At 41.1% G+C, this 144,179-nt stretch overlaps 1 protein-coding gene and 1 pseudogene across 1 annotated transcript; one reads left to right on the forward strand and one right to left on the reverse strand.

The window, feature by feature from the left end:
* Positions 1-282: 282 nt before the first annotated feature.
* On the forward strand, positions 283-60,588 carry TMX4 (thioredoxin related transmembrane protein 4). Its single transcript, XM_005904304.3, has 8 exons — positions 283-619; positions 17,907-18,022; positions 26,731-26,776; positions 28,858-28,986; positions 36,629-36,674; positions 44,168-44,269; positions 54,517-54,580; positions 56,205-60,588. The coding sequence occupies exons 1-8, from the start codon at positions 441-443 to the stop codon at positions 56,567-56,569; spliced, it is 1,047 nt and encodes a 348-aa protein (XP_005904366.2). The 5' UTR covers positions 283-440; the 3' UTR covers positions 56,570-60,588.
* A 10,530-nt stretch (positions 60,589-71,118) lies between these two features.
* On the reverse strand, positions 71,119-73,104 carry LOC102266596 (Krueppel-like factor 17; annotated as a pseudogene).
* Between the last annotated feature and the right edge of the window lie 71,075 nt (positions 73,105-144,179).

Raw genomic sequence — 144,179 nt, forward strand, 5'->3', positions numbered from 1 at the left:
CTTTTTCATTACAGTAAAACAGTTTATTTGCAGTCCACTGTTGCTATTTTTGCTATCATTGAATAGAGGATGCATATTTTAATTATTGGCCACTTTTCTCTTTAGAAAGAAACCACATGCGCCAACCCGTTACTTGGCAGTAGCCAGTGAGGCTCTGATTATGCAACATTGGGTCACTGCTTATCTTCAACACTGCCGTCCGGAAGAAAGGACGGCCGTTGCCAAGGCAACCGACGCCCCGCGCAACGGCGAGTCTAGGCGGAAGGGGGCGTGGCCTCGGTGGCCCGGGCCTGTAAGAGGCGGGCCGCCGCCGGCGCAGCGGGCCGGGTAGGTCTGCGGGCCGGGCGGGCCTCTCGGCGCACCATCTGGGAAGGCCGGGTCTGCGAGCCCGCCGCGCCCTTCTCCGTAGCTCCGGGAAGAGCCCGGCTCTGCGTCCCGGTATGGCGGGCGGGCGCCGCGGCCCGCTGTTCGCGGCGCTCCTGGCCGCCTGGGTCGTGGCGGTGGCGGAGGCGGAGGCCGACCTGGAGCAGGCCGCGCTGCCGCCGGAGCGGAGCCTGGTGCGGCCCATGACAGCTTCCAACTGGACGCTGGTGATGGAGGGCGAGTGGATGCTGAAATTGTGAGTGTGCCTGCCCGCCCCCGCCGCACGGTTCCAAGCCAGCACTGCCCAAGGTCTCGACCTGGGCCCAGACCCACGCAGACAGGGACTTGCCTGGCCTGGCTGAGCCCAACCTCCCCGCTGCGCAGGCGTGTCTGGCCTGCCCCATGAGGGCCCTGGGTGTAGGGCGTCACCCTGCCTGGCTTCTCCGCTGCTTTGGGAGGAAGTGTTTTATGGCTGGGGTGGGTAAGCGGTTTACCCAGGGGATGAAGGGGAACAGAAATCCTAAGGGATTGGATTTAGGTCCTACCTGAATTGTCTAGTGGTTTTCCCTACTTTCTTCAATTTAAGTATGAATTTGGCAATGAGGAGTTCATGATCTGAGCCACAGTCAGCTCCCAGTGTTGTTTTTGCTGATTGTATAGAGCTTCTCTATCTTTGGATGCAAAGAATATAAACAATCTGATTTCTGTATTGGCCATCTGGTGATGTCCATGTGTAGCATCTTCTCTTGTGCTGTTGGAAGAAGGTTTTTGCTGTGACCAGTGCGTTTTCTTGGCAGAACTCTGTTAGACTTTGCCCTGCTTCATAATGTACTCCAAGGCTAAATTTGCCTGTTACTCCATGTATTTCTTGACTTCCTACTTTTGTATTCCAGTCCCCTATAACGAAAAGGACATCTTATTTGGGTGTTAGTTCTAGAAGGTCTTGTAAGTCGTCATAGAACTGTTCAACTTCAGCTTCTTCAGCATTACTTGTCAGGGCATAGACTTGGGTTACTGTGATATTGAATGGTTTGCCTTGGAAATGAACAGATCATTCTGTCATTTTTGAAATTGCATCCAAGTACTGCATTTTGGACTCTTTTGTTGACTATGAGGGCTACTCCAGTTCTTCTAGGGATTTTTGCCCACAGCACCTGAAGAACTATGGATGGAGGTTTGTGACATTATACAGGAGGCACTGATCAAGACCATCCCCAAGAAAAAGAGATGCAAAATAGGTGTCTGAGGAGGCCTTACAAATAGCTGTAAAAAGAAGAGAAGTGAAAGGCAAAGGAGAAAAGAAAAGATACACCCCTTTGAATGCAGAGTTCCAAAGAATATCAAGGAGAGATAAGAAAGCCTTCCTCAGTGATCAGTGCAAAGAAAGAGGAAAACAATAGGAAGGGAATGACTAGAGATCTCTTCAAGAAAATTAGAGATACCAAGGGAACATTTCAGGCACAAATGGGCACAATAAAGGACAGAAACACTATGGACTTAACAGAAGCAGAAAATATTAAAAAGAGGTGGCAAAAATACACAGAAGAACTATGTAAAAGAGATGTTCATGGCCCAGATAACCACGATGGTGTGATCACTCACTTAGAACCAGACATCCTGCAATGCGAAGTCAAGAGGGTCTCAAGTATCACTACGAACAAAGCTTGTTGAGGTGATGGAATTCCAGCAGAGCTATTTCAAATCCTAAAAGATGATGTTGTTAAAGTGCTGCACTCAATATGCCAGCAAACTTGGAAAACTAAGCAGTGGCCACTGGACTGGAAAAGGTCAGTTTTCATTCTAATCCCAAAGAAAGACAATGCCAAAGAATGCTCAAACTACCACACAGTTGCACTCATCTCACATGCTAGCAAAGTAATGCTCAAAATTCTCCAAGCCAGGCTTCAACAGTACGTGAACCGTGAACTTCCAGATGTTCAAGCTGGATTTAGAAAAGACAGAGGAACCAGAGATCAAATTGCCATCTGTTGGTTCATCAAAGCAAGAAAGTTCCAGAAATATATCTACTTCTTCTTTATTGATTGTGCCAAAGCCTATGACTATATGGATTACAACAAACTTTGGAAAATTCTTAAAGAGATGGGAATACCAGACCACCTTACCTGCCGCCTGAGAAATCTGTATGCAGGTCAAGATGCAGCAGAGAGGGCTGGACATGGAGAATGTTTGGGCTCTGATTCAGGATGACACTTGTAAGCTATATAGACACTTGAGGTCTTTTTAGAAGTTCTCTTTCCATCGAGTTCACTTCAGAATAGGTCAATACAAAGTGAGGCTATAAAGGAAAGAGGATTTAAACCATTATGTATATCCAAATTCAAGAATCTGTGTGCTTATCCTGAAGAAAATTTGGCTCTTTGTGATACTCCTTTGCCAAAATTCAACATTTAAAAAATAAAATTTAACTTCAGTACTATTATAGACCTACTATAAATTTCTAGGAATTTTTTCAAGCATCCAATAAGTTATCACTTTGTTTAGATGAACTGGTCAGAATAAATGGAGATTGTTAAGTATCCACTGGTGATATATTTAATATCTCTAAAGAAGAAAATTAGGAGGCTTTCTGATAATGTTAGGTTGGTGAAAATTTTGTTCACAATGGCCCAACCCAGTATTAAAATTTTAACATTATTTTGAATGACAGTTCTTCATTTGTTCATTTGTTTATATGCTACCTCTCCTCTGGGAATTTTTTCTTTTCTGTCCCAATTCGTACCAAGCTCCTATAACACAATTCTTGGTTAGATCAGTGTCAATAATTTATTTTTAAGGACTTAGCAGTGTCTGTTTTCTCCAAGATCCAAAAAAAACCCTATTGTAAAATTTAATTTGTTGTGTTTTCTTTGTCTTTCACTCAATTTTTTGTATCCTTGCAGTTGAATTTTCAATTTTTAAAAAAGCACTTCTCTGTTAAAGAAAAATATCAACTAAAACTATATTTGTTGTATTTACCATTTCTGTTCTGAAACCTTTTTTAAAACCTGAAAAATTCTCCCCAAAATATATATACATATATATATATATATACACACACACACACACACATATATATATATATATATATATATATATTTTTACTTTACAATATTGTATTGGTTTTGTCATACATCAACATGAATCCACCATGGGTGTACACGTGTTCCCCATCCTGAACCCCCCCTCCCACCACCCTCCCCATAGCATCCCTCTGGGTCATCCCAGTGCACCAGCCCAGAGCATCCTGTATCATGCATGGAACCTGGTCTGGCGATTCGTTTCACATATGATATTATACATGTTTCAAAGCCATTCTCCCAAATCATCCCACCCTTGCCCTCTCCCACAGAGTCCAAAAGACTGTTCTATACATCTGTGTCTCTTTTGCTGTCTCGCATACAGGGTTATCATTACCATCTTTCTAAATTCCATATATACGCGTTAGTATACTGTATTGGTGTTACAGATGGCTAACAAACACATGAAAAAATGCTCAACATCACTCATTATCAGAGAAATGCAAATCAGAACCACAATGAGGTACCATTTCACGCCAGTCAGAATGGCTGCAATCCAAAAGTCTACAAGCAATAAATGCTGGAGAGGGTGTGGAGAAAAGAGAACCCTCTTACACTGTTGGTGAGAATGCAATCTCGTACAGCCACTATGGAGAACAGTGTGGAGATTCCTTAAAAACCTGGAAATAGAACTGCCATACGACCCAGCAATCCCACTGCTGGACATACACACTGAGGAAACCAGAATTAAAAGAGACCCAATGTTCATCGCAGCACTGTTTATAATAGCCAGGACATGGAAGCAATAGATGTCCATCAGCAGACGAATGGATAAGAAAGCTCTGGTACATATACACAATGGAGTATTCAGATCAGATCAGATCAGTCGCTCAGTCGTGTCTGACTTTTTGAGACCCCATGAATCACAGCACGCCAGGCCTCCCTGTCCATCACCAACTCCCAGAGTTCACTCAGACTCATGTCCATCGAGTCAGTGATGCCATCCAGCCATCTCATCCTCTGTCGTCCCCTTCTCCTCCTGCCCCAAATCCCTCCCAGCATCAGAGTCTTTTCCAATGAGTCAACTCTTCGCATGAGGTGGCCAAAGTACTGGAGTTTCAGCTTTAGCATCATTCCTTCCAAAGAAATCCCAGGGCTGATCTCCTTCAGAATGGACTGGTTGGATCTCCTTGCAGTCCAAGGGACTCTCAAGAGTCTTCTCCAACACCACAGTTCAAAAGCATCAGTTCTTCTTCGGCACTCAGCCTTCTTCACAGTCCAACTCTCACATCCATACATGACCACAGGAAAAACCATAGCCTTGACTAGAAGAACCTTTGTTGGCAAGGTAATGTCTCTGCTTTTGAATATGCTATCTAGGTTGGTCATAACTTTCCTTCCAAGGAGTAAGCATCTTTTAATTTCATGGCTGCAGTCACCATCTGCACTCAGCCATTATAAAGAATACATTTGAATCAGTTCTAATGAGGTGGATGACTAGAGCCTATTATACAAAGTAAAGTAAGCCAGAAAGAAAAACACCAATACAGTATACTAACATTTTCTTTAATGCTGTGGACTTTTTGTACATTCAGTTTTTCTGTTTGTATTTAATTTCATATATTCTTTTATACATTTTACTCCTGTTTCTGCCATGTTTCTATGATTGGCTTGCTGTTTGTTTCTCTTAACCTCTTTTGAAAAGTTTGTTCTTTCTTGGGTTAGGGAAGATTATCTAACCTTTAAATGCTCTTCTGATGTTTTATTTTCTCTATTCTCATTGTTTCATAATATTATTCATTCAATTGCCTTGTTCAGTTCATTTCAGTCGCTCAGTCATGTCCGACTCTTTGCGACCCCATGAATTACAGCACCCCAGGCCTCTCTGTCCATCACCAACTCCTGGAGTTCACTCAAACTCATGTCCATCGAGCCAGTGATGCCATCCAGCCATCTCATCCTCTGTCGTCCCCTTCTCCTCCTGCCCCCAATCCCTCCCAGCATCAGAGTCTTTTCCAATGAGTCAACTCTTTGCATGAGGTGGCCAAAGGACTGGAGTTTCAGCTTCAGCATCAGTCCTTCCAATGAACACCCAGGACTGATCTCCTTTAGGATGGACTGGTTGGATCTCCTTGCAGTCCAAGGGACTCTCAAGAGTCTTCTCCAACACCACAGTTCAAAAGCATCAATTCTTCGGCCCTCAGCTTTCTTCACAGTCCAACTCTCACATCCATACATGACCACTGAAAAAACCATAGCTTTGACTAGATGGACCTTTGTTGGCCAAGTAATGTCTCTGCTTTTGAATATGCTATCTAGGTTGGTCATAACTTTCCTTCCAAGGAGTAAGCATCTTTTAATTTCATGGCTGCATTCACCATCTGCAGTGATTTTGGAGCCCCCAAAAATAAAGTCTGACACTGTTTCCACTGTTTCCCCATCTATTTGACATGAAGGGATGGGACCAGATGCCATGATCTTCGTTTTCTGAATGTTGAGCTTTAAGCCAACTCTTTCACTCTGCTCTTTCAATTTCATTAAGAGGCTTTTTAGTTCCTCTTCACTTTTCACCATAAGGGTGGTGTCATCTGCATATCTGAGGTGATTGATATTTCTCCTGGCAATCTTGATTCCAGCTTGTGCTTCTTCCAGCCCAGCATTTCTGTCTATAAGTTAAATAAGCAAGGTGACAATATACAGCCTTGACGTACTCCTTTTCCTATTTGGAACCAGTCTGTTGTTCCATGCCAGTTCAAACTGTTGATTCCTGACCTGCATATAGGTTTCTCAAGGCAGGTCAGATGGTCTGGTATTCCCATCTGTTTCAGAATTTTCCACAGTTTATTGTGATCCACACAGTCAAAGGCTTTGGCGTAGTCAGTAAAGCAGAGATAAATGTTTTTCTGGAACTCTCTTGCTTTTTCAATGATCCAGCAGATGTTGGCAATTTGATCTGTGGTTCCTCTGCCTTTTCTAAATCCAGCTTGAACGTCTGGAAGTTCATGGTTCACGTATTGCTGAAGCCTGGCTTGGAGAATTTTGAGCATTACTTTACTAGCATGTGAGATGAGTGCAATTGTGTGGTGGTTTGAGCATTCTTTGGCACTGCCTTTCTTCGGGATTGGAATGAAAACTGACCTTTTCCAGTCCTGTGGCCACTGCTGAGTTTTCCAAATTTGCTGGCATATTGAGTGCAGCACTTTCACAGCATCATCTTTCAGGATTTGAAATAGCTCAACTGGAATTCCATCACCTCCACTAGCTTTGTTCGTAGTGATGCTTTCTGAGGCCCACTTGACTTCACATTCAAGGATGTCTGGCTCTAGGTGAGTGATCACAACCATCATGATTATCTGGGTTGTGAAGATTTTTTTTTTTTTTTTTTGGTATAGTTCTTCTGTGTATTCTTGGCACCTCTTCTTAGTATCTTCTGTTTCTGTTAGGTCCATACCATTTCTGTTCTTTATCGAGCCCATTTTTGCATGAAATTTTCCCTTGGTATCTCTAATTTTCTTGAAGAGATCTCTAGTCTTTCCCACTCTGTTGTTTTCCTCTATTTCTTTGCATTGATCACTGAGGAAGGCTTTCTTATCTCTCCTTGCTATTCTTTGGAACTCTGCATTCAGATGGTTGTATCTTTCCTTTTCTCCTTTGCTTTTTACTTCTCTTCTTTTCACAGCTATTTGTAAGGCCTCCTCAGACAGCCATTTGCTTTTTTGCATTTCTTTTCCATGGACATGGTCTTGATCCCTGTCTCCTGTAAAATGTCATGAACCTCTGTCCATAGTTCATCAGGCACTCTGTGAATCAGATCTAGTCCTTTCAATCTATTTCTCACTTCCACTGTATAATCATAAGGGATTTGATTTAGGTCATACTGGAATGATCTAGTGATTTCCCCCATTTTCTTCAATTTAATTCTGAATTTGGCAATAAGGAGTTCATGATCTGAGCTATAGTCAGCTCCTGGTCTTGTTTTTGCTGACTCTATAGAGCTTCTCCATCTTTGGCTGCAAAGAATATAATCAATCTGATTTCGGTGTTGACCATCTGGTGATGTCCATGTGTAGAGCCTTCTCTTGTGTTGTTGGAAGAAGGTGTTTGCTATGACCAGTGCGTTCTCTTGGAAGCTTTTACTATTTTACACACTTGCTTGCCCCCATCAAATAAGTTCTTGAGAATACTACTTTTGTTCTTTTTTGAAAGTATGCAATATAATACAATTTTCCATACTCTTCTGGTGGCTTTTTTCCCCAAAGACATCAATAGACATCCATAAAGCTTAGTTTTGGCCCATATACTTAAACGGATATCCAGAGGAGAAATGAGTCTTTGTGTTAAATTAACTTATGATAATGTTTCAGAATGGAAATTAGTGAGTCTGGTGATGGAGGAAACCCTGATTTATTTCCCTAGGATCTCTTGGATTTACCGTTGTTTCTCTAGTATCCTTCTTATACTTAGTCAGAGCATTGTTGCCTTAACTTACCCATGTTCAGTTCAGTTCAATTCAGTTCAGTCACTCAGTCGTGTCCGACTCTTTGTGACCCCATGAATCGCAGCACGCCAGGCCTCCCTGTCCATCACCATCTCTGGAGTTCACTCAGACTCACATCCATCGAGTCAGTGATGCCATCCAGCCATCTCATCTTCTTTCGTATCCTTCTCCTCCTGCCCCCAACTCCTCCCAGCATCAGAGTCTTTTCCAATGAGTCAACTCTTCACATGAGGTGGCCAAAGTACTGGAGTTTCAGCTTTAGCATCATTCCTTCCAAAGAACACCCAGGGCTGGTCTCCTTCAGAATGGACTGTTTGGATCTCCTTGCAGTCCAAGGGACTCTCAAGAGCCTTCTCCAACACCACAGTTCAAAAGCATCAATTCTGCACTGGGCTTTCTTCACAGTCCAACTCTCACATCCATACATGACCACCGGAAAAACCATAGTCGTTAGATAGTTATAATTTCTTGCAGTTTCATTGATTGTCATGATTTGTTGATTGAAAGTATAAAAGATAGTCATTAGATGCCTGTGATGTGTCAGATTCAAAGTTAGGGACTTGAGAACATGAAGATGAATGAATTACACTTCTCAGTTTCAGGAGACTGGCAGTCTACTGTGTGTGAAGGAGATAAGTAGCATAGGAAGTACTTGTTTAGCAAATATTTAATGGGTGCTTCCTTTCTGTTGAGTGTTCCTCAGCAATTCTCACCAGATACTATTGACATTTTGGCTTACACAGCTGTTTGATATGTGAGGATGGCTCACACACTGCAAAACCTTTGGTACCCCTGGTATCCCATGACATCCTAGCAGTCATGTGACATCAACAAAGTTTTAGTCCATCCCCTATACACACTTCCAAGTGCTTCTGATTAGAAACCACTGCCCTGGGTACTGTTATGGATAAACATGCAAAAGAGGAGCTTATAGGCTAACATAGAAGTATCAGTATTTGATTTCAGATTGTTTCCACATCATCTCCATTGTCATCATTGTCATTTCAATCACATTAAACAGTTACATTGCTCACATCACATGTTCTGAATGCCCTGTCTCAGAATTTGAGCATTACAGCAATCTGGTGCAGTATCATTATTCTCATTCTCATTAACCGAGGAGTTAAAACTGGGAAGGTTAAAGCTGTAAGCTGTATCTTTGATAAGTGGTGGGTATGGCTAGGACTAGAATGCTTGCCTGAGCTTTACAGTCCCCAGTACAAGCTGAGGAGAGTAGCTATGCCATGGGGAAACCTGGAGGAAGGCACAGAGCCTGGCTGACTTGTGCTTAGGCTCTCAGTACCTGATGCATGTAAGGGGAAGCCTTTTCCCTAAAGGATTCAGAGGCCCACCTATGGATTTACCATCTCTCTAAATTCTGCAAATGAAGAGCATTGCTTTGAGCTCATTTCTGACACCTCACCATTCAGACAGGTGCCTGCCTTCCCTGTACCCCAACCAATAGGAAACTTCTTTCTCACTGTGCCTTTTTTGTATCTCAGATCAGATCAGATTGGTCGCTCAGTCGTGTCCGACTCTTTGCGACCCCATGAATTGCAGCACGCCAGGCCTCCCTGTCCATCACCAACTCCCGGAGTTCACTCAGACTCATGTCCATTGAGTCAGTGATGCCATCCAGCCATCTCATCCTCTGTCATCCCCTTCTCCTCTTGCCCCCAATCCTTCCCAGCATCAGAGTCTTTTCCAATGAGTCAACTCTTCGCATGAGGTGGCCAAAGTACTGGAGTTTCAGCTTTAGCATCATTCCTTCCAAAGAAATCCCAGGGCTGATCTCTTTTAGAATGGACTGGTTGGATCTCCTTGCAGTCCAAGGGACTCTCAAGAGTCTTCTCCAACACCACAGTTCAAAAGCATCAGTTCTTCGGCACTCAGCCTTCTTCACAGTCCAACTCTCACATCCATACATGACCACAGGAAAAACCATAGCCTTGACTAGACGAACCTTTGTTGGCAAAGTAATGTCTCTGCTTTTGAATATGCTGTCTAGGTTGGTCATAACTTTCCTTCCAAGGAGTAAGTGTCTTTTAATTTCATGGCTGCAGTCACCATCTGCAGTGATTTTGGAGCCCAGAAAAATAAAGTCTGACACTGTTTCCACTCTTTCCCCATTTATTTCCCATGAAGTGATGGGACCGGATGCCACGATCTTTGTTTTCTGAATGTTGAGCTTTAAGCCAACTCTTTCACTCTCCACTTTCACCTTCATCAAGAGGCTTTTGAGTTCCTCTTCACTTTCTGCCGTAAGGGTGGTGTCATCTGCATATCTGAGGTTATTGATATTTCTCCTGGCAATCTTGATTCCAGCTTGTGTTTCTTCCAGTCCAGCGTTTCTTGTGATGTACTCTGCATAAAAGTTAAATAAGCAAGGTGACAATATACAGCCTTGACGTACTCCTTTTCCTCTTTGGAACCAGTCTGTTGTTCCATGCCCAGTTCTAACTGTTGCTTTCTGACCTGCATACAAATTTCTCAAGAGGCAGATCAGGTGGTCTGGTATTCCCATCTCTTTCAGAATTTTCCACAGTTTTTTGTTTGTATCTATCGTGGCCTTATTTCACAATTCATAAATTAATTTATATATTTTTGTACTTGATTTTTTTCTTATTCTTCCTGTAGACGATAAGCTTTTAAGTAGAGGAACAGAGTTTTTCTTTTTCCTGTTTATCTACAAAATCATAATAACTGTCAAATTCTAGGTGTTCAGTAAATACTTTTGACTCAGTGAATGAACAAATAATATATTTTAATCTTTAATCAAGATCTAGTGTATCACTGAAGGAACAGTGGTTTCCTGGTATCCTTGGTACCCGAAGATATTCACTGTCATCTCCCCTTTGTTCATTGATATAATACATATTTGTTGTGACCTGGAATGCGCCAGGCTCTGTTTTAGGTTACAAGCAAGGCACCAGTTGCTGCCTTTGTGGAGTATTAATTCTAGTGAAATTATTAAATTTCTCTAGCGGGTGTCATGGTTTTCACAGAGCTGTCAATTTTTATTTTTTCTCTACATTTTATGATAGCATGTCTTAGAAATGATCTTCTAAGAAAGAGAATTGAGCATAATACTTTCAACTCTTGGCTAATAAGAGTTTATCCAGATTTTCCAGAAAGAAGAATAGCACTTATAGTTAAGGCAGTATTTGTTGACATTGTGATTTGGTTTTATATAGAAAGATGAACCTAGTATATGGATGTTGTCTTCAATGTTACAGATTCTTCTGAGTATGTTGGTCAAAGTAAGTTCAAAGTGAAAATTAACTGTATCTGTCATGGTTCACGGAGAAGGCAATGGCACCCCACTCCAGTACTCTTGCCTGGAAAATCCCATGGATGGAGGAGCATGGAAGGCTGCAGTCCACGGGGTCACTGAGGGTCGGACACGACTAAGCGACTTCACTTTCACTTTTCACTTGCCTGCATTGGAGAAGGAAATGGCAACCCACTCCAGTGTTCTTGCCTGGAGAATCCCAGGGACAGGGGAGCCTGGTGGGCTGCCATCTATGGGGTCGCACAGAGTCGGACACGACTGAAGCGACTTAGTAGTAGTAGTAGTCATGGTTCATCTCATGTCTACAAGGATAAGAAACGAGAATGTACTGGGAAACACTGGTAAAGTTTAAGTCAAGACAAAAGAAAAATTGACCATTATTGGGGAATAAAAATTATTTTTCATGAAATTTTATTTCTAGAAAATATATTTAATTCTTTCTCTTGAAACGTTTAGTATGCTTAATGAAATCTCATACAAAATTCAGTGAGTTTATGCAGTCAGAGACTCAGGGGCCTTCAACCACCTTACATGTAGCAGATGTACACGTGTGATTTGTACGTGAATACCAGTATAGAGAACAAAAGCTCGCTGTTGAATTCTGTTTCCCAGTAATGGTTAAAAACACTAGACTGACACCTAAATTCATGGATTTAGCAATATTTTGCTTTCTGGAATATATAATACTTCAAATGTCTTTATGAAGCATACTAATTTTACATGCCACTGTCACCTTCAAAAAGTTTAAAAATGCTCTTTTCCAGTTTCCATGACTATAAAAGTACTAATTCCTCTTGGAGAATTTTAAAGGATTAATTTATATGTAAAAGACAAAATTAGAGCAGGTCAACTCTATTATAGTTCTTAGAAGACTGCCACTATGACCTGTTTTTTAATATAAATGTGTTCAGTCCATTGTAATTAGTCTTATTCGTGTATATGTACTTAAAACAAATTACATTTATCTATGCATAATGAGGGAGAGGAAGGGAGGGTGGGAACGAGGAAGAGACACAGAAGAGGGTAGGGGAGAAGAGGGAGAGGGAGAGAAAAGAGAAACATCATTAGGATCATGGTGCTTTTCCTTCTTTTTATTCTTTTGGGCCCTGGAGGTATTTTACTTATACTTCAGTTTAGTCACTTAGTCGTGTCCGACTCTTTGCGACTTCATGGACTGCAGCATGCCAGACTTCCCTGTCCATCACCAACTCCCAGAGCTTGCTCAAACTCAAGTCCATGGAGTTGGTGATGCCATCAAACCATCTCATCCTCTGTCATCCCCTTCTCCTCCCGCTTTCAATCTTTCCCAGCATCAGGGTCTTTTCAAATGAGTCAGCTCTTCACATCAGGTGGCCAAAGTAATGGAGTTTTACCTTCAGCATCAGTCCTTCCAATGAATATTCAGGACTGATTTCTTTTAGGATTGACTGGTTGGATCTCCTTCCAGTCCAAGGGACTCTCAAGAGTCTTCTCCAACACCACAGTTCAAAAGCATCAATTCTTCGGCCCTCAGCTTTCTTTATGGTCCAACTCTCACATTCATACATGACCACTGGAAAAACCATAGCTTTGACTAGATGCATCTTTGTTGGCAAAGTAAAGTCTCTGCTTTTTAATATGCTGTTTAGGTTGGTCGTAGCTTTTCTTCCAAGGAGCAAGCCTTTTAATTTCATGGCTGCAGTCACCATCTGCAGTGATTTTAGAGCCCAAGAAAATAAAATCTTATAGAATCTTGTAGTAGATTCTAAACTCAGCATTCAGAAAGCTAAGATGATAGCATTGGACCCCATCACTCCATGGCAAATTGAAGAGGGAAAAGAGGAAACAATGACAGATTTTATTTTCTTGGGCTCTAAAATCACTAAAGATGGTGACTGCAGCCATGAAATTAAAAGACTCTTGGCTATGACAAACCTAGACAGCATCTTAAAAAGCAGAGACATCACTTTCCAACAAAGGTTTGTATAATCAAAGCTGTGGTTTTTCCAGTAGTCATGTATGAATTTGAGAGTTGGACCATCAAGAAGGCCGAGCACCAAAGAATTGGTGCTTTCAAACTGCACTAGAGGAGACTCTTGAGAGTCCCTTCGACTGCAAGCACATGAAAACAGTCAATTCTAAAGGAAATCAGTCCTGAGTATTCATTGAAAGGACTGACGCTGAAGCTGAAGCTCCAATACTTTGGCCACCTGATGTGAAGACCTGATTCACTGGAAAAGACCCTAATACTGGGGAAGACTGAGGGCATGAGGGGAAGGGGACGACAGAGGATGAAATGGTTTGAAGGAAGCTTGGTGTACTGTAGACTGCACTGTGGTCCTTGGGGTGGCAAAGAGATGGACAAGACTTAGCAACTGAACAATGAACAACAGACTCTAAATGGGATCATTTAGATACAAAACAATATTAGTAACTTTAAAAGTTGCAACAACAATAGACCAGTTCCCTCATCTAAGACTCAGGGATGGTTTCTCTCCATTAGCAAAGAACACACTTGGTTAATGGATAACCTTGGTACATTCCAACACAATAAACTGATTAAATCTAAGAAATAATAACATTAAAGTGTCACAAACCACTGGGTAGCAGCTACAAAGAAAATGGAGTATCTAAAATTATCTCAATGATATTTGTATTTTTGAGGGTCAGTTTCACCCAAATCCTGATTTATATAATAATTTATCTGGAGATTAGGTACTAGGATTTCATTAGATGATGAAATTTGTATCATTTAATGATTACTGATATAGCAAAGGTGTCCATGAGTTGTATGCAAAAAGAGGTCTAGGGAAACAAAGCAAAAAATATCTAGAGTTCATTAAATTGTACTTCAGAATTTCATATATATATATAATGTATATATATATATATAAGTGCATATGCTTAGTTGCTCAGTCATGTCCAACTCTGTGACCATATGCACTGTAGCCAGCCAGACTCCTCTGTAATGGAGTTTCTCAAGCAAGAGTAGTGGACTGGGTAGTCATTCCCTTCTCCAAGGGATCTTCCCAACCCAGGGATCAAACCTGGGTTGCCTGCATTGCAGGCAGATTCTTTACTGTCTGAGCCACCAGGTATGTCTTATTCCTGCTGTCTGTATGTCTGTCTCTCTGTTGGATCTTATTTTCCTTGAACACTTTTATCACAGGAATACCTCCATCTGGGTTCTTGCTCTGTGTGGTCTTAGTGACCTTCAGCAAGTCTCCCTGAACCTGTCTTGTGGCCTTACAGCAGTGAAGTTGTAAGGTTCGGTGAGTTCAGTCATTCAGTCATGTCTGACTCTTTGCAACCTCATGGACTGCAACATGCCAGGCTTCCGAGCCCATCAACAACTCCCGGAGCTTGCTCAAACTCATGTGCATCAAGTCGGTGATGCCATCTAACCATTTTATCCTCTGTCATCCCCTTCTCCTCCTGCCTTCAAACTTACCAGGATCAGGTCTTTTCCAGTGAGTCAGGTCATCACATCAGGTGGCCAAAGTACTGGAGTTTCAGTTTCAACATCAGTCCCTCCAATGAACACCCAGGACTGATTTCCTTTAGGATGGACTGGTTGGATCTCCTTGCAGTCCAAGGGACTCTCAAGAGTCTTCTCCAATACCACAGTTCAAAAGCATCAATTCTTCAGCCCTCAGCCACCTTTATAGTCCAACTCTCACATCCCTACATGACTACTGGAAAAACCATAGCTTTGACTAGATAGACCTTTGTTGGCAAAGTAATGTCTCTGATTTTTAATATGCTGTCTAGGGTGGTCATAGCTTTTCTTCCATGGAGTAAGCATCTTTTAATTTCATGGCTGCAGCCACCATCTACTGTGATTTTGGAGCCCCCCAAAATAAATCTGTCTCTGTTTCCATTGTTTCCCTATCCACTTGCCATGAAGTGATGAGACCAGATGACATGATCTTTTTGAATGTTGGGTTTTCAGCCAGCTTTTTCCTTCATCTCTTTCACTTTTATCAAGAGGCTCTTTAGTTCTTTGCTTTCTGTCATAAGGGTGGTATCATTTGTGTATCTGAGATTATTAATATTTCTCCTGGCAATCTTGATTCCAGCTTGTGTTTCATCCAGCCTGGCAGTTCGCATGATGCACTGTGCATATCAGTTAAACAAGCAGGGTGACAATATACAGCCTTAACGTACTCCTTTCCCAATTTGGAATCAGTCTGTTGTTCCATGTCTGGTTCTAACTGTTACTTCTTGACCTCCATACAGATTTCTAAGGAGGCAGGTAAGGTGGTCTGGTATTCCCATCTCTTTCAGAATTTTCTATAGTTTGTTGTGATCTACACAGTCAAAGGCTTTTGTGTAATCAATAAAAGAGAAGTAGATGTTTTTCTGGAATTCTCTTGCTTTTTCGATGATCCAGCGGATGTTGGCAATTTAATCTCTGGTCCCTCGCATTTTCTAAATCCAGTGTGAACATCTGGAAGTTCACAGTTCACGTACTGTGAAGCCTGGCTTGGAGAATTTTGAGCATTACTTTACTAGCATGTGAGATGAGTGCAATTGTGTGGTAATTTGAGCATTCTTTGGCACTGCCTTTCTTCGGGACTGGAATGAAAACTGACCTTTTCCAGTCCTGTGGCCACTGCTGAGTTTTCCAAATTTGCTGGCATATTGAGTGCAGCACTTTCACAGCATCATCTTTCAGGATTTGAAATAGCTCAACTGGAATTCCATCACCTCCACTAACTTTGTTCGTAGTGATGCTTCCTAAGTCCCAGTTGACTTCACATTCTAGGATGTTTGGCTCTAGGTGAGTGATCACAACATCATGGTTATCTGTGTCATGAAGATCTTTTTTGTACAGTTCTTCTGTGTATTCTTGCCACCTCTTCTTAATATCTTCTCTTTCTGTTAGGTCCATACCATTCTGTCCTTTATTGTGCCCAGTTTTACATGAAATGTTCTGTTGGTGTCTCTAATTTTCTTGAAGAGATCTGTAGTCTTTCCCATTCTATTGTTTTTCTCTTTCTTCTTCTATTGTAAGGTTCAGATGAGCTTGCTAATGCACCATAAAAATGTCTCTGAAACCAAACCACTTATTACAGATGTCATTTACTCTAATGATTTTCTTCATATGTGTCTGCTTTATATGCATCATCTAATCTCTCAATAACCTTCTAAGGTAGCTGCTGTTACTATCTCATTTAACATTTGAGAAAGCTGAGGCAGGGAGGGATTATTAACTTGCTCAAAGTCACATGCTTAATTTGTAGTTGGTCTTTCTGATTCCTTCAGCAGAATTCTTATCCAATATATTGAAATCCCTCTTGAAATGGACTTAATAATAAAATGCTCCTTTTTACCCTAGAGTTTACCAATTGTTTACCCCAATCTAGTCTGCCATTTGGATATTTAGAAAATAACAAAGTTTCTCAGGTGAAGAATATAACTTTCTTTAAATTTGGCTCATTTTCTTATTCTGTAAACATTTATTGAGCACTTACTATATACCAGGATGTATTTTGCCTTGGAAATGTAGGGATAAAAGTGCCTATAGAAAAATCCACGTTCAAAGATGTCATGTCAGCAGATTGTTCCTTGGACTATGTTCTCTGGTCCCTGTCGCCTAAACATGAGGGTTTGGACAGTGAGCTGTAATAGCATGATTAGTGACTTTTTAGAATGATCTTGGACTTGGCTATTCTAGTCTTTTTTTAAAGATGGAACTAGACAGGGCTGGCCTTCTACCTCTTCTCTTTGCTTCCATCTTATTCTTCCCTGATCCATTATCCACAGAAGTGCTGGGTGAGTTTTACAAAATGTAAATCTGATCATAATTCTCTTACCTCCATAGGGCTAACCAGAGAGCTTCAAATATAGTGCTCACCCCTTATACAACTCTTAAATGCTCATTTCTCTGCATTTTCACATATATTGTTTACTCTGCTTTGATGAGGACATTCCTGATCCCTCTCTGGCTGCTAACTCCTACTTTAGCACAGATGTTCTTTTTCTTTGGGCCCTTCTGAGATCACCCAGCTTCTGAGGGTCTCTACAGCATCTTTTCTGTACTCATATTTGCCTCTTGGATTCTAATTACCTCTTTGAGCTGTAAAATCCATAAGGAGAGGAGATGCATTAGTCTTCTCCAGAGTTGTAGCCTTAGCTTCTAAGGTGGTCCTTGGAAAAAAATAAATGTAAATAGCAGAGTTCTAATTAAAGACACATGTTTTTCTAACTCTTTAGTGTCAAGAGTTGGTTTAGCTATAGCTTATACTTTCTTTCTCAAAATGCTTTTCAGAACTGCCACAGAGCTTTGGAAGTGACTCACGTTCTGGGGACCCACTAGCTACAAGTCTTCTGGTCTTTGCTCATCACATTTATAGCTTTTATGGATTTGAAACTGGTTTAGCTAGTTTATGGGTATCCTTTTGAAAATTATCCTTCTTTAGTAGCACTTTCAAAATAATGTTCATCCTCAAATATCAAAAAGTATCTGTAAAGTGATAAAATTTGTGTTGATTATAGCAATAACATTGAAATAAAGTATTTTAAGTGTACAATAATTGTGAAAAATCTTAAACTTGGTGAATTTTTCCCTAGGAAATTGATATTCATGACATTAAATTCTAGGGGGGAAATATACTTCTGTATCAAGCAACTTTGGAAAAACTTGCTTTTGTGCCTCCTTTTAGTTAAGAATTTGTCAGTTTAAATACTCTGTTTCTCTATTTTGTTTTATTGATGTTTTTATGTGTATTGAATAGCTATTATTCTTTTATAGTTATGCCCCTTGGTGTCCATCCTGTCAGCAGACTGATTCAGAATGGGAGACATTTGCAAAGAATGGTGAAATACTTCAGATCAGTGTGGGGAAAGTAGATGTCATTCAAGAACCAGGTACTGTAAATGTTGAACATTAAATACAAAAGTGTGTTGCTTTTAATTTGAATTTTTTCACATATGCAGAAAGTTGAAAGACTAGAATATTGATTACCATAAACTACCTAAAATCAACAAACAATATTTTAGCATATATGTATCTGTTTATGTATTCATATTTACACATACAGATGTGTGTATATATTTTTATGGTTTTTTTGCTAAGTCATTTGAATATAAGTTGCAAACATCGTGAGACTTCACCCTTCAATACTTCAGCATATTAATGTGTCCTTAATTATTTTCCATGTCTTTTTATAGTTTTTTAAACCAGGATCCAGTCAAGATTCACCAGTTACATTTCATTGTTAAGTGTTTTTAGTCTCTATCAATCTAGAATACTCCGTTTTTTTTCCATGCCGTTATTATTCTGAAGAGAACAAGCTAGGGATTTTCCTAGATGTTTCTTTATTGGTGACATTTAACTTGCTCTTATATTTTCTGCATATTCTGTAAACTTGAACTTCTGTCTAAAGGGATGATTTGAGTTAAACACTTTCGGAGGAGTGATGCTGTGACTTTATATTGTATCCCATCAGAAGACATGTATAGTCATGTTGAGTTTGAGCACTTGGTTAAGGTGATGACACTACACATCTCAATTACAAAGAAAGACCACACTTTATAGCTGGCAGGTAATCTATGGGGTGATACTTTGGGGTTTTAAGATCTGTGATGATCTTACCTGAACAAGATATTTTATTAAGAGTTCCAGAATGGTAAGTTTCTAATTCTTTCACCACCTACATTCATTAGTTGTTAATGATGAAAATTAAATAATAATGAAATAATGAATGAATAATGGAAATGAATAATAATGAAAAAATTATAGTGATACAATTTTTCAAAAGAGGGAGATACAGACTTGAATTCTGAAAAAATACAATAAATTTGTATTTATAGTTTAAAAATAACTGTGTAATATATGTAAATTTAGAAGAGTTGGGTTTTTATGATTTAAATCTCAAATTTGACAATTTTCAAACTGTATAAGTAATTTTTTCCTATCTACATTTAATTTCTACCTGTTGCATCCTTTCACAGGAAAGAAAAAGATAGTAGATATAGAAATATAGCTCTTCCTTCTCTGTAGTAGCTGTGAGTCTAACAATCAAAAAATAATGAATTACCAGTTACATGGACAACAAAATGAATGGTGTCAGTTAATATCTATGTGTTGACAAACCCATGGAGAGAGATTTCTGCTACAAGTTCTGAGTCCTTAAGCCTCCGCCTTTTTTAAGCATTTAATCCAAAACCACTAATGCCTATCTGCTATTTAGAGATGGACAGTTACCATTATTGGGCTTCCCTGGTGGCTCAGACAGTAAATAATCTGCCTGCAAGGCAGGAGACCCGGGTTTGATCCCTGGACCAGGAAGATCCCCTGGAGGAGGGAATGGCTACTCATTCCAGTATTCTTGTCTGGAGAATTCCTTAGATAAATTAGCTTGGCAGGCTATAGTTCATGGGTTTGCAAACAGTCGGCCACGACTGAGGGACTAACAGTTATCATTATTAGTTGATGATTTGGGCTATTATATGGGCTTCCCTGATAGCTCAGTTGGTAGAGAATCCCCTGGTTCCATTCCTGGGTCAGGAAGATCCACTGAAGAAGGGAAAGGCTACCCACTCCAGTATTCTTGGGCTTCCCTTGTGGCTCAGGTGGTAAAGAATCAGCCTGCAATGAGAGAGACCTGGGTTCCATCCCTCAGTTGGGAAGATCCTCTGGAGAAAGGAAAGGCTACCCACTTCAGTATTCTGGCCTGGAGAATTCCATGGACTGTATAACAGTCCATGGGGTCGCAAAGAGTTGGACATGACTTTCACTTTGACTTTCTGCTATTTTAATGAGTTTTTATATTTGGAGATCAAATCATTACAATTACATATCTGCTGTAAACGTGTTTTTGTGTTTTTAAAAGTTTGAGTCCAGTAAAGTCAGGTGTAAGTCTTGTTAATTTGTGAGTACCAGACCCATTTTATGATGAGTTTCTTAGCAATGCAGCATCTGGCCTATTCTTATTTCAGCCTTTTGGGTTACCTGCTGGAAATTCACAGCATAGTTTGAATTAAACAAATTAAACAGCTTTGTGATGAATTCATAGATCTAAAACCTAACTATTAATAAGTATAGTCTTTCCTTCTAAAATGTAGACTTATAGCTATTTTTCCCTTATGAATGGATTAGATGTATAATGAAATAAGAGAAATTGACTATGACAAAATATTTTAAGAGCAAATTCATCATTGACTCATAGTATTAATATAAATATGATACATCTTCAGAGAAGGAAAAAAGTCACTGGTCTAGTGTTCCATGAAAATAGGGAAGAAATAAAGACCAAAAAAATCAAAATGTGGTTGTTTTATGTCTTAGTTTTTTTAAAGTAGAAACTCTAGAATTTTTTTAAATGGTAGCTACTGAACCTGTAACTGATTAAAAAAAAAATTAGGATACAAAATTCACACACATGACTGTGTGGCCTAGAGAATATTTCACTTTAGATTATATTATTTTATGCTTGTAATTGTACTTTAAAATACAAATGTAATGCTTTCAAATAATATTTTAATAGAGTTTAGAAATAATGTGTTTCTTCAACAAACTTTTGAGTTGGTATCATGCACCAAGCCCTGTTCTGTATACCAGCAATAAGATCAATGATGCAGGTAAATAAAGATGCAAATGAATAAGAAGGAAAAACGTAGTTTCGCATTGAGTTTACATTCTAGTGAAGGGTATAAACATTCACAAAAGTAAAATGGGAAATAATGTCTGGGGGTGGTAAGGGCTGTAATGAAAAAGAAAGCAAGGTAAAAATGTAAAAATGGTGGGAGCCACTGTTTTAATCGGATGTCCAGGGAAGGACTTTTTAACTGTAGGTCTTTACAGATTAATGAAATGAATTTCAATGAGGTTTAGGAGAGGAGCATTCCAGGTGGAGCAAACAGTATGTGCAGGTAGGGGTACTTGGCTTATTTGAGAAACAATATAGCCAGTGGGGTCCTTGAGACAAATGGGACTGGAGATGTAGCTAGAAACCAGATCATGTAGGCTCTGTTGGCCATGGCAAAGTGTTTAGGTTTTATATCAAGTATGATAGAAAGGAAGCTAACTGGAAGGTTTTTAGTGGGGGAGTTACATGATTTGATTCATGTTTTAAAAGTATTCATTTGGCTGCTATGTGAAAATTTGTAAGAGGTTGGAAGTATAAGCCAGAAGAAAATTTCAGAGGTCAGTTCAGTAGCCTAGAGTGGAGGGATGAGGGCTTGGATGGAAGCAGCAGTGTTAAGTGGGTGGATTGAACATACGCATTTGGCTGGAATACCCAGAAGGATTTCCTGATAGATTGGTTGCAACACTTGTGAAAAGAGTGACAATGGAAGAGACTAAAAGAGGATCAAGTTTGGAACGGGGTTTAGCTTTGAGATGTTTAGTAGAAATCCAAATAGAGATGAGCTAGAGAAAGACATTTAAGAATTATCAGGTAGATGGTATTTTAAGCAAAGGGTTGAATTGAGATTACCTAAGGAATGTGTGCTTCTCTGGTGGCTCAGTGGTAAAGAAGGAAACTTGAGTTTGATCCCTGGGTCAGGAAGAGCCCCTGGAGAAGGAAATGGCAACCCACTCCAGTACTGTTGCTTGGGAAGTCCCATGAACATAGCAGCCTGGTGGGCTACAGTCCATGGGATCCCAAAGAGTCGGACACAACTGAGTGACTAAACACCAACACCAGGGAATATATGCAGAGCAGTGTTTTCAGAATTGAGAATTGGGGCACTCTGACATTTAGAAGCTGAAAGGAGAAAAGCTGAAAAGGAGAGGCTAGTGAGGTAGGAAGGAGATGGAGAAGTAGGCAGTCCTGGAAGCGGAATGAAGAGAGAGTGTCTTATGTGGTACTGACTCATTGGCAAACCTCCGGGACATCTTGTCTGTATTCTTGGAAGCAAGTATTTGCTTCATTTTTACAAAATCTTACCTCTGGAATAAGCAGTGGGAAACCATTGCAATGATATTATTTTTCCCACAATTGAGATGTTTATTGGATATTTCTGTGTACAGTTGAAGAACTGGATGCAAATCTGCATTACTGTAACTTTCACCAGGATTGCCGTGTGCAGGAATGCTAGTAAGGGATAATTTCATTCCTTTTTAAAAAGAAGGGAAAGCAAGAATTTTTGAAGTGTTCATGCATACTCTTTAGCTATGCCTGTAACTCAACTGTTGGTGTTTTTAATAAGAGATTTTTTAGGTAGTTTAAGTAGAAAGTAAGATTTCAGGATTATAAAGACTGGAGATTATAAACACATTGCAGTTTTACATCTGAGATGTAGAAGTCAAAGAGAGCACAGGCCTTAGATTACATATGCTGCCTTTTTAATACTGTGTAGACCAGGTGATGTTTCAATTGACTTTGGAAAATTAAATTTAATGAGTGTCTACTTGAACCTTCTGTTTTATATGGATGAGCTTAATTGCCCAAGACAGAAAACAGCAGCTGCTCAGAAAACATCCATGGCTGTTGCACTAGATTAGAGGTAAAACCATGGCCAAGAGTAAGCATTGTTCTCAGAATCACTAATTTATTATAGAAACTAGTTTACTGTACTTCAGTTAGTGTTGACATTTTAATTTTATAATAATAAAAGTTATTTATATTCTATTATATTGACAACTTCATTTCAGTTTTGAAAGTAAGATTAGTTTTACTTAAAAAATTTTTTTTCCTTCTACTTTTCTCTTTGGTGATAATAACTAACATTTAGTAAGCATTTATTTCAGTCTGTAATTGTGTTGAGCACTTACATACATTTTAGCATCATTACAATCCTAGGAAGAACAAACTATTTATATATTACTCAGAAACAGGCTCAGTGAGGTTAATTAACAAAAGCTAATAGCTCTCCCAATCTAATCACATGGACAACAGCCTTCTCTAACTCAATGAAACTATGAGCTATGCCATGTAGGGACATTCAAGAAGGATGGTCATGGTGGAGAGTTCTGGCAAAACGTGATCCACTGGGGAAGGGAATGGCAAACTACTTCAATATTCTTGCTTTGAGAACCCCATGAACAGTATGAAAAGGCAAAAAGATAGGACACTGAAAGATGAACTCGCCAGGTGGTAGTGCCCAATATGCTACTGGAGATTGGTGGAGAAATAACTCCAGAAAGAATGAAGGGACAGAGCCAAAGCAAAAACATTACCCATTTGTGGATGTGACTGGTGATGGAAGTAAAATCCAATGCTGTAAAGAGCAATATTGCGTAGGAACCTGGAATATTAGGTCCATGAATCAAGGCAAATTGGAAGTGGTCAAACAGGAGATGGCAAGAGTGAACATCGACATTTTAGGAATCAGTGAACTAAAATGGACCGGAATGGGTGAATTTAATTCAGATGACCGTTATATCCACTACTGTGGGCAATAATAATTTAGAAGAAATCGAGTAGCCATCATAATCAACAAAACAGTCCAAAATTCAGTACTTGGATACAATCTCAAAAACGACAGAATGATCTCTGTTCATTTCCAAAACAAACCATTCAATATCACAATAATCCAAATCTATGCCCCGAATAGTAATGCTGAAGAAGCTGAAGTTGAATGGTTCTTTGAAGATCTACAAGACCTTCTAGAACTAGCACCCAGAAAAGATGTCCTTTTCATTATAGGGAATTGGAATGCAAAAGTAGCAAGTCACGAACTACCTGGAGTAACAGGAAAGTTTGTTATAAAGCCTTGCAATACAGAATGAAGCAGGGCAAAGGCTAATAGAGTTTTGCCAAGAGAACGCACTGGTCATAGCAAACACCCTCTTCCAACAACACAAGAGATGACTCTACACATGGACATTACCACATGGTCAACAATGAAATCAGATTGATTATATTCTTTGCAGCCAAAGATGGAAAAGCTCTATACAGTCAGCAAAAACAAGACTGGGAGCTGACTGTGGCTCAGATCATGAAATCTTTATTGCCAAATTCAGACTTAAATTGAAGAAAGTAGGGAAAACCACTAGACCATTCAGGTATGACCTAAATCAAATCCCTTATGATTATACAGTGGAAGTGAGAAATAGATTGAAGGGATTAGATCACATAGACAGAGTGCCTGAAGAGCTATGGACAGAGGTTTGTGACATTGTACAGGAGGCAGTGATCAAGACCACTGCAAGAAAAACAAATGCAAAAAGGCAAAATGATTACTTGAGGAGGCCTTATAAATAGCTGTGAAGAGAAGAAAAGCAAAAGGCAAATGAGAAAAGGAAAGATATACTTATTAGAATATAGAGTTCCAAAGAAGAGCAAGGAGAGATAGGAAAGCCTTCCTCAGTGATCAATGCAAAGAAATAGAGGAAAACAATAGAAAGGGAAAGACTACAGATGTCTTCAAGAAAATCAGAGATACCAAGGGAGATTTTCATGCAAAGATGGACACAATAAAGGACAGAAATTGTATGGACCTAACAGAAGCAGAAGATATTAAGAAGAGATGGCAAGAATACACAGAAGAAATATACAAAAAGATCTTTATGATGCAGATAATCACGAAGGTGTGATCACTCACCTAGTCATTCATCCTGGAATGAGAAGTCAAGTGAGCCTTAGGAAGCATCCCTACCAACAAAGCTAGTGCAGGTGATGGAATTCCAGCAGAGCTATTTCAAATCCTAAAAGATGATGTTGTTAAAGTGCTGCACTCAATATGCCAGCAAACTTGGAAAACTCAGCAGTGGCCACAGGACTGGAAAAGGTTAGTTTTCATTCCAATCCCAAAGTAAGGCAATGCCAAAGAATGCTCAAATTACCACACAATTGCACTCATCTCATAGGCTAGTAAAGTAATGCTCAAAATTCTCCAAGCCAGGCTTCAATAGTACACAGACTGCGAACTTCCAGATGTTCAAGCTGGATTTAGAAAAGGCAGAGGAACCAGAGATGAAATTGCCAACATCAGTTGGACCATTGACAAAGCAAGAGAGTTCCAGAAAAATATCTACTTCTTCTTTATTGACTATGCCAAAGCCTTGGACTGTGTGGATCATAACAAACTGTGGAAAATTCTTAAAGAGATAGGAATACCAGACTGCCTTACCTGCCTTCTGAGGAATCTGTATGCAGGTCAGGAAGCAACAGTGAGAACTTGACATGAAACAACAGACTGGTTCCAAATAGGAAAAGGAGTACGTCAAGGCTGTATATTGTCACCCTGCTTATTTAACTTCTATGCAGAGTACATCATGAGAAATGCTGGGCTGAAAGAAGCACAAACAGGAATCAAGATTGCATGGAGATATGTCAATAACCTCAGATACGCAAGTGACACCACCCTTATGGCAGAAAGCAAAGAGAAACTATAGAGCCTCTTGATAAAAGTGAAAGAGGAGAATAAAAAAGGTGGCTTAAAACTCAATATTAAAAAAATTAAGATCATGGCATCTGATCCCTTCACGTCATGGCAAATAGATGGGGAAACAGTGACAGACTTTATTTTCTTGGGCTCCAAAATCACTGCAGATGGTGACTTCAGCCATGAAATTAAAAGACACTGTTCCTTGGAAGAAAAGCTATGACCAACCTAGACAGCATATTAAAAAGCAGAGACATTACTTTGCCGATAAAGGTCCATCTAGTCAAGGCTGTGGGTTTTCCAATAGTCATGAATGGATGTGAGAGTTGGACCATGAAGAAAGCTGAGTGCCAGGAATTGATGCTTTTGAACTGTGGTGTTGGAAAAGACTCTTGATAGTCCCTTGGACTGCAAGGATATCCAACCAGTCAATCCTAAAAGAAATCAATCCTGAGCATTCATTGGAAGGACTGATGCTGAAGCTGAAATTGCAGTACTTTGGCCACCTGATACGAAGAACTGACTCATTGGCAAAGACCCTGATGCTGGGAAAGATTGAAGGCAGTAGGAGAAGGGACGACAGAGGAATAGATGGTTGAATGGCATCACCGACTCGATGGACATGAGTTTGAGTAGGCTCCGGAAGGTAGTGATGAACAGGGAGGCCTGGCGTGCTGCAGTCCATGTGATCGCAAAGAGTCAGACACAATTGCACAACTGAATTCAACTGAGCTGAATTGTACATAGAATTTCTTGAGTGTACTTGCAAAATTTATGAATGTGCAAAGATTATACATGATTTCATTATGTCATATTTGTTATTTTTAAATATATGGCTGATTTAATATGTATAATTTATTGAATAATTTAATATTCAGAACAATTCAGCTAGGCTTTTATATCCCCATTTTATATATGAGGTAACTGATAATCAGAAAGATTAAGTCACTTTTCTAAGGACACAAAGCTAGTAAGTGGAGAATTTAGCTATTTAACCAAGGTTGCATGTCTTTACAACCTATTCTTTCAGCCACCATACAGTTCTTAGTATTATATAAGCCAGAAAACTCCAGTTTAACACATCGAAAATAAGCAAGTTTTATGTCAGTGACTGGAGAGTATTGGGTAAATAAAGATGGTTAAAATTTTATTTTAAAAAATAGTAAACGTGATTCAGTAATGGGAGCGATTTTACTTATGTGGTTGTAGTAAGATCAAGGCTGCTTGTTCTTAAAACCTAAGTTAGATGCTTGTGTTAGTCTGAGTTTGGCTTATAACTTTTTTGTTTCTGCTTCTTGTAGGTTTGAGTGGCCGCTTCTTTGTCACTACCCTCCCAGCATTTTTCCAGTAAGTTCAAATAATTTTCTGGTCCTGTAATGATTAGAAATTAGTAGGTGCGTGTGTAAAAAGTCTGTCCCGGGATTCTTTTGTTGTTGTCCATAACCTTCATTTGTTCAGCTTAGCGTTTGAAGGGAGAAAGACTAGTCTGCACTGAACGATAGTGATTAGAAGAGAGGGGTGTCCAGGTGCTACAGAGAATCTAATTTTAGGCAGCAAATAGGTGAGGAGGTCAAAGAGGGTTTTTTGACGATATGAAAGATGGGATGATTCTTAATAGATAACAGGTGTATGTGAAGCAGGTAAAGTAGAGAAGATCTTTCCAAATAGAGGATGTATCATGGAAAAGCCCAGGAGAAGAGGAGATGCCTTCTGAGAACTATAGCTGTTTCTCTGTGGCTTGCCTGAGAGGTACAGGTGGATCATCCCAGGTGATGGCGCTAGAGAGGCTCAGGTCGTGAGGGGGAAGGAGACAGGCAGGGGTGGTTTCCAGAGATGCTGAGGAGGTGGGATCATTGGTGACTGGTTAGCCATAAGAAAGGGAAATCCTGTGCTGACTATTGTTTAACTAGCAAAGCTATTGAGAGGTTGTTAGAATAAAGTGCAGTTTGGAAGATAGAGACCAGAATGGAAAAGACAGTGTGAAGGTTTTATGCTAATTCCAAATGAGAAGTTTAGGTGATAGTTTAATTTTAGGATCATAAGAAAGGTCTAGACTGGAGGTACATACCAGGGATTAAATAACAGTTGAAATATATACAATGAGAGAATAGACACGGTGGGAAAAGAAGCAGGCTAAGGATTGGTGTGGAGAAGGCAATGACACCCCACTCCAGTACTCTTGCCTGGGAAATCTCATGGATGGAGGAGCCTGGTAGGCTGCAGTCCATGGGGTCGCTAAGAGTCAGACACGACTGAGCGACTTCACTTTCACTTTTCTCTTTCATGCATTGGAGAAGGAAATGGCAACCCACTCCATTGTTCTTTCCTGGAGAATCCCAGGGACGGCAGAGCCTGGTGGGCTGCCGTCTATGGGGTCGCACAGAGTCGGACATGACTGAAGCAACTTAGCAGCAGCAGCAGCAAGGATTGGTGACCACCATTAGGACATCTGCAAAGGGATACAAGAAGGAGCATGGAACTGAGAAGGATTGGAGAGCTCATGTCAGAAAAGCTTAGGGAAAGGAGGGAGGAAGGGACAGAGTCCAGGACACTCACAGAAGAAATGGCAGAAGAGTGCTCCAGGGACACCGCACTGAAGAGTAATTGGAGACCCCCAGTATGAGCATTTTCCATGCAGTCATGGAAACAGGACCCCTGATGGCAGGAGTAGTGAATGAGTTTCCATGCAGTCATGGAAACAGGACCCCTGATGGCAGGAGTAGTGAATGAGTTAATGTAAGAGGAAAAAATGTAGACTCCTCCCTTAGGAAACTTAGCTAGAGAGAAGGTGAGAGGGAGGGAAGACTGAAGGCATTTGCTATTTAGTCACTAAGGCATGTCCGACTCTTGCAACCCCATGGACTGTAGCCCACCAGCCTCCTCTGTCCATGGAATTCTCCAGACAAGAATACTGGGGTGGGTTGCCATTTCCTTCTCCAGGGGATCTTCCCAACCCAGGGATCAAATCCAGGTCTCCTGCCTTGACAGAATTCTTTACCACTGAGCCACCAGGGAGACCCAGTTTTCAGGGGAGGGACTTGGATGATATTGATTTGGAAATGTGGATAGAGTTTTTTAGAACTGCTGTTTTGCTGATGTAAGAGAAAAATTGAAATAATTTGTAGCAAAATTAATAAAAAGTAACTTGTCAGATTAGCCACTGCCAAGGACTTTGCTTACAGTTGCAAATTGTGTAGTGATAAAATAAAATGTTTAATTCTCTCTGCTTTGGAATTTCTCATTTGTAATAAGTATTTGTGCATGCTTTCTTATTTATGCCTAACTATAATATTTCTTTTTTTTTTTCATTTGAGTGAAGTTAAAATTCAGAGTGGAGTTCACATGTAAAACCAGTACTTATTTTCGTTTTTATTATCTGTAACACTTGTTATTTTAATTGGTTTATTTTTTGTTTTTATAATTTATAGTGCAAAAGATGGGATATTCCGCCGTTACCGTGGCCCAGGAGTCTACGAAGACTTGCAGAACTATATCTTAGAGAAGAAGTGGCAATCTGTTGAGCCTCTGACTGGCTGGAAATCCCCAGCTTCTTTAACGTAACTTGTTTTTTTAATAACAGAGTATTACTAATAGAACAGACAGTCTCAAGTTAACAACCCATAGACCTTGAAAGTCTACATTTCTTTTCATGTTCACTTCTGATTTCCCAGATGACACGTGCTTCTGCTTGGCCCATGGTGTGTTTCTGGTTTTGTGACCCCGTGTGTTTCAGCTGGTTGTTAGGATGCTAGGGTTTAGTATCCAGATTCAGGTGGGTTACAGAGACCTCTCCTCCAACTTTTGCACCGTCACCTCTTTTCGCTTTACTAAATATGGTATTGAACACTATTTACCATGCCTCCTTCTTTATAAATTATTGAGAAGGTAGAGGAGAACCTTTTTCTTGAATTAGAGTTCATGAAGGAATTGCTAAAGTATCTATCTGTGTGGAGAGTAAGACCTATGGTGTCTTTGGCTGCTTAGCAGAATACTGCTGGGGTAACCTTTGGCCATGATGGTAAATTATATAATGCTTGGTGAGGCAGATAATGTCAAGCAATAATACCTTAATCACAGTTTTCATTTGGAATGAATTGTGGTATTTGTAATTGATTTTATGTTGGTATATATAAGCATAAGGAGTATCCCTGCTTAAATAGGATCAAATCATGTTACATTTTAGGAATAAATGATCTGATAGCATCCATAGGAAATACATGGCTTATTCTAAAAGCAGCTCACCTCTGACGTTTCATTCTACAAATTTTCATTCTTTAAAATCAGTGAGCATTGATTTTATGCAGATACTATTCTTGGTGCTAGATGTTTAGCAGTCAACATGACAGATGTGACCCCTCTGGTCTCCTAGGGTGACTTACAGTAAGATAGATGATGAAAAAATTAGGGATGTAAAGAATCACAAAACAAAACAGAAAACAACTCTTACCAAGTCAGGGCTTGACTGTGGGAGCACGGGCCTCCATTAGATGAGTACTAGGAGAGCTGGCTCTGAGGGATCACTGCGGATGGGGTCTGCAGGGCCGCAGGGCCTGGCCAGGTGAGGAGCAGGTGAGGACTGTTCCAGGAATGGAGGTAGCATTCGCACACGCCCCTCATTGGAAAGAGCTCAGTGTATTGAGGAAGAGTCAGGTGGCCAGGGTTAGAGGCACAGTGAAAGAGAAGGGGGAGCAGTATAAACAGAGGGCAGAGAGGGCAGGGGCAGACAGTCAGGCCTGTGGCTGCTGAGAAGCCGGGGTGTGAGCAGTGTAGGCCATGAGCAGAGGCTGGAGGGGACTGTGGGGAGTGGCCTCGCCCAGGGATGGTAGCATGGACCAGGCTGGAGGCAGTGGGAATGCAGAGCATGGGTGGATTTAAAACAGGTTTAAACCTCAGTCCCGCATGCTGGAAGCCAGCTTGTGCTGATGGCAGGGCCCCTGCCACTCTGTGTCCCACCCCTCGGATCCCCGCGGGGTCATCGTGAGACCAGCTCGCCTAAACTTTGAGGGAAATTTTGAGTCACTGTATTTTGCAGAACTTGCTGAAAAGCAGCCATGGTGGCCCAAGGTGTTTGGACAGGAATCTGGGCCTTCAGCCGAAAAGTGTAGCATGGCAACCCAGCTGTTAATTGGAGGTGTCACTGGATGATGTACAGGTTTCATACTACAGAAGGTTAGAAAGTGAGCTGGAAAAGGGACTGATCCACAGGATTTTGGGGACTTCATGAATTCTGAGGATGCAAAGAACTTAGAATTAATTCTTAAACTTGCAGGTGATCCCTTGCAAAATGTATGGTTTTAAGGCATTCCTTTAAAAATGTTTGTCTTTTAACTTGGGACTGATGTATTGAATTTGGAAACTGTAGCTACTAGTAGATGTACATGGCACCCCACTCCAGTACTGGGAGCCTGGAAACTCCCATGGATGGAGGAGCCTGGTGGGCTGCAGTCCATGGGGTCTCGAAGAGTCGGACATGACTGAGCGACTTCACTTTCACTTTTCACTTTCATGCATTGGAGAAGGAAATGGCAACCCACTCCAGTGTTCTTGCCTGGAGAATCCCAGGGACAGGAGAGCCCGGTGGGCTGCCGTCTATGGGGTCACACAGAGTCGGACATGACTGAAGTGACTTAGCAGCAGTAGATGTGTGGAAATTTTAGAAATTCATCCATTTGCATTTTCTCCTTATTACAGTAGTATTTTAAGGGAGTGTGTTATTTTGCTTGTAAAATGTATAAATCATACGAAAATCATAATGGTATGAGCCACTTTGTTCCAAATTTTTGTACAAGAACTCAAAATTTTTTTTCACTTTTTATTACAGAAACTTTCAAATATACATAAAAATACAGAAAATAGTATAGTAAACCTCCGTGTACATATCACACACCTATTATGACCATCAAATTATAGCTTGTTTTATCAATTGTTTTGAAACAAATACCAAGTATGTCATTTTATTATATTTTGGTATGTGTCTATAAAAGGTAAGAACTCTTTTTAAAAATCGTAAATATAGTACCCTATTATTATGCAATCTGACCCTACTCACGCCAGTGGAATGAGGGCTGCGAAACCTAGCTGAAGTGCCCTGTGCCCCTGTGGGTTGCAGGTGGAAGGGCGTGGCCTCTCTCGTGGAGTGGGAGTGGCTTTTCTCCATCAGTTCTTCCTGTGATTATTGGTGATGACAACAAAGATTAGATGTTGCTCTAAGCTGCTTAGAGTGGGTTATAATAGATATTAATACTAGACTGAAATAGGATTCTAGCTTCCTCCTCAGGGACATGGTTGAAGGCAGTAATGCAGATTGGCCTCGTCCTATCGCAGTGAGAGTGGCTTTGTGTTCTGCTTGCTGAGCAGGGCCATTGCTGGTGGTAGTGCAGAGTGGGTGCTGAGTTTAACAGTGGCAGTACTCTGTTGCACAGCACTGGTGGCCCTTAGGAGAACTTCCTCAGGCGTTAGGGGAGCCTCTTAATGGAGGCCCTGTTGCCCTGTTGCAACTTTGCTTCAGGTGGTGAAGTGAGGGAGATTCCCCACAGAACAGCTGCTGCCCTTCCTGCAAAACTGAGATACCAGGAGCAAGCCCCACACCCGTGTGTGCTTCGTTCTCTGACTGGAAAGGCATGCATTTAACAAGGAAGGCGTGCATTTCTTTTTCCAGTACCGAGAATCCAGTAACATCCTGGGCCTCCTTCTTAGTCATGGAGGCTGAAGAGACAGTGACTTTTCTCGGATGGAGGGATTAAGTGGTTTTAGTCTTCACTCTGACTGTGTTCAGGGCTCAGCTTCCCTTGCTCAGGGCTTTGTACCTGTGGTTTGGCCTAGAGACCTCTGACAGCTTCTTGTCAGAGCACCTGTGAGGCTCTTCTGCATTTTCACTCCTTACCCAGAGCCTCCCTGTGCTGCTCCAGTGCCCTCCCAGCGTCCCTGCCACTCTGAACCCTTGGATCCAGTGTCTCCCCACCACCCTGCCTCGTGATGGCCCTGCTAGGGTGGGGAGCTGTGAGCAGAAGAGTGGAGAGGGATCCAGGGCACTCTCACTTTCCAGCTGCTGCCCACTCAGGCCCACAGGTAGACTCCTGGGTTTATAATCTTGCTGAGACTGAAATGGTTCACATGAGCAGCCCCACTGTCATGAGTTCACTGTCATTATTATAACAAACTAGACTTCCCTGCCCCTGCCCTTGTCTGCTCCCACCTCTCACCTCAGCCTCATGTCTCAGCCTCAGGGACGGTCATCAGTAGGTCTGGGGTGCAGAGTGTTGACTCTTGCACCTGACCTGCCAGCTGGGCGAGAGTCCTCCCTGCTGAACCTGCAGAACACAGGACTAGTTAAAGGAGTGAGTCTTACATAATTCTAGTTAACATACCCTTGTGGTATGGTTTTGAAATGCCCAACTATTGTAAAGATATTTGTTGGACATTGGCCAGAAAGATGGGCATGACTAATGCTTGGGCTTTTATTTGAAACTTTTACATTTGTATAGTTTGGAAAATGGAGTAAATTTCCAGTTGGAAAAAAAATGGTGTAGGGATATATTTGAACTGAGTATCATTAGTGTTTCATGATGATGTCAGTTTGCTCTCTGAGGGAAATTTACTTAAGACCAGTTTTAGACCCTGTAGGCCAAATTAGAGCTGTCTCTGCTCCCTCCATAAACTAATCAGCTTTATTTCTTAGTCATGGATTCCAGGTCTGGGGCCTTCTTATTCACTTATAAAATATTAGTGTGATCTCTTTGAGAACTGGGCAGAAAATATACCCTATTGTGGACCTGATTTCCCAGAAATCATACAGTGTGGCTTACATCTGTGATGTTGGGTTCTTCTTAAGGAGGCATGAGTATCAAGAGCACTAGTTTTCTAGTGAAAACTGACAGTGTTGCACTTTCTTCACATTTTCAGAAAACTGTAAAGTCAGCTTATTGATTCGCCAAAACTCTACCTCTCTGAATTTGAAATGGTGTGCGTGTGTGCGCGCGTGCTAAGTCACTTCAGTCATGTCCCGGTCTTTACAATGCTATGGACTGTAGCCACCAGCCTCCTCTGTCCATGGGATTCTCCAGGCAAAAATACTGGAGTGGGTTGCTGTGCCCTCCTCCAGGGGATCTTCTCAACCCAGGGATCAAACCTGTGTCTTTTATGTCTCCTGCTTGGCAGGCTGGTTCTTTATTACTAGTGCCACCTGGGAAGCCTTTTGAAATGGTAAGAATTGCAATTGCGATGATTGAAAGCAGTGATTTGCATTCTCACTTGCCCAGGGGAATTACCTGTGGACTTTTGAAAACTACCCACACATGGCTACTGTCCTAGAGACTGTGCTGATACTGGTCAAGCAGCCTCAGGTGTTTCTGTGAAAGTCACTCAGTTGATTGCAACCCCACGGGCTATATAGCCTGCCAGGTTCTTCTGTCCCTGGAATTCTCTAGGCCAAAATACTGGAGTGGGTAAGCCGTTCCCTTCTCCAGGGGATCTTCTCAACCCAGGGATCGAACCTAGGTCTCCTGCATTGCAGGCAGATTCTTTACCGTCTGAGCCACCAGGGAAGCCTCAGATGTTTCTGAGAAGCAGCCAAAGTTGGGAACCACTGAACTACAGATTTGGAAGTGAAGTGAAATGAAAGTCTCTGTCGTGTCTGTTTGTGGCCCCATGTACTGTACAGTCCATGGAATTTTCCAGGCCAGAATACTGGAGTGGGTATCCCTTCCCTTTTCTAGGAACCAGTGAAGTTGCTCAGTCGTGTCTAACTCTTTGTGATCCCATGGACTGTAGCCTACCAGGCTCCTTCATCTATGGAATCCCCTTCTCCAGGGGATCTTCCCAAACCAGGAATTGAACCCAGGTCTCCTGCATTGCAGGCAGATTCTTTACCAGCTGAACAAGCTCCTGCTAATAAAATTACAGTTCTGCTGTTAACAAATGACTGCTGAACAGGCCTTTAAAGCTTTTAAAGTTAAATGCCATACAACTTCAGATGCCTTCTGAATACTGAGTATAAGCACAGTTTTCCAGTTAAGTGTTATAGGAACTGTGTGGATTGGATGTGTAAGAGTAGCCTCATGGCAGACCAGGGCTTTTGACATTATGGATTTAAAACTCTTAGAAGTTTGTGGAGTAATGGGGCATTCACATGGTGCCAACATATCACCCCACAAATGACCTAGCCATTATCAAGTGAAAACCACCTTCCAGTGGAGAGGTCTGTCTCAATCACTAACCAAGTGACTTAGCATCACTCAGGCTTCTTAGTCTCTATATGGAGATGAGATCATAGTCCTCACCTTCCCAGCTCTTTCCTGAAGACTGAGATTCAGTGCTAGTCATGGCCCCAAATAAAAGACACTTGGTAAATGTTAGGCTTCTTTGATGGCTTTTGTTTCCCTGTATATCATAATTATAGCTAAGAAGAAAAAGATTGAAACCAATGTCTGTTAATAGATGTTGAATTAAACTCAGACAGGACTGAATTTAAAGATAGGAACAATTGTTTGAAGCTGTAGGAGCCCTAAAGAAAGGAATATACCTAGGGAAAAAATTAAAGCATTCTGAAACTTGAGTAGTTAATAAAAATAAATTTTGTAATAAAGCGCAAGAAAGCAGTCTCTTTGATCATGTAATGATTGCTAATGTGAATCCAACACCACTATCAGTTGATACTTTTAAATGAAATTTAGGTTTGTATATAGTATAAATGTAGTTGTTAAATGTTTTAATAATTGTTTCACTATTAAAAAATAAAATAGGTTTTAAAGGTAGACTCCACTAAGGTGAAGGAAAGGGAAGATCCATACACAAACAGACACATACGCCAAATATGCACACACACACACAACTCAACTCCTGGGTTTTTGGTTTGAGAACTTGATGGTCTTGGTACCAGTTACTGGTTTGAGCAAAAGAAAATCAGGGGTTCAGCATTGGGCATATTAAGTTTGAGATGCAGACTTCTTTGTAGAGCTTCCAGTTTGGATGCATGAAGATAGGTCTCCATGGAGAATTCAGGAACACAAAAGGCATATAGATGGTATTTTAAGTTTTAGAAGGAAGGGGGTCACCTGGAGAGAGAGAAAAAGAAAAGTGCTTGGGGCTGAGCCACAAGACAGTCCAGAGGTAAGAAGCTGAGTAGAGAAGGAGTCAGCAAAAGAAAATTGGAAATGAGTGCCAGGGAGGCAGGAGGGCAGGCAGGGGTGTGCGATTTCCTGAAAGGCAAGTAGAAGGTGCACGAAGGAGAGAGTAGTCCCTCGTGTCTCATGTCTACAAGGGGTTAGGGGAGATGAAGTCTGAGACAGGACATTGAGTGATGGGATGTGATGTCATTGTGGCCTTAACAGGGAGTCAGGGAGTGCAGCAGTGAGGACAGAAGCCGGATCTGAGTGGGTTAAAGGTAAGGCAAGGAAGAACGAGCAGCAGGTGTAGGCACCTCTTTGGAGATTGAGAAGCTGAGTTGGAGGCCATCTGCGGTCCAGTGATGCTCCTTTCAGAAGATGAGTGAGAGTAGAACGTGTTTTCATGCAGTGAAATGGTCCATCAGAGAGGGAGCAATTGCTGATGCAGAAAATGGGGTGAAAGGAAAAACCAAGTCATTAGCAAGACAGAAGGGATGGGATCCAAGGCACAAGTGGAGAGTTTGGACTGTGGTTGGGGGGATAGTTTCCTCCACTGGAACAGAAGAAGCTGGATGCAGGTGAACACCAGGCTAGACGTGCTGCTGAGAAAGGCCACCTGCCAGCTGCTGGCTGCACAGTGACAGATGAGTGTGTGTTAGCTGAGGGCACGGGGTGGAGAGGGTGTGTACAGTTTGAAGGGAGAGAAAGGACATGAGCTCCCATCTCTAGTATGAGCCTAGAGGATTCTAGCCAGACGGTGCCCTCTCAGGTGCCCACTGAGCTTGTGGCCGTGAGGGCAGAGTGTGTGACTTTTCCCCTGAGACCTGCAGCTGCTCAGTGTTAGGAATGTTGCCAGGCACGCACCATGCAGCAAGAAAGGACCAGCTGACCTGATTGGGTTTACTCCTGAGTAATCCAGAACCTGGCCCTGGGGTCTAAGCTCTGTCAGAACAGAAGAGAATCCAGGAGAGAGCATGATGTCTTGCACAAAGTGGAGGAGGAGTCCTTGTGACTTGAGGTTTTGTTTTGTTTTGTTTTTATTCTTTATTATGCTATCCATCACCAGTGGTTCTCCTTACCTTTATTTTTTTTTTAGGATGTCTGGAATGGCTGGGCTTTTTAGCATCTCTGGCAAGATATGGGTGAGTAAATAAGGCCTTTTATGATTATATCAGCAGAGGGGTTTTTAAGAGTGAGAAGGTAGCTTCTAAATAATAGGAAAATGAATACTTATAAATGGTTTCATAATTTCACTTTTCTTCTTAAGCCACACAACTACTCTTACCTGGAGTCATAGTGGGAATGTGTCTTTGTGTAGAAGGACTTAAATTGGACAGGGACCAAAAGACCAAAGTCATATTTTCATAGATCAGTAGTGAATCCCTTTGTCAAAGCTGAAAGGGCTTCTGTGGTTTCACTTGCTCTTATTTCTCATTGTCATGCTGCTAAGTCACTTCAGTCGTGTCCGACTCTGTGAGACTCCAGAGACGGCAGCTCACCAGGCTCCCCCGTCCCTGGGATTCTCCAGGCAGGAACACTGGAGTGGGTTGCCATTTCCTTCTCCAATGCATGAAAGTGAAAAGTGAAAGTGAAGTCGCTCAGTCCTGTCCGACCTTTAGCGACCCCATGGACTGCAGCCTACCAGGCTCCTCCGTCCATGGGATTTTCCAGGCAAGAGTACTGGAGTGGGGTGCCATTGCCTTCTCCGTGTCATGATCTCTCTACGAATCAAAGATCTGTTGGGGATCAGCAGACTTCAGCTTGTGAGCGGGCTGGGCTGCCTGTTTTGTTTAATAATGTCTTGTTGGAACATAGTCACATTCACTTATTACCTATTTTCTGTGACTGCTTTCACAGTACAGTGATAGAGATGAGTTGTTGTGACAGAGATCATATGGCCCACAAACCTAAATATTCATGATGTAGCCCTTTAAGGAAAAATTTGCAAGCCCCTTTTATGTGGCTCAGACAGTCTGACTTTTTGTGACCCCATGTACTATAGCAGTCCACCAGGCTTCTCTTTCCATGGGATTCTTCCAGCAAGAATACTGGAGTGGGGTTCCATTTCCTCCTCCAGGGGATCTTCCTGACCCAGGGATCGAACCCATGTCTCACGTCCCCTGCATTGGCAGGCGGGTTCTTTACCACTAGCGCCACCTGGGAAGCTGCTATGTGTGATTATATCATTTTACTGAGTCTTCTCAGTAACTTAGAACTGTTATTATGGTTAAAATGCTGAACTTTTATATAATACTGAATGTATCACGTAACCTTTGCTCCTCTCTACATGTAGGATGATCTAAATCCTGCCAGATTTGACAAAATTGTCAGGGAATTAAGTATATATTTTTAAAGTATTTCAGAAGATCTTTAGATCTGATTACCTCCCTTTATTTGTCTTTTCTAAGTTATGATTATACATCATTTGTCATTTTGGAACTTAATATTCAAGGAAATATTAACAAGACATGGCAAGAATACACAGAAGAACTATACAAAAAAGATCTTAATGACCCAGATAACCATGATGGTATGATCACTCACCTATAGCCAGACATCCTGGATTGCAAAGTCAAGTGGAACTTAGGAAGAAGCATCACTGCGAACAAAACTAGTGGAGGTGATGGAATTCAAGATGAGCTATTTCAAATCCTAAAAGATGATGCTGTGAAAGTGCTACACTCAATATGTCAGCAAATTTGGAAAACTCAGCAGTGGCCACAAGACTGGAAAAGGTCAGTTTTCATTCCAATCCCAAAGAAGGGCAGTGCCAAAGAATGTTCAAACTACTGCACAATTGCACTCATTTCACATGCTAGCAAAGTAATGCTCAAAATTCTCCAAGCCAGGCTTCAACGGTACGTGAACCGAGAATTTCCAGATGTTCAAGCTGGATTTAGAAAAGGCAGAAGAACAAGAGAACAAATTGCTAACATCCATTGTGTCATAGAAAAAGCGAGAGAGTTCCATAAAAACATCTGCTTCACTGAGTGTGCTAAAGCCCTGAACTGTATGATCACAGCAAACTGGGGAAAATTCTTAAAGAGATGGGAATACCAAATCACCTTACCTGCCTGCTAAGAAATCTGTATGTAGGTCAAGAAGCAACAGTTAAATCCAGACATGGAACAACAGAGTGGTTCCGAATTGGGAAAGGAGTACATCAAGGCTGTATATTGTCACCCTGCTTCTTTAATTTATATGCAGAGTACATCATGCAAAATGCCAGGCTGAATGAAGCACAAGCTAGAATCAAGATTGCCAGGATAAATATCAATAACCTCAGATATGCACATGATGTCACCCTTTTGGCAGAAAGCAAAGAGGAACTAAAGAGCCTCTTGATGAAGGAGAAAGAGGAGAGTGAAAAAGCCGGCTTAAAACTTAACATTGAAAAAAATGAAGATCATGGCACCTGGTCCCATCACTTCATGGCAAATAGGGAAACAATAGAAACAAGTACAAAATCACTACAGATGGTGATTGCAGCCATGAAATTAAAAGACGCTTGCTCCTTGGAAGAAAAGCTATGACCAGCTTAGCATATTAAAAAGGAGAGGCATTACTTTGCCAACAAAGGTCTGTTTAGTCAAAGCTATGGTATTTCCATACAAAGTCATGTATAGATGTGAGAGTTGGACTATAAAGAAAGCTGAGTGCTGAAGAATTTATGCTTTTGAACAGTGCTGTTGGAAAAGACTCTTGAGAGTCTCTTGGACTGCAAGGAGATCCAACCAGTCCATCCTAAAGGAGATCAGTCCTGGGTGTTCATTAGAAGAACTCATGCTGAAGGTGAATATCCAATACTTTGGCCACCTGATGCGAAGAGCCGATTCATTATAAAAGACCCTGCTGCTGGGGAAGTTTGAAAGCATGAGGAGAAGTGGATGACAGAGGATGAGATGGCATTACAAACTCAATGGACATGAGTTTGAGCAAGCTGTAGGACGTTGTTAAAGACACAGAAGCCTGGTGTGCTACAGTCCCATGGGTTCGCAGAGAGTCGGACACGACTGAGTGACTGAACAACAACAGTTCATGAAGCTCATGAAAGCTCTGCTTTTTGTGCATATTAGTATATATTTGGAGAAATTTAAAAAGAACTTTTATATCTCAGTTTTTCAGTTGTATTATAGTTTTTGCTTTTTGAGATATACCTACTTTAGGTTTTTTTTTTTTTTTTTTAGCAACAGAAAATAAATTGGTGACTTGAACTTAATCTTTTTTGTTTAAATTCTGTTAATTGTCTTTTTTTGACATTTGTATATCATATTTGGAGAAGGCAATGGCACCCCACTCCAGTACTCTTGCCTGGAAAATCCCATGGACGGAGGAGCCTGGTAGGCTGCAGACCATGGGGTCGCGAAGAGTCGGACACTACTGAGCAACTCCACTTTCACTTTTCCCTTTCATGCTTTGGAGAAGGAAATGGCAACCCACTCCAGTGTTCTTGCCTGGAGAATCCCAGGGACGGGGGAGCCTGGTGGGCCGCCATCTATGGGGTCGCACAGAGTCGGACACGACTGAAGCGACTTAGCAGCAGCAGCAGTATATCATATTAAAAAATAACTAGCATTTGTCTTCTTTTCATATAGTTTCAGTTTCATTTGGTTTTCTTCTGATATTTTCTTTTATTGGTGAGAAGTTTATTCAAAGGTTGAGAATTTTGCATTGCAAACCAGGAACTGAGAGTAAGGATTCAGCCTATTGCAATATTTTGACACTAAATATATTTAGGAGTCATATATTTTGATAGCTATCTGAAAACCTTAAGACATATACTCTCTAAACCAACAGGATAATTATAATAGGTGTCAGGAATCTCCAAAAGCTTAGCAAAGAATCTGTTACAACTGCAGGTCAGGAGAGAATTTGTTCTGAGGGTTAAGAAGAGATTGGGAAATTTGCTCAGTCATGTCTGACTCTTAGCAATCTCACGGACTGTAGAATACTGGCGTGGGTAGCCTTTCCCTTCTCCAGGGGATCTTCCCAACCAAGGGATCGAACCCAGGTCTCCAGCATTGCAGGAGGATTCTTTAACAGCTGAGCCACATGAGAAGCCCAAGAATACTGGAACCCCTTCTCCAGTGGATTGTCCTGACCCAGGAATCAAACTGAGGTCTCCTGCATTGCAGGAGAATTCTTTACCAACTGAACTATCAGGGAAGCCTTAAAAAGAGATTAGATGGAAGTTAATTGTGACCCTCACACATTGTTATAAAGTAGTTTTCTTTTCAAAGACAGTACCAGGGAAAATAAATAATTGTTCAAACTTCTGACAGCTTGAGGAGACTCTTGAGAGTCCCTTTTTAGACTGCAAGGAGATCCAACCGGTCCATTCTAAAGGAGATCAGTCCTGGGTGTTCTTTGGAAGGACTGATGCTAAAGCTTAAACTCCAGCATTTTGGCCACCTCATGCGAAGAATTGACTCATTGGAAAAGACCCTGATGCTGGGAGGGACTGGAGGCAGGAGGAGAAGGGGACGACAGAGGATGAGGTGGCTGGATGGCATCACCGACTCGATAGACGTGAGTCTGAGTGAACTCCGGAGTTGGTGATGGACAGGGAGGCCTGGTGTGCTGCAATTCGTGGGGTTGCAAAGAGTCGGACACGACTGAGCGACAGAACTGAACTGAACTGAACTGAACTTATAGTTTGAGTGATAACAAGGAGTTGCCATTTTTCATTATGTTATGCAAATGATTTCTGTGTGTGACATTTGGAGCACATGAAGGCCAGGAGTTGATGTTTTACCTCTGTAGGCACAGGGCACAGCCTTGGGCAGCATGGATGGATTCTGTGTGAATGCATTGGACTGCAGAGAAAAGGCTGTTTGAAGAGCAGAACATGATCCATCTCTGAATAACCAGTTAATATATTCTTATTAGTGACTGAGAAGTACAGTATATATGGTATATATATGTATATTTGGACTTTCCAGATTTTTTTTAAAAGAACAAAAAGTTTAATTTTATAAGAAATTGCAAAATTTGACACATAGCAATTGGATTTACATTCTATAAGGTCATTTTTTCCTAATATTAATACTGTAATTTTTTCTTTCTGGTTAGTGCCTACCTGGAATTGTTTTTTTCAACTTTCAACCTTTCTGTTATGTTTTGAGTGAATCTTATAAAAAGCTCCACCTCTGAACCTTGGACACATTATCCTGGCTCCATTCCTCAAATCCATCTGACCACTGGTTGGAATGTCCTCCTTTTTTTCTGCTGTAAACAGTGTCTTCATGTAGTCCTCTCATTCAGATCTGTTCATAGCTAAAAATTAGCTTTAATTCAGTCACTTATTACAAAAATATAATATTATAAGGTATTGGGCCCAGCAGGTGACATTTGCATGCATTTTAAGGAAATAATATGATGCTTCCTTGTAATGAGCACATATAATATTGACCTCGGGTCAATATTTTCCACAAGTGAAGAGTTACTTTGCCTGGCAAAGAAACACAGAAATCTAAAACTGAAATAGGTCGGTTTTAATCAGTTATTGCTTGGAAACATGTATACAGAAAACTTCATGTGCCTAGTACAGGAACCCTAATAGTCTTAAAGGTATTCTGAAACTGTTGTGGACTCAGACAAAGTATACGATAAAGATTTGTGGCTACAGTTTTGAAAACACAACTTGATTAATGAGGCTTTAGTAATTTTTTAGTAATCACCTAAAAAGACCACAAGATGGCAGAGTTTCTCTAAGAAGCTCAAGCAAATTCCTTAGAGTATGACAGTACAAGAAAATTGAAGTGGAATCTGTAAGAGGATGTTTTTGAATGCACTGAGAATATGACTTAATGCAGTGATTCAAAGGCACATCATTTACTGAATTCTAGAAAATAACTTAAAAAATTTCTTAAGCATTTCTTAAATCATTTATTTTGCAAAAGGGCTTAAGACACTGTCCAGATGGACTTATAACTGGATGTGTTGTTATTCATTCCAACTATATGGGCAGATACTACTTATAAAGCAAGTTACAGAATTCATATGTCCATGGGTCAGCACATATGCACACTGGCTTTCCATGTCTTCTAATTCCTTGGCCCATTTCAGAGTTTAATTTTGATGATGACATTGAATAATCAAGACAAGCATAAATAAGCTATGTTCAATATGCCAAATTTCCTAGAGAACTGTACAATGCATCTTAAAACTTCCACTGAACAGAGTTTGAGCAAAACAACCTTTTATATCCTAAATATCTCTTTTGCCTACTTGGGCTGCAGAGTACTATTCTTAGATAGTTGCCCTGGCTGAAGATAGAGCAATGACCAGTGCCATCAACAGAAGACGGATGACAGTTTTATAAGTCAGGAGTTGTGTGCATTCCTGTGAATAGTTTAAGGATTTGCTAGTGTATTTTATTTATTCAATAAGTATTTATTGAACACTTTAATTACATGTGTCAGTATTTAAAAACTTGAGGAGTCTTTAGATGTGTCTCTATTGCTGAATAAACAATTGGAGAGAAGAGATCTCAGACTATTCTAGATCAGTTAACAATCTGTTTTGTTTATTCAAAATTAAGCCAGAAGCAGATATATTATCTAATTGTATTGACAGTTACAAACGAGAAGCCAATGGGAGATACTTGAGTGACTTCAGTTTTGAGAACTATTTAAATAAAATCTTGGACTAGTTTTCATTAACCTCATCAGTTCTGAGCAAGTCATTCAGTCATTATTTCTGTTTGCTGGTGGCATTTAGTTTGGAGCCATTTCATTCTGTGCCCAGTAATTTTGTAGATAAACTATCTATAGACATAAAAATATCATAAAACTATTGGCTTTTTAGTGAATTTTTTTGAAGCTAAAAGGGCCTAAAATAGATGATTATAAAGCCGTCATGAGGCAACATGGATCCTTCAAGTCCATGTCTAAATGGGCTTTGATTCCACACTAGCAAGTTCCTATCTGTAATAACTGTATGATTTAGCATGTGATACTTCTAGCTCAGATCGTATCTCCTCACTCATTTTTTACTGTTCGAGTGAAAAATAGAGTCCCAGGGGATAGTAAACAAGAAGGAATGTGCACTTTCTTCAAAGGCTGATGATATCTTATTTGCTCATAATGAATTAAATGAAAAATGTCAATTTTATGGTGATTAGGAAATTTGTAAAGGATCGCTGGGTGTCGAGCAATAAGAATATGACTAGAAAAGGAAAGTATGGAAACATTTAAATGGTTGATGTTCCATAAGTAGTAATTTAGTTCTACTTAAAAATTGATTAAGGCCCAATTAAAAAAAAAGTTTAATTTTTTATGGATATCATATTAGTAATCATTAAGGTATATAAGTTGTTAGGGGATAGTGACCAAAAAAAAAAAATCTCATGATGGAAGAAGGATAAACAATCCTACCAGAGTTCTGTTTGGTCATGAACTTCAAAGAAGTATAACTCTTACTAGATACGACCTTGATTTTTACTCTCAGATTCTCAGTGTTATAAAATCTGACTTGCTTTTGAAAAATAATATAGATGCATAATCTTTGTGGGAGCTCATATAAATAGAACTGTAGACATGAGTAAAGTGGTAAAGAGATTCAAACATTTTTAGTTCTCTTTATAAATATGTTTTTTTTTTTTTTTTTTTTTACTTTTTTCTTCTGTTTACAGCATCTTCACAACTATTTCACAGTGACCCTTGGAGTTCCTGCTTGGTGTTCTTACTTCTTCTTTGTGATAGCCACCTTGATTTTTGGCCTTCTCATGGGTCTGGTAAGAGATAACGTGAATCTCTTGTCTTTAAAGCCAGTTGGTTTCATGCAAAACTAGAAAGCAGCCAAGAAAGAAAAAGCACATAAACAAACATCATTTTGTGTATAATCTAAGCAGTTAAATAACATTTGCTTGTATGATACTACTTTCAATGGAAATTTGAGATATAGTGGAAAATTCATTAAATTATTATCCCCCAATCCCCTCTCTTAAATATTCTGAAGATATGTGCCACCCAAAATATAGGCAGTGTTGAAGAGAGAAATAGAGACGTAACTTGAGTTGATAAGTTAGTTTCCAAGACAACTGAGTCAGCTGTGAATTCACACATTGCCTACTTGATTAGAACACTGTTGTGATAAGGCCAAAGCTGTGAATTTGTTCCTTGGATGAGCAAGATGATTTTTCCTATTTGTATCCTCAAATTGAAAATCTAAATGTAACCAGCTTATTATACTCCAGTTTTCCCAAGGTAGATTTTGTAAGATAATGTGGATTTAAAAAAAAAATCACAATCATTGTTACATGAAAAAATGAGATGTAAACCATATCACTATGTCTTCTTTGGATTTGAAAATCCCTATCCATTAGGTATCTGTATACTTTCTTCCTAGAGTTTTAGATAGGGCTTGGAATAATTTTATACTTTATACTTAATTATGTGGGAAATGTAAATGCTTAAGTGTGTTTTTCTCTTGGTTATATATTTTTGAAATCTTTTTCTTTACCTACTCTTGATCAATTTGAGCTTTAAACTTGAGAAGTTCATAGAAGTTATTATACTATATACTAATCACATAGCTCTTAAACACTATATTATAGATAGGAATAATTGATGACTAAAAATTTATAGAAAAAGGATCACCCTTTAGGTAAGTTTGTTAGAGTCTGTCCTTACATTTTGTAATGTATTTCAGCTCTTTTCACAGTCTTTTAAAAAATAAACTTAAGGAAAATGTTAGCAGTCACCTTTATAGCAAGCCATAACTTGGTGCTACAAAGTCATATTCCAGGGTGCCAGGAAGGCTTGCTTTTATTTTGCCATGAGTATGCTTACCTCATATATGGTTTGTATTTGTCATTTGACTGCTGATGTTAACTTCATGGATAGGGATAGAACTTAAGTGGTCCTGGGTAATTCAGTAGTCCTGGGTATGTTCCATTCTGCTGTATTGATCTTATTGCTAATTAACGTGTCCTTAGTCCTCTGGCCTAAAATAATTTGACTTTGGATATAACTTTGTGGATATCAATGTATTTCTCCCATCTGCTGTCTACTCTGGAGCTGCATGAGTGTGTGGCTTCTGTAGGAGAAACAATATGAGATCCTGGGTGATTCTGAGATGGAGTTATTCTGGATGTAGTTGAGTATGGGCCTATTGGAAGTGAAAGTGAAGTCGCTCAGTGGTGTCCGACTCTGTGTCCCCAAAGACTGTAGCCTACCAAGCTCCTCCGTCCATAGGATTTTCCAGGCAAGAATATTGGAGTGGGTTGCCATTTCCTTCTCCAGGAGACCTTCCCAACCCAGGGATTGAACCCAGGTCCTCCTGCGTTATAGGCAGATGCTTACTGTCTGAGCCACCAGGGAAGCCCAAACATTGAAAACTCTTCTCACATAAATAGTTTAGAATTTTATTTTTGAGGTTGACTTTAAGTTGAAAAAGTCAGGCCTATCTGGGCCCTAAGTTTATTTGGAAACTGAGTCAAATTATCAGTGTAGGAAGGTTATTAGAGACTTGATCTGAAGAAGGGAGTTGATTCTAGACTATTCAAGTGACCAAGTGATACTGTTCCTTTAAAGAAGTTGGGAAGAGAACGTTATTTAAGGAAATAATAATTCCAAAGCAGTAATAGACTCATACGTTTTCTATTAATACATTTCCGTAAAACAGCTAGCGTGTATCTCTGCTCAGCGTGCATTTTCTGTACCTCTAATGTGTGTTGAAAGTGACACAACAGCTAGAAGCTTTGCCTTCAGTGAGGTCTCAGGTTCACTGATCCCTATCACCTTTGCCTTTAACTGGGGACTGAAAGCAAGGCGTGGGTGTCATCATGTGAAGCTTGATCTCCATGACCTCATAGGGTCTCCTTCCTTCTGTGAGTCATCAGTTCAGTTCAGTTGCTCAGTCATGTCCGACTCTTTGCAACCCCATGGATTGCAGAACGCCAGGCCTCCCGGTCCATCACCAACTCCTGGAGTTTACTCAAACTCACGTCCATCGAGTTGGTGATCCATCCAACCATCTCATCCTCTGTCATCCCCTTCTCTTCCTGCCCTTAATCTTTCCCAGCTTCAAGGGATTTTCTAATGAGACAATTCTTCGTGTCAGGTGGTGAAAGTATTGGAGTTTCAGCTTCAACATCAGTCCTTCTAATGAATATTCAGGATGATTTCCTTTAGGATGGACTGCTTTGATCTCCTTGCTGTCCAAGGGACTTCTCAAGAGTCTTCTCTAGCACCACAGTTCAAAAGCATCAATTCTTTGGTGCTCAGTTTTCTTTATAGTCCAACTCTTATGTCCATACATGACCACTGGAAAAACCATAGCTTTGACTAGAAGGACCTTTATCGGCAAAGTAATGTCTCTGCTTTTTAATATGCTGTCTAGGTTGGTCATAGCTTTTCTTCCAAGGAGCAAGCATCTTTTAATTTCATGGCTGTAGGCACCGTCTGCAGTGATTTTGGAGCCCAAGAAAATAAACTCTGTCACTGTTTCCATTGTTTCTCCATCTATTTGCCATGAAGTGATGGGACTGGATGCCATGATCTTTGTTTTCTGAATGTTGAGTTTCAAGCCAGCTTTTTCACTCTCTTCTTTCACTTTCATCAAGAGGCTCTTTAGTTCTTCTTTGCTTTCTGCCATAAGGGTGGTATCACCTGCATATCTGAGGTTATTGATATTTCTCCTGGCAATCTTGATTTCAGCTTGTGCTTCATCCAGCCCAACATTTTGTGTGATGTACTCTGCATGTAAGTTAAATAAGCAGGGTGACAATACACAGCCTTGACGTACTCCTTTCCCAATTTGGAGACAGTCTGTTGTTCCATTTCCGATTCTAGCTGTTTCTTTACCTGCGTACTTGAGATTTCTCAGGATGCAGTTCAGGTGGTCTGGTATTCCCATCTCTTTAAGAATTTTCCACAGTTTATTGTGATACACACAGTCAAAGGCTTTGACGTAATTAATAAAGCAGAAGTAGATGTTTTTCTGGTATTTCCTTGCTTTTTCAGTGATCCAGTGGATGTTGGCAATTTGATCTCTGGTTCCTTTGTCTTTTCTAAATCCAGCTTGAACATCTGGAATTTCACATCTGGAACAGTACAGTTCCTGTACTGTTGAAGGCTGGCTTGGAGAATTTTGAGCATTACTTTGCTAGTGTGTGAGATGAGTGCAATTGTCTTGTAGTTTGAACATTCTTTGACATTACCTTTCTTTGAGATTGGAATGAAAACTGACCATTTCTAGTCCTGTAGCCACTGCTGAGTTTTCCAAGTTTGCTGGCATATTGAGTGGTTATCTGGGTCATGAAGATATTTTTTGTGTATCAGATCAGATCAGTCGCTCAGTCGTGTCCGACTCTTTGCGACCCCATGAATTGCAGCATGCCAGGCCTCCCTGTCCATCACCAACTCCCGGAGTTCACTGAGACTCACGTCCATTGAGTCAGTGATGCCATCCAGCCATCTCATCCTCTGTCGTCCCCTTCTGCTCTTGCCCCTAATCCCTCCCAGCATCAGACTCTTTTCCAATGAGTCAACTCTTTGCATGAGGTGGCCAAAGTACTGGAGTTTCAGCTTTAGCATCATTCCTTCCAAAGAAATCCCAGGACTGATGTCCTTTAGAATGGACTGGTTGGATCTCCTTGCAGTCCAAGGGACTCTCAAGAGTCTTCTCCAACACCACAGTTCAAAAGCATCAATTCTTCAGCGCTCAGCCTTCTTCACAGTCCAACTCTCACATCCATACATGACCACAGGAAAAACCATAGCCTTGACTAGACGGACCTTTGTTGGCAAAGTAATGTCTCTGCTTTTGAATATGCTATCTAGGTTGGTCATAACTTTCCTTCTAAGGAGTAAGCGTCTTTTAATTTGATGGCTGCAGTCACCATCTGCAGTGATTTTGGAGCCCAGAAAAATAGTCTGACACTGTTTCCACTGTTTCCCCATCTATTTTCCATGAAGTGATGGGACCAGATGCCATAATCTTCGTTTTCTGAATGTTGAGCTTTAAGCCAACTTTTTCACTCTCCACTTTCACTTTAATCAAGAGGCTTTTGAGTTCCTCTTCACTTTCTGCCATAAGGGTGGTGTCATCTGCATATCTGAGGTTATTGATATTTCTCCTGGCAATCTTGATTCCAGCTTGTGTTTCTTCCAGTCCAGTGTTACTTATGATGTACTCTGCATATAAGTTAAATAAACAGGGTGACAATATACAGCCTTGACGTACTCCTTTTCCTATTTGGCACCAGTCTGTTGTTCCAACTCATGTCCAGTTCTAACTGTTGCTTCCTGACCTGCATACAAATTCTTGCCACCTCTTCTTAATATCTTCTGCTTCTGTCAGGCCCATACCATTTCTGTCCTTTATTGTGCCAGTCTTTGCATGAAATGTTAATATATGCATTGCCCAGGAAGGGCACGACGTTTCCCATAGAGAAGTGATTTCCTGATCAAGTCTTTGTTTCCTATAAGCTTCACCATTACATCTTTCTTTTCTTCCATAATTTTAAAAGATGGGAAGTCAAAGTAGGACTGCTAGTTTGGTTTTTGTTTGCTGTCTTTATTGAGACTAGTAATGGTTGAAATATTTTTCAAGTGTTATTTTTTTTTTGTTAATTAATTTATTTTAATTGGAGGCTGATTACTTTACAGTATTGTAGTGGTTTTTGACATACATTGACATGAATCAGCCATGGGTGTACATGTGTTCTCCATCCTGAACCCCCTCCCACCTCCCTCCCCATCCCATCCCTCAGGGTCATCCCAGTGCACCGGCCCTGAGTGCACTGTCTCATGCATCAAACCTGGACTGGTGATCTATTTCACATATGGTAATAAACATGTTTCAATGCTATTCTCTCAAATCACCCCACCCTCTCCTTCTCCCAGAGTCTAAAAGTCTGTTCTTTACATCTGTGTCTGTTTTGCGGTCTCGCATATAGCATCGTCATTACCATCTTTCTAAAGTCCATATATACATGCGTTAGTATACTGTATTGGTGTTTTTCTTTCTGGCTTACTTCACTCTGTATAATAGGCTCCAGTTTCATCCACCTCATTAGAACTGATTCAAATGCATTCTTTTTAATGGCTGAGTAATATTCCATTGTGTATATGTACCACAGCTTTCTTATCCATTCATCTGCTGATGGACATCTAGGTTGCTTCCATGTCCTGGCTATTATAAACAGTGCTGCAATGAACACTGGGGTACATGTGTCTTCTGGTTTCCTTGGTGCGTGTGCCCAGCCGTGGGATTGCTGGGTCATATGGCAGTTCTATTTCCAGTTTTTTTAAGGAACCTCCACACTGTTCTCCATAGTGGCTGTACTTGTACCATGTTATTTTTCATATGTAACCCAAGGGCTCAGTTTTAGAAATGAAGTTTCTATATTCTATAGAATATATTTCCATATATTTTTCTGTTTCTATATTCTGCACTTTAAACCAACATGGGGAAGGCCTGTAAATGTACATCAGATTGCTCTGGTTGCATCACTTTCTGATGGCAACTCTGCTTTGAAGGATGGAAAATAGCAAAGCTGTGGACAGGCAGAAAAGCCATGGAATATACGGGCAGCAAACTTTTGCCTGTCTTATCTGATCTCCATTTCAGTTGCTGTAGATACTGTCTGAATTTTGCAACTTGGGTGAACCATTTTTCTATTGCGTTGGCCAGTAGTTCATTTGGGTTTTCCCCAAGATCTTGTGGGAAAACTGGAATGAACTTTTTTGGTCAACCCAGTATATGCTGCTGACCGCTTCCTAGCACAGAGCTTCCACAGAGAGGGTCTCCAGTATCAGGAGGTGTAGCTCTCACTCTCTATGAAAGATGGCAAATCTGTCTGCTCTCCTCTTTTAGATGCCTGGCTGTCTGCTAAGCTGAAACCTGAAAATCTAACTGTTGGAGGGAAGAGGGAGAGGAGGGTACCATTCCTGTATAGGCCCTGTTTGTAAACAGCGCCATGTTTAGTGGTTCAGAAAGTGTCCCATCACAAGAGAGTGGTTCTTTAGATTGGAAAATAGATCCTGAACTGATGGAACAAGAGGATTTTCCTCCCAATTTCTGGGAAGGATGATGGTGTAATGGAGTTATGTATGTAGTGTTAGAGACATGAAGCAGCCCTTAGTGGTAGACTGACCCCAGACTTGTCCTTTTGAGAGAATGCAAGTCATGGGAAATAGATGGGGAAACAGTGGAAACAGTGTCAGACTTTATTTTTGGGGGCTCCAAACTCACTGCAGATGGTGACTGCAGCCATGAAATTAAAAGATGCTTACTCCTTGGTAGAAAAGTTATGACCAACCTAGATAGCATATTCAAAAACAGAGACATTACCTTGCCAACAAAGGTCCGTCTAGTCAAGGCTATGGTTTTTCCAGTGGTCATGTATGGATGTGAGAGTTGGACTGTGAAGAAAGCTGAGAGCCGAAAAATTGATGCTTTTGAACTGTGGTGTTGGAGAAGACTCTTGAGAGTCCCTTGGACTGCAAGGAGATCCAACCAGTCCATCCTAAAGGAGATCAGTCCTGGGTGTTCTTTGGAAGGAATTATGCTAAAGCTGAAACTCCAGTACTTTGGCCACCTCATGCGAAGAGTTGACTCATTGGAAAAGAGTCTGATGCTGGGAGGGATTAGGGGCAAGAGCAGAAGGGGACGACAGAGGATGAGATGGCTGGATGGCATCACCGACTCGATGGACATGAATTTGGGTGAATTCCGGGAGTTGGTGATGGACAGGGAGGCCTGGCGTGCTGCAATTCATGTGGTCACAAAGAGTCGGACACAACTGAGCGACTGAACTGAACTGACTGAAGTGAGAAAACAGTTAAGTGACTTGCCCAGCGTCATACAGCTGACAGGGTTGAGGCTGGTGTCCCGTAAGTCTCTTCTAGGCCCCCTTATGTGCATTCTAGATGGCCCAGGTATCTCACAGGTGGGACTTACTCCCTCCCAGGCTTTGTTGTAAATGCCAATTATTTGTGACTGGAAGGTGTTTCTTCTTTCCTTTGCAATGTGACCAAACCAAAAATTTCTGCTTCAGTTGGTATTAAGAAAGGCAAAAGGAAAAAGAAAGTCACAAAAAAGCATTATGTTCAGTGAATAGCTACTATAAGCATGTGGCTATCATTTGGTTTTCAGACTCTGTCTTTTCAGGTGGAAGTGTTTTCCTCTTTGTTGTTCACATCAGTTTAAGAGCTTGGAGCTTGCTCCTCTCCAACACTCGGTGCTTCGTGCATCCCACTGCCCTGCACGTGGGTTTCCTCTGTCTGTCATTTAGGCGTTTCTCTGGATCCAAGCTCCAATACTTTGGCCACCTGATGCAAAGAGCTGACTAATTGGAAAAGACCCTGATGCTGGGAAAGATTAAAGGCGGGAGGAGAAGGGGACAACAGAGGATGAGATGGTTGAATGGCATCACCGACTCAATGGACATGAGTTTGAGTAAACTCTGGGAGGTAGTGAAGGACAGGGCAGCCTGGCGTGCTGCAGTCCATGGGGTCACAGAGTCGGACATGAGTGAGTGACTGAACAACAGCTGGATCCAACAGCCTCTGTGTGCTGCGTGGTGCTGCTTACATGAGTCAGACCACTGGTGGTGCTCGTCCTCTCCTAACCGTGTCCAAGGCCCCAAAGGCCACCTCTCTTAAGTGGTCATTCTGGATCCTTCCCCACCCCCAGGACTGGTTGTTGTCTCTGTATCTCTGAAGAGCTTTCTTCATTTTTTTATGAGTTGCCTGATACATATTGCTTTACAACTTCTTTTTTTATCTTTTTCTGAACCCTTCCCCCCAGATTTTAACATGATATCTTAAATGTAATGAACCAAGTATTAAGTAAAGTAATAAATAACTATGCAGGTGGGAATAGTCAAAGTGAGTTACTCATTTGATGTTTATAACATTGAATCAAAAGGACATGACTTTAGAGTTTTAAAAGTTTTGAACCCCTTAAATTTATGAAGTACTGTTCCTATTTTAAAGATTGGGCAGTTGTTCACAGTGAAGGTGAAGCCCAAGAGTTAGTTCGGTACAGGAGGACCAGTGCAGCCCTTCTCAACGGGCGGCTTCCTCCCATGCTGGTCTCTCTCTGCTGCGCAGTACTGTGCGGAGGCCGTGCGGAGGGTGTAGGGAGTGAGGGACCCCGACTGCCTCAGTCCCATTTCACACATCGTCCCATCAGTTTCATCACCGCAGCACACGATCCGGGTGTGGAACATGAGCCAGAATGAACCTTCCTCTAGGAAGCTTGTAGTTTATCAAGGGAAACAGCTTAGTAGTAGTAAGTAGAAAGTGAGTCAATGCTGCAGTCAAGGTTGGAGGTGAGGCCAGTCACTCTTTAAAATAAGATCTAGTTCACATCATTGATATGTTTTCTCAGTTTGTCCCTCTAGTAATTTCTTCTTTAAATTATTATTATTATTTTCCCACTGCTTTTTTTTTAAATTGGAGGCTAACTACTTTATAGTATTGTGGTGGTTTTTGCCATACATTCACATGAATCAGCCATGGGTGTACATGTGTTCCCCATCCTGACCCTCCCTCCCACCTCCCTCCCCATCCCATCCCTCAGGGTCCTGCCAGTGCACCTCTAGTAATTTCTTACAGCACTCTTAGTAATTCTACACCCTGAAATACTCTTCCACATAATCAGGAGTTTCCCACTGGTGAATGACAACCCATATACAGACTCATTTTATTTATCATACTGTTGTTCAGTCACCAAGTCATGTCCGACTCTACACGACCCCATGGACTGCAGCACTCCAGGCTTCCCTGTCCCTCACCATCTCCCTCAGTTTCCCAAGTTCATGTCCGTTGACTCAGTGATGCTATCCAACCATCTCATCCTCTGTTGCCTGTTTCTCCTTCTGCCTCAGTCTTTCCCAGCATCAGGGTCTTTTCCAGTGAGTCAGCTGTTCGCATGGGGTGGCCACAGTATTGGAGCTTCACCTTCAGCATCAGTCCTTCCAAAAAGTGTTCCAGGTTGATTTCCTTTAAGACTGACTGGATTGACCTCCTTGCAGTCCAAGGGATTCTCAAGAGTCTTCTCCAACATCACAATTCAAAAGCATTAATTCTTCAGTGCTCTGCCTTCTTTATTGTCCAGCTTTCATATCAGTACATGACTACTGGGAAAACCATAGCCTTGACTATATGCACCTTTGTTGGCAAAATGATGTCTTTGCTTTTTAACACTATTATCTAGGTTTGTCATAGCTTCCCTGCCAAGAAGTAGTCGTCTTCGGATTTCATGGCTACAGTCACCGTCCTCATTGGTTTTAGAGCCAAGAAGAGGAAATGTGTCACTGCTTCCACCTTTTCCCCTTCTGTTTGCCGTGTAGTAAAGGGACGGCTCAGAGATTAAAGCGTCTGCCTGCAATGCAGGAGACCTGGGTTAGATCCCTGGGTCAGGAAGATCCCCTGGAGAAGGAAATGGCAACCTGCTCCAGTATTCTTGCCTGGAGAATCCCATGGATGGAGGAGCCTGCCAGGCTACAGTCCACGGGGTCACAAAGAGTCGGACATGACTGAGCGACTTCACTTCACTTCACAAAGGGACCAGATGCCAGGGTCTTAGTTTTCTGAATGTGGAGTTTTAAGCTGGCTCTTTCACTCTCCTCCTCCATCTTCCCTCATCAAGAGGCTCTTTAGTTCCTCTTTGCTTTCTGCCATGAGAGTGGTATCATTTGTCATAGTAGGGTTTTTTAAAGGATCACTTCAGACTTGGCTGAGAGTGTCTGTTTTCTTATACTTGCTTATTATTTTTAGTGGACTGTGTGTATACATTTGACTTTGTGACCTCTGTTTGAAATTAATAGTATTTTCCAGCATTATATCCACATTTGAAAAATAGAAAATTCTTAATTATACCCTTGCCTTGTTTTTTTGAGGACTTTTGACCAATTGCTCTGTATTTATCTATGAATATCTGGTTATAGAAGCAAGGCCTAACTTTAAGGTTGTTTGGTAATAAATGTTCTATTTACTCACTGTTAAATCACTGTTTTCCCTCCAGGTCTTGGTAGTAATATCTGAATGTTTCTACTTGCCACTTCCAAGGAATTTATCTGAACATTCTGGTAAGTATGACAAGTTTATGAGATAGAGTATCTTTAGAAGTCTGTGGTATGCCCTTCTGTGCTCATAGTGAATTTTCCTGTGGTTTGCTGGTGACCAAACATTCACCACCACCAAATTCCTTGAAATGTGTTCTCTAGATAGATTTGAGCAAGCATTCTTTTTTTTCCTCTCTTACATTAAAGAACATTTCATTTTGGCCATTACTTTTTCCCTTGAATTGTATGCTTTTCATTAATCAGTTGACATGTTTTCCTTCATTCAAACTGGGATGAGCAAGGCAGGAGGGGAAGTGGCACTTACTGAGTTTCTCCTGTGTACCAGTAATGACTCTGAGCCATTAAAGCAGTCTTCCCAAATCCTTTCAGTACTTCACACTGTTTCTGGGACCAAATACCTCTGGATTTCCATGTTTTATTCCTGTTGTTTGCAGGAAGACTTTGTTTTTTTGGCCATACTTGTGTCCTGTGGGATCTGTCTTTCCTGACCAGGATTGTACCTGCACTTCCTGAAGGGGAAGTGCAGAGTCCTAACCATTGGACTGCTAGGGAAGTGTTGAAGACTCATGAGACTTTGTAATTGTTGAATTTTATGTGAATTTAACTAAATAAGCTTATATTTCTTTTTTAATTCTTAAAGTTTTTAAGGCTTTCAGACTTCCATATATAATTATAAACTATGTTATATTCCTTAGAATTCTTAAAAGTAACAAAATCCCGGTTTAAAGTAACTTAGGGGAAGAAAGAAAAATCTATTAGTTTACAAAGCTGAAAAATCCAAGGATGTTCTGGTTTCATGCTCAGCCCAAAGATGATCGCTTTCTGTCTCTGTGAAGCTGATTCAGTGGCTTTAAACAGCCCCAACTCACATTTCATCAGTTTAACAATCCCTGTAGAAGGAGAGAAAGTTATCCTCCTCACTCTGGCCAAAAATTCCTGGACAGGATTCCAGCTGGCTCTGCTTAAGTCAGAGTTTGAACCAATTACCATGACCAGTGAGTGTTTTGCTGAGCATTCTACAAAGTGCATAACACAGAGCACAGAGGAATCTTTGCCCTCCATGCCCCTGGGCTGTGCCCAAGTCAGCTCGGTCAGCGAGTGTCCAGAGAGAGGTGGAGACACCCTGGATGGGGCTAGGATGCCATCCAGAGATCTGTCCTTTGCAGTAACATGGTTTCATGATGGAGAAAGCCATCCTGTACCCCATTGTTTCATTTTACAGCAAAATGCAATCGACTGCTGAATGACCTTTTTAAAATTGAAGTATAGTTGGTGTCCAACGTTGTATTTGTTTCAGGTGTACAATAGAGTTGATTCATTATTTTTATAGGTTATACTCCATTTTAAGTTATGATACTGGTTCTATCTCTATGCTGTATATTACATCCTTGTATCTTGTAGATTTTATACCTTGTAGCTTGTACTTCTTTTCCCCTTCCCTGTCTTGCCCCTCCAGTTGGTAACCACTAGTTTGTTGAATCAGTACAAAGCATTAGTTTGTATGAGTCTGTTTCTGTTTTATAATATTCATTCGTTTGTTTTATTTTTTTAGATTCTACATACTAGTGAAAGCATTTTGAATGCCCATTGTTTAATCAGAGAATGTTCCCCTCTCTTTCTTCCACAGAGCAGAATCTCAGGTCAGAGGAGGTTCATTTAACTGAACAGTTGCAGGATGTAGAGGAGGAAAAGGATGATTCAAATGAAGAAGAGAACAAGGACAGCCTTGTAGATGATGAGGATGAGAAAGAGGACCTTGGTTACGAGGAGGAAGCAGAGGAGGAAGAGGAGGACGGCCCAGCTGCTGGCGGGGACGAGGAGAAGAGTGATGCCCGGGACCCGGAGCCCCCGAGGGAGGCCCGGGAGGACGAGGGGTCCAGTGAGGTTGGAGATGACAGCCTGGAGCAGCCCCGCCCGGCTGGCACAGAGGCGCTGGGAGACTCGTTGAGACAGCGCAGAAGTCAGCATGCTGACAAGGGACCGTCGGCCTGAGACTGGAATACAGACCAAAAGAATATGTTAACTTCCCCTTTTGTCTGCAGTTTAAACCAAATTCTTATTTTCTTTTTGAATGAGCAAGCTTCTCTTAAACAATAATCTTTAGCCATTTAGTCTCATGGCATTAAGCCTCGTGTATGTTAGGGAGAATCTTTCAAGCATGACAATCAGGATACAGAAAAGCAAACATGGTGCTGGGGTCTGTTTGGGGCCGGGGGTGAGCACACGTTTACTCGGGGCTACAGAGCTCTGACCAGAGAACGCAGTCCCCAGCGTCAGGAGCACTGTCACGGGCACAGACAGGGCTGCAGGCCCTTACCGTGAGAGCAGGGCAAGCTGAGCACCCCGAGTGTAGCAGCCATCTTGGTTCCTCTTGTTTGAATATTGATTTTTGTCAAACTGTAAGAAACATCAGGCCATCAGGCACCATATAAAGGGGTACTTTTTAGAGATAGAAGTTGAGAGGGCCTTGGAGATTATTGTAGAAAAAAGCTTGGAAATGTTTCTAACTCTGAACCTCCCTTCTTGTGTTTTATTTCTTACCTTTAACATTTCCAGTTTTCCCACCATGGGCCTGTGGGCTCCCCATCCTCTGAACAGTACTTCCTCAGTGAGAGGACTCGGGCAGCAGTCAGCTTGATATTAGCTGTATTTATTTTGCCTTAAGGGTTTAGATAATCAAGCAGCACAGCCCATGAAGCCATGACTGCCAAGGGTCTCAAACAAAATGTTGTAACCTTCAGAGATTCAAAAAGAAGTAGCGGTTTTACAGGAGAGATTTTGGTTGTTTTAAGCCAAAACGTGGTATTTTTAAATTTTTTTCCAAAAGCTCCTTTAGCAATATTCTTTGAAGCCAGAAATCTCCTACGTCTTTGCCAGTACAAGGTAATCTTATGATGAAACCTTGAATACTGTATTGTTTTGTTTCCATTTCAAGGGGTTCCCTGGCTCTTGAACCAGTTTAATAATAACTGAAAAAACATTTCTGATTTTCCTTCACTGATACGCTTTTGATGAAAGAACTAATGAAATTGTGTATCTGAAAATGAAAGGTTTGATTTCGTTTCCTTCTTCCTTAATCTTGTAAAGAATTTTATTTCCATACATCTCAATATTTAGTCTGCTAAAAGTACCCAGGGGGCCCAATGTCCTTTAGAAAATCCATCCATCTATCTGATTTATGCCTTAGAATAAATTCATAATATTAGATTCCAAGCTTATGAAAGGTGTCTAAAGTTTATTGTACACCCCTTGAGTCCAGATGGAATAATAAGTAGTACAGGTTTATGGAATTCAAAAAGCTTCTGTCATTTTTTTCTTTTTAATTTATTTTTTATTGAAAGATAATTGCTTTACAGAATTTTGTTGTTTTCTATCAAACCTCAACATGAATCAGCCATGGGTATACATATATCCCCTCCCTTTTGAACCTCCCTCCCATCTCCCTGCCCATCCCACCCCTCTAGGTTGATTCAGAGCCCCTGTTTGAGTTTCCTGAGCTATACAGAAAATTCCCGTTGGCTATCTAGTTTACATATGGTAATGTAAGTCTCCATGTTACTCTGTAATCTTTAAGAAGAAATATGCAGTACACTCCTATCTGCTGTTTAGATAACCCTTACCTTGCATTAACTTTGAACATGGGCTTACTGGAGGAGGGGGAGGTTCTGAAACTCTGCCCTGATGTGGCTGAATGAGCCTATTGCAAGCCTCACACAAAGGGAGTTTTTATTCTGACAGAATCCAGTTTTTAGAGTTGGTTATTTTTCATCTTTCCCACTTAGTCACCTGATAGTCTCATCCCCCAGTGTGATGACATTAAGAGTTGCCGATAATTTTTCTCTTTAGACAGCAACACAATCTCAAGTTTGAGGCCATCACAGAACTGACAGGCTGGGAAAACCTTGACTTGTGCTCACTTCTCGCCCGACCACCATCTGGGGCTCTGACACCTCACCCAAAGTCCCAGTTCCAGTGGTACCTCCAGGGAGGCAGCTCCATCTCCCTGATACCAGGAAGCCTTTCTGGAGCAGAGACAAGCTGAACCTGCCCTCCTGGCACTGGATTCTGTTTCTTTTCTAATCAGCTGAAACAAAATTTTCAAAGATAATTGAATTCAAGTTCAATAGTATTGGAATAAGAAAGGCTTCATAGTTTGGCTTTTCTGTATGATACTTCTCCCCAACCCCCTGCCCCCATATTGAAATAATTCTTTTTCTGTCAGTGAAGTATTTTACTAAAGGGGATGGAATGAAGAAATAAAATCTACTTTGGCTTTTTATAAATGTAAGGCCAATTTCCAGTTGGACTTCTGATAGTATTTAATTATATAATAAGAAAAATGTATTTTCTTTCTCAACAATACATAAAAAAAATAGAGGAAGAGGAGAAAACAGTTTGGAGATGTGGATTCATTAAAAGTTGAAGTATTTGCTATGGGGACTGTTTTTACGGTTTTTTTTTTTTTTTTTTTTTTTTAATATTCTGATGAGAGATGCACACAATCGAATTTAATTTCTTTCTACTTGCAACTTTTAGGTTCATTTTAAGTTCTTCCTGAATATAAAACTAAAGGAAAATACCAACCCAAAATAATTTAAAACTAGATTAACATTTCAATAGGAGTTGATAGATTTTTCCTGTAGGTAATAAGTAGTCCTTAATCCAGAAGTCAAGTGCATAGAAATATGATTTTTATTCAAAAAATAAATTATCGTACCTCCCTGTATTGCAATATCAGTTACTTAGTTATAGAATATCAAAGTTAGGTAAATTAAATAAACTGTTCATTTGGGAATGGGTGCAGTGCCTTCTGTGTGAGAAGTGAGAGCAGAATGCCTGTTCACTGGTTAGAGGGAAAGTTTGAAACCTCCAGTTACTGTTTCCTTGATTTCTTCCTTTTATTATTTATCTCTTGGCGAACAACCCCAGCTTGCTTAGAGTTCTCATTCTGAAGCAACATGTAGGCAGTCTACTTCTTTCTTTCCCATTAAACTGTAAGTGTGAATGGATGAGAAGCTGGTTCATTCAACTCACATGGCTTGAACCCATGAGTACAAACCCGCCGCTTTATCTTGGCACAAGATCCCAGTTAGCCACAAGCTTCTCTGATTACAAGAAGAAATCCGAAATTACTACTGTGATAAAAAGCAAGCAAGCTTTGGTCAGGCTGACTCTGATGGTGGAGAAAGCCAAATTTTGACTCTTATGGCCCAAATCCTTGTTGATAGCTGTGGTATTTCTATAAGATTTGTGTATGTGTGATTTGGGTAGATGATAGAAGTGTCTTTTAAGGCAAGTACTTGGCATGTGACTTATTACCAAGTCCTTTAAGAGTGGAGCCTGATTTACAGAATGAGAAACATTAAAGAGTCCAAAGAAGAGTTGAAATGATAAGACGTACCTGAGCTTTTAGCCTAAAACCTTAAATTGGCATGAAGTAAGAAAAGGAAGGGGAGACTGGTGCTTTTTATAATGTGTATCAGTAGTTTCATTATGTCCTTTATCTCAGTGTTAAAGTGTTATTTCTGCCAGTCTTATAAATGTGTGGTTCACCCATCCTTTCAAATAATAACATTTGGGAAAATGGTGATGTAAATCTTCTGTGCCAATAGAAAAGTTCCTTCTTGTTCAGTATCTGTTTATATCAGTCTACATTATGATCCCCTTTAGAAGATTATAGCTTATCTTGAAAACCAAAAGTGGAGTCAAGTCAGATCGATCTGGATGGGGCAGCTTTTTGAGCATCTTTCCTGAGCCAGGAGGTTTGCTTGAAAGGCCTTTGATAGTTTCAGATCAGGACACATGGCCTTCAGATGGCTTATTCTCAGCGAAGCTTCTTGTGAACTGTGACATTGTATATATGTGACTCAAACAACTTTAACATGTTTCTGGTGTATTTTAATCATAATTGTTACTAAACAGTGCAAATGTAGCTTCTTCATGCAAATGTAGCTTTATACTAAAAATACTATTTATTTGTACTGCAATCCATTATAAATTTGTTATTTATATTCTTGTAATTGTCTTAATTTTTTAGCCTAGTGATACTTATTTTTCTCTTCATCTGTATTTTCCTCAAATGGCATCAGCAGCACCTGGAGTAGGAGATCAAGATATGAGCCTCAAGCGTACATTGCCTGAATTACAGATCACCTTATCACAGAATTGTATGTGATCCTTGATGCTATTTGTTTTCATTTTATTGTAAATTTCCACTTGCATCAAAACATAATGATGGTGATAACTAAGTAAAAAGAAAACAAAACAAAAGTTCTTTTTCATACACGAAATTCACAGAAGTCATTTGCCTAGGCAGTGAAAAATATTACTTTGTTAAAAAGTAATTTTCATGTGTCCATCCTCCATCCTGTCTGTTCATTGTTCCTCTCTTCCTCCTCCTTGACTTGATGCATCCCGAACCCTTGCTTTAGCTTCTCTGAGAGGTTCACAAAAACTCAGGAATGAGTGCAAAGATCCAAGGCTTTCTCCTCATCATAGTTGTGTTGTCTATGGAAACTCACTGCCCTCAGGTCCCCTCTTTCCTGAGGTCTGGAAGTGGCCGGCAGTGGAGCAGATGGCAAGGGATGCTACTAACCCTTTGGGATACTGAACTGACCTGGTCTCCTAGGGCATTCAGAATACTGCATCTGACCCTTCCTGTCAGTATAGCAGTGGAAAAGCCCAAAGGACAGACTCCCTCAGAGACTGGGGTGAAATAATGGAATTAGAGTTTTCATTTTTGAAAGATAGTAGGGACATGTGTGGGCTTTCCTGGTAGCTCAGCTGGTAAAGAATCTGCCTGCAATGGAGGAGACCCCAGTTCAATTCCTGGGTCGGGAAGATCCCCTGGAGAAGGCATAGGCTACCCACTCCACTATTCTTGGGTTTCCATGGTGGCTCAGATGGTAAAGAATCCACTTGGAATGCGGGAGACCTGGATTCGATCCCTGGGTTGGGAAGATGCCGCCCTGGAGGAGGGCATGGCAAACCATTCAGTATTCTTGCCTGGAGAATTCCATGAACAGAGGAGCCTGGCGGGCTGCAGTCCATGGAGTCACAAAGAGCTGGACACGACTAAACAACGAAGCACACAGGGATGTGTAGTAAGAAAAAAATGATTAAACTTCCGTACGACCAAGTCCGTAGAGAAACTTGCTCAGCATGTTAATGGAAGAACGTCCACTATGTGGTATCTTGACCTACTTGAACTTGGTCATACGTCCTTAGTGGGAGCAAAGCCTGCAGCTTTTTAAACCAACACTGAGGTGCAATCCCCTTCTTTGCTCCAGTCTTTGAGGTTCTTTGAAATTTATTCTACAATAATAGGTTAAGTCTTCTTAGGACATGTGACCCTCTTCAGACTTAGAACAGGATTAGGCAGTCTAGCCTGTGTTAGTTCAGTTCAGTTCAGTCGCTCAGTCATGTCTGACTCCTTGCGACCCCATGGACTGAAGCATGCCAGGCCTTCCTGTCCATCACTAACTCCCGGAGTCTACCCAAACTCATGTCCATTGAGTCAGTGATGCCATCCAACCATCTCATCCTCTGTCATCCCCTTCTCCTCCTGCCCTCAATCTTTCCTACATCAGGGTCTTTTCAAATGAGTCAGCTCTTCCCATCAGGTGGCCAAAGTATTGGAGTTTCAGCTTCAACATCAGTCCTTCCAATGAACACCCAGGGCTGATTTCCTTTAGGATGAACTGAGTTTCAGCTTCAACATCAGTCCTTCCAATGAACACCCAGGGCTGATTTCCTTTAGGATGAACTTGAGAGTCCAAGGGACTCTCAAGAGTCTTCTCCAAAACCACAGTTCAAAAGCATCAATTCTTTGGTGCTCAGCTTTCCTTATAGTCCAACTCTCACATCCATACATGACTACTGGAAAAACCACATGGAACCACAGACTGGTTCCAAATAGGAAAAAGAGTACATCAAGGCTGTATATTGTCACCCTGCTTATTTAACTTATATGCAGAGTACATCATGAGAATCACTGGGCTGGATGAAGCACAAGCTGGAATCAAGATTGCCAGGAGAAATATCAATAACCTCAGATATGCAGATGACACTACCCTTATGGCAGAAAGTGAATAAGAACTAAAGAGCCTCTTAATGAAAGTGAAAGAGGAGAGTGAAAATATTTGCTTAAAGCTCAGCATTCAGAAAACGAAGATCATGGCATCTGGTCCCATCACTTCATGACAAATAGATGGGGAAACAGTGGAAACAGTGGCTGACTTTATTTTGGGGGGCTGCAATGCCGAGGTCCAGCCCCAGCTGATCCAGGGTATTCGAAGGAGAGACGGCATAGGCGAGGATCAGGATACAATACCTTCAATTAGATATTAATTAAAGATATAAAGAGTAATAGAATAAGGATAGCTCAGTAGGAAAATTCAGTGGAGAAAAGAGGCTGAGTGGCTTGGTTTATGCGGGAGACCAATAAAACTTCAAGACAAGAAGTTTGCACCACTTACGTAGGCCACAGGCGTCCTTCCGTTCTCCCAAAGGAGAGGAGACACTGAGGCCTCCCCGGTCGGATCTTAGAAGCCCAGGCATAATTAGTAAGCATGGTGGGTTCCACGCTCCAGATGGAGACTCAGCCAGAGTGGGAGAGAGAGCGACATGGGGAGACCAGTATTTCGAGAAACTGATCCCAATTCTTTATTTTCCATGGTCTACTTTTATACACTGAGATGTTATGCAAAAGTCACGCGGGGTCAGCAGTCCTGAGTTTTATCAAAGTCAGGTGCTTCATACAAATGTATACAGAGGTCTTAGGGGTGTTACATCATCTTCTGGCAGGGGGCCTGCTGACAATTCTGACCCTCTCCTTGTGACAGCGGTCAGTCAATCAGGACACTTATTCCTCCAGGGCTGATTATTCTCAAAACAGACGCCACCCAAATAAAGTTACATTCCTACAGGGTGAGGGTGTAGTGGGTTTTAGTTAAGGAAAGAATTTACTTAGCCTAAGGTCTAACGTGATTAATATCAAAGGTTAATTCTATATATTCATTAATGTGTGTAAGGGCAGGGGATATGGAGACTTAGCAACAAACATTGGCTCAACAAATGAAAAACCCTTCACCAACACAATTTCTAATTAGCCCATTATACTTATACTAATAGTTTTCTAACTTTTCTAAGGAACCTGTTTTTAGAAGGTTTAAAGCATCTTGTGCTGTGAGCGATCACATGTGGCGGACAAGCCTGTCAGGCAGGCCAGAGAACCTTCAGAGGAGTTTGTAGGTTAAAACACTCTTATCACGCCCAGGAATTATTATTAACTGGAGCTCTAGGTTAACTCCTTCTCCGAAAGAGGTGGTGGGGGACAGCCCCCCGTAAAGTCAGAGATGTAGGTGAGAGCACAAAGTAGTAAAGTAGGCAGGCTCTGGTTATGGGGGTAGACGCTCGAGGATTTCCAGGGGGACTCCTGAGGCTCAATCCCGCCTTTGCGTATGTCGAGCCTCCTTCCTCATGACCTTTGTCACGGGCGGAGTACCTCACTCTGGCCCCCAACACCCATCGATTTGCCATGAAGTGATGGGACCAGATGCCATGATCTTCGTTTTCTGAATGTTGAGCTTTAAGTCAAATTTTCACTCACTTCTTTCACTTTCATCAAGAGGCTCTTTAGTTCATCTTCACCTTCTGCCATAAGGGTGGTGTCGTCTGCATATCTGAAGCTATTGATATTTCTCCCAGCAATCTTGATTCCAGCTTGTGCTTCTTCCAGTCCAGCATTTCTCATGATGTACTCTGCATATAAGTTAAATAAGCAGGGTGACAATATACAGCCTTGACGTACTCCTTTTCCTATTTGGCACCAGTCTGTTGTCCCATGTCTAATTCTAACTGTTGCTTAGGACAAGCTTAGGATTAAGGATAAGTTTGGAAGATGAGCCCTCTCTCTGAGGCTGGGGTTCACATCTCATTGAAGAATATAGTTGCAGAAGGTGGATGGCAGAAAGTTTGCAGATTTGTAGTCATTGCAGAAGCAGAGCTGGTCCACAGTCACTGATAAGCAACAAGGAAACTCAAGGATGCAGGTGAGCTGTCGACAGGGCTTGGGTGCCTGAGAGGGAATGGAGGTATTAGTGTGGGCCTGAGGCACAGAATACACAGTGTCCATGGTTGGGGGAATCAGAGGAGACAACCCTGGGAGTTAGCAGAGGGACTGAGGGCACTGATGTGGGTGGGAGGCCTGAAGTGTGCAGTGTCTGCATTGACAGGGCTGTGGGAGGGTGATCAACAGGCTCTGCTCTGTCTGCAAAGTCAACAAATAGTAATGTGGAACCAGTGGATGAGGAGACGGGTCAATGGGATAAAATAGAAAGTCTATAAATAAACACAAGGATATTGGGGAATTAAGTATGAAAACAAATCACTGGAACAAAAATGAACTTTAAGAAGTTCTGGGACTGGAGGGAAGGGAGGTGCTAGTGTGTGCCTGAGGCACAGAATACACAGTGTCCAAGATGGGAGGGCTGTGGTGTTTGGGGAGTCAGAGGAGACAACCCTAAGAGTTAGCAGAGGGACTGAAGGTGCTCTGGTGACCCAGTGGTTGAGAATCTGCCTGCCAGTGTAGGGGACACATGTGCAATCCCGGATCTGAGAAGATTCCACATGCTGTGGGATAACTAATCTTGTGTGCCACAAGTTCTGAGCCTGTGCTCTAGAGCCTGTGCTCTGCAACAAGAGAAGTTACTGCAGGGAGAAGCCCACATTTCAACTAGAAGGTAGCCCCTGCTTGACGGAACTAGAGAAAGCCTGTGAAGCAACAAAGACCCAGAGTAGCCAAAAATCAATCAATCAGATTTTTTTTTTTTTTTTTAAAGAGGGAATTCCCTGGCGGTCCATTGTTTAAGACTCTGGATTTCCAAGTAGGGGGCATGGGTTCAATTCCTGGTTGGGGAACTAAGATCCCACATGCTGTGCAGAATGGCAAAAATGAATAAGTAAATAAGAAAAGAAATTGTTCTGGGATAGCTGCTTACCCTACCAGCAAAAGTTGATATTAGATCTATAGCTGATTCCATGAGTAAAACTAATCTCAAATGGATTGAGAATCTAAAAGTAAAATATTCAAGATACAATTACTAGGGGGAAAAATAGGTGAATTCCTCTCTAAACAGAATTTAGACAAAGGGTTCTAACTATGATTCAAATCCAGATTCGATAAAAGTAGGTGACGAAAATTGCATGAAAATAAAAACATTTTACATGGCCATAGGTATATAAATAGTTGATATAATCAAAAGGCAACTCAAACTCTAAAAATGAGGGGAAATGCAAAGACTGATGCTGAAGCTTAAGCTCCAATACTTTGGCCACCTGATACAAAGAATTGACTCACTGGAAAAGACCCTGCAGCTGGGAAAGATTGACAGTAGGAGAAGAGGGTGATGAAAGATGAGATGGTTGGATGGCATCACTGACCCAGTGAACATGAGTTTGAGCCAACTCCAGGAGACAGTGAAGGGCAGGTATGCCTGGTGTGCTGCAGCCCATAGGGTCATCAAGAGTCAGACACAACTGAGTGACTGAACAACAACAGAGGGAGAAAAATAGTAAGCCTCAAAGAGATTCAACTAATTTCAAGCAAAATTCACGCCAGAAATAAAAGCTAACACCACACTTAAAGGAATAAAACAGTCCAACAATCAACAATGTAAATTTAAAATTTTCTGACATCCAGAAAAAAATTGTCAGCCATTCAAAGATGGAAAAAAATTTGAATATTACTGATCTTTGGGACAATGCTTCTCAGGTGGCACTAGTGATAAAGAACCCACTTGTCAATACAGGTGACACTAGAGACGCTGGTTCGATCCTTGGGTTAGGAAGATCACCTGGAAAAGGGCAAGGCAACCCACTCCAGTATTCTTGCCTGGAGAATCCCATGGACAGAGGAGTCTGGTGGGCTATAGTCTGGAGTGTCACAAAGAGTCGGACACGACTAAAATGTCTGACTTTAGTCGGAATGTATGTCAGACTATGTGTCTGTATGTCAGAAGGAGAGGAGTGATGACAAAATATTGACAAAATGATGGCCAATTTTTTTCCCAAACTTTATTAAGACAATAAAACTTTAGAGAAACTTAATGAACCCCAAATAGAATAAACACAAAATTCAAAACTACATAAAACCAATCATTATATTGTTTAAGAATACATATATAGTAAGAACAACAAAGAAAAGCAAAGACAAGATCAACCAAAATTCAGGATAGGATGAAGAGTGTATAGAGAGGGGAACTCAAAAGTCTTCAAATGTATTAGTGTGTTCTTTTTCTCAAGTGTCATAAAAGCAAATAAGTTTTTAAAAATTATTTTTAAATATATATATATACATATAAGATTTTTTTGCACATATTAAATATCACAATAAAAATAAATAAATGATCTTCATCCAGTTCCCTTTCTGTGTTACTTGCAACACAAGCCAGAAACCTGGGTGTAAGTCAAACCATTTTTTAATGTGATTAGCTCTGTCTCTCTTGAGCTTGAAACTATTAATCTGGCCTCACTGCTATTTGAAGCAGAGATAACTAATTTGCCCAAGGGCTTCCCTGGTGGCTCAGATGGTAAAGAATCTGCCTGCAATGTGGGAGACCCATGTTTGATCCCTGGGTTGGGAAGATCCCCTAGAGAAAGGAACTGCAACTCACTCCTGTATTCTTGCCTGGAGAATTCCATGGACAGAGAAACCTGGCAGGCTACAGTCTATGGGGTCACAAAGAGATGGACACGTCTGAGTGACTAATACACAACACACACACAAACACACATGCGTGCGTGCGCACACACACACACACACACACACACACACACAGGGTGTGGCAAAGGCAGGATTAAAACCTAGACTTACTTGAGAGCCCAGTGTCTTATCCATCCATTATCCTGCCTTGTGTCAAAACCAAGGTAACATTGGGAGATGCTTAGCCACACCTGCCATAATCACTGAATATAAAGGATAGATTTATTTCTTCTCCAATTATCCTCTTACCTCCTTTATCTTCCTAACTCCTCCTTAATTCTTAACTCTGAGATCAAACTACACTTCCTATGGAATGTCTTCCTAACTCCTATGGCCTAGTATAGTCACCTTCAGATACTTGTCCTCACAGCATGCTGTACATTTCCTACATCCCTCCTCTATGAGGTTGTGACCTCCAAGGGGTGGAGGCCTGTCTTTCCCACCATTGCAGCATACATGGCACAGTCTCACCCACTGATTCCTACCTGCTTCCATTCCTCAGTAAAAGTGATGGGTCACCAACAGATCTTTCTTGTATCCCAACAAACAACTTGTCCTGCTGACCCTACCGGCAGGGCTGCCAACAGAGACCAACCCTGGCCCACTGAGTCTGGGACACCCCACTCCATGGAAGGGACCCAGTGCTCAGGTGGAAAGCAAAGGGACTTCGGATACCTAAGACTCCTGTCCCTGGGGCCAGAAATTAGTCACAAAAGATTCCCCTCTGCCCCCATTTTTTAAAATCAGATTCACTACCTTGGCTCACATTTAGGGTGGAAGCCACCAGGATGTCAGGCTCAGGTATGAGGGGGTCACTTAGGAAACAGACCAAGGTGTCCTGTAGGACAGGGTCAGGGTGGAAGGGGGAGAGGCTGGCACAACCAAGGCTATGAAAATACCCCCAGATACCCAGAAGAAGTCTGAGTCCACAGAGGTTTGACTCTTCTCCTTGGTAGCATGGAGCACTTTCAGAACTTTTGCCCATGATCTTTCTGCCCTCCAGCAAGGCACTGTCATTCTCTGAGTCCTTACTGTCCAGCACAGGGCATGACCAAAGGTAGACATCCAGGAAATGGGAGGCCCAACTAGCCACCATAAACTGTTTAGGTCTGATTTAGGCACTTCTTTGAGAAGTCTTTCTTCCCTGACTCATCCTTTCATTTTCTCTGTGCCCCTCACTATGAGTTGTCCTTACAGCTGTGGTGCTATATTGTGGGTTAATTTGTATGCAGGTCAGGAAGCAACAGTTAGAACTCGACATGGAACAACAGACTGGTTCCAAATAGGAAAAGGAGTACATCAAGGCTATATATGGTCACCCTGCTTATTTAACTTATATGCAGAGTACATCATGAGAAACGCTGGACTGGAAGAAACACAAGCTGGAATCAAGATTGCCGGGAGAAATATCAATCACCTCAGATATGCAGATGACACCACCCTTATGGCAGAAAGTGAAGAGGAACTCAAAAGCCTCTTGATGAAAGTGAAAGAAGAGAGTGAAAAAGTTGGCTTAAAGCTCAACATTCAGAAAACGAAGATCATGGCATCCGGTCCCATCACTTCACGGGAAATAGATGGGGAAACAGTGGAAACAGTGTCAGACTTTATTTTTCTGGGCTCCAAAATCACTGCAGATGGTGACTGCAGCCATGATATTAAAAGAGGCTTACTCCTTGGAAGGAAAGTTATGACCAACCTAGAGAGCATATTCAAAAGCAGAGACATTACTTTGCCAACAAAGGTTCATCTAGTCAAGGCTATGGTTTTTCCTGTGGTCATGTATGGATGTGAGAGCTGGACTGTGAAGAAGGCTGAGCACCGAAGAATTGATGCTTTTGAACTGTGGTGTTGGAGAAGACTCTTGAGAGTCCCTTGGACTGCAAGGAGATCCAACCAGTCCATTCTAAAGGAGATCAGCCCTGGGATTTCTTTGGAAGGACTGATGCTAAAGCTGAAACTCCAGTACTTTGGCCACCTCACGCGAAGAGTTGACTCATTGGAAAAGACTCTGATGCTGGAAGGGATTGGGGGCAGGAGGAGAAGGGGATGACAGAGGATGAGATGGCTGGATGGCATTACTGCCTCAATGGACGTGAGTCTGAGTGAACTCTGGGAGTTGGTGATGGACAGGGAGGCCTGGCGTGCTGTGATTCATGGAGTCCAAAAAGTCGGACACAACTGAGTGACTGAACTGAACTGAACTGAGCTCAAGAACATGTGCTGAATGAAAAGAAGATTGGAGATTGACTCTCCTCAGAGCAGATTACCAGATCCAGTTTCCCTCTGCTTGGACTTCTCTTTTTTCATCTGATGGGTTTATTTCAACACTAAGGGGTTACTAGATGTTACATACCCTCACTTACTGAGCTCCAGGGTCACCTCCTCCAGAAAGTCTTTGACCTTCCTTCTTCAGGTATTCCTCCTCTCCATGGCCACTGCACCAAGGTGGACCTCTCAGTCCCTAAACCAAGATGGTCCCTGGGCCACAGAAACCAGACTGGACTCATTTCACTGTGGCAATCTCCTGGCAGTGCTGGGCCCAGGAGACACCTGTAGAAGATATCACCTCTAAGGTAAGAGATCCACCTCTGAAGTGGTCAGCTCCTGGTTGGGATCCCAGCCCTGCTACTTGAGGACTTAGGCCAGTTTCTATTAGTTTGCTGGTCAGTAAAACAGCCAGCTGAGGTCCAGAAATAAGGTTCCAAACGAATTGTGGTTGAGTTGCCAGGGCAGTCATTATGCCCTTAACCCCAGGGGAGGGGCAGGGCAGAACAGGCCCTGTGATAGCTGATTTTTAGAAGTCCAGGTACCTGGGCTTGGTGGGGTGCAGAGAGGAACTTACAGTGGGTTTCATCCTTCTCTGTCCCTGTCTAATGTCCTCCACCCACAAGTCACCTAGAAAACAGAACCTGGAACATGACTAAGTATCAGTGTTTTATTTGGGTGACAAAAACTGAGGGCATTGAGGATGAGAAAAGAGACACAATGTAAGGTGACAACACACTGGGTCTGCTTCATGACAAGCCTGGAAGAAGCACAGAAGCTGTGTGCACTGCCTGCCTGGGAGGTCTCCCCACTGGGAGAAATGGTCTCCTTGTTGGGAGAAATCTTGCACCAGTTCAGGAAAGGGAGGGAAAAAGAGGGAATTTATCTGCTTGGATTTCTCCCAACTCCCAATAGTCAAACACTATGCCTGGAGCATTAACTCTTTCACACTCCTGGGTTGCTAGTGGCTACTTGAGATGTCAGATCCCATGTCTTGTGAGGAGCTTTTCATCCAAGTTTGGAAATGATGGGAGGAGACAAACTGGATATGTGGCTAGTGAGTGCCATAAGATGTGTTCACAACAGCCTGATACTGTTTTTCTCATTTATCAGAAGAGGAAACCTGGCATAATGGTCAAAAACCTTTCCCAAAGTCACATGGCTAGTAAGTGGTAAATTCAGAATTTGAACATAGTCTGGTTCTGGAAACTGTCAAAGACCAAGATAAGGAACTTGGATTTTGTGTAGCAGGCAAAGGAGAGTCGCTAAAGGGTTTCAAGCTGGGAGTGACATAAAATAAAGAGCTTTTGAATTAAGCTCCCATTCTTTACTTTGCTCCATCTTCCCATGTGGATGAACTTGGCACAAGTAGATGGCCTCAGAGATGTGAAGACATCCAACACAGTTTCTGAGGAGCCCTGACTGGGTCCAGAGCTCATATGGGCTTCACCATTGCCTCATAATCTTAGTGTCTTCATCAAAGCCTACAGCCACCAAAGAGATTACCTGGTCAGAGGCAGGCAGGATCTGGGTGGAGAAGCCGAAATGAAGGGAAGAGCAGATTGACATAAAGGCCAGGAGTAGGAGGAGGACCAGCCATACATCCATTGTCAGCTGGTGAGTCTGGAGATCTTGGCATCCCCATATGAGTCCTTTGGTGTTGCCTAAGAGGGTGAGATCTCATGAACCATCAGCCACACTGGTCATATTTATGTGGTCGATGTTTGGTGTGTATCTGTGTGTGTATGTCTTCCAAGTTCATCAGAACAGAAGAAGGACCAGGTACAGGCTTCCCATGTGCATTTATATGAATGGTCCGTTCACCTGGGGAATGACAAGGAAGAGAAGGAATTTAGAGGAACAGTCTAGCAGGTAGGAAGAAAGGGGTCTGACTTGATGAAGCAGAGCCGTCAATGTTGATCAAAGGTTTTCCTTCTGATTTTTATGTAGGAAAGCAGTGAGGAGATGGCATAACTAGCAGTCTCCATCATCCCAGTACAGGCATACCAGACTGTGGGAAAGCAGGTCAGTGGGGCCAGCAGAGCTTGATCCCAGCCTTTAAAGATGACAGGCTAAATCCAAACCATTACAAACCATGGATCCCCCACAAGTCTAATACCCAGAGATTTCTCCACCCACCCCACATGTCTGATACCTCATTTACCTGTGTTTGCATTGGTGACTCACGAGGTGGGAGTGCTTAGGGTAAGCTTTCTCACAGTTCTCATAGTCACAGCAGTAAGGCCTTGAAACTGGGGATCTCCTCCTGGGAGCCTTTTCCTGGATCCTAGCGTACTGCTGCTCTGCTCTTTGTGGAACAAGTATGGGCTGCTTAGGTAGGAAGGGGTCTTCCTGGGAGACTGGCTGGTTCACAAAAGAGCCCTGGAATTCCAAAGCCAGCAATAAGGGATATACACCTGGGGGCATCCCAATATTGTGGGGCTCTCTAGGAGGCAACATCTGAGCCATAGAAGGGAGCATTGCTTGGGCCTCAGTGGAAGGCACGGTTGGATTTATCAGGCGAGTGTAATCTCCTCGGTTCTGTCTTGTCTCAACAAAAATTTGAAGCTGCAGACATTAAAGCCTTCAGTGTGTCACAGCTCTTGGACAGACCATGTTATAGCTCTCGGGTCTCAAACAGACTGTGTTATAGCTCTTGGACAGATCAGTGTTACAGCTCCGTGTTACAGCTCAGTTTTATTTAGAAAATAGCAGGAAAATACATCCTTGAGGCGTGAGGGCATTCCGACCCAAAGACGCGAAGAGAAGAGAAAGCCCTGGCCCTTTGGCTCGTCTTTTTTATATTTTCTCCTCCCCCTGAGCCTGCCCTATGTAAACTGGCAGTGCTGTTTGTTCTACCTGAGGTCTTCACTCCAGTCCTCGGACCTTCCTTTGACCTTCCTTTGTTCTATTTTCATGGGCTTTTCCTTTCCTTGTCTTTTAGCCACCACCATTTTGGATTCCTGTTTCCTATTCTAACTACCTAACAGATTTAATAACGTTTTAGGTGGTAAAGGGTCTCTGTTAGAAGCTACTGTTGGGAGGCCAGGATAAGATATTCGCATTCTGATGTAGGAAATCATTGGGATTCCACTGGGAGGTGAGGCTGGTGGCATCCTTAGATTCCCACCAAAGGTCAAGGCCATCCTGGAATATTGGGTTCTCCTAAGGGCATCGTCTGGGGTCCCTTTAAAATCATCATTCCTGGCTGCAAATGAGACATTCCTTGAGTGAAAATCATCTGGGAATGGGTGAAAGTCAGTTGAGGGCAATAGCTCACATGGTGGTCAGACAGTGCCATACTGAACTGTGGCCCCATTTCACTGGAGTTCTGCCTGGGTGCCTCAGCAGAAGCCAAGGGGATCCTCTCCAGCTCTGTGCACTGAGGGACATGTTGAATGCCTAATGGACTATGGTTCCAAGAGGTGTGCATTTCACTGCTTCCAGCAGATGAAGACATAGTCAAGTTGGACACTGACTTCTCAGCATCCTTGGAGAAAGAAAGTCAGGGGGATTCACCATAGCTTAAACCACACTTCTTCATGTCCCCATTTCCAGACCTCACCTTAATCCAAGCCCTCATTATCTCTTGCCTGAATTATCCCACCTTCAGGCCATTCTCCAGTTTGGGTTTTCTAAAATGCAAGTCTGGGGGGGACTTACCCAGTAGTGCAGTAGTTAAGACTCCTTGCTTCCACTGCATGGAGCTTGGGTTAGATCTCTCTTCAGGAAACTAAGATCCCACATACCACACAGTGTGGCAAATAAATAAATAAAATTCCAGTTTGGCTGACAGAAGCATGGTGGAAGCCTAGAAGTGACTCATGCCACTCTACCTGCTTGTCATGCTTTTAGCTTTATTTCATAATGTTAGGTAGTTAGAATAGGAAATGGGAGTCCAAAATGGCAGTGGCTAAAAGACAAGGAAAGGAAAAGCCCATGAAAATAGAACAAAAGAAGTTCAAAGGAAGGTCTGAGGACCAGAGTGAGGACCTCAGGTAGAACAAACAGCACTCCTGGCTAGCCCAGTTTACATAGGGCAGGTCCAGGGGGGAGGAAAAAAAAACAACATATAAAAAGAAGGGCCAAAGGGCCAGGTTTCTCTCTTCTCTTCACATCTTTGGGTTGGCATGCCCTCACACCTCAAAGATGTATTTCCCTGATATTTTCTAAATAAAATTGAGCTGTAACATGGAGCTGTAACACTGATCTGTCTAAGAGCTATAACACAGTCTGTTCCAGACCTGAGAGCTATAACACAGTCTGTCCAAGAGCTGTGACGCACCAAGGGCTTTAATGTTCGTCGCTTCAATTTTTTGTTGAGACGAGACAGAACAGAGAAGATTACACTCGCCTGACAATAAAAAGTACAGAGACCATAAAATATTCCACAACCTGCACTTTCAGCTAAGACTCTGCGAAAACTCTCAAATTCCATATTATGTTTAAGTGTGAGGGTGAAAGATCATCCCAAACTAGCAGAACAGGTTCAGAAAACCATAAAGGTAAGAAGAATGGAGGGTTCAAATAGGTCTTGGCTTTGGCAAAACTTAGAAACCATTCACAAATATTTTCCTACAGAAGAGGCTCTCAGGACTTCCCTGGTGGTCCAGTGGTTAAGAATCCACCTGCCAATGCAGGAGACACAGGTTGGATCCCTGGTCCAGGAAGATCCCATATGCTACAGAGCAAGTAAGCCTGTGCACCACAACTACTGAGCCCACTCTCCTAAAGCCCCTGCTCCAGCAGAAGTCATTGCAATGAGGAGCCCACTCACCACAACTAGAGAAAGACTGTGTGCTGCAACAAAGATCCACCACAACCAAAAATAAATTGTAAAATTTTAGAGGTAATAATTTAGGGAAAGAAAAAAAAAAAAAGGGCCCTCATCTGAGTAGGAATGTAGTGGTTAAGTCTGAGACCAAGCATTGGAGGAAGTAAAGAAAAGGGGAAGACTTTTAAGAGCACTGTTTAAAAGTGTCAGGGATTGTCTTGGAAGTCAAGGGCAGTATTCCTTGACTGATTGATATTAAGGGAAAATAGAAGAGATTGGTGGTAGTTCCAATTACAGTTCCAATAGAGAGAGCTCTTGAGCTGAGAAACTGGGAACACAACCCCAATATCTCTCCAGAAAAGACCAACACATTCAAATATGAAGACCAAAACATGATTAAAATACAGTATCCACAAACAGAAATGGAAGATTGTAACTTCTCAAAAGAGAAAGAAAATTCACCAGAAAAGTGCTGTTGAATATCAAAGAAAGATTAACAACATTCAAACACAAATTAAAAAAAAAAAAAAAAAAGGAAAACAAAACTTAAGAAAGTAATTGCAGCTTTTACCAATTACAGGAACACCACAAGGCAGACAGAGGAATTCAAAGAAGTTATGTCCAGACAATAGGCTATGAGTAATAATAGAGGGGAGGGAGGCGAGGAGACAATGATAAGAGAAACTATAGGGGGATCCCTGGTGCTAACAATGTTTCCTTTTTTTTTTTTTTTTTTTCCTAACAATGTTTCAAAGGTCTTTATTCTGTAATAATCTATTAAACTGTGTACTTACATTCACTTTTCTGTTTGAGTGCTATTTATCACAATAAAAAGGTTTTAACACAATACTGTGAGAAATCCGGATTTTCAGCATAAGTGAAATTATAAAAATCAGAAACAAAAATAATGCTATATTGAAATAGGAAATGTTTTATACAAACACAAACACCTCATGCTCAGATCTTTGCCTTCAATTCCATTCCTTACTAAAAGGAAGAGTCGGGAGAATTTCCTGACTTCAAGTCTGGAACAAGGAATGAATAAGTGAACTTGGTGCTTCTTATTGTGCCAGAAAATAAGGGAACTTCACAAGATAATTAGGACTGTGTCAAATGGACACAGCTGAAGTGACACCAGGGAAGATAGTCAAGTAGGAAGTACCAGGAATTAACATCCCTGACTGAAGAATTTGCCTGATATAATTACTTTGGAATAATGGAGTCTATTCAATGCTTGTGACTTCAAGGGAAGTTGGGGAAGGTATACTGCAGTTAATTACAATCAGTTTCAGCTCTTAGGTAGTTAGTAGCTATCCCCAAACATCCTGGGTCCCATACCACAAAGCTGTGCACACATTTCTGGAGCAGCCTGTCTCAGCTTGTGGGAGTCAGAATGGGCAATGAAAACCTTGGGTTCCAAACCATGAGTAATCTGTGTTCTAATCACTAATTGCTGCTTCTGATCATGTGCAGACAGAGGTGGGAAGCCATTGTTGCAACTCCCACTGCAATCATAAAAAACCTCTCCCCCTCCAAATGATAGAACCTACAGGGTATTTCAAAGGACTTGCACCTGTTTCTCTCTCTCCCTCTGACCATGTCACATGGCTTGCAGGATCTTAGTTCCCAGACCAGAGACGAAAACTGTGCCCCCTGCAGTGAAGGCACAGAGTCTTAACCAGTGGACTGCCAGGGAAGTCCCTGGCATGTTTCTTTCTCCCTTCATTTTCCCCCTTTTCACCTTTTCAGAACCATACATTTAAGAACTAGTATACTCAAAGGCTTCTCAGGTGGCTCAGTGAGTAAAGAATCTGCCTGGAATGCAGGAGACACAGGGGACAAGTGTTCAATCCCTGGGTCGGGAAGATACCCTAGAGGAGGAAATGGCAACCTGTTCCATTATTCTTGCCTGGAGAATACCATGGACAGAGGAGCTTGGTCTGCTACAGCCCTTGGGGTCACAAAAAGTCAGACACGACCGAAGCAACTGAGTACACACACACACACACACACACACACACACACACACCAAAAGCGACCACATATATGAAAAATTTAGAAAGTCACCACATATACATAAGAAAAGATCCAGACTCATAAAATATCTGGGAAAACTTAAGCTTACCTCTCAGGCTGATGCTGTTATAGAGACAACATACACCAATTTAAATAAACTATAAACAAAATCAGTAAACCCTGAGGAAGAGGAAGAATTTGATTTCCAGAGTTCCTACATCATAAGATTCAAATGTCCTGCTTTCAACAACAAAAAGCTCATGAGTCATAAAAGGACAGGAATGTTATGACCCATTCAAAGGGGGAAAAAAATAAACAAATGTCTAAGAAAGACCAGATGGTGAACTTCCTACACAAAGAATTTAAAACAACTGTCTGTCTTAAAGATGCTCAAAGAGCTAAAAGAAGATGTGAACAAAGTCACAAAACTGATGTATGAACAAAATGATAATTCTGATAAAGAGACAGAAAACCTAAAAATAAACTAAAAAGACATTTTGAAGCTTAAAAATATAACTAAAATAAAACTGACTATAGGGATTCAAAAGCAGATTTGAGTAGGCAGAAGAATCAGCTACTTTGAAGATAGGATAATTGAAATTGTCAAATTGAGGACAAAGAAGAAAAAAAGATTGAAGAAAACTGAAATGAACACCTAAATGACCTGTGGGACAACATCAAGCGGATCAACATATGCATTGTGGGAATCCTAGAAGAGAGGGAGAAAGGAGCAGAGAGACTGCTTGAAAAAATAATGGGTGAAAACATCTCAAATGTGATGAAAGACATACACATAGCCCTCCAAAGAGCTCAGTGAACTTCAAGTAGGATAAAATCAATCAAGGAAACCCACACTGAGACACATTATAATCAAACTGTCTAAAGACAAAGAGAATTTTGAGAGCAGTAAGAAAGTAACTCATCACATATAAGGGATCCCAGATAAGATTCTTAAGAGATTTCTCATTAGAAACCTTGGATGCCAAAAGGCAGTAGGTTGACATATTCAAAATACTGAAAGAAATTGTCTAACCACAAATCTCCTAACTGGTAAAACCGTCCTTCAAATATGAAGGAGATATTGTCATTCCCAGATACATACTGGAAGAGTTTATTACCATTACAGCATCTTTTGTTCTAATGAGGTGACTTTTGGTGACCTTCTGGATAGGGGCTGGTCACCAGAAAGACCAAGCCATCATTAGAAGCTTGGACTTTTGGGCCCTATCCCTCATTCTCCAGAGACAAGAGAGGGCCTAGAAAATGAATTAATAATTGATGATGTCTCGGTGATCAAGTCTCCATAAAAATTCCCAAAGTACAGAGCTCAGAGATCTTCTGGGTTGTTGAACATATGGAGGTGCTAGGAGGGTGGTATACCTAAGAGAGGGAATGGAAGCTCTGTGCCCCTTTCCCATACCTCACCCTCTATGTAGCTCTTTACCTGGCTGTTCAATTGTTTCCTTTAAGGTATAATTTTGTAATAAATCAGTAATAGTAAGTAAACTTTTCCTAGGATCTGTGAACTGCTCTAGAAAATGATCAGATCTCAGGAAGAGGTCATAGAAACTGGTCCCAATTTACAGACAGTCAGTCAGAAGCCAAGGTGACAACCTGGACTTGTGATTGGTGTCTGAATCAGGGGGTAAAGACTTCCTTGGTTGTCCCGCGGCTAAGATTCAATGTTCCCAATGCAGAGGGCCTGGGCTCCATCCCTGGTGAGGAAACTAGATGCCACATGCTGCAACTAAGAGTTCCCATGCCACAACTCAAGGTCCCACATGCTGTAACTAGAGGATCTTGTATGCCTCAACTAAAAATCCTGCATGCCACAACTAAGATCCAGCACAGCCAAATAAAAACAACAGGGCTTCTCTGGTGGTTCAGTGGTAAAAAATCCACCTGCCAATGCAGGAGACATGGGATCGATGTCTGGGCTGAGAAGATTCCACATGCCATGGAGTAAATAAGCCTGTGCACCACAACTACTGAGCCCGTGTTCTAGAGTCCAGGAGCTGTGACTGCTGAGCCCATGTATCACAACTACTGAAGCCTGAGCTCCATAAAGCCTGTGCTCCACAACAAGAGAGTCCACTTCAATGAGAAGCACTCAAACTGCAACTAGAGAAAAACCTACGCAGCAACAAAGACCCAGCACAGCCAAAAATAAATAACATAAATAAATAAAATTATTTTTAAATTTAAAAATAAATATTAAAGAAAAGAGGAAATAAAGGATAGGGGACAGTCTGTGGGATTAAGCCCTTAACCTGTAGGACTGGGCACTAACTCCAGGCAGTTAGTTTCTTGTTGTAGAAAACCCACATATCTGATGTCATAAGTGTTGTGAGAGTGAGAATGAAGGAAAACAGTTTTCTTAGGTACCAATGCATAAAAAAATGTGACTACTTTGTATTTTTGGACTCTTAATACATAAAGATGTAACTTTGTGACATTAATAACTGAATTGGAATGGGGACAGGACTGGATGGAGCTTTTATTTTAATCACATTAAAGTGGTAAAAATTCAAATTAGTATGGTATAATTTGGGGATGTCAAATTCAATCCCTACAGTGAACACACACACAAAAAATAGTTATATGATATATACAAAAGGAAATGAGAAGGGAATTAAAGTTTCACTACAAAAAAAATCAACTAAATACAAAAGATATAATACAGGAAACAAGGGGCAAGAAAGCTAAATGCATAGTGAAAACAAAGAGTAAAATGACTGAAGTCCCTCCTTATCATTACTTTAAATATAAACAGTTTAAACTCTCCAATCAAGACAGAGGTTGGAAGAATGGATTCAAATTTATATGTTGTTTACAAGAGACTACTTTAGACCCAGAGACAAAAATAGCCTGAAAGTGAAAAGATGGGAAAAGATATTCTATGAAAATAGTAAACAAAAGAGTTGGCATGGCTATACTAGTAGCTAGCAAATATAATAGACTTTAAATAAAAAAAAAAAGTTTGCAAGAGACAAAGGATAATATATATCAGTATATTAATAAAGGTTAAACACAGCAAAAAGATGCATAGTTATAAAGATTTACACCTAATAATAGATTAAAGTATCTGAAACCAAAATTGAAGAATTGAAGGGACAAATAAACAGTTCTAAGTAACAGTTGGAGATGTCAATATCTCACTCTAAATAACAAATAGAACAACCAGACAGAAGATAAGTAGGGAAACAGAAGTTGAACAACACTTAAATCACTAGATATAACAAACATATACAGAACACTCTACTCAACAACAAGATACACACATTCTTCTCAAATGCACATGGTGCATTCTTCTTCAAAATAGATCACGTCAGGTCACAAATTAAGGCTCAAGAAATTTTAAAAGACAGAAATCAATAATGGCAATAATGCTGGAAAATGTCCAAATTTATGGAATTAAACAACATACTCTTCTTTTTTTTGTGTGTTATACTGTTTTATTTTTAAAAACATACTTAAGATGCTAATATTAATAGCTCTTAGTTCTGGATAGCAAGTATCTGGGGTATTCTATTATTTCCCAGAGTTCAGGCTTCCCATAACAGCATGCAGTCAGGGTATGGGTGTGAGCACGGGTGTCCATGACTCATGGTCCTTTTTTTTTTTTTTTTTTAAATTTTATTAACAACATACTCTTAAACAACCAATAGGTCAAAAAAGAAATCACAAGGGAAATTAGAAAATACTTGGACAAACAAAAATGAAAACAACACTAGAAAACTTGCAAGGTTCAGTGAAAGCAATGCTAAGAGGGAATTTATAACCATAAATGTTTATAATTTTAAAAGATCTCAAGCCAACAACCTAGTTTTATGCTTTAAGGAACTAGAAAAAGAATAAAATTAACCCAAAGTTATCAGGAAAGAAATATTAGAGAAATATCACTGAAACCAAAAGTTGGCTTTTGGGAAAGATTAACAAAATTTCCAAACCTTTAGCTAGACTGATCAAGAAAAAGAGAAGACTCAGATGACTGGTAGCAGAAATGAAAGTGAAGGCATTACCACCAATTATATAGAAATGAAAAGAATTGTAAGAATAGAGTACTATGAACAGTTGCATGCCAACAAATTGGATAACCTAAATGAAATGGATAAAATAAGAGAAAAACAATACATACCAACACCAAATTATGAAAAAATAGAAAATGTGAATACACCCACAACTAGTAAACCAGTAACCAAAAACTTCCAGGACAAAGAAAGATCCTGAACCTGATGGCTTAATGCTGAATCGTACACTAAACATTTAAAGAAAAATGTCAATGCTTCTCAAATTCTAACAAAAAATTGAAAAGGGGACTTGCCTGGTGGTCCACTGGGTAAGAAACCACCATACAATGCAGGGGAGTCAGGTTCAGTCCCTGGTTGGGGAATTATCTATACTCTTCAGGGCAACTAAGCCTACGTACTGCAACTACTGAGCCCACGCTCCACAACTAGAGATCCTGAATGATGCAACGAATATTCCAAGTGCCACAACTAAGACTCAATGCAGCTAAATTAAAAAAAAAAAAAAAAAAAAACCTGATAAAAGGGGAATACTTCTTAATCTATTCTATGAGCTAAGCATTGCCCTGATACCAGAGCTAGACAAAGATATCACAAGTAAAAAAAAACTATAAACCAACATTTTTATGAATATAGGTACAAAAATCCTAAAAAAAAAAAAAAAAAAAAGCAAAACCTAGCAAAACAAATCTACCTGCATGTTAAGCAGATTATACAAAATGACCAAGTGGAATTTATCTAAGAATGCAAGACTGATTCAACATACAAAAAGCAATCAATATAATAGACAACTTAAGTAAAATAAAGGTGAAAAAAACACATCATCTCAACTGATGCCAAAAAAGCACTTGAAAAATCCAATACTATTTCATGATTAAAAAAAAAAAAAAAAAAAACTAAAAGAAACTAGGGATAGGAAAAATAAAGTTAACATGAAAAACCCACTGCTAACATCACAGTAAATGGTCAAAGACCAAATGCTTTCCCTCTAAGATCAGAAAAAAAAAAGACAAATTTGCCTGCCTCCATCACTTCTATTCACATAACAATGGAAGTTCCAGCCAAAGCAATTAGGCAAGAAAAATAAATACAAGGCATCCAAACGGGAAAAGAAGTAAAACTATCTCTGTTCCCAGATGATACAATATTACATGTAGAAAATCCTAAAGATTACAGACATACAGACCTGTTAGAACCAATAAATAAGTTAAGCAAACTACCAGGATACAAATTAAGCACAAAAAATTCACTATTTCTGTATGCTGCAATGAATAGCTTAAAAATGAAAGATGGAAAATAATGTACAAAAGCATCAAAAATAATTACTTAGGGACTTCCCTGGTGCTCCAGTGGTTAAGAATAATCTGTCTGTCTATGCAGGGAACAAAGGTTTGATCCCTGGTCTAGGAAGGGATGTGCCATAAGGCAACTAAGCCCATAAGTCACAACTATTGAAGCCTGAGTGCCCTAGACCTAGTCCTCTGCAACAAGAGAAGTCACTGTAATGAGAAGCCCACACACTGTAACTAGAGAAAGACCTAGTGCAGCCAGAAATAAATAAAATTTAAAAAATAATTACTTAGAAATAACCAGAGTTTAACTTAATCACTGAAAACAACAAAATACTGCTGAAGGAAATTAAAGACATAGAAAAAAGGGAAGAAATAATATAGCCAAAGCAATATACAGTTTTAATGCAATCCCTGTCAAAACCTACTTTTTGCAAAAATAGAAAAAAAATCCATCCTGAAATTTATATGGAGTCCCAAATATCCAAAAACAATCTTGAAGAGAAAGAACAAAATTGGAAAATTCACACTTCCTGATTCAAAGTGTACTATAAAACTACAGAATCAAAAGAGTATTTTTGGCATTAAGGGTAGACCAACAGAAAGGAAGAAAGCCAAGAAATAAATCGTTGCATGTATGGTCAAATGATTGTCAAAAGATGGCAAGACCATTCAATAAGGGAAAGGACAATCTTTTCAATAAATGGTGCTGATATAATTGGATATCCACATGGAAAGAAATGAAGTTGGACCCTTACCTAACACCATATACATGTATTTCCCTGGTGGTGGACACAGTGGATAAGAATCCACCTGCCAAGGCAGGGGACTTGGGTTTGATCTCTGGTCTGGGAAGAGTCCACATGCCTCAGGGCAACTAAGGCCATGCACCACAACTACTGAGCCTGCAGTCTGGAGCCACAAGCCACGACTACTGAAGCTTGTATGCTCCAGGGTCTCCAAGCCACAACTAATGAGCCCCTGTGCTGCAACTACTGAAGTCAGTAGACCTAGAGCCTGTGCTCCACTACCAGAGAAGTGATCACAGCTGGGGAGTACCCCCCTGCTCTCTGCAACTAGAGAAAGCCCACATGCAGCAATGAAAACCCTGCACAGCCAAAAATAAACAAATAAATGATATAAATAAATAAATATAACAGTGTGTACATGTTGATCTCAGGCAAGAGTTTAAAAATTTTAAAAAATACAAAATTAACTCAAAATGGATTAAAAAATCTAAATGTAAGAACCAAACTATAAAACTCTTGGGGAAAAAACAGAAAAGTTTCATGATATTGGATTGGCAATAATTTCTAAGAGATGATACTGAAGGCACAGGTAACAAAAGAAAATATAGACAAAATTGACTTTGTCGAATTTTAAAATTTTCTGCATCAAAAGACACTATCAAAAGAGCCTAAAAGCAACCCATTCAAAAGCAAGGACTGGAATAGATATTTGTACACACATGTTCAAGAATTATTCACAATAGCCAAAATGTTGAAGCAAGCCAAGTGTCCATCAACAGATAAACAAAACATGATATATGCATACAGTAGAATATCATTCAGTCCTAAATTGGAAGGAAATTCTGACACAGGCTTCAACATTAAGACATTAAGCCAAGTGAAATAAGCCAGTCAAAAAAACGATGTATGATTCTATTCATGAGATATTTAAGGAAGTCAAATTCAAGGAGACAGAAAGGAGTAATGTGAATGTGTCTAATCCCACTGAACTATATAAACATCACTACCTGTATATTATCATATGTGAAATGGATCGCCAGTCCAGGTTTGATGCATGATATGCTCGGGGCTGGTGCACTGGGATGACCCAGAAGGATGGTTAGGGAAGGGAGGTGGGAGGGGACTTCAGGATGGGGAACATGAGTACACCCGTGGTGGATTCATGTCAATGTATGTCAAAACCAATGCAATACTGTAAAGTAATTAGCCTGTAATTAAAATAAATACATCTATATTAAAAAAAAAAAACACATCACTACGTATAATATTTTTATGATATACAGATTTTACCATAATTTTTAAATGTTTAAAAAGGGGCACAAAAGGGGTTCCCACTGGCCAAATTTGTAACAATTTGAGAATTAAAAAGAACAATTGTTGATTTTAAAAGGTTAAATATATTAAAATTCATGAACCAAAAGTGACAATGGGTCAGCTATTATCCCAGCTCTGAACATTGTGAACGGAAGTGAAAAATTAAGCATTTATTCTGATAGGAAACCATTATTTCAAATTCACCAAATGATTCCCGTTGTTTAAAAATATCCTAATTTACAGAAGAGTACAAACTAATACATACAGAAGGAATGGTGGAAATGGAAAATCAATTTACAACTACCACACAACTGCACTCATCTCACACACTAGTAAAGTAATGCTCAAAATTCTCCAAGCCAGGCTTCAACAATATGTGAACCGTGAACTTCCAGATGTTCAAGCTGGTTTTAGAAAAGGCAGAGGAACCAGAGATCAAATTGCTAACATCTGCTGGATCATGGAAAAAGCAAGAGAGTTCCAGAAAAACATCTATTTCTGCTTTATTGACTATGCCAAAGCCTTTGACTATGTGGATCACAATAAACTGTGGAAAATTCTGAAAGAGATGGGAATACCAGACCACCTGACCTGCCTCTTGAGAAACCTGTATGCAGGTCAGGAAGCAACAGTTAGAACTGGACATGGAACAACAGACTGGTTCCAAATAGGAAAAGGAGTACGTCAAGGCTGAATATTGTCACCTTGCTTATTCAACTTATATGCAGAGTACATCATGAGAAAAGCTGGGCTGGAAGAAGCACAAGCTGGAATCAAGATTGCCAGGAGAAATATCAATAACTTCAGATATGCAGATGATGCCAGCCTTATGGCAGAAAGTGAAGAGGAACTAAAAAGCCTTTTGATGAAAGTGAAAGAGGAGAGTGAAAATGTTGGCTTAAACCTCAACATTCAGAAAACAAAGATCATGGCATCTGGTCCCATCACTTCATGGGAAATAGATGGGGAAAGAGTGGAAACAGTGTCAGACTTTATTTTGGGGGGCTCTAAAATCACTGCAGATGGTTATTGCAGCCATGAAATTAAAAGACGCTTACTCCTTGGAAGGAAAGTTATGACCAACCTAAATACATATTGAAAAGCAGAAACATTACTTTGCCAACAAAGGTCCGTCTAGTCAAGGCTATGGTTTTTCCAGTGTCATGTATGGATGTGAGAGTTGGACTGTGAAGAAAGCTGAGCGCCGAAGAATTGATGCTTTTGAACTGTGGTGTTGGAGAAGACTCTTAAGAGTCCCTTGGACTGCAAGGAGATCCAACCAGTCCATCGTAAAGGAGATCAGTCCTGGGTGTTCATTGGAAGGACTGATGCTGAAGCGGAAACTCCAATACTTTGGCCACCTGATATGAAGAGTTGACTCACTGGAAAAGACCTTGATGCTGGGAGGGATTGGGCACAGGAGGAAAAGGGGACGACAGAGGATGAGATGGCTGGATGGCATCACCGACTCGATGGACGTGGGTTTAGGTGAACTCCAGGAGTTGGTGATGGACAGGGAGGCCTGGGATGCTGCAATTCATGGGGTTGGAAAGAGTCGGACTTGACTGAGTGACTGAACTGAAGGGAACTTTTGATTAAGGAAAAATTAGTACTTGTTTAAATGAAAATGAATAATTAGTGGGGAAGGGGACATTTGGATGGATCCAAGGTAAAATTATAAATAACTTTCTGACAATAAAGCTGAAATATAAGTTCAAATAGATCAGTGAGGCTTTTCTCTGCCCTAACACAAGAGCCACACCTAATGTCATCAAAGGTGGGAGCCAGATGTATCTTTGAATAGTACCTTTGAGACATCTTTACCCCAAATCAAGGATCCAGTTAGCTTTAAGATCTTTATAGAGAGAATACAGTATATAATAATTTATATCAAGCTAAAACATAATGATGAAGGTGAAAGAGGAGAGTGAAAAAGTTTGGCTTAAAACTAAACATTCAGAAAACTAAGATCATGGCATCTGGTCCCATCACTTCATGGCAAGTAGATGGGGAAAAAATAGAAACAGTGACAGACTATGGGCTCCAAAATGACTGCAGATGGTGACTTCACCCATGAAATTAAAAGACGCTTGCTCCTTAGAAGAAAAGTTATGACAAACCTAGACAGCACACTAAAAAGCAGAGACATTACTTTGCTGACAAAGGTCCATCTAGTCAAAGCCTTGTTTTTTTTTCCAGTAATCGTGTATGGATGTGAGAGTTGGACTATACAGAAAGCTGAGCACTGAAGAATTAATGCTTTTGAACTGTGGTGTTGGAGAACACTCTCTAAAGTCCCTTGGACTGCAAGGAGATCCAACCAGTCCATCCTAAAGGAAATCAGTCTTGAATAATCATTGGAAGGACTGCGTCTGAAGCTCCAATACTTTGCGAAGAATACACCTGATGTGAAGAACTGACTCATTGGAAAATACTCTGATGCTGGGAAAGATTGAAGGTGTGAGAAGAAGGGGACGACAGAGGAGGAGATGGTTAGATGGCATCACTGACTCCCTGGACATGAGTTTGAGTAAACTCTGGGAGTTGGTGATGGACAGGTTGGCCTGGTGTGCTGCAGACCATGGGGTTGCAAAGAGTCATACATGACTGAGTGACTGAACTGAACTGAAATCATACCACAAGAAAGCAGTCTGATAAGTCCACAAGGAGGAATAGTCTACAAGACACAAGTTAATATGAAACGTGAATGATCAGTCAGGGAAAAAAAAAAAAACTCTAATTTCAAAGAGACTTAAATTGGATTTTGGTTTGAATACACTAACGGGAAAGGGCATTTTAGGAGCAACTAGATAATTTGCATAAGAATTACATATAAGTAAACAACAAGGTGCTCCTATATAGCACAGGGAACTATATACAATATCCTGTGATGTTGCAAGAGGGCACAGAGGGCAGGCACACTGAAACCATACTCACAGAAAACTAGTCAATCTAATCACACTAGGACCACAGCCTTGTCTAACTCAATGAAACTAAGCCATGCCCGTGGGGCAACCCAAGATGGGTGGGTCATGGTGGAGAGGTCTGACAGAATGTGGTCCACTGGAGAAGGGAACAGCAAACCACTTCAGTATTCTTGCCTTGAGAACCCCATGAACAGTATGAAAAGGCAAAATGATAGGATACTGAAAGAGGAACTCCCCAGGTAAGTAGGTGCCCAATATGCTACTGGAGATCAGTGGAGAAATAACTCAAGAAAGAATGAAGGGATGAAGCCAAAGCAAAAACAATACCCAGCTGTGGATGTGACTGGTGATAGAAGCAAGGTCCGATGCTGTCAAGAACAATATTGCATAGGAACCTGGAATGTCAGGTCCATGAATCAAGGCAAATTGGAAGTGGTCAAACAAGAGATGACAAGAGTGAATGTCAACATTCTAGGAATCAGCAAACTAAAAAGGACTGCAATGGGTGGATTTAACTCAGATGACTATTATATCTACTACTACGGGCTGGAATCCCTCAGAAGAAATGGAGTAGCCATCATGGTCAACAAAACAGTTCGAAATGCAGTACTTGGATATAATCTCAAAAATGACAGAATGATCTCTGTTCATTTCCAAGGCAAACCATTCAATATCACAGTAATCCAAGTTTATGCCCCAACCAGTAATGCTGAAGAAGCTGCAGTTGAACAGTTCTAAGACCGACAAGACCTTTTAGAACTAATGCCCAAAAAAGATGTTCTTTTCCTTCTAGGGGACTGGAATGCAAAAGTAGGAAGTCAAGAAACACCTGGAGTAACAGACAAATTTGGCCTTGGAATATGGAATGAAGCAGGGCAAAGACTAATAGAGTTTTGCCAAGAAAATGCACTGGTCCTAGCAAACACCCTCTTCCAACAACACAAGAGCAGACTCTACACATGGACATAATGAGATGGTCAACACCGAAATCAGATTGATTGTATTCTTTGCAGCCAAAGATGGAGAAGCTCTATACAGTCAACAAAAACAAGACCAGGAGCTGACTGTGGCTCAAGTCATGAACTCCTTATTGCCAAATTCAGACTGAAATTGAAGAAAGTAGGGAAAACCACTAGACCATTCAGGTATGACCTATATCAAATCCCTTATGATTATACAGTGGAAGTGAGAAATAAATTTAAGGGACTAGATCTGATAGAGTGCCTGATGAACTATGGCATGAGGTTTGTGACATTGTACAGGGGACAGGGATCAAGACCATCCCCATGGAAAAGAAATTCAAGAAAGCAAAATGGCTGTCTGGGGAGGCCTTACACATAGCTGTGAAAAGAAGAGAAGCAAAAAGCAAAGGAGAAAAGGAAAGATATAAGCATCTGAATGCAGAGTTCCAAAGAATAGAAAGAAGAGATAAGAAAGCCTTCATCGGCGATGAATGCAAAGAAATAGAGGCCAACAACAGATGGGAAAGACTTGAGATCTCTTCAAGAAAATTAGAGATACCAAGGGAACATTTCATGCAAAGATGGGCTCGATAAAGAACAGAAATGGTATGGACCTAACAGAAGCAGAAGATATCTAGAAGAGGTGGCAAGAATACACAGAAGAACTGTACAAAAAAAGATCTTCACGACCAAGATAATCACGATGGTGTGATCACTGACCTAGAGCCAGACATCCTGGAATGTGAAGTCAAGTGGGCCTTAGAAAGCATCACTATGAACAAAGCTAGTGGAGGTGATGGAATTCTAGTCGAGCTATTCCAAATCCTGAAAGATGATGCTGTGAAAGTGCTGCACTCAATATGCCAGCAAATTTGGAAAACTCAGCAGTGGCCACAGGACTGGAAAAGGTCAGTTTTCATTCCAATTCCAAAGAAAGGCAATGCCAAAGAAAGCTCAAACTACCATACAATTGTACTCATCTTACACGCTAGTAAAGTAATGCTCAAAATTCTCCAAGCCAGGCTTCAGCAATACGTGAACCGTGAACTTCCAGATGTTCAAGCTGGTTTTAGAAAAGGCAGAGAAACCAGAGGTCAAATTTCCAACATCCGCTGGATCATGGAAAAAGCAAGAGAGTTCCAGAAAAACATCTATTTCTGCTTTATTGACTATGCCAAAGCCTTTGACTGTGTGGATCACAATAAACTGTGGAAAATTCTGAAAGAGATGGCTCTTGAGAAACCTATATGCAGGTCAGGAAGCAACAGTTAGAACTGGACATGGAACAACAGACTGGTTCCAAATAGGAAAAGGAGTTCGTCAAGGCTGTATATTGTCACCCTGCTTATTTAACTTATGTGCAGAGTACATCATGAGAAATGCTGGGCTGGAAGAAGCACAAGCTGAAATCAAGATTGCCAGGAGAAATATCAGTAACCTCAGATATGCAGATGAAACCAGCCTTATGGCAGAAAGTGAATAGGAACTAAAAAGCCTCTTGATGAAAGTGAAAGAGAAGAGAAAAAGTTGGCTTAAAGCTCAACATTCAGAAAACGGAGATCATGGCATCTGGTCCCATCACTTCATGGGAAATAGGTGGGGAAACAGTGGAAACAGTGTTAGACATATTTTGGAGGGCTCCAAAATCACTGCAGATGGTGACTGCAGCCATGAAATTAAAAGACGCTTACTCCTTGGAAGGAAAGGTATGACCAACCTAGATAGCATATTCAAAAGCAGAGACATTACTTGGCCAACAAAGGTCCGTCTAGTCAAGGCTATGGTTTTTCCAGTGTCATGTATGGATGTGAGAGCTGGATTGTGAAGAAAGCTGAGCACCGAAGAATTGATGCTTTTGAACTGTGGTGTTGGAGAAGATTCTTGAGAGTCCCTTGGACTGCAAAGAGATCCAACCAGTCCATTCTGAAAGAGGTCAACCCTGGGATTTTTTGGAAGGAATGATACTAAAGCTGAAACTCCAGTACTTTGGCCGCCTCATGGGACGAGTTGACTCATTGGAAAAGACTCTGATGCTTGGAGGGATTGGAGGCAGGAGGAAAAAGGGACGACAGAGGTTGAGATGGCTGGATGGCATCACTGACTCGATGAATGTGAGTCTGAATGAACTCTAGGAATTGGTGATGGACAGGGAGGCCTGTAATGCTGCAATTCATGGAGTCACAATGAGTCAGACATGACTGAGCGAATGAACTGAACTGAACTGAACTGAATAACCTATCATGGGAAAGAATCTGAATCACTCGGCTGTACACTTGAAACTAACACAACATTGTAAATTAACTATACCTTGATAAAAAGCAAATAATCCTTCCATTTTTGAGGCTTATGGAGACCAGTTTGAAAGCTAAAGAAGGTCTCCAAGAAAGAGAAGTCATTGTTCAGTGGCTGGGGGGAGGTGGTGGTAATAGTCATTAAAGAATATTTTAGAATTTTAAAAGGTGGGACTTGGTAGTAGATTTGAATGGTAAAGGACTGGGAGGAAAAGAGGAATTAAAGGTGACCCTTAGATTACTGAGGAGGCAACCAAGTGCTGACTGCTCCATTTGTTAATACTGAAAGATAGGAATTTGAGAAGATATAGAGGCTGCTGAGACAAGAATGCCACTTTAAACATGTTGACTTGGAGATGACTTTCCTGGTGACTCAGAGGTAAACAACCCACCTGCCAATGGCAGGAGATGCGGGTTTGATCCCTGGGTCGGGAACATCCCTGGAGAAGAATATGGTAACCCACTCCAGTATTCTTGCCTGGGAAGTCCATGGACTAAGGAGCCTGGTGGGCTACAGACCACGGGGCTGCAAAAGAGTCAGACATGACTTAACAACTAAAACAAACAACAAACAAATTAAATATGCTCAGAGAGAGATCAGGGGTGTAAATGTAAATTTAGGTGTTGTCAGCATAGAGATTGTGGTTTTAAGGTCATAAGAAAGGATGATATCAACTAGGGAGATAACAGGATAGAACCCAAGTGCCCTCTACATTTAAAATCAGGTATAACAGTTAGGTCATCCAAAGTCACTGAGAAATAACCACCAGATAGAGGAAAAGTCAGGAAATTATATTTCAAGAAGCCAAGAGAGAGAATTTCCTGACAGTCCATTGGTTAGGACTCTGGGCTTGCATTGTAGGGGGCCCAGATTCCACAAGCCATGTGGTGGGAGGGAAAAAAAAAATCAAGAGAAACATGGGTGTAAAAGAGGAAATGTTAAACTACATCAAATATTGCTAAGAACCAGGTAAGAGCCTTTTAGATTTGACAAGGTGGAGATCCTTGGTGACTTTGACAAAAGCAGTTATAGAGGAGATGGAAGCCCGACTGGAGTAAGTAAGAAGGGAACAGGTGCTGATAAGGTACAGACACTGTCTGGTAAACAACTTTTCCCAAGGAGTCTGAAACTGACATTTAAGCAGAGAGAGGGTTTAATTATAGGAGTGACAATGATAAGGGAAGAACAGACAGGACCCAAGGTACAGATAGACAAGAGAGCTTTTGGTGAGAGCAGGGACTTCTGCTCTATTGTAACAGGTGAGATAATAAGTCTTAAGAATCAGTGTCTTCACTAAGAAGTGTGTGACTGAGAGCAGGCCCTTGAGAAATAGTGCGCCAATGCTTTCATAACTAACACCTGCTCAGGTATCAGCTCTGGTATCACCTCTTTATGGGCCTTCTCTGACTCCCATTTGATGCCTCTTCCAGTTACCATACACCTAGTGTTTCTTCTAACATGGCACTTAGAAAATATTTGTGGAATGAATCATATTTGACAGAGTCCATAATTTTTTAATACCTCATTCCTCTATAGGACAAAATTATTTCATAAATCAAATGCATTAATTAACTTCATGTTAATTTAATAACTGGCTTTGAGATTTGGGATTTCTGACTTAATCTTCCTGATTCTCACTATTAGCAACCAACACTTGAGAGGATTAGCTCTATGATTTATGAACAATCCATTCATGTCTTTATTTCATCAGCCCCCCTTCCCCCAGGGTGAGGCATGACAGGACAGAGACAACTCACCCTTAAGTCTTTTAATGTAGAACATATTTTTGTTGTGGACATCTGGAACACCAGGGACTGGAGAGGAAGAGATTACCCTGGGGTCCTGCCTCCTGCCCCCACCTAAAACTACACTCATGTTCTGCTGACTGTCCTAGAAAAACATGCCCCAGGCCTGGGAATGACTCAGGGGCAGGCATGCCCCCCTATTTCCCCTCAGCCTGGGTCGTTCTGGACTCCAGTCTTGGGTCAGCAGCCTGTCCCTTCACCCATCCACCCCACCATCCAAGGTAGCTCTGATTCTTGTGAGTATTCCAAACACACAAAAAACATGGTAGCAAGCACGTTCCTTCTTTAAAAAAAATTTTTTTTTTAATTTAAGGTCATACTTTATTTAACCTAATATATCCATATTATTATTTCAAAATGTAATCAATATAAAGATTAAGATATTTTAAATTGCTTTTCATATCATGTGCAAACTGATATGAATACCTTACAATACGTGTCTGTTGGACTAGCCTCATTTCAACTGCTCAATTGTTAAATGGAGCTATGCCCACCTTATTAGATAGTGCAGATCTAGACTAGGAAATACATGATCATTAAACTCAATAGGGGGATGGGGAAAAGTTCTAATAAATATAAAATTTTGTGTGAAGTTTCAATTAAAGAAATTGGCTTTGGGAAAAACTATTTAGAAAAAGAAAGGATGAACACTGGTGAGCTGCTGAGAAGAACTGCTTTAAAAAAAAAAAGAAAGAAAGAAAAGGAAAGGAAAGGATAATGAAATACAAACTCTTATTGGTGGAATGGGAAACGTTTCTTCTTAAGGAAAGGCAACTAGAAATTGAAGAAAGTAGGGAAAACCACTAGACCATTCAGGTACAACTTAAATAAAATCCCTTATGATTATACAGTGGAAGTGAGAAATAGATTGAAGGGCCTAGATCTGATAGATAGAGTGCCTGAAGAACTATGGAATGAGGTTTGTGGCATTGTACAGGAGAAAGGGATCAAGACCATCCCCATGGAAAAGAAATGCAAGAAAGCAAAATGGCTGTCTGGGGAGGCCTTACACATAGCTGTGAAAAGAAGAGAAGCGAAAAGCAAAGGAGAAAAGGAAAGATATAAGCATCTGAATGCAGTGTTCCAAAAAATAGCAAGAAGAGATAAGAAAGCCTTCCTCAGCGATCAATGCAAAGAAATAGAGGCAAACAACAGAATGGGAAAGACTAGAGATCACTTCAAGAAAATTAAAGATACCAAGGGAACATTTCATGCAAAGATGGGTTCGATACAGGACAGAAATGGTATGGACCTAACAGAAGCAGAAGATATTAAGAAGAGGTGGCAAGAATACACAGAAGAACTGTACAAAAAAAGATCTTCATGACCCAGATAATCACGATGGTGTGATCACTCACCTAGAGCCAGACATCCTGGAATGTGAAGTCAAGTGGGCCTTAGAAAGCATCAGTATGAACAAAGCTAGTGGACGTGATGGAATTCCAGTTGAGCTATTTCAAACCCTGAAAGATGATGCTGTGAAAGTGCTGCAGTCAATATGCCAGCAAATTTGGAAAACTCAGCAGTGGCCACAGGACTGGAAAAGGTCAGTTTTCAGTCCAATCCCAAAGAAATGCAATGCCAAAGAATGCTCAAACTACCGCACAATTGCACTCATCTCACATGCTGGTAGAGTAATGCTCAAAATTCTCCAAGCCAGGCTTCAGCAATATGTGAACCATGAACTTCCAGATCTAGAAAAGGCAGAGAAACCAGAGATCAAATTGCCAACATCCTCTGGATCATGGAAAAAGCAAGAGAGTTCCAGAAAGACATCTATTTCTGCTTTATTGACTATGCCAAAGCCTTTGACTGCGTGGATCACAATAAACTGTGGGAAATTCTAAAAGAGATGGGAATACCAGACCACCAGACCTGCCTCTTGAGAAACCTGTATGCAGGTCAGGAAGCAACAGTTAGAACTGGACATGGAACAACAGACTGGTTCCAAAGAGGAAAAGGAGTACATCAAGGCTGTATATTGTCACCCTGCTTATTTAACTTATGTGCAGAGTACATCATGAGAAATGCTGGGCTGGAAGAAGCACAGCTGGAATCAAGATTGCTGGGAGAAATATCAGTAACCTCAGATATTCAGATGACACCACCCTTATGGCAGAAAGTGAAGAGGAACCAAAAAGCCTCTTGAAGTGAAAGAGGAGTGTGAAAAAGTTGGCTTAAAGCTCAACATTCAGAAAACGAAGATCATGGTATCTGGTCCCATCACGTCATAGGAAATAGATGGGGAAACAGTGGAAACCGTGTCAGACTTTATTTTTTTGGGTTCCAAAATCACTGCAGATGGTGATTGCAGCCGTGAAATTAAAAGACGCTTGCTCCTTGGAAGGAAAATTATGACCAACCTAGAGAGCATATTCAAAAGCAGAGACATTACTTTGCCAACAAAGGTCCGTCTAGTCAAGGCTATGGTTTTTCCACTGGCCATGTATGGATGTGAGAGTTGGACTGTGAAGAAAGCTGAGCGCCGAAGAATTGATGCTTTTGATCTGTGGTGTTGGAGAAGACTCTTGAGAGTCCCTTGGACTGCAAGGAGATCCAACCAGTCCATTCTGAAGGAGATCAGCCCTGGGATTTGTTTGGAGAGAATGATGCTAAAGCTGAAACTCCAATACTTTGGCCACCTCATGTGAAGTGTTGACTCATTGGAAAAGACTCTGATGCTGGGAGGGATTGGGGGCAAGAGGAGAAGGGGACGACAGAGGATGAGATAACTGGATGGCATTACTGACTTGATGGACGTGAGTCTGAGTGAACTCCGGGAGTTGGTGATGGACAGGGAGGCCTGGCGTGCTGCAATTCACGGTGTCTCAAAGAGTCAGACACGACTGAGGGACTGAACTGAACTGAACTGATCTAGAAATTAGAATGGAGAAAGACAAAAGTAGTTTTCACTCCTGATATATAACTCCCATGCTGTATGTTGGGGTCAGTAAGTTCTACAAGTAAAAATGTGTGTAAATAGAGTCTTTAGGTGTTTTTTTTAAATAATTAATTAATTTTTTTAATGGGAGGCTAATTACTTTACAACGTTGTAGTGGTTTTTGCCATACATTCACATGAATCAGCCATGGGTGTCAATGTGTTCCCCATTCTGACCCTCCCTCCCACCCTCCTCCCAATCCCATCCCTCAGGGTCATCCCAGTGCACCAGCCCTGAGCACCCTGCCTTATGCATGGAACCTGGACTGGTCATCTATTTCACATATGATAATATACATATTTCAAGGCTATTCTCTCAAATCATCCCACCCTCACCTTCTCCCACACAGTCCAATAGTCTGTTCTTTACATCTCTATCTCTTTTGCTGTCTCGCATATAGGGTCATTATTACCATCTCTCTAAATTCCGTATATATGCATTAATATACTGTACTGGTGTTTTTCTTTCTCACTTACTTCACTCTGTCTAACAGGCTCCAGTTTCATCCACTTCATCAGAACTGATTCAAATGCATTCTTTTTAATAGCTGTGTAATATTCCATTGTGTATATGTACCCGCGCATTTCTTATCCATTTATCTGCCGATGGACATCTAAGTTGCTTCCATGTCCTGGCCATTGTAAACAGCGCTGTGATGAACATTGGGGTACACGTGTCTCTTTAAATTCTGAAAGAGAGGATAGGATGCCTAGGATTTTCTCACGGGTTCATTCTATTGGTAAATTCAAAATGTAAGAGTGGGAATAGGTGTGGAAGAAAGGAGGAAACAAGATGTCAGGGAGGGTCCAGCCCATAAAGATAGAAAGGATAAACCTAGGCTATGTCTGATAAGATTGTTCACCCCATAGTACTCAGCCACTGGGGAACTGGGGGATGGACTTTCATTCAGGGAAAATTGCTCATTGTAATGATTCTGGATGTTCCTGCCCACCAGACACCCAATCTTGCAAGACCATCATTAAAGCCTTTCTTCCCATTGCACCTCGAGTCTCCAAGTCCATTCTTTGAGTTTGGGCTGGTGAGCGTGTTTCCCACATTAATTAACAATAATCTTTTGATGCTCAGAAAACCTGTTCCTTGCTACAAACTTCTACATAACCTAACACCTACCCCTACCTCCTCAGAACAGTTCTCTCTGGGTCACTTGAGATGCTGTCTCCTGGGCTTGAAGTCCTAAAAACTGTCACCAAATAAAACATAACTCTCAACTTCTAGGTTGCGACTTTTTTTAATTATTATTATTAAGTCAATAATAGGGAATTGAAGAGTGGGGAAGAAGGGGTGAGAGCATTTTAAATGACACTCAGGCCAGAGTCTGGGATATCAGACTCTCCATACTCTCACAGCCACTGAATCCTCAGTACTGTTCTTTCTTGCCAGTTCAGTTCAGTTCAGTTCAGTCGCAAAGTCATGTCCAACGCTTTGCGACCCCATGAATCACAGCATGCCAGGCCTCCCTGTCCATCACCAACTCCCGGAGTTCACTCAGACTCACGTCCATTGAGTCAGTGATGCCATCCAGCCATCTCGTCCTCTGTCATCCCCCTCCTGCCCCCAATCCCTTCCAGCATCAGAGTCTTTTCCAATGAGTAAACTCTTCGCATGAGATGGACAAAGTACTGAAGTTTCAGATTCAGCATTATTCCCTCCAAAGAAATCCCAGGGATGATCTCCTTCAGAATGGACTGGTTGGATCTCCTTGCAGTCCAAGGGACTCTCAGGAGTCTTCTCCAACACCACAGTTCAAAAGCATCAATTCTTTGGCGTTCAGCTTTCTTCACAGTCCAACTCTCACATCCATACATGGCCAGTGGAAAAACCATAGCCTTGACTAGACGGACCTTTGTTGGAAAAGTAATGTCTCTGCTTTCGAATATGCTATCTAGGTTGGTCATAACTTTCCTTCCAAGGAGTAAGTGTCTTTTAATTTCATGGCTGCAGTCACCATCTGCAGTGATTTTGGAGCCCAGAAAAATAAAGTCTGACACGGTTTCCACTGTTTCCCCATCTATTTCCCATGAAGTGACGGGACCAGATGCCATGATCTTCGTTTTCTGAATGTTGAGCTTTAAGCCAACTTTCTCACTCTCCACTTTCACTTTCATCAAGAGGCTTTTTGGTTCCTCTTCACTTTCTGCCATAAGGGTGGTGTCATCTGCATATCTGAGGTGATTGATATTTCTCCCGGCAATCTTGATTCCAGCTTGTGTTTCTTCCAGTCCAGCGTTTCTCATGATGTACTCTGCATATAAGTTAAATAAGCAGGGTGACAATATACAGCCTTGATGTACTCCTTTTCCTATTTGGAACCAGTCTGTTGTTCCATGTCCAGTTCTAACTGTTGCTTCCTGACCTGCATACAGGTTTCTCAAGAGGCAGGTCAGGTGGTCTGGTATTCCCATCTCTTTTAGAATTTCCCACAGTTTATTGTGATCCACGCAGTCAAAGGCTTTGGCATAGTCAATAAAGCAGAAATAGATGTCTTTCTGGAACTCTCTTGCTTTTTCCATGATCCAGAGGATGTTGGAAATTTGATCTCTGGTTCCTCTGCCTTTTCTAAAACCAGCTTGAACATCTGGAAGTTCACGGTTCACGTATTGCTAAAGCCTGGCTTGGAGAATTTTCAACATCACTTTACTAGCATGTGAGATGAGTGCAATTGTGCGATAGTTTGAGCATTCTTTGGCATTGCTTTTCTTTGGGATTGGAATGAAAACTGACCTTTTCTAGTCCTGTGGTCACAGCTGAGTTTTCCAAATTTGCTGGCATATTGAGTGCAGTACTTTCACAGCATCATCTTTCAGGGTTTGAAATAGCTCAACTGGAATTCCATCACATCCACTAGCTTTGTTCATACTGATGCTTTCTAAGGCCCACTTGACTTCACATTCCAGGATGTCTGGCTCTAGGTCAGTGATCACACCATCGTGATTATCTGGGTCGTGAAGGTCTTTTTTTGTACAGTTCTTCTGTGTATTCTTGCCACCTCTTCTTAATATCTTCTGCTTCTGTTAGGTCCATACCATTTCTGTCCTTTATCGAGCCCATCTTTGCATGAAATATTCCCTTGGTATCTCTCATTTTCTTGAAGAGATCTCTAGTCTTTCCCATTCTGTTGTTTGCCTCTATTTCTTTGCATTGATCGCTGAGGAAGGCTTTCTTATCTCTCCTTGATATTCTTTGGAACTCTGCATTCAGATGCTTATATCTTTCCTTTTCTCCTTTGCTTTTCACTTCTCTTCTTTTCACAGCTATTTGTAAGGCCTCCCCTGACAGCCATTTTGCTTTTTTGCATTTCTTTTCCATGGAGATGGTCTTGATCCCTTTCTCCTGTACAATGCCACAAACCTCATTCCATAGTTCTTCAGGCACTCTATCTATCAGATCTAGGCCCTTCACTCTATTTCTCACTTCCACTGTATAATCATAAGGGATTTGAATTAGGTCATACCTGAATGGTTTAGTGGTTTTCCCTACTTTCTTCAATTTCAGTCTGAATTTGGCAATAAGGAGTTCATGATCTGAGCCACAGTCAGCTCCTGGTCTTGTTTTTGTTGACTGTATAAAGCTTCTCCATCTTTGGCTGCAAAGAATATAATCAATTTTATTTTGGTGTTGACCATCTGGTGATATCCATGTGTAGAGTCTTCTCTTGTGTTGTTGGAAGAGGGTATTTGCTATTACCAGCGCATTTTCTTGGCAAAACTCTATTAGTCTTTGCCCTGCTTCATTCCGTATTCCAAGGCCAAATTTGCCTGTTACTCCAGGTGTTTCTTGACTTCCTGCTTTTGCATTCCAGTCCCCTGTAATGAAAAGGACATCTTTTGGGGGTGTTAGTTCTAAAAGGTCCTGTAGGTCTTCATAGAACCGTTCAACCTCAGCTTCTTCAGCCTTACTGGTTGGGGCATAGACTTGGATTACTATGATATTGAATAGTTTGCCTTGGAAATGAACAGAGATCATTCTGTCATTTTTGAGATTGCATCCAAGTACTGCATTTGCCAACCCTGGGCAAAAAGTCACCATCCCACCTAGTCCTTAGGACCCTGCTTCCTATGTTTAACCCTCTGAACCTCCCCAGTTAGAGCCTCCTCATGCCACCCTTCGGGTGACTTGTCTTAAATATCTAGCCCCTAACTTTTCCATTTCCCCTGTCAAGTGAAAGTAACATGTCTGATCTCTATAAAAAGATACTTTATTTGAAAGGATTATTAAAGAGAAGGTACTATTGAAAGGGAAAGAGGATGCAGCAGAGGGAAAGTACTCTAACCATAAAATCTCTGTGTCTCAATAATTAGGCAAAGAGGGGTTTGTCTTTAAAGGTAGAAAGATAAAAAGAACAGGGGTAGGGACTTAAGATGAAGGGGAGTGACAACATCAGGCTATTAGATGATATTTTACCCTGAGGCCAGGATCCTGTCAGGAGGGGCTGTTGAGGAGGGGCTGTATGTTGGTTCAGGCTGAGCATGGGTCAAATTTCAGGGAACTGAGGGAAGGAGAGAATCTTAAGCAAAGTTTGGTTAACAAGCATTTTGATGATTGGGGGCAAGCGGGGCATCTGGGGGTGTGGGGGGTCTGTGTCTGCTCAAGGTGGAGGTCGCATCTGTGATTCTTATCTAAGTCTTATGGAGAAGGGATCATGGCAGTGTGTCTGAAAAAAAAAAGCACAATCTAAAAGTTAAGAATTCTGTCTTATTTGGCAGATATTCTGAGGACTGAAGCCCAGAAAAGAACCTCCTGTAGTGCCTGCCCATGTAGGTAAAAATTGTGGGTTTGAGCCCTATGTTGGGACGATCCCCAGGAGGAGGGCATGGCAACCCTCCATTATTCTTCCTGGGGAATCCCATGGACATACAAGCCTGACAGGCAGCGGTCCATAGGATTACACAGAGTCAGACATGACTGAAATGACAGCATGCACTCATCCAAAGCCCAGAAAATAGCTTCTCAAATCACTCTGAGGGACTGTGCCAAAGAGATAAAGGAAGAAGAGCCAGAATATATAGGAGTTTTGCAACTAAACTAAGTAGTCAGAATATTAAAATATATATATATATATATTATTGCTAATTAAAGAAAAGCAGACATTCTCAGTTATTTAATTTGGTGTTGTTCTATGTATGGGAGAATGCAAGAGTCTTGGCTCATTGAAATCATTCCTTTGATATACACGTTAGTTATCAAGGCGAATATCCTGCTTCTCTCCATCCTGAATCCCTATGGGGTGCACAGTTGGGGGTGAGTGCAGTGGCTGAGAGCTTGGCAACAGAGAGCTTGTTTGTTCCATCCTGAGTTCCCTCAGGGTTCACCATCAATAGTGGCTTTAGTGGTTGATGACTTGATAGACTGCTCATATGGCTGGTAAATTTTTTCATCCATAGCTGCACCTACAGGTCAGCAAGCTCTTTCCAGACTCAAGACATAAGAAAGAGCCACAGACAGCAACAGAGACGTCAGAGATTATTAGACAGGGGTTATTACATGTCCAAAGCAAGATCCTGAGCAACAGCTCCTGTATACAGCCTACAGCAGGACAGGCAGGGCATAGTAGCAATCCATGATATGGGAGTGAGTGCGTTACAGTTATATTCCTTTCATATATGCATTTTCTTTCATATGCACATCATCTATCTGGGACCAATATCCTGTTTTTTACATCCTGAGCTTCCTCAGGGCTCACCATAGGGAGTGGCTGGCTGCAATCTGATGTCTGTTAGATGGCAGGTATTCTTCTCCTTTCCGAGTGCCTTTAGGAATCACCAGCTCATATTTGAGGGCTTCAATCACTGATGACTGTGACATTCTTGTTTATTGATATTGCAGGAAATATTTCATTTTTTAACCCTCACGACTTAAACTATGATCCCCAGAACCACAGCAGTTCCTTCTGGGAATGCAGTAGAAATTCCAGGCACCACCTCAGACCTGCTGAAGTGAATCTGCATTCGGGTGAGATCCCCTAAGAGCACTGTAGCTTGAGAAGCACTGTTCTTAATGAACAGCACAGATCTCACACCTGGGTGCACATTAGAATTACCTGGGAGGTACATTTATTCTTTCAGGGAAGAAGAAATTTTCCTCTACCTTTCTCGGTTCTTCTGGCTGGTTTAAGAATCAAGCTGACATGAGACGATCAACAGGAGAAAATCAAACAAAATTTTAACAACATTTTAAATTGGACAGACCTAGGAGTAACTCACCAAAATGGCCAAAACCCTCACTTTAAACACCAACCCAGCCCTACTAACCCCTGACTTAGCAATTCAGTAGAGTTAAGTAGGAGGAGGGGAAAAGAAAAGTGGTCTGGCACCTACAGCCATGCTGCAGTGAATTGGTCACCTGAGGGCCAGATTACCTGGAGAAAATAGCCCCTTACCTTCAGAGTTGCAGAAGTGGGGGCAGCAAAAGCCTGCATAAGTGAAACTGCTGAGATTGGAATCTTACACTTCCATTTCCGCTAGTGGCTCACAGTTGACCTGGAAACTGGGTCTTTTCAACCAAACCCCCAGGAGATGTCAAAGCTCCTCACATAGTGTATCAGAAATGAAATAATTCCTGCCATATCAGTAAACAAGGATGTCACAATCGTCAGTGATTTCAGCCCTCCAATGTGAGCTGGTAAGCCCTGAATGGACTCGGGAAGGAAAGAAAACCTGCCATTTGACAGACATTTGATAGACATCAAATTACAGCCACTTCTGGGGTGAACCCTGAGGAAAGGAAGCTCAGGATATGAAAACAGGATACTGGCCCCAGATAGGTGATGTGCATATGAAAGGAGTAATTTCAGTGGGCAAAGACTCTTGCGTCTTCCCATACATAGAAAAATGCTAATTTCCTTAACTTGGGATATCTGGTTTTCTTTAATCAACAATAATCTTTTGATGTTCAGACTTACCTGCCCTTTGTTGCAAAACTTCTATATAACCTGGCTCCTCTCCTTCCCTCCTTGGAGCAGTTCTCTCAGGGTCACTTGAGATTTTGTCTCCTGGGCTTGAAGTCCTAAAAATTCTCACTGAATAAAGCATAGCTCTCAACCTTTAGGTTGTGAATATTTTTTAAGTCAACAGGGTCTAAAACAATGGCTCCACATCAGAATCCCATGGGAGCTTTAAAAATTATGATGGCTAAACCCACCCCTAAATCTGAACTAATCATTAGCAAGGCCTAGGCACTAAGGATTTTAAGGAACTGTAAATGCTCCCTAGGGGATTCCAGTGTGCAGCCAGAGTTGGGAATTGCTGATCTAAAATGATGGGATGCTGAGATATCCCTGGGCATCCAGTGGTTACAACTCCACACTTTCAAAATGGCAGAGGAATAGGTCAGGAAGACCAATTCCCCCACCCCCACACAAATACATCAAAAGAGTATCCACATGCAGAGCACCTCCCACAGAACAACTTCTGAATGGGGACCCCAGATGCCCAGAAAAGCAAACCAATCTCTTAAGAATAAGGTAGGATAAAGAATGAAGAGAAAAAGGGAGATAAAGCATTTCAAGATGGAGATCTATCTTTTGGAAGGAGCCATGGAGAAGTTTGCACACACTAGGAGACCCTCTCACAGTTGGGGTCAGTGGGGAGCTTAGGAGAGACGCATAACCAAGAAAATTTGCCACCAAAGGCATGCCAAATGTTAAATACCAGCCAAAAAGCAGCTCACAAGCTCATATCCACCAGCACTGAGTGGGGGCTGGATGGGGAGACTTGATCTATGTCATTGGTCCACCAGTAAAGAATCAGGGTTGAACGCCATGAGGACACTCTGGGGGACTAATGTGATATAGCACAAGTGGAACAGGGAAAACCCAAACTGTGGGATCTTCAGAGAAACAAAGAAAAACAAAGGATCATTCCTTCAAGAAAGCTCTAGCACTGCACTCTAACCCCTGGAGTGCTCATAGAACAAAGGATTGTGCCCTAATGAATACCAAAGGAGGTTGAGCTGGTTGCCCAACCTCAGAGGCAGAGAGGCAGATGTACAACAGCCAGAGGCAGAAGAAAAGAGGCTGCTGAAATCTCGGCCTCAGAGGCCACATCTGCCAAACTATGAGCTGACTGCCAGTCACTACCAACATCTTCCTGGGATCCTGGATGGCTCATATCTGCTGGGAGTGTTACAGCCTGAGACTAGCTTCCCTGAGGAGATGCACAGCCCACCCGGGAGAGTGCCCTTGTGGTGCACACAGGAGACTGAGCTCCTTGGACCTGGGAGTTGCACACCCACATTGGGCGGTGGCAATCCCTGCGTGGTCCAATCCTGCCAGTGCTCCCTATGCATGCCAGCAACAATTGCTTGCAGTGTCCCTCCCTCTCCACAGCACAACTGAGCACATGAACCCAAATAAGTGGTCAGTTTCACCCTCTCATGTCAGGGTGGAGATCAGACACTGAGAGAGAGATTTGCAAATCGATGCATCCAACCTAAGCAAAGAAAAGAAGGAGAAATAGCCCCAGATGTGGCAGATGCAATAGATTAAAATCCTGCAGTTAAACTAAGACTGTGCACTTGAGGGGCAACTATAGACTTTGAGAATAAGTACAAGCCAAAATAAGGGAATATCTAGCATTGAACTGAATTCTACACTGCCCACAACAGCTCCTAGAGACCTTTCTAGATATACTGGAGGATCTTCTGAGTAGGAAATTTGATTAGAACAGAAAAATGGAGGAATCACAAATATTCATCTTACTATCAACATATATATCTCCCTACCTCCTCTAAAAATTTTTTCTTATTATGATTTCTTAGTTTTTCAACTTTATTATTTTAATTAATTTTTATCCTTGTTTTTCATTGTTTTTCCTTTCTTCCCTTCTTTTTTTATTTCCCTCACACTGTCCTAATAGAGTTCTTTATTATTCCCTTTACTTTTGTTTTTTATAGCCTACTTTTACCTTTCTTTTTAAAAAAATTTTTTTTTAAAAGAAATTTGATTTTTAAAAAAAAATTTTGTGTTCAATTTTGTTTTTTTATATTGTACTTTTAAGAGTTTAATTTTTATAATAGTTTTTTTTTTAATTTTTGCTTCTGGATCCTTTATTATTAGTTTTGTATCTTTAAGACTCTAATTTTTACTATCTATTATAACTTAGGATTTGATTATAGGCTTGATGGTTCTCTTTTTTTTAATATAAATTTATTTACTTTAACCAGAGGCTAATTATTTTACATTTTTGTATAGGTTTTGCAATACATTGACATGAATCCTCCACGGGTGTACATGTGTTGCCCATCCTGAATCCTCCTCTCACCTCCCTCCCCATCCCATCCTTCCTTTTGGGTCATTCCAGTGCACCAGCCTTGGGCACCCTGTCTCAGGAATCAAACCTGGACTGGCGATTCATTTCACATATGAAAATATACATGTTTTAATGCCATACTCCCAAATCATACCCCCCTTGCCCTCTCCCACAGAGTCTAAAAAGATTATTCTATACATCTGTGTCTCTTTAGCTGTCTCACATACAAGGTTATCATTACCATCTTTCTAAATTCCATATATATGCACTATTTTACTGTATTGGTGGTTTTCTTTCTGACGTACTTCACTCTGTATAATTGGCTCCAGTTTTATTCACCTCATTAGAACTGATTCAAATGTATTCTTTTTTATGGCTAGGTAATACTCCATTGGATGCAATCTCAAAAATGACAGAATGATCTCTGTTCGTTTGCAAGGCAAACCATTCAATATCACAGTAATCCAAGTCTATGCCCCAAGAAGTAAGGCTGAAGAAGCTGAAGTTGAATGGTTCTATGAAGACCTAAAAGACCTTTTATAACTAACCCCCCAAAAAGATATCCTTTTCATTATAGGGGACTGGAATGCAAAAGCAGGAAGTCAAGAAACACCTGGATAGATAGAGTGCCAGATGAACTATGGATGGAGGTTCGTGACATTGTACAGGAGACAGGGATCAAGACCATCCCCATGGAAAAGAAATGCAAGAAAGCAAAATGGCTGTCTGGGGAGGCCTTACACATAGCTGTGAAAAGAAGAGAAGTGAAAAACAAAGGAGAAAAGGAAAGATATAAGTATCTGAATGCAGTGTTCCAAAGAATAGCCAGAAGAGATAAGAAAGCCTTCCTCAGCGATCAATGCAAAGAAACAGAAGCAAACAACAGAATGGGAAAGACTAGAGATCTCTTCAAGAAAATTAGAGATACCAAGGGAACATTTCATGCAAAGATGGGCTCGATAAAGGACAGAAATGGTATGGACCTAACAGAAGCAGAAGATATTAAGAAGAGGTGGCAAGAATACACAGAAGAACTGTACAAAAAAGATCTTCATGACTAAGATAACCACAATGGTGTGATCACTCACATAGAGCCAGACATCCTGGAATGTGAAGTCAAGTGGGTCTTGGAAAGCATCACTACGAACAAAGCTAGTGGATGTGATGGAATTCCAGTTGAGCTATTTCAAATCCTGAAACATGATGCTGTGAAAGAGCTGCACTCAATATGCCAGCAAATTTGGAAAGCTCAGCAGTGGCCACAGGACAGGTCAGTTTTCATTCCAATCCCAAAGAAAGGCAGTGCCAAAGAATGCTCAAACGACCACACAGTTGTACTCATCTCACACGCTAGTAATGCTCAAAATTCTCCAAGCCAGGCTTTAGCAATACGTGAACCGTGAACTTCCAGATGTTCAAGCTGGTTTTAGAAAAGGCAGAGGAACCAGAGATCAAATTGCCAACATCCGCTGGATCATGGAAAAAGCAAGAGAGTTCCAGAAAAACATCTATTTCTGCTTTATTGACTATGCCAAAGCCTTTGACTGTGTGGATCACAATAAACTGTGGAAAATTCTGAAAGAGATGGGAATACCAGAGCACTTGACCTGCTTCTTGAAAAACCTATATGCGGATCAGGAAGCAACAGTTAGAACTGGACATGGAACAACAGACTGGTTCCAAATAGGAAAAGGAGTATGTCAAGACTATATTGTCACCCTGCTTATTTAATTTATATGCAGAGTACATCATGAGAAATGCTGGACTGAAAGAAACACAAGCTGGAATCAAGATTGCCAGGAGATATATCAATAACTTCAGATATGCAGATGACATCACCCCACAGTTATGGCAGAAAGTGAAGAGGAACGAAAATGTCTCTTGATGGAAGTGAAAGTGGAGAGTGAAAAAGTTGGCTTAAAGCTCAACATTCAGAAAATGAAGATCATGGCATCTGGTCCCATCACTTCATGGGAAATAGATGGGGAAACAGAGGAAACAGTGTCAGACAATTTGGGGGGGGGGGCTCCAAAATCATTTCAGATGGTTACTGCAGCCATAAAATTAAAAGACGCTTACTCCTTGGAAGGAAAGTTATGACCAACCTAGATAGCATATTGAAAAGCAGAGACATTACTTGGCCAACAAAGGTCCGTCTAGTCAAAGCTATGGTTTTTCCAGTGGTCAGGTATGGATGTGAGAGTTGGACTGTGAAAAAGCTGAGCACCGAAGAATTGATGCTTTTGAACTGTGGTGGTTTTGGAGAAGACTCTTGAGAGTCCCTTGGACTGCAAGAAGATCCAACCAGTCCATTCTGAAGGAGATCAGCCCTGGGATTTCTTTGGAGGGAATGATGCTGAAGCTGAAACTCCAGTACTTTGACCACCTCATGCGAAGTGTTGACTCATTGGAAAAGACTCTGATGCTGGGAGGGATTGGGGGCAGGAGGAAAAGGGGACGACAGAGGATGAGATGGCTGGATGGCATCACTGACTTGATGGATGTGAGTCTGAGCGAACTCCGGGAGTTGGTGATGGACAGGGAGGCCTGGCTTGCTGCAATTCACGGGGTCACGAAGAGTTGGACACGACTGAGCGACTGAACTGAACTGAACTGAATACTCCATTGTGTATATGTACCATAGCTTTCTTGTCTGTTCATCTGCCAATGGACATCTAGGTTGCTTCCATGTCCTGGCTATTATAAACAGTGCTGCAAGAACATTGGGGTATATGTGTCTCTTTCAATTCTGGTTTCCTCGGTGTGTATGCCCAGCAGTGAGATTGCTGGGTCATAAGGCAGTTCTATCTCCACTTTTTTAAAGAATCTCCACACTGTTCTCCATAGTGGCTGTACTGGTTTGCATTCCCACCAACAGTGTAAGAGGGTTCCCTTTTCTCCACACCCTCTCCAGCATTTACTGCTTGTAGACTTTTGGATAGCAGCCATTCTGACTGGTGTGAAATGGTACCTCACTGTGGTTTTGATTTGCATTTCTCTGATAATGAGTGATGTTGAGCATCTTTTCATGTGTTTGTTAGCCATCTGTATGTCTTCTTTGGAGAAATGTCTGCTTAGTTCTTTGGCCCATTTTTTGATTGGATTGTTTATTCTTCTGGAATTGAGCTGTAAGAGTTGCTTGTATTTTTTTGGATTAATTCTTTGTCAGTTGCTTCATTTGCTATTATTTTCTCCCATTGAAGGCTGTCTTTTCATCTTACTTATAGTTTCCTTTGTTGTGCAGAAGCTTTTAATTTTAACTGCTAAGTCATTTCAGTCGTGTCTGACTCTGTGACCCCATAGACAGCAGCCCACCAGGCTCCCCCGTCCCTGGGATTCTCCAGGCAAGAACACTGGAGTGGGTTGTCATTTCCTTCTCCAATGCATGAAAGTGAAAAGTGAAAGGGAATTTGCTCAGACGTGTCCGACCCTCAGCGACCCCATGGACTGCAGCCTTCCAGGCTCCTCCATCGATGGGATTTTCCAGGCAAGAGTACTAGAGTAGGGTGCCATTGCCTTCTCTGTTTAATTTTAACTAGGTCCCATTTATTTTTGCTTTTATTTCCAGTATCCTGGGAGGTGGGTCATAGAGGATCCTCCTGTGATTTATGTCAGAGTGTGTTTTGCCTATGTTCTCCTCTAGGAGTTTTATAGTTTCTGGTCTTACATTTAGATCTTTAATCCATTTTGAGTTTATTTTTGTGTATGATTTTTCCCAGCACCACTTGTTAAAGAGATTGCCTTTTCTCCATTGTATATTCTTGCCTCCTTTGTCAAAGATAAGGTGTCTATAGGTGTGTGGATTTATCTCTGGGCTTTCTATTTTGTTCCATTGATCTATTTCTGTCTTTGTGCCAGTACCATACTGTCTTGATGACTGTGCTTTGTAGTAGACCCTGAAGTCAGGCAGGTTGATTCCTCCAGTTCCAGTCTTCTTTCTCAAGATTGCTTTGGCTATTCGAGGTTTTTTGTATTTCCATACAAGTTGTGAAATTATTTGTTCTAGCTCTGTGAAAAATACCATTGGTAGCTTGATAGGGATTGCATTGAATCTATAGATTGCTTTGGGTAGTATATTTATTTTCACTATATTGATTCTTCTGATCCATGAACATGGTATATTTCTCCATCTATTTGTGTCCTCTTTGATTTCTTTCACCAGTGTTTTAGTTTTCTATATATAGGTCTTTTGTTTCTTTAGGTAGATATATTCCTAAATATTTTATTCTTTTCATTGCAATGGTGAATGGAATTGTTTCCTTAATTTCTCTTTCTATTTTCTCATTATTAATACATAGGAATGCAAGGGATTTCTGTGTGTTGATTTTATATCCTGCAACTTTACTATATTTATTGATTAGCTCTAGTAATTTTCTGGTGGAGTCTTTAAGGTTTTCTATGTAGAGGAGGATCATGTCATCTGCAAACAGTGAGAGTTTTACTTCTTCTTTTCCAATCTGGATTCCTTTTATTTCTTTTTCTGCTCTGATTGCTCTGGCCAAAACTATGTTGAATAATAGTGGTGAGAGTGGGCACCCTTGTCTTCTTCTGGACTTTAGGGAAAATGCTTTCAATTTTTCACCATTGAGGATAATGCTTGCTGTGGGTTTGTCATATATAGGTTTTATTATGTTGAGGTATGTTCCTTCTATTCCTGCTTTCTGGAGGGTTTTTATCATACATGGATGTTGAATTTTGTTAAAGGCATTCTCTGCATCTATTGAGATAATCATATGTGTTTTATCTTTTAATTTGTTGATATGGTGTATTACATTGATTGATTTGCAAATATTGAAGAATCCTTGCATCCCTGGGATAAAGCCCACTTGTTCATGATGTATGATCTTTTTAATATGTTGTTAGATTCTGCTTGCTAAAATTTTGTTAAGGATTTTTGCATCTATGTTCATCAGTGGTATTGGCCTGTAGTTTTCTTTTTTGTGGCATCTTTGTCAGGTTTTGGTATTAGGGTGATGGTGGCCTCATAGAATGAGTTTGGAAGTTTACCTTCCTCTGCAATTTTCTGGAAGAGTTTGAGTAGGATAGGTGTTAGGTCTTCTCTAAATTTTTGGTAGAATTCAGCTGTGAAGCCATCTGGACCTGGGCTTTTGTTTTCTGGAAGATTTCTGGTTACAGTTTCAATTTCCGTGCTTGTGATGGGTCTGTTAAGATTTTCTATTTCTTCCTGGTCCAGTTTTGGAAAGTTATACTTTTCTAAGAATTTGTCCATTTCTTCCACGTTGTCCATTTTATTGGCATATAATTGCTCATAGTAGTCTCTTATGATCCTTGTATGTCTGTGTTGTCTGTTGTGATTTCTCCATTTTCATTTCTAATTTTATTGATTTGATTTTTCTCCCTTTGATTCTTGATGAGTCTGGCTAACGGTTTGTCAATTTTATTTATCCTTTCAAAGAACCAGCTTTTGGCTTCGTTGATTTTTGCTATGGTCTCTTTTGATTCTTTTGCATTTATTTCTGCCCTAATTTTAAAGATTTCTTTCCTTCTACTAACCCTGGGGTTCTTCATTTCTTCCTTTTCTAGTTGCTTTAGGTGTAGAGTTAGGCTGTTTATTTGACTTTTTTCTTGTTCCTTGAGGCATGCCTGTATTGCTATGAACTTTCCCCTTAGGACTGCTTTTACAGTGTCCCACATGTTTTGGGTTGTTGTGTTTTCATTTTCATTCATTTCTATGCAAATTTTGATTTCTTTTTTGATTTCTTCCGTGATTTGTTGGTTATTCAGCAGCCTGTTGTTCAGCCTCCATATGTTGGAATTTTTAAAAGTTTTTCTCCTGTAATTGAGATCTAATCTTACTGCATTGTGGTCAGAAAAGATGCTTGGAATGATTTCAATTTTTTTCGAATTTACCAAGGCTGGATTTATGGCCCAGAATGTAGTCTTCCTGGAGAAGATTCCATGTGCGCTTGAGAAAAAGGTGAAATTCATTGTTTTGGGGTGAAATGTCCTATAGATATCAATTAGGTCTAACTGGTCCGTTATATCATTTAAAGTTTTTGTTTCCTTTTTAATTTTCTATTTAATTGATCTATCCATAGGTGTGAGTGGGGTATTAAAGTCTTCCACTATTATTGTGTTGTTGTTAATTTCCCCTTTCATACTTGTTAGCATTTGTCTTATATATTGTGGTGCTCCTATGTTGGGTGCATATATATTTATAATTGTCATATCTTCTTCTTGGATTGATCTTTTGATCATTATGTAGTGTCTTTCTTTGCCTTTTTTCACAGCCTTTGTTTTAAAGTCTATTTTATCTAATATGAGTATTGTTACACCTGCTTTCTTTTGGTCTCTATTTGCATGGAATATCTTTTTCCAGCCCTTCATTTTCAGTCTGTATGTGTCCCTTGTTTTGTGGTGGATCTCTTGTAGACAACATATATAGGTGTCTTGTTTTTGTATCCATTCAGCCAGTCTTTGTCTTTTGGTTGGGGCATTCAACTCATTTACGTTTAAGGTAATTATTGAAAAGTATGATCCCATTGCCATTTACTTTATTGTTTGGGGTTCGAGTTTATACACCCTTTTTGTGTTTCCTGTCTAGAGAAGATCCTTTAGCATTTGTTGGAGAGCTGGTTTGGTAGTGCTGTATTCTCTCAGCTTTTGCTTGTTTGTAAAGCTTTTGATTTCTCCTTCATATTTGAATGAGATCCTTGCTGGGCAGTACAGTAATCTGGGCTGTAGGTTATTTTCTGTCATTACTTTAAGTATGTCCTGCCATTCCCTCCTGGCCTGAAGAGTTTCTATTGAAAGATCAGCTGTTACCCTTATGGGAATCCCCTTGTGTGTTATTTGTTGTTTTTCCCTTGCTGCTTTTAATATTTGTTCTTTGTGTTTGTGCTTTGTTAATTTGATTAATATATGTATTTGGGTGTTTTGCCTTGGTTTTATCCTGTTGGGAACTCTCTGGGTTTCTTGGACTTGGGTGATTATTTCCTTCCCTATTTTAGGGAAGTTTTCAAGTTTTCCTCAAGTATTTTCTCGTGGTCTTTTTTTTTTGTCTTCTTCTTCTGGGACTCCTATGATTCGAATGTTGGGGCATTTAACATTTCCCAGAGGTCTCTGAGGTTGTCCTCATTTATTTTAATTCATTTTTCTTTTTTCCACTCTGTTTCATTTATTTCTACTATTCTATCTTCTACCTTACTTATCCTATCTTCTGCCTCCGTTATTCTACTGTTGTTTCCCTCCAGAGTGTTTTTGATCTCATTTATTGGATTATTCATTATATATTGACTCTTTTTTATTTCTTCTAGGTCCTTGTTAAACCTGTCTTGCATCTTCTCAGTCCTTGTCGCCAGGCTATTTATCTGTAACTCCATTTTGTTTTCAAGATTTTGGATCATTTTCACTATCATTATTTGGAATTCTTTATCAGGTAGATTCCCTGTCTCTTCCTCTTTTGTTTGGTTTGGTGGGCATTTATCTTGTTCCTTTACCTGCTGGGTATTTCTCTGCCTTTTCATCTTGTTTATATTACTGTGTTTAGGGTGGCCTTTTCGTATTCTGGCAGTTTGTGGTTCCTTTTTATTGTGGAGGTTCCTCACTGTGGTTGGGATTGGGCGGGTGGTTTGTCAAGGTTTCCTGGTTAGGGAAGCTTGTGTCGGTGTTCTGGTGGGTGGGGCTGGACTTCTTCTCTCTGGAGTGCAATAAAGTATCCAGTAATGAGTTTTGAGATGTCAATGGGTTTGGTGTGACTTTGGGCAGCTGTATATTGAAGCTCAGGGCTATGTTTCTGTGTTGCTGGAGAATTTGTGTGGTATGTCTTGCTCTGGAACTTGCTGGCCCTTAGGTGGTGCTTGGTTTCAGTGTAGGTAAGGAGGCATTTGATGAGCTGCTATTGATTAATGTTCCCTGGAGTCAGGAGTTTTCTGGTGTTCTCAGGATTTGGACTTAAGCCTCCTGTCTGTGGTTTTCAGTCTTATTCTTACAGTAGTCTCAGGACTTCTCCATCTATACAGCACCAATGATAAAACATCTAGATTAAAGATGAAAAGTTTCTCCACAGTGAGGGACACCCAGAGAGGTAAACAAAGTTACATGTAGAAGAGAAGAGGGAGAAGGGAGATAGAGGTGACCAGGAGGAGAAGAGGAGAAATCAAAAGAGGGGAGTGCAAGCTAGCCAGTAATCACTTCCCTATGTGCTCTCCACAGTCTGGATCCCTCAAAGCTGTTCACGGAGTTACACAGAGAAGAGAAGAGGGAGGAAGGAGACAGAGGTAGCCAGGAGGATAAAAGGGGGAATCAAAAGGAGAGAGACAGATCCAGCCATAGTCAGTTTCCTAAGTGTTTGCCACAGCCCAGAACACACAAAGAGATTCACAGAGTTGGGTAGAGAAGGGAAGGGGGAGGGAAGAGATAGAGGTGACCTGGTGGAGAAAAAGGAGAGTACAAAGGGCAAGAGAGCAGTCAAGCCGGTAATCTCAGTCCCAAGTAAAAATTGGTACTGAAGATTGGGTTCTTAAAGGTACAAAATTGATTAAAAAAATTTTTTTTTAATACCAAAAAGCAAAGATTTAAAATCTAGAGTAGAGATTGGATTCTCAAATATATAATATTAAAGAAAAAAACAAAGTCACAAAAAATTATAAAATATATATATATGAAGTTTCCTTTAAAAAAAAATAGGGTATTTTTTGCAAAGTAATAGTAGGTTATAAAACTGAAAAGTAAAGGAGTAATAGAGAACTTAAAAATTAAAAAAAATTTTAATTTAAAAAATGATAATAGTAAAAATATATCTAGGACTTTCTCTGGTGGTGTTGTGGAAAGTGTAGGGTGAGTTCATTTTCAGGTAGTTCCTTGATCTGGCTTATACTTCTAAAGATCTACAGGCACCTTCCTATGTAGTCGGTGCTAATTACAGGGTTTTAATCTATTGCACCTGTCACTTCCAAGGCGGTTCCTTCTGTTTTAGCTTCTTCTGTTTGTTGTTCTCTTCAGTGTCTAATTTCCACCTTGACACAAGATGGCAGTGGTGGTCACTTTTTTAGGCTCACTTGTTCAGTCGTTCTGTGGGGAGGGAGGAACACTGCCAACAAATATCACTGGCATGTGCTTGCAGTGTCTTGACCACACTGGGTTTGCCCCCGCTCACGCCATGTGTGCTTTCCCAGCCTACACTGCTTAGGCTCTAGGTTGCTCTGCTGGGAACTGTCTGAGGTGGGCCCTGCACTGTATGCACTTCACAGGTCTAAGCCACCCAGGTTCAGGTTTTCGGGTACTCCACAGAGGTGCAGACTTGGTTGGGCCTGCGTTTTGTACCCTTCCCAGGTTCAAGCAGCTCAGGAGACCAGGTGCTTGGTGAACACAGTTGCCCCCCAGGTGGGCGCTGAGACTTATCGCCTCTCCCATCCCTTCCCGTTTGGTTTTCTGGGTGTTTAACCAGCACGCCTTCTCAGGTGTGCCGTGTGTCTCTTCTGGGGAGCTGATTTCTGGCTGCAACCCTCCCAGTGTATGTTGACTGTCCAGAATCCCAGGAAATCTTGGTTAGCAATGAAGCCTGCTTGCAGTTTGGTAGAGGATGCCTCTCTGGGCAGTGATTGCCCTCTTCTGGCTCTGGCTGCCCTTGCCTGCCTGTCTCCGGCGGGGGATGGGCCAGTCCACAGCCGCTAGCTCTACTCAGTTCTTTGTTCTGTGAGCGGGCCTGGTGGTGTCTTAGGTTAGGGCTTTTTGCGGAATAGCTATCCCACAGTCTAGGTTGCTATCTCAAGCTGCTGCTGCTGCTGCTGCTAAGTCGCTTCAGTCGTGTCTGACTCTGTGCAACCCCATAGACAGAAACCCACCAGGCAAGAACACTGGAGTGGGTTGCCATTTCCTTCTCCAATGCATGAAAGCGAAAAGTGAAAGCGAAGTCGCTCAGTCATGCCCAACTCTTAGCGACCCCGTGGACTGCAGCCTACCAGGCTCCTCCGTCCATGGGATTTTCCAGGCAAGAGTACTGGAGTGGGGTGCCATTGCAGGGGCATTCAGGCCCAGTCCTTACTCTAAGCAATGCAGCCTACACCTCCCTGTCCAGCCCCCACTTGCTAGTGGCCGATGCAAGCCTCTGCACTGCTTGTCTGCCGTTAGGCACGTAATCTGTGGGGTTTTGTTATTTATTTATTTTTCCTCCTGGTTATGTTGCCCTCTGAGGTTCCAAGGCTCGCCACAGACTCGCCAGTGAGAGAGTTTCCTGGTGTTTGGAAACCTCTCTTTTTTAAGACTCCCTTCCCAGGACGGATCTCCGTCCCTACCTCTTTTGTCTCTCTTTTTATCTTTTATATTTTTTCCTACCTCCTTTTGAAGACAATGGGCTGCCTTTCTGGGTGCCTAATATCCTCTGCCGGCATTCAGAAGTTGTTTTGTGGCATTTACTCAAGAGCGTTCAAATGCTCTTTCAATGAATTTGTGGGGGAGAAATTGGTCTCCCCATCTTATTTCTCTGCCATCTTAGGACCGTCCCCCAGCTGCTCTCTTTCTGATTCTCCATTTTCTCCTCCTGGTCACCTCATTATCCTTCCTCCCTCTTCTCTTGTCTACATAACTTTGAATCTCTTTGGTTGTTCTTGGCTGTGGAGAGCTGTTTCACCATTAACCTAGGGGTTTTGTCTTCTGTGCTGTGTGGACTGAGAAGTCTTGACACTACTGTAAGAGGCCAAGACTGAAACCCAGAGGCAGGACACTCAACTCCAGAACTTTGTGCCATTATAGAATTCTTGACATCAGGGAACATTAACAGACAAGAGCCCACCCCAAAGCCTCCATACCTATACTGAGACCAAGCTCCACCCAAGAGTCAGCAAGCTCCAATGCAAGACACATCATGCTAATCCTCCAGCAAAACAGGAACACAACCCTGAGCATTAATAAACAGGCTGCCTAAAGCCATGCCAAATCCATAAACACCCTAAAACTCACTACTGGTACTATACTGCCCTCCAGAGAGATGAGATCCAGATCCACCCACCAGAACACAAACACAGGTTCCCTAAACCAGGAAACCTTCACAAGCCACTGGTCCAATCATACCCACAGGGAACAGACCCTCCAACATAGAGGAACAATGACCCTCCAGCCTGCAGAAAGGAGATCACCCCAAAAGCAAGCTAAAAGGCAGAGAAATATCCAGCAGGTGAAGGAACATGTTAAAAACCCACCAAACCAAAGAGGAGATGGCAAGTCTACCTGAAAAAGAATTCAGAATAATGATAGTAAAGATGATCCAAAATCTTGAAAATAAAATGGAGATACAGATAAATGGACTAGAGATATGAATTGGGAAGATGCAATAAATGGTTAACAAGGACCTAGAAGAAATAAAGAATAACAATCAGCAATGGACAATATAATAACTGAGATTAAAACCACTCTGGAGGGAACCAACAGTACAGTAACTGAGGCAGAAGAAATGATAAGTGAGCTGGAAGATAGAATTGTGGGAATAAATGAAACAGGGTGGAAAAGAAAAAAGAATAAAAAGAAATGAGGAAAACTTGGAAGAACTCTGGGGCAATGTTAAGCATCCTAATATTTGAATCATAGGTATGCCAGAAGAAGAAAACAAAAGGCAAGAGCAGGAGAAAATATTTGAGGAGATAATAGTCAAAAATATTCTCTAAAATGGGGAGGGAAATAGCCACCCAGGTCCAAAAAGCCCAGAGAGTCCCATACAGGATAAACCCGAGGAGAAACAAGCTAGGACACATATTAATCAAACTAACAAAAATTAAACAAAGAACAAATATTAAAAGCAACAAGGGAAAAGCAGTCTATAACATACAAGGAGGTTCCCATAAGGCTAACAGCTGATCTTTCAACAGGAACTCTGTAGGCAAGAAGGGAATGGCAGGATACACTAAAACTGATGAAAGGGGAAAATCTATAAAGAAGATCACTCTACCCAGCAAGGATATCATTCAGATTCAAAGGAGAAATCAAAAGCGTTACAGACAAGCAAAAAGCTAAGAGAATTCAGTCTCACCAAACTAGCTCTTCAACAAATGCTAAAGGAAATTCTCTAGACAGAAAAGGTTTATAAAAATCAAACCAAAACAATAAAGCAAATGGTGACAGGATCATACTTATCAATTATTACCTTAAATGTAAAAGGGTTAATCATTTCCACCAAAAGACAGACTGGACCAAAAAATAAGACCACTATATAGGCTGTTTATAAGAGACCCACCTCAAACCTAAGGACACATACAGACTGAAAGTGAGGGGCTTGAAAAAGGTATTCCATGCAAATGGAAACCAAAAGAAAGTGGAAGGAGCAGTACTCATAGCATAAAAGATAAACTTTAAAATAAAAACCACTATAAGAGACAAAGAAAGACACTACATAATGATCATGGGATCAATCCAAGACGAGGACATAACAATTATTAATATACATGCACCCAGCATAGGAGCACTTCAATATATAAGGCAAATGCTAACAACCATTAAAGGAGAAATCAACAGTAGCACAATAATAGTGGGGAAGTTTAATACCCTAAAGTTGGGGTCCTTTAATGGACTGGAACCTGGTGGTCCAGAGTTGAAGATTAAAAAGTGAAAGAAGGAAAGAGGCTAATATTCCCTGGGTTACACAGTAGGCCTCCACACTCCAGGGAATCAGCCAGAAAGAGAGAGAGAAAGAAGGACACGGGGACCCAAGTCTCTGATGGAACAAGGGTGCTTTATTGAAATCTGTGTGAGTATATATACCGTATTACAAGGTAGCTTCTTCAGATAAAGATCAAAAGACTAGAATTTACAAGTTACCAAAGAAACAAGGAGCAATAGAGGCCATAAGGCCAAAAGGCAATCCATATCAAAAGAGGGTCATAAATACTCCCTTTCACCAAATGCAAAAGCTAATGAAGGAAATCCTATGCAAGCATCCCATCTCTATGATCTCAGTCCTGGGAGTGGCTTGCTGCTCCTCTCGCCCCTGACAGGGACTGATAAGGAACAGAGGGCTCAAGAGAGATAGGAAACAGCACACAGGAATCCTACTGTTAAACATTCCCTGACACCCCACTCACACCAAAGGACAGATATCTGGACAGAAAATTAACAAGTAAACGCAAGTTTTAAATGACTGTTTTTAAAGATTTAGACCTAATTGATATCTATAGGGCATTTCATCAAAAACCAATAGATGCTACGTGTTTTCTCAAATGCACAAGGAATATTCTCTAGCATAGATCACATCTTGGGCCACAAATCAAGCCTTGGTAAATTTTTTAAAAATGAAATCATTTCAAGCATCTTTCCTGATCACAGGCTATAAGAGTACATATCAACCACAGGGGAAGAAAATTACTAAAAACACAAACACGTCGAGGTGAAACAACATGCTTCTGAAAAAACAACAGATCACTGAAGAAATCAAAAAGGAAATCAAAATATGCATAGAAACAAATGATATGAAATGAACAAATGATACATGAACAAATGATAATGAAATGAAACAAATGATAATGAAATAACTTCTCCAGGGGATCTTCCCAACCCAAGTATTGAACTCAGATCTCCCCATTGCAGGCAGATTCTTTACCAGTTGAGCCACAAGGGAAACCCAATAATGAAAACATGACACCTCAAAACCTATGAGATTCAGTAAAATCATTGCTAAGAGGGAATTTCATAGCAATACAAGCCTACCTCAAAAAAACAAGAGAAACATCAAATAAACAACCTAAACTTACACCTAAAGCAGCTAGAAGAAATAACCAAAAAATCTCCCAAAGTTGATAGAAAGAAAGACCATAAAGATCAGAGCAGAAATAAATGAAAAAGAAATTAAGGAGACTATAGAAAAGATAAATAAAGCTAAAAGCTGAGTTTTTGAGAAGATAAATTAGACAAACCATTAGCCACAATCATCAACAATAAAAGGGAGAAGATTCAAGTCAATAAAATTATAAATGGAACAGGAGAAGTTACAACAGATAACACAGAAACAGAAACAATAATAAGAGATTACCATGAGCAAATGCCAAAAAAAATGGACAACTTGGAAGAAATGAACATATTCTTAGAAAAGCATAATCTTTCAAAACTGAGGCAGAAAGAAATAGAAAGTATGAACTGATGACTCACAAGCACAAAAATCAAAACTATAAAAAAAAAAAATCTTCAAACAAAGGGAGAAAAAGAAAGACATAGCCATCTGAATGCAGAGTTCCAAAGAATAGCAAGGAAAGATAAGAAAGTCTTCCTAAGTGAATAATGCAAAGAAATAGAGGAAACCAATAGAATGGGAAACACTAGACATCTCTTCAAGGAAATGCAATACAAAGGGAACATTTCATGCAAAGATGGGCGCAATAAAGGACAGAAATAGTATTGACCAAACAGAAGAAGATAAAAAGAAGACGTAGTAAGAATAAATAGAACTATTAAAAAAAACTTAATCTTTACATAATTGTATTAGTTTTGCCAAATATCAAAATGAATCCGCCACAGGTATACATGTGTTCCCCATCCCTTAGGAAAAAAAAAAAATCTTAATGACCTAGATAACCACGATGGTGTGATCACTCACCTAGAGCCAAACATCTTGGAGTGTGAATTCAAGTGGGCCTTAGGAAGCATCACTATGAACAAAGCTATGGAATTCCAGCTAAGCTATTTCAAATTCTAAAAGATGATGCTATGAAAGTGCTGCACTCAAAATACCAGCAAATTTGGAAAACTCAGCCACGGCCACAGGACTGGAAAAGTAAATTTTAATTCCAATCCCAAAGAAGGGCAATGACAAAGAATGTTCTCATCTCAGATCAGATCAGTCACTCAGTCGTGTCCGACTCTTTGCGACTCCATGAATCGCAGCACGCCAGGCCTCCCTGTCCATCACCAACTCCCGGAGATCACTCTGACTCACGTCCATTGAGTGAGTGATGCCATCCAGCCATCTCATCCTCTGTCGTCCCCTTCTTCTCCTGCCCCCAATCCCTCCCAGCATCAGAGTCTTTTCCAATGAGTCAACTCTTCGAATGAGGTGGCCAAAGTACTGGAGCTTCAGCTTTAGCATCATTCCTCCAAAAGAAATCCCAGGGCTGATCTCCTTCAGAATGGACTGGTTGGATCTCCTTGCAGTCCAAGGGACTCTCAAGAGTCTTCTCCAACACCACAGTTCAAAAGCATCAATTCTTCGGTGCTCAGCCTTCTTCACAGTCCAACTCTCACATCCATACATGACCACTGGAAAAACCATAGCCTTGACTAGACGAACCTTTGTTGGCAAAGTAATGTCTCTGCTTTTGAATATGCTATCTAGGTTGGTCATAACTTTCTTTCCAAGGAGTAAGAGTCTTTTAATTTCATGGCTGAAGTCACCATCTGTAGTGATTTTGGAGCCCAGAAAAATAAAGTCTGACACTGTTTCCACTGTTTCCCCATCTATTTCCCATGAAGTGATGGGACCAGATGCCATGATCTTCGTTTTCTGAATGTTGAGCTTTAAGCCAACTTTCTCACTCTCCACTTTCACTTTCATCAAGAGGCTTTTTGGTTCCTCTTCACTTTCTGCCATAAGGGTGGTGTCATCTGCATATCTGAGGTTATTGATATTTCTCCTGGCAATCTTGATTCCAGCTTGTGTTTCGTTCAGTCCAGCATTTCTCATGATGTACTCTGCATAGAAGTTAAATAAACAGGGTGACAATATACAGCTTTGACGAACTCCTTTTCCTATTTGGAACCAGTCTGTTGTTCCATGTTCAGTTCTAACTATTGCTTCCTGACCTGCATACAAATTTTTCAAGAGGCAGATCAGGTGGTCTGGTATTCCCATCTCTTTCAGAATTTTCCACAGTTTATTGTGATCCACACAGTCAAAGGTTTTGGCATAGTCAATAAAGCAGAAATAGATGTTTTCTGGAACTCTCTTGGCTTTTTCCATGATCCAGAGGATGTTGGCAATTTGATCTCTGGTTCCTCTGCCTTTTCTAAAACCAGCTTGAACATCAGGAAGTTCATGGTTCATATATTCCTGAAGCATGGCCTGGGGAATTTTGAGCATTACTTTACTACCATGTGAGATGAGGGCAATTGTGCAGTAGTTTGAGCATTCTTTGGCATTGCCTTTCTTTGGAATTAGAATGAAAACTGATCTTTTCCAGTCCTGTGGCCACTGCTGAGTTTTCCAAATTTGCTGGCATATTAAGTGCAGCACTTTCACAGCATCATCTTTCAGGATTTGGAATAGCTCAACTGGAATCCCATCACCTTCACTAGCTTTGTTTGTAGTGATGCTTTCTAAGGCCCACTTGACTTCACATTCCAGGATATCTGGCTCTAGGTCAGTGATCACACAATTGTGATTATCTGGGTCATAAAGATCTTTTTTGTACAGTTCTTCTGTGTATTCTTGCCACCTCTTCTTAACATCTTCTGCTTCTCTTAGGTCCATACTGTGTCTGTCCTTTATCGAGCCCATCTTTGCATGAAATATTCCCTTGGTATCTCTCATTTTCTTGAAGAGATCTCTAGTCTTTCCCATTCTGTTGTTTGCCTCTATTTCTTTGCATTGATCGCTGAGGAAGACTTTCTTATCTCTCCTTGATATTCTTTGGAACTCTGCATTCAGATGCTTATATCTTTCCTTTTCTCCTCTGCTTTTCACTTCTCTTCTTTCACAGCTATTTGTAAGGCCTCCCCTGACAGCCATTTTGCTTTTTTGCATTTCTTTTCCATGGGGATGGTTTTGATCCCTGTCTCCTGTACAATGTCACGAACCTCATTCCATAGTTCATCAGGCACTCTATCTGTCAGATCTAGGCCCTTCAATCTATTTCTCACTTCCACTGTATAATCATAAGGGATTTGATTTCAGTCATACCTGAATGATCTAGTGGTTTCCCCTACTTTCTTCAATTTAAGTCTGAATTTGGCAATAAGGAGTTCATGGTCCCACTCCCCTAAGCCCAAGGCCAGGGGCAGTGGCCGGAAGGAGCAATCCCACACCTGAGACCAGGGGCGGTGGCCGGGAGGACCGACCCCATGTCCAAGGAGCTGTGGCTGCGTGGGCGAAGGAGGGCCTAGAGGAGCTATCCCACATTGAAGCTCAGGAAGGGCGGCGGTGAGGAGATAACCCTCATCCAAGGTAAGGAGCAATGGCTGCACTTTGTTGGACCAGCCGTGAAGAGATACCCCACGCCCAAGGTAAGAGAAACCCAAGTAAGACAGTAAGTGTTGCAAGAGGGCATCAGAGGGCAAACACACTGAAACCATACTCACAGAAAACTAGTCAATCTAATCACACTAGGACCACAGCCTTGTCTAACTCAATGAAACTAAGCCATGCCCGTGGGGCAACCCAAGATGGGCGGGTCATGGTGGAGAGATCTGACAGAATGTGGTTCACTGGAGAAGGGAATGGCAAACCACTTCAGTATTCTTGCCTTGAGAACCCCATGAACAGTATGAAAAGGCAAAATGATAGGATACTGAAAGAGGAACTCCCCAGGTAAGTAGGTGCCCAATGTGCTACTGGAGATCAATGGAGAAATAACTCCAGAAAGAATGAAGGGATGGAGCCAAAGCAAAAACAATACCCAGCTGTGGATGTGACTGGTGATAGAAGCAAGGTCCAATGCTGTCAAGAACAATATTGCATAGGAACCTGGAATGTCAGGTCCATGAATCAAGGCAAATTGGAAGTGGTCAAACAAGAGATGGCAAGAGTGAATGTCAACATTCTAGGAATCAGCGAACTGAAATGGACTGGAATAGGTGAATTTAACTCAGATGACCATTATATCTACTACTACGGGCAGGAATCCTTCAGAAGAAATGGAGTAGCCATCATGGTCAACAAAAGAGTCCGAAATGCAGTACTTGGATGCAATCTCAAAAACGACAGAATGATCTCTGTTCGTTTCCAAGGCAAACCATTCAATATCACAGTAATCCAAATCTATGCCCCAACCAGTAACGCTAAAAAAGCTGAAGCTGAATGGTTCTATGAAGACCTACAAGACCTTTTAGAACTAACACCCAAAAAAGATGTCCTTTTCATTCTAGGGGACTGGAATGCAAAAGTAGGAAGTCAAGAAACACCTGGAGTAACAGGGAAATTTGGCCTTGGACTACGGAAAGAAGCAGGGCCAAGACTAATAGAGTTTTGCCAAGAAAATGCACTGGTCATAACAAACACCCTCTTCCAACAACACAAGAGAAGACTCTATACATGGACATCACCAGATGGTCAACACCGAAATCAGATTGATTATATTCTTTACAGCCAAAGATGGAGAAGCTCTATACAGTCAGCAAAAACAAGACCAGGAGCTGACTGTGGCTCAGACCATGTACTCCTTACTGCCAAGTTCTCATCTCACATATGAGGAAAGTAAAGCTCAAAATCTCCAAGCTAGGCTTCAACAGTATGTGAACCAAGAACTTCCAGATGTACAAGCTGGATTTAGAAAAGACAGAGGAACCAGAGATCAAATTGCCAACATCTGCTGGATCATAGATAAAGCAAGAAAATTCCAGAAAAACATCTACTTCTGCTTCATTGACTACTCCAAAGTCTTGGACTGTGTGAATCACAGCAAACTGTGGAAAATTCTTCAAGAGATGGGAATAGCATACTACATTACCTGCCTCCTGAAAAACCTGTATGCAGGTCAAGAAGCAACAGTTAGAGCCAGACATGGAATAATGAATGGACTGGTTCCACTTGGGAAAGAATACATCAAGGCTGTGTACTGCCATTCTGCTTATTTAACTTATATGCACATTACATCATTCGAAATGCTGACCTGGATGAAGCACAAACTGGAATCAAGATTGCTGGGAGAAATATCAGTAACTTCAGAAATGCAGATGACACCACCATTATGGCAAAAAAAAAAAAAAAAAAAAAAAAACAAAGAACTAAAGAGCCTCTTGATAACAGTGAAAGAAGAGAGTGAAAAAACTTAACATTCAAATAATGAAGATCATGGCATTCAGTCCCATCACTTCATGGCAAATAGATGGGGAAACAACAGAAACCGTCAAAGACTTTATTTTCTTTGTTTCCAAAATCAATGCAGATGGTGACTGCAGCCATGAAATTGAAAGAGGCTTGCTCCTTGGAAGAAAAGTCATAGCCTAGACAGCATATTAAAAAGCATAGACATTACTTTGTTAACAAAGATCCGTCTAGTCAAAGCTATGGTTTTTCCAGTAGTCACGTATGGATGTGAGAGTTGGACTGAGAAGGCTGAGTTCCAAAAATAATTGATGCTTTGAAATTTGGTGTTGGAGAAGACTCTTGAGAGTCCCTTGGACTGCAAGGAGATCAAACCAGTCAATCCTATATGAAATCAGTACCGAGAATTCGTTGGAAGGACTAATGCTGAAGCTGAAGCTCCAGTATTTTGGCCACCTGATGTGTCAAGCCAACTCATTGGAAAAGATCCTGATGCTGGAAAAGATTGAAGGAAGCAGAAGAAGGGGACGACAGTGGGCTGGATGGCATCAATGACTCAATGGACATGATTTTGAGCAAGCTCCAGGAGATAGTGAAGGACAGGGAAGCCTGCATGCTGCAGTCCATGGGGTCACAAAGAGTCAGACAGGACTGAGTGACTGAAAACAACAACCAGACTCAAGGCTGAAATCTTGAAATGAGACTTCTCTGAGGCCTCTTTGTCCATGTATTTGTGTCTTTGTCTTTGGATACCATTGCCCTATTAATTTGTAAAAGAGCTCTATTTAATTAGCTTATAGAAAAATAAGTGCTAATAAATCAAGTAATTCTAAATACAAGAAAAATTAAGCTAAAATGAGTTTCAGGTCACATGAACTAAAAAATACATAATGTTAAATTAGTGACTGGTATTAATGTTTATTTGTTTTTACACATTTGTCAACAAGGAAAGTAATTGTGATGTGAAGAAAATTTATGGAAAGAAAATGCAAATAAGAGTTTTGAGTGAACTTTTAGTGATAATTATCTCTCCACATATTCCATAACTTGAAAGTTAAAAATTGTGCTAAAATAAGTTAAGTGATCAATTAAGATTAACTAAGTTTAAAATACATTTAACTGAGTAAATGAACTTTAAAAGTAAGCTGGTGCAAAACTCTAATTTGACTTCTCTGTTAGAAAGACAAGTTCTCTTAAGATGCCTTTGATAACAGATTTGAAGTTTCTTTACCTTGTAAATGAGTTGTCCTGCATTTGCCTTTGAAATCTTTTAGTGTTACTTTGGCTTTGTGACCTATGATCCTGTTGTGTTTTAAAATCTTTTGATGTTCTTTTGACAGAACTTCCCAAATCAAATTGTTTCTTTGATCTCTAACTAACATTGGGATGCTTCAAAGGGTCCTTGAAGCACCCAAAAGATATATTAATTAATTAGGTTCACTTGTTAAATTTCAAGGGAAGAATTATCAAATAAACAATATATTTTCTCAGTTTATATTGTATGGTAAATAATACAGATATTCTAGAGATTATATGAAATTCTGATAAATCACATCAGTAACTGGATTGCCTTGTCAATTGCTTTGTTGTTGTTCAGTCACTAAGTCATATCAGACTCTTTGCGATTCCATGGATTGCAACATGCCAGGCTTCCTTGTCCTTCACGATCTGCTCTCAATCTTTCCCAGCATCATGCTCTTTTCCAATGAGTCAGCTCTTCTCATCAGGTGGCCAAAGTATTGGAGCTTCAGCTTCAGTCCTTCCAATGAATATTCAGGTTTGATTTCCTTTAAGACTGACTGGTTTGATCTCCATGCTCTCTAAGGAACTCTCAAGAGTCTTCTCCAACATCACTTTGAAAGCATCAATTCTTTGGTGCTCAGCTTTCTTTATAGTCCAACTCTCATATCTGTACTTGACTACTGGAAAAACCATAGCTTTGACTGGATGCAACTTTGACTGCAAAGTGATGTCTCTGATTTTTAGTACCCTGTCTAGATTTGTCATAGCTTTTATTCCAAGGAGCAAGCGTCTTTTAATTTCATGGCTGCAGTCACCATCTCTCTTGATTTTGGAGCCCCCCAAAATGAAGTCTGTCACTGTTTTCAGTTTTTTTCCCATATACTTGCCATGAAGTGATGGGACCATATGCCAATAATCATAATTTTTTTAATGTTGAGTTTTAAGCCAGCTTTTTCACTCTCCTCTCTCTCCTTCATCAAGAGGTTCTTTAGTTTCTCTTCACTTTCTTCCATTAGGGTGGTGTCATCTGCCTATCTGAGGCATTGTTATTTCTCCTAGCAACCTTGATTCAGCTTGTCATTCATCCAGCCCAGCATTTCACATGATGTACTCTCAGTATACATTAAATAAGCAGGGTGACAACATACAACCTTGAAGTACTCCTTTCCCAATTTGGAACCAGTCCGTTGTTCCATGTCAGGTTCTAACTGTTGTTTTTTGACCTGCATACAGGTTTCTCAGGAGGCAGGTAAGGTATTCTGGTATTTCCATCTCTTTAAGAATTTTTCACAGTTTGTTGTGATCCACACAGTCCAAGGCTTTAGTGTAGTCAATGAAGCAGAAGTAAATGTTTATCTGGAATTCTCTTGCTTTTTATTATGATCCAACAGATGTTGGCAATTTGATCTCTGGTCTCTGCTTTTTCTAAATCCAACTTGTCCATCTGGAAGTTCTCAGTTTATGTAATATTGAAATCTAGCTTGAAATCTTTTGAGCATTACCTTACTAGCATGTGAGATGAGCACAATTGTGTAGTAGTTTGAATATTTGGGGGCATGGTCCTTCTTTAGGTTTAGAATTAAAGCTGACTTTTCCATTCTTGTGTCCACTGCTGAGTTTTCCAAATTTGCTGGCATATTGAGTACAACATTATCTTTCAGGATTTTAAATAATGCAGCTGGAATTCCATCACCTCTACTAGCTTTGTTCATAGTGATGCTTCCTAAGGCCCACTTGACTTCACACTCCAGGGTGTCTGGCTCTAGGTGAGTGGCCACACCCTCGTGGTTATCGAGATCATTACGACCTTTTTTGTGCAGTTCTGCTGTATATTCTTGTCATCTCTTTTGCTTCAGTTAGGTTCTTACCATTTCTGTTCTTTATTGTGCCCATCTTTGCATGAAATGTTCTCTTGGTGTCTTTAAGTTTCTTGAAGAAACTTAGTCTTGGAAACTCTAGTCTTTCCCATTCTATTGCTTTTCTCTATTTCTTTGCACTGTTCACTTAAGAAGGATTTCTTATCTCTCCTGCTATTCTTTGGAACTCTGCATTCAGTTGAGAATATCTTTTCCTTTCTCCTTTGCCTTTCACCTTTCCTCTTCTCTCAGCTATTTGTAAGGCCTCTGCAGATAACTATCTTGCTTTCTTGCATTTCTTTTTCTTTGAAATGATATTGATCACTGCCTCCTGTACAATGTTAGGAATCTCCACCCATAATATTTGAATTGTAATCAGATTTAAATATGCTTTCTTAAGTCTTTGTCATTGTAGATAGTTATAGTTACACTCTGATCCCTTTACAAAATCCTTCCCCTTCGAGATTTATGAAAAGAACTTTTGGATAAATGCATGTAATTCTAATGGGAAAACTGATGGCTTCATAAAGTTGTTAATGAAAAAGATTAGTTACAGGGGACTGAGTGAACTGGTAGATATATGTGTAACTTTTATGGTTTCCATCTGAAAAATATGGCTGGTCTAAATCTGTGTCTTCCAGGGGTAAGGGGAATCTTCCTCTTAAACTAATTAATAATTGTTTTAATTTGTTCCTTGTTTCAAATTGTTTGTGTTTTGTACCCCCATGCTGCACTATGTCCTTTTCAATATCACTAACTGCATTACTTATATCTTGTCTAATTTATAAGATTGTTGTGTCTCTTATAGTACTCAGTGTATAACCAAGCCTCCAACAAAACATGTGGCTAAAAAAATTACATAAAATAATTTTAACAGTGTAATTATACATATGGGAAGAAGCAACAAGCAATGTCTCCTGGATCATAATTAGGTAACAGATCTAGAGAGTCTTTAGATCCAAAATTTAACATCTATAGTGGCATATCCATTTTCTCTTGATCTGGGATGAGGCTTCCGGCATTGTACTTCCAAATATTGGTCAAATTGCTTGCCATGAGAGGAGGACCTGAGAATTGGAATATTTCCTGCCATACCAGTCACCAGCAAATTCAACATGAGCTAGTGAGCCTTGAGGAAACTCAGGAGAATGCCTGCCATCTAGCAGCCATCACACTGCAGCCACTCCCTGTGATGAAACCTGAGGAAACTGGGGACATGAGAATACAGGATTACAGGCCTCAGATAGCTCAAGTATAATTTTAATGAGCCCTGACTCTTGCCTCTTCCCATACATAAAAAAACACTGAGTTCCTTATGCTGCCTCCTGGGTTTGAGGTTCAATATTTCTAAGTGAAGTAGACACACTTTCCAAAGAGGAGAAAAGAAGACAAATCTCAGCATTTGGAACACTGAACCAATGGGGAACACTGAACCAATGGTGAACACTGCCAGAAAGATCTGATTAAGCAGTTAGAATAGTTGTCATCCACTTTGCCTACAACTGTGGATTGGATATTGACAGTGGGGAATTCTTGCAAGGAAGAGTCAAATCTGACTCCATGATAGATCTATCTCTTTGACTTTAATCTTTGTTTTTCATTGCTTTTGTTTTTATAATCATACTTAATGACCTGCCTTTGGTAATAAATTTGCTACTGAGTCCAAGCTTGGGCTTCCTTGATGGTTCAGATGGTAAAGAATCTGCCCGCAGTTCAGGAGACCTGGGTTTGATCTCTGGATCAGGAAATTCCCTGGAGAAAAGAATGGCAACCCACTCCAGTTTTATTGTCTGGAGAATCCCATAGAGTGAAAAACCTGGGGGGTTACAGTCCACAGGATCGCAAAGAGTCAGACACAAGTGGACGACTAACATTTTCACTTTCCAAGTTTTGTCTGCTTAATGCATGACAGGCCAGTTCAGTGAGAGACAAAGTGTTGAGGCAAAGAATATGACTTCATTAGGAAACCTGGCTGACCAAAAAGAAGTCAGAGTAATGTCTCAAAATAACCATCTTGTCAGAGTCTGGATGCCAGTTTCTTTTATAGGACAGAATGGGGAAGGAGTTGAGGAAGACCATTACCCTGCAACTATCTCCTGGTATGGCCAACCTCAGGGTGGGGAAAGTGCTAATCTCTTCAAGCAGAGGTGCAGGGTTCCCTTAGGCACATCATTACGTATGATTATAATAACAAAAAGCAATGAAAAACAAAGGTTAAGATGGTGGAGGAGCAAGACATTCCTGTATTACTGGCATCACCAGCCTCCCAACAAATACATCAAAAACTCATAAAGATATGGAACGACTCCTACAAAGCAACCTCTAGGCAACAGTAGCAGATTCCAGGCCTCCAGGGGAATGGGCAAAGCTCCCTAAACTGAGGTAGGAGAGAGGATGAAGACATAAAGAAGGAAAAGACTGAGAACTTCTGGATGGGTGCTTGTGCCCCTAGGGATGGAGGGAGTTCTGAAACAGGAAAAGTTCTGGTGCACAGGGAATCTCCCTTGCAGGCGGGCCCAAGGGGGAGCTGCAGAGTCTCGGAAAACTAGGCAAAGCAGGGATTTAGGGGGCAGATAATAGAGAAAGTTGCATTTCTCAGCCTATGAACAGCTCATGGACTGTGGCCCCAACCAGATGGTGGGCTCAGGGAACTGAGAGAAGCCCATAGAAACCCCGTGGCACAGAGGGCAGGCCTGGGTAGCCGAGAGTGGGGAGGCATACAAAACTCCAGCACACACAACCCTTGCAGTGCAGAGGGTAGGCCCAGGGTGCTGACAGAGGGGAGGCGTACAAACCTCTGCAGCACACACAACACTCGCAGCACAGGGGGATGGCCTGGGGAGCCAAAAGAAGAATACATAAGCCCCGCAGTGGGCCGGATGAAACAAGTGCACACAAGCCCCGCGACACAGAGGGTGAGCTCTGAGGGAAGCCCACACAAGTCTCCGTGATTCAGAGGGCATGATCAGGGAGCCAAGAAAAGATCCACACAAGCCCCTACCTAGCAAGTTTGGGACAGCAATGCAGGGCGGGACCAGGAACAGAAGCACCAGCCTTGATTTTAGGGACAAGTAGGGGGCTGGTGGCAGTGAAGATATACTGAGAGGGCTACTTTGAAGTGGCTGTGGAAATAGATTAGTCTAACACTTCCAAAGCCAGGACTGCCCAAAGACATTCTGAACACCCCAAACTCTACTACTGGACACTGCACTGCCCTTCAGAGAGACGAGATCCAGCTCCATCAACCAGAAAACACACAACCCAGCCCCCCACCCCCGCCAACTAGGAAGACATCAAAGGACACTAACCCAACCCCATCCATGGGGGCAGACGCCACAACCAAGAAGAACGATGAGCTTGAGAACATTTTTTTTTTTCTTTTTTCTTATAAATCATACTATTTACTCCCCCTAGTATTTCTGCCTTTTGTGGTGCTGTGGAGTTTTTCTTTTCTTTTTTTTTTCTCTATGCTTTTCTTGTGAAAAAAGTTCATTTTAAGATTTTTTTTTCTTTTTTTGTTCCTTTTTCACCCCTCTCCTTTTGGGTGATTTTTCTTTTGATACATTCAACTGCTTTTTTAAAATAGTTCTATACCAGCTATAGCTATTCCTGAATATATAAAAGTCTTTTTCACATACATCTATTTATCTTTGCTTTTCTATTTTTTCTTTTCTCTCTCTTTTTTAACCCTCTTTTCCATCCCCTCCATTTCTCTTTTCCCTCCCTTGTCCTCTTTTTTTCCTTCTCTTTTTTCTTCTCCCTTTTTTCCTTGCTGGAGCTACTGTGAGCTGTGAGCTACTTTTTTCATAGCTGGAGCTACGTCCAAGGGCAGAGAAGCCCCAACAAGATGGTAGGCACTGGAGCAGCATCTGCGTGGCACTAGAGCATGGACTGCATGATGCTGAGAGATTTTGAGGAGATATACCATATCCAAGGGCAAAGGAGAAGCCCAAGCAAGGTGGTAGGAGGGGTGAAATTGAGTTTAGAATCAAACCTCATATCCACCAGAGACACTTAGAGGGCTCAAACATACCTTGTGTGCACCAGAACCTAGAGACCCCACAGAGACTGAGACAGAACTGTGTTTGGGTGCCTTCTGAGGAGGTAGGGGTCAGTAGTGGACTGCTTTGGGGACAGAGGCTCTGGGTGCAGTAGACCTGGGTATGGGATAAGCCATCTTGCAGGAGATCGCTATTAACCCACCATAGAGCCACCAGAACTTACACAGGACTGGGGAAACAGACGCTGCGAGGGCACAAACAGAACCTTGTGCAAAACAGGGCCCAGGAGAAAGGAGCAGTGACCCAACAAGAGACTGACCCAGACTTGCCCTTGGGTATCCAGGAGTCTCTGGTGGAGGCTTCGGTTGGCAGTGGCCTGCTGCAGAGTTGGGGCCACTGAGTGGATCAGTGCATGCCTGGGACCTTTTGAAGGAGATCTTCATTACCTCCATCAGAGTTTGGCCTCAGGTCAATTAACAGGAAGAGAATACAGCTCCGCCCTTCAACTGAAAATTGGACTAAGGTTTACTGAACCTGGCCCCACCCATCAGAACAAGACCTGGTTTCCCCCTCAGTCAGTCTCTCCCATCAGGAAGATTCCATAAGCCTCTTATCCTTCTCCATCAGAGGAAAGACAGACTGAAAACCATAGTCACAGAAAACTAATCAATCTGATCACATGGACCACACCCTTGTCTAACTCAATGAAACTATGAGCCACTGTGTAGGGCAACCTAAGATGGACGGGACATGTTGGAACATTCTGACAAAAACGTGATCCACTCGAGAAGGGAATGGCTAACCAATTCAGTATTCTTGCCTTGAGAACCCCATGAACAGTATGAAAAGGCAAAAAGATAGGACACTGAAAGATGAGCTCCCCAGGTCAGTAGGTATCCAATATATTACTGGAGATCAGTGGAGAACTAACTCCAGAAAGAATGAAGAGATGGAGCCAAAGCAAAAACAACACCCTGTTGTGGATGTGACTGGTGATGGAAGTAAAGTCTGATGCTGTAAAGAGCAATATTGCGTAGGAACCTGGAATATTAGGTCCATGAATCAAGGCAAATTGGAAGTGGTCAACAGGAGATGTCAAGAGTGAACATCGACATTTTTGGAATCAGCAAACTAAAATGGGCTGGAATGGGTGAATTTAACTCAGATGACCATTATATCTACTACTTTGGGAAAGAATCCCTTACGAGAAATGGAGTAGCCACACTAGTCAACTAAAGAGTCCAAAATGTAGCACTTGGGTGCAACCTCAAAAACGACAGAATGACCTCTGTTCATTTCCAAGGCAAACCATTCAATATCACAGTAGTCCAAGTCTATGCCCCGACCAGTAATGCTGAAGAAGCTGGAGTTGAATGGTTCCATGAAGACCTATAAGACGTTCTAGAACTAACACCCAAAAAAGATGCCCTTTTCATTATAGGTGACTGGAATGCAAAAGTAGGAAGTCAAGAAATACTTGGAGTAACAGGCAAATTTGGCTTTGGAGTACAGCATGAAGCAGGGCAAAGGCTAATAGAGTTTTGCCAAGAGAGCAAGCACATTGGTCATAGCAAACACACTCTTTCAACAACACAAGAGAAGACTCTACACATGGATATCACCAGATGGTCAATACTGAAATCAGATTGATTATATTCTTTTCAGCCAAAGATGGAGAAGCTCTATGCAGTCAGCAAAAACACCACCAGGAGTTGACTGTGGCTCAGATCATGAACTCCTAACTGCCAATTCAGACTTAAATTGAAAAAAGTAGGGAAAACCAATAGACCATTCATGTATGACCTAAATCAAATCCCTTATGACTATACAGTGGAAGTGACAAGTAGATTCAAGGGATTAGATCTGATAGACAGAGTGCCTGAATAACTATGGACTTGAAAATAGAATGGAAGAAATAAGAGTTATTTTATTATTTTATTAACAGTTAATAAAATGGAAGGAACAACAGAGTTAATACAATCACCAAGGACATAGAAGAAATGAAGAATAAACAAATAGAGATGAATAACACAATTACTGAAATTAAAAATACTCTAGAAGGAACCAAGAGCAGAATAACTGAGCTAGAGGAACAGATAAGTGAGCTGGAAGATAGAATGGGGGAAATAAGTGCTGAAGAACAGAATAAAGGGGAAAGAATGAAAAGAATTGAGGATAGGCTTAGAGACAAGATTTGGCAATATTAAATGCACCAACATTTGAGTATAGGGGTCCCAAAGGAAGAAGAAAAAAAGAAAGGCACTGAGAAATGTTTGAAGAAATTATAGTTGAAAGTTTCCCCATCGTGGGAATGAAAACAGTCAGTCAATCCCAAGAAGTGCAGAGTCCCTTACAGGATAAACCCAAGGAAAAATACATCAAGACACATATTAATCAAGCTAACAGAGATTAAGCACAAAGAAATAATATTAAAAGCAGCAAGGGAAAGGCAGCAAGTAACATACAAGGGAAAACCCATACAATTAACAGCAAATCTTTCAGCAGAAACTCTGTAGGCTAGAAGGGAATGGCAGGATATATTTAAAGAACTGAAAGGGGGGGGGGGGAATCTACAACCAAGATTACTATACTCAGCAAAGATCTCATTCAAAATTGATGGAGAAATCAAAAGCTTACAGACAAGAAAAAGTTAAGAGAATTTAGCACACCAAACTAGCCTTACAGTGAATAGTAAAAGGACTTACATAGCCAGTAAACACAAGAGAAAGGAAAGACCTATAAATACAAACCCAAAACAATCAAGAAAATGCCAATAGGAACACATATATCAATAATTACCTTAAATGTAAATGGATTAAATACACCAACAAAAAGATAGAAAGTGACTGAATGGATACAAAAACAAGACCCATATATATGCTGCCTACAAGAGACCCACTTCAGAGCTAGAGACACATACAGACTGAAAGCAAAAGGATGTAAAAAGATATTCCATGTGAATGAAAACCAAAAGAATCCCAGAGTGGCAACCCTTATTTCAGATAAAATAGACTGTAAAGAATATTTTAAGAGACAAAGACACTGCATAATGATCAAGGAATCAGTCCAAGAAGAAGATTGTAAAAATTTATGCACACAACATAAGAGCACCTCAATACATAAAGCAACACTAACAAGCATAAGAGGGGAAATCTACAGTAACACAATAATAGTAGGGGACTTTAACACCCCACTTATCCCAATGGACAGGTCATCAAAACAGAAAATCAATAAGAAAACACAAACCTTAAATGAAACATTAGATCACATGGACCTAATTGATATATTTAGGACTTTCCATCCAAATACAAAAGAATACATTTTATTCTCAAGAGCACATGGAACATTTTCCAGGATAGACTACATTTTGGGTCACAAATGAAGCCTCAGTAAATGTAAGAAAATTAAAATTATATCAAGTATCTTTTCTGACCACATTATGAAACTATATATCAACTACAGGGGGGAAAAAAACTGAAAAAACAAACTATGGGGAAAAACAAAGGTTAAAGTCAAAGAGATCCATTATATAGTCATAATTTGCTCTTCCCTACAACAAAATGAGCCCTTTCTTGGAAATACAGTGACTCCAGGAGTCTTGAAGCAGGAATAAAATTCTGGCCTTGTACAGAACTTTTGCTCCATGTAATGGATTCTCAAGCCCTGCCAGCAAGGAGAGCAGCAATGGCCCCTGAGAGGTTTATTCTCCAAAAGAGTTTCATTGTATGAAGATAAATACTTCATCTTCCTGCTAAGAATTAATCCCATAGGCTGCATCTTGAACAATAGCCTCAGGACCACACAATCTGACCACCCCTCATAACTCTGAGTCGGGAAGGGAATATTTTCTGAAGTTGTTTGACTCAGGGTAGATGTCTTGAGATCACTCTGTCAATCATAAACAGAAGTATGGCTTTGGGTTCTCAGCTGTGAAGAAGCAACACTGCAAATTTTCTTAGGTGCCTCTAGTGTTGTGTTAATCATTCTGCTGACCGGATCACAAACCCTTGGTATTTCCAATGATCTGAGTTGTTTACAAGTCATCTCTGGTTGGCTCTCATTGCCACTGAAGTATCATGATAAAATTTGACAAGCTGGGTTAGTTGAGGTCTTCTTCAGAGATTAAATGCTCAGTAAGCACCCTCAAACAGGAGAGGTTCAAATAAAACTTATTATTTATAGATTCTCAGAGTCTTCTAGCATTATTATGGGAGCCTTCATTTGAAAAAATACTGACAGCTTCCATCTGCCTGAGTCTGCCTCAGTCTTGCAACATTCCTATCTCAACACCTTTTGCTCTCTGCCCACTGCTTCCAACTTGTGCAAGTATAATATTTGGGAGGATTTACATATTATTCTCCTTATTTTGGAGGTGGGGTAAAACATAAATCAACCTAAATTAGTCTCTGGAATGATTGAGTGGTTGAGATCTCAACATGGGAAAGAAAAGCCCTTGTCAATGAAATTCTAACATTTATCTGGATGGGTTTGACATTCTACCACTGATGTCTCAGCCCTTCCTTCCTTCTGTCCCATCCAGTCATATCTCAAACCAGCACCAGGATTTGTTTTTTTCTTTTCTTTTCTCTCTTTTTTATTTATTTTAATTGGAGGCTAATTACTTTATGATATTGTGGTGGTTTTTGCCATACATTCACATGAATCAGCCATGGGTGTACATGTTTTCCCCATCCTGACCTTCCTTCCCACCTGCCTCCCCATACCATCCCTCAGGGTCATCCCAGTACTCCAGCCCTGAGCACCCTGTCTCATGCATCAAACCTGGACTGGCGATCTAATTCCCATATGATAATATACATGTTTCAGTGCTATTCTCTCAAATCATCCCACCCTCTCCTCCCAGAGTCCAAAAGTCTGTTCTTTACATCTGTGTCTCTTTTGCTGTCTCACATATAGGGTCAGTATTACCATCTTTCTGAATTCTATATATATATGTGTTAATATACTGTATTGGTGCTTTTCTTTCTGACTTACTTCATTCTGTATGCTGCTGCTAAGTCGCTTCAGTTGTATCCAACTCTGTGCGACCCCATAGACGGCAGCCCACCAGGCTCCCCGTCCCTGGGATTCTCCAGGCAAGAACACTGGAGTGGGTTGCCATTTCCTTCTCCAATGCATGAAAGTAAAAAGTGAAAGTGAAGTCGCTCAGTCGTGTCCGACTCCTAGAGACCCCATGGACTGCAGCCTACCAGGCTCCTCCGTCCATGGGATTTTCCAGGCAAGAGTACTGGAGTGGGGTGCCATTGCCTTCTCTGTCATTCTGTATAATAGGCTCCAGTTTCATCCACCTCTTTAGAACTGATTCAAGTGCATTATTCTTAATAGCTGAGTAATATTCCATTGTGTATATGTACCACATCTTTCTTTCCACTTTATTTTTTACGTTTTTTTTAATTAATTTTATTTTATTTTTAAACTTTACATAATTGTATTAGTTTTGCCAAATATCAAAATGAATCCACCACAGGTATACATCTTTCTTATCCATTCATCTGCCGATGGACATCTAGGTTACTTTCATGTCCTGGCTATTGTAAACAGCAGCACCAGGATTTCTTACACTCAGATACCTCCTAGGTTGTGCAATTGCCTAAATATAAAGTCTAGACTCTCCAGCCAAACATTCAAACTTGCCTACTCTCCCATTCCCTCTCCAAAGGAGATCCTAACCTACTTTTCCAAGTATCTTTCCCATTTATTTTTTACTTCAAAAGTCACATTGCTTTTTGTAAAAATTACTACAGATGTGTTAATTACCAGATCCCAAAGCATTGTCCAAGTTCTTGTCTTCCTAAAGGCCTCTACCTTGTTTGGCATCTGAAAACTACTCACCAGTCCTGGTTTCTTAAATGTCTCATTGCCTTCCCTCCTACCATTCTTGCTTGGGTTTTGTTTGTTTAGTTTTATTTTTGTCTAGCTTTTTAACAACAACTACACTCCATGAAATTAAAAGATGCTTACTCGTTGAAAGAAAAGTTATGACCAACCTAGATAGCATATTGAAAAGCAGAGACATTACTTTGCCAATAAAGGTCCATCTAGTCAAGGCTATGATTTTTCCAGTGGTCATGTATGGATGTGAGAGTTGGACTGTGAAGAAAGCTGAGCACCGAAGAGTTGATGCTTTTGAACTGTGGTGTTGGAGAAGACTCTTGAGAATCCCTTGAACTGCAAGGAGATCCAACCAGTCCATCCTGAAGGAGATCAGTCCTGGCTGTTCATTGGAAGGACTGATGCTGAAGCTGAAACTCCAATACTTTGGTCACCTCATGCGAAGAGGTGACCTCTAAAACACACCTCATTGGAAAAGACTCTGATACTGGGAGGGATTGGAGGCAGGAGGAGAAGGGGACAACAGAGAATGAGATGGCTGGATGGCATCACTGACTCAATGGACGTGAATCTGAGTGAACTCTGGGTGTTGGTGATGGACAGGGAGGCCTGGCGTGCTGTGATTCATGGGGTCGCAAAGAGTCAGACACGACTGAGTGAATGAACTGAAGTGAACTGAACTGAACACTCCATTCACCCTTTCCCTAGCTCTTCTTTCTTCTTCTACCCATTTAATTCATATTTTATAATAATCATAATTGATACTATTAAGGGCCTTGTGGGGCCCCTGGGCACAAAGCCTTTGTGTCCCCCATTTCTTTGATTACAGACCTTCATTCAGCCTCCATGACCTTATCTGAGTTCCAGTGGGTAGATTCAAGCAGTTGTCAATTAGAGAAGGAGGAAACAGGAGACTACGAAGAAACAAACAATAAAGAGCAGCCTTGGGGCAAGGTTCTATTTCCCCAACAAAAGATACACACAAAATCTTTGAGCTATTTTGCAGATATTGAAACTCCTTCCACGTGGGAGAAGTTAATGATTCATGATGGCATGCTTGTCTATGTCCACAAGCATACAGACATAAAATTAGTTGGAAGTGAAGGCTGACAATGTGGACCCCTACTTACCTCACCACTAACCCATCAGAATAATGTCCATGAGCTGATCATGCCCTCTTTTGAACAATTACTATAAAACTTATCAAACTTGTCATTATCTTCCCCAAATTGAGACACTTGGTTTTGAAGTCATTAGTCTGCTGGGGCCCACTTTGCCTGGAAAAGCAATAAAGCCATCCTTTTCTACTTCACCCAAACTCTTGTCTCTGAGATTTCATTTGGCATTGGTGTACAGAGAAGTAGAACTCTTTGCTTCCTACTGCCTTGTAAGGGTATGCCACCATAATGAGAAGTACCAGTTCAAAACACTTCCTTCCTTGAAAACACCTGTGTATTTGCACTGCTGGGACAATGCAAGGAAATATGCTGGGTGTGAAAATGCTAATTTCGGTCCACTGGCAAAAAAAAGAAAGAAAAAAAAAATTGTTCTCACCATGTGAAAGCTAGCATGTTTCACTCTAAAACACACCTCAGAAAACTCCTTGGGTTCTGATTCTCTCTGCAGTATAGTTAATGCTCTGTGCAAGCCGGGGAATTCTCTGCAAGGAACACTGTGCTTGGATTCCTGACTAAGAGTGCATCTCCTAGAACTCCTTGGTTCCTACTGCCTTGTATGGGTATGACACCACACCGAGAAGTACTACCTTATAACACTTCCTTCATGGAAAACATCAGTTTGTCCCCATTGTGTAGTTTTACTGCTGGGACAATGCAGGGGAATACGCTAGGTGTGAAAATGCTAGGGAGACATTATTTTGCCAACAAAGGTCCAGCTAGTCAAAGCTGTGGTTTTTCCAGTAGTCATGTATGGATGTGATTGAGAGTTGGACCATTAAAATAGCTGAGCCCCAAAGAATTGATGTTTTTGAACTGTGATTCAAAAACACCACTCTTGAGAGTCCCTTGGACTGCAGGGAGATCCAACCTGTCTATCCTAAAGGTAATCAGTCCTGAATATTCATTGGAAGGACTGATGCTGAAGCTGAAACTCCAATATTTTGGCCACCCGATGTGAAGAACTGACTCATTGGAAAAGACCTTGATGCTGAGAAAGATTGAAGGTGGAAGGAGAAGGGGACAACAGAGGATGAGATGGTTGGATGGCATCACTGACTTGATGGACATGAGTTAGAGCACACTCCAAGCATTGGTAATGGACAGAGAAGCCTGGTGTACTGCAGCCCATGGGTGGCAAAGAGTCAGACACGACTGAGCGAGTGAACGGAACTGAACTGTGTCAAAGCTAGAATGTTTCACTCACAGAACCACCTTGGAAAACTCCTCGTGTTCTGATTCTCTCCACAATATATTTAATACCAAGTGGAAGCAGTGGCCTTCTCTGAAAGAAATCCTGTGTGTGGATCTCCTGCCTAAGAGCACATCTCTGAGAAAACTTAGGTTCCTTGTATGGGTATGCTGCTCACCAACAGAGAACAACCAGTTCACAGCACTTCCTTCATCAAAAGCATCAGTAGTCCCCAGTGTGTATTTTCAGTGCTGGGACACTGCAGGGAAATATGCTGGGTGTCTAAATGCTTATTTGTTGCTTTCTGGCAGAAACAATGTCCATACAGTCTAAAAAGCTAGAACGTTTCACTCAATCCCACCTAAGAAAGCCTCCTAGGTTCCGATTGTCTCTTCACAAAGTTAATTCTCAGTGCACGAGTTACTTTTCTAAAGGAAACCCAGTGCCTGGATGTCCTTACTAGGCGTGCATCTCTTAGTACACCTAGCTTCAGAAGGCATCATATGAGTATGCCAGTGGCCACATAGTGAATTAAAAATTGACACCACTTCTCTCATGGAAAAGACCAGTTCCCCCCAAGTTTGTATTTTTGTGCTGGAACACTGCGGGGATACAGGCTGGGTGTGAACCTTCTCATCAGGGTCTGCTGGACAAAAGAGTGTTCTGACTGTGTCAAAACGGGGCCCACTGGAGAAAGGAATGGCAAACCACGTCAGTATTCTTGCCTTGAGAACCCCATGAACAGTATGAAAAGGCAAAAATATAGGACACTGAAAGATGAACTCCCCAGGTCAGTAGGTGCCCAGTATGCTACTGGAGATCAGTGGAGAAGTAGCTCCAGAAAGAATGAAGGGATGGAGCCAAAGTGAAAACCAGGCCCAGTTGTGGATATGACTGGTGATGGAAGTAAAATCTGATGCTATTAAAAAAAAAAAATCTTGCATAGGAACCTAGAATGTTAGGTCCATGAATCAAGGCAAATTTGGAAGTGGTCAAACAGAAGAGGGCAAGAGTAAATGTCGACATTTTAGGAATCTGTGAACTAAAATGGACTGGAATGGGCAAATCTAATTCAGATGGTCATTATGTCTACTATTGTGGGCAAAACCCTTTAGAAGACATGGAGTAGTCCTCAGTCAAAAAAAGAGCCTGAAATGCAGTACTTGGGTGTAATCTCAAAAACGACAGAAAGATCTCTGCTTGTTTCCAAGGCAAGCCCTTCAATATCAGGGTAATCCAAGTCTATGCCCCAATCAGTAGTGCTGAAGAAGCTGAAGCTCAATGGTTCTATGAAGACTTACAGGACCTTCTAGAGCTAACACCAAAAGAAGATGTCCTTTTCATCATAGGGGACTGGAATGCAAAGTAGGAAGTCAAGAGATACCATTAGTAACAGGAAAATTTGGCCTTGGAGTGCAAAATGAAGCAGGGCAAAGGCTAACAGAGATTTGCCAAGAGAATGCACTGGTCATACCAAACACCCTCTTCCAACAACACAAGAGAACACTACAAATGGACATCATCAGATGGTCAATACCAAAATCAGATTGATTATATTCTTTGCAGCCAAAGATGGAGAAGCACTATACAGACAGCCAAAACAAGACCGAGAGCTGACTGTGGATCAGATCATGAACTCCTTGCTGCAAAATTTAGACTTAAATTGAAGAAAGTAGGCAAAACCACTCAGAGAAGGCACCCCACTCCAGTACTCTTGCCTGGAAAATCCCATGGATGGAGGAGGCTGCAGTCCACGGGGTCACAAAGAATCTAAAATGACTGAGCAACTTCACTTTCACTTTTCACTTTCATGCATTGGAGAAGGAAATGGCAACCCACTCCAGTGTTCTTGCCTGGAGAATCCCAGGGACAGGGAAGTCTGGTGGGCTGCCGTCTATGGGGTCGCACAGAGTCAGACATGACTGAAGCAACTTAGCAGCAGTAGCAGCAGCAGGCAAAACCACTAGACCATTCAGGTATGATCTAAATCAAACCCCTTACGACTATACAGTGGAAGTGACAAATAGATTCCAGGGATTATATCAGAAATACAGAGTGCCTAAAGAACTACAGATAGAGGTTCATGACATTGTTGAGGAGGCAGGGATCAAGACAATCCCCAATAAAAGAGATGCAAAAAGCCAAAATGGCTATATGAGGAGACCTTACAAATAGAGGCCTTACAAAATGAAGAGAAGGGAAAGGAAAGAAGAAAAGGAAAGATATACCCATTTGGATGCAGAGCTCCAAAGAAGAGCTAGGAGAGATAAGAAAGACTTCCTCAGTGATCAATGCAAAGAAATAGAGGAAAACAATAGAATGGGAAAGACCATAAGTCTCTTTAGAAAAGTTAGAGACACCAAGGGATCACTTCATGCAAAGATGGGCACAATAGAGGACAGAAACAGTATGAACCTAAAAGAAGAAGAAAATATTAAGATAAGGTGGCAAGAACACACCACAGAACTATATAGAAAAGATCTCCATGATGCAGATAATCACAATTGTATGATCACTCACCTAGACATCCTGGAATGCAAAGTCTAGTGGGCCATAGGAAGCATCACTATGAACAAAGCTAGTGGAGGTGATGGAATTCCAGTTGAGCTATTTCAAATCCTAAAAGATGATGCTGTTAAAGTGCTGCACTCAATATGCCAGCCATGGCATATTGGAAATATGGAAATTTGGAAAATGCAGCCATGGCCACCGACAGGAAATGGTCAGTTTTCATTCCAATCCCAAAGAAAGGCAGTGCCAAATAGTATTCAAACTACCACAGAATTACATTCATCTCACAGGCTAGCAAAGCAATTCTCAAAATTCTCCAAGCCAGGTTTTAAGAGTACATGAACCGTAAACTTCATGATGTTCAAGCTGGATTTAGAAAAGGCAGAGGGACCAGACATCAAATTTCCAACATCCATTGGATCATACAAAAAGCAAGAGTTCCAGAAAAACATCTACATCTGCTTTATTGACTATGCAAAAGCCTTTGACTGTGTGGATCACAACAAACTGTGGAAAATTCTTCAAGAGATAGGAATACCACCTGACCTGCCTCCTGAGAAATCTGTATGCAGGTCAAGAAGCAATAGTTAGAACTGGACATGGAACAACAGACAGATTCCAAATTGGAAAGGAATACGTCAGGGCTGTGTATTGTCACCCTGCTTATTTAACTTATATGCAGGGTACATCATGCAAAATGCCAGGATGAATGAAGCACAAGGTGGAATCAAGATTGCCAGGAGAAACATCAGTAACTTCAGATATGTAGATGACACCACCCTTATGTCAGAAAGCAAAGAAGAACTAAAGATTCTCTTGATGAAAGTGAAAAAGGAGAGTGAAAAAGTGGGCTTAAAACTCAATATCCAAAAAATGAAGTTCATGGCATCTGGTCCCATCACTTTATGGCAAATAGATGGGGAAACAGTGACAGAATTTATCTTTTTGGGCTCCAAAATCACTGCAGGGGTGACTGCAGCCATGAAATTAAAAGACACTTGCTCCTTGGAAGAGAAGCTACAACCAACCTAGACAGCAAATTAAAAAGGGGAGTCATTACTTTGCTGACAAAAATTCGTCTAGTCAAAGCTATGGTTTTTCCAGTAGTCATGTATGCGTGTGAGTGAGAGTTGAACCGTAAAGAAAGCTGAGTGCCAAAGAACTGATGCTTTTTAACTGTGGTGTTGAAGAAGACACTTAAGAGTCCCTTGGACTTCAGGAAGATCAAACCCATCAGTGCTCAAGGAATCAGTCCTGAATATTCATTGGAAGGACTGATGTTGAAGCTGAAACTCCAATATTTTGGCCACCTAAAGCAAAGAACTGGAAAAAACCCTGATGCTGGGAAAAACTGAAGGCAGGAGGAGAAGGGGACAACCGAGGATGAGATGGTTGAATGGCATCACCGACTTGATGGACATGAATTAGAACAAGCTCCAGGGGCTGGTGATGGACAGTGAAGCCTGGCATGCTGCAGTCCTGGGGTTGCAAAGAGTCAGACATGACTGAGTGAGTGAACAGAACTGAACTGTGTCAAAACTAGACTGTTTCACACACAGATCCACCTCGGAAAACTCCTTGGGTTCTGCTTCTGTCAGCAATATAATTAATACTAAGTGGAAGAAGGGGCCTTCTGTGAAAAAAGCACAATGCTTGGATCTCCTGCCTAAGAGTGCATCTCTTACAACACTTAGGTTCTTAATGCCTTGTAAGAGTATGCCACCACCAACAGAGAATTACCAATTCACAGCATTTCCTTCATCGAAAGCATCAGTTAGTCCCCGGCGTGTATTTACAGTGCTGGGACACTGCAAGGAATATGCGGGGTGTGAAAATGCTAATTTGGGTCTGCAATCCAAATGGCTGTTCTCAACGTGTGAAAGCTAGTATGTTTCACTCTGAAACACACCTCTGAAAACTCCTTGGGTTCAGATTCTCTCCTCACTATAGTTAATGCTTGGTGCAAGCAGGGGAATTCTCTGTAATAAACACTGTGCTTGGATCCTTGCCTAAGAGCGCACCTCCTAGAACTCTTTGAGAAGTACCAGTTCACAACACTTCCTTCATGGAAAGCATCAGTTTGTCCCCCATGTGCAGTTGCACTCTTGGGACAATACAGGGAAATATGCTAGGTGTTAAATGCTAACTTGGGGTCTCCTGACAAAAACGAAGTTCACCCCGTTTGAAAGCTAGAACGATTCACTCTCAAACACAGCTAGGAAGACCTCCTAGGTTCTGATTTTCTCTTCACTATAGTTAATTCTGGGCCCATACATGTCTTTTTAAAGGGAACACTGTGTCTGGAATTCCTTACTGGGAGCTCATCTCAAAGAACATTTAGGTTCACAAGGTGTCATATGGGTAGGCCACTGGCCACATAGTGAATTACCAGCTCACACCACTTCACTCACAGAAAAGACCAGTTCTTTCCAAGTGTGCATTTTTGTGCTGGAACACTGCAGTGAAACATGCTGGATTTGAACCTTCTCATTGGGGTCTGCTGGCATTATCAGTGTTCTCACCGTGTCTCAGCTAGAATATTTCCCTGTCAAACCCACCTTGGAAAACTCCTTGGGTTCTGATTGTCCCCACACTATAGGTAATTCTTGGCACAAGCAGGGGACTTCTCTGAAAGAAACACTGCCCTTGGATCTCCTGCCTAAGAGAGCATCTCCTAGAACTTGGGGATGCCACTCACTAACAGAGAACTACCAATTCACAGCACATCCTTCACAGAAAGCATCTGTTTGTCCCACATGGGTCCTTTCAGTGCTGGTACACTGAAGGGAAATATGCTGGGTGAGAACCAGCCAATTTGGGTCTGTTGGAATAAAAAGTGTTCTCACCCTGTGAAAGTGAGCATGATTCACTCTCAAACATACCTCGGAAAGCTTCCTGGGTTCAGATGCTCTTCTCACTATAATTCAGTTCAGTTCAGTTCAGTTGGACACTCAGTCGTGTCTGACTCTTTGCAACCCCATGAATTGTAGCACGCCAGGCCTCCCTGTCCATCACCAACCCCCAGAGTTCACTCAAACTCACACCCATCGAGTTGGTGATGCCATCCAGCCATCTCACCCTCTGTCATCCCCTTTTCCTCCTGCCCCCAATCCCTCCCAGCATCAGAGTCTTTTCCAATGAGTCAACTCTTCTCTAGATTTAATGCTTAGCAGAAGCAGGGGAATTCTCTGCAAGTAACACTATACTTGGATTCCTGCCCTTAGAGCACATCTCTTAGAATTCTTTGGTTCCTACTGCCTTGTATGGGTATGAAACTGTACAGAAGTACGAGTTCACAACCCTTCCTTCATGGAAAACATCAGTCTGTCCTCAGTGTGTATTTGCACCCCTGGGACAATGTAGGGAAATATGATGGGTGTAAATGCTAATTGGGATCTGCTGGCCAGATGAGTGTTCTCAATGTGTGAGAGCAACCATGCTTAGCTCACAAACATGCCTCAA

Source organism: Bos mutus, chromosome 13 (assembly GCF_027580195.1).
Source record: "Bos mutus isolate GX-2022 chromosome 13, NWIPB_WYAK_1.1, whole genome shotgun sequence".
NCBI classification, from domain to species: domain Eukaryota; kingdom Metazoa; phylum Chordata; class Mammalia; order Artiodactyla; family Bovidae; genus Bos; species Bos mutus.

Excerpts from the sequence above, each read along its gene's own strand:
- TMX4 (XM_005904304.3), top strand. The coding sequence starts at position 441 with ATGGCGGGCGGGCGCCGCGGCCCGCTGTTCGCGGCGCTCCTGGCCGCC. Across the intron at positions 28,987-36,628 it reads AAATCCCCAGCTTCTTTAAC|GATGTCTGGAATGGCTGGGC; the intron begins GTAACTTGTTTT and ends TTTTTTTTTTAG. Across the intron at positions 54,581-56,204 it reads GAATTTATCTGAACATTCTG|AGCAGAATCTCAGGTCAGAG; the intron begins GTAAGTATGACA and ends TTTCTTCCACAG.